At 37.5% G+C, this 144,179-nt stretch overlaps 1 protein-coding gene across 3 annotated transcripts; it reads left to right on the plus strand.

Moving 5' to 3' along the window:
• The first annotated feature begins 42,318 nt into the window (after nucleotides 1-42,318).
• On the plus strand, nucleotides 42,319-106,800 carry LOC149200427 (calcium-dependent mitochondrial ATP-magnesium/phosphate carrier protein 2-like). Of its 3 annotated transcripts, none has more exons than XM_089402737.1 (6): nucleotides 42,319-42,751; nucleotides 43,508-44,002; nucleotides 88,212-88,997; nucleotides 105,851-105,941; nucleotides 106,066-106,516; nucleotides 106,774-106,800. In XM_089402737.1, the coding sequence occupies exons 2-5, from the start codon at nucleotides 43,537-43,539 to the stop codon at nucleotides 106,256-106,258; spliced, it is 1,536 nt and encodes a 511-aa protein (XP_089258863.1). In that variant the 5' UTR covers nucleotides 42,319-42,751; nucleotides 43,508-43,536; the 3' UTR covers nucleotides 106,259-106,516; nucleotides 106,774-106,800. The 3 variants fall into 3 exon arrangements, with proteins under 3 accessions (XP_089258863.1, XP_089258862.1, XP_089258861.1); XM_089402736.1 differs by lacking the exon at nucleotides 42,319-42,751 and adding an exon at nucleotides 42,758-43,346; XM_089402735.1 differs by lacking the exon at nucleotides 42,319-42,751 and adding an exon at nucleotides 42,758-43,303.
• Nucleotides 106,801-144,179: the final 37,379 nt, after the last annotated feature.

Genomic DNA, 144,179 nt, shown 5'->3' on the forward strand with positions numbered 1-144,179 from the left:
TAACCGGGTTCAGGGATCAACTTTGAGTTATTCGTCACCAAACCATCTGTTGTGTCGTTATGTGTTCAAGAGGTCTGCAAGCAAAACTTTCATCTGCAAAATACTTGTCATCCATTTGACCATCCCTGAGTCAGTCCTTACAGCAACATTTCTTCAACTTGAACAATGATTTCGTGTTGCGGGCTTGCCTGCAACGGGTCGCTTTCTATCGACATCGACACATTATCTAGAAAGATGACTTAGGAATCGACAGTACCTTGAAGTCTGCATGCATCAATGGCAGGTTTCTCGCCTTTGACGTCAGTTTACATCATTGACTTTCGATCAGAGGATTCCGTGAAGTGTTCGACATCAAAACATCTATTCACATTTCACGGGTTGTGCTTGGTACTTTGAGGACCATTGACATTACTGGTGGTTTCTCTCACGCTTGTTAACAGTTTACATCATTGACTGGTAATCAAGTGGTTTCTACCATGTTCGACATCGAATCATTTAATCACATGGCTAGAATCGTACCAATTCGGGAAGTAGAAGTGAAGACCCTGGATCTAGTTTCTACCATCCAGGCTGCGAGGAGTTTTGTATTCATTGTCTATGTAGACTTATCATAAACAGATGGCTGCGTCCATACTGTATCTACAAAAGTCTATAAAAATGATGTACTGCAAGATCATTCCTGTATCAGAATAGTTAGTCCATTAGTTAAAGTTTTGAATCTGAGTATGGGAATGCCTACCTCAGTGATGATATAATCTTATCCATGTATTTTGTGTTGAAAATTGCAGGTTCCAACCAGGCCATCCACAAGGCAATCCTTGAAATGATAAAGCGCTTCACCCTTCCTAGAATTACAAAACCCTATTCTATTCCAGGCTTCGCACTTTAGGGGGCAATCTGTTACACTAAAAAATGTCACCTTGACTACTTACAGTTAGTATGGCTCAAATCAACAGTCATGCTACCCTCTTAGGCAAGTCTCATGCCTCTGTTATCCATCTCAAACTCAAAGAAGAGAGAAAGTCTTGTAAAAATCATGTTTATCTCTGGGGTCGCAGGTTCTCTCTAGTCTTACCTGCGGGGACGCGGACCTTGTTCACAAAATATGCGTCCATGGACGCTCTGTATGTTAAGGGACAGGTGCGTCCCTCTGTAAAAGACAAAATGCGCGAGTTTTATCTTGAAAAAGTTACTTGTGGTTACTTCTAGAACATTCTAGAGGTCGGTTTGATGAAATGGATGCGCCTCCAGTTGGTTCATGTATCTCTATTAAGGGGGAACTTATCCCATCAATAAGGGAGCTATCCCACCCAAAGAGGGGGATGATCCCATTGATAGTGGACCTGAATAACCTCTTTACAGCACTATAAATAAAGGCATTGAGCCAGAAGGAGAGGAGGTTGGAGCTATACATTTTCTTTGGGTAAATGCTGCAGGATTTAGGTCTTCCATTAGAGCCTTTGTGAGGAGAGATTGTCTTCACTTGATTCTACTTGGGAGAGGGTGAGCTTTGTCAAAGTAGAGGAAAACCCTTGATGGACCCTGGGAGGAACTTGCACAACACCAAGGCCAGGTTGTAAGAGTTTCTTTGTTTCGTTATTAATACAAACTGGTTTATTTTTCTCAATAGCTTGTGTTAATGAGTTATTTCATGTGTTCCTTGGTCTGCATGTTGAATATATGTTTTATTATATGAAATGCAAGTGCTTGGTAATTGTTTGATTGTTTGTGGTTGCAGGAATTGACTTGAAGGAGGAGCTCATCCGGATCGTCAAGAACGGACTTCAACAACAACGTTTTGGAATAAGGTAAGCCTAAACACTTGTAGTTTTCATGTTGTAAAAGGTGTATTTAGAGAAAGATCACTCCATTTTGTCTTGTTTGTCATTAGAACGTCTTAGACTTCTAGGAAGGTCAGTCGTGTCCGCACCCTTGACAGATTCCGTGTGACACCTTTGGAGGCTCTATAAAAAAATTTCAATAAGAACTATAGTTAGGAAAAGACAAGGTAGAAATAGGTTGTTTTTATGGAATTTTGGAATTTTGATGAAGAAGATCTAGCTCTGAATGTAAGGTTTTGGTTCATATTCCAGTTGACTTAATATAAAATACTTGTTTCTTTCACACACACACATATATTCAATTAATTATTTAGTTTAAGTTTTAAAGAAGAAAAAATTAGGACTCGGTAAATTGATGATAAAGATAACAACGATAAAAATGAAAAATTAATTACTAATCATGATAATAATGAGGAAATAGAAAAGAGAGAGGAAAAAAGGAAAGGAAAGGAAGGTGGAAAAACATAAATAAAAGAAAAGAAGGGATAGGGGGTGGATACAAAAACATAAAAATAAAAGAAGGGGGGGTGGTAGAAGCCAAAAAGGGGTGAAAGAATAGGGAAGGGAAAGGTTAGGTTAGTGACTAAGGTGGTGGATAAGAGGTTTCCACGAGTCACTGAGCTTGTACCCATCTTTCCTATTGAAATTTTGGGTGCTTTTTGATCTCTGAAGCTTCATGAATGAGACGGTAGACTAGAAAGGGGCGGTGCCAAGGATTTTAGTTTGGTCAAAGTTGATAAGGTGCTTGGTCTTGAAGGAATGTTCAGCCAAAGCTAACTTTAAAACACAGTTGTGGGCAATATCAACGATGTGATCCTTTAACTGGGCTTTAAAGGACTTACTAATTTGGCCAATGTAGGACTTGCCACATGAACAAGGAATTTGGTCTTTATTTTATTTTATTTTATTTTTAAATTGTGGTCATATCTTTTTATATTATGTTCAAATCTTTTTTAATAAACATATTTTATTTCCTAACAATATGTTTTAACGGTCATATTAACATGCATATTAATGGTCACTTATTGATTCTTTCTTTATAAATACCCCAACACTCTTTTTTGATCTATCATGCGTTACTTGAGTCCTTGATGATGGGCAGTGAGGCCACTCGAAATGTAGGACATCAGTAAACTTGCACACAACATATATCGAGAAACTTATATCAAAATTTTATATATATATATATATATATATATATATATATATTATAAAATTTAATAAATAAATAATATATTATAAATGAAATTATAATAACAAATATCAAATTTTAAAGAACCATCGTAGCCAAGCGCTGATGTCACCCTGAAGATTCATCCCCGAGGATTTCATTTGGAGAGCCAACGAATCCCACCAAGGGTGAACCTCTGAGTTGATGTGGGTTCACATATATCACAAGGTGTTTTGGAGAATTTAGTATCTACGGATAAATACTAATTCCCTAGATAAGTAGTTCTATCTAGAACAAAAGTTTAAAGTGTTTTAGACTTTTCCTATAAGCAACAGATAAGATGAGAAGATAGAAGGCCTACTTGTAGTTCCGCTTTCCTCTCGTCTCCCTTGTATCGATTCCGTCACTCGTTCCCGTAATTAATCCGTTTGAGAAGTACCCTGTAAACACAACAAAAGACAAAAACCGATCAAAGCATGCGATCTATTGAATATAAGTGAAAGGAATCAGATACAATTCACACACATAAGAATTATGTAACAATACAAACATATGGGAAAAAGGTTCAAACACTTTATTAGATAGAAGAAGGAATTACAACCATTGGTGTCTAATTCAAAGCCATTCCTCCAGCTTGGATCCCATCCACATCACATCAAAAGCATGACAAACTTGTAGCATCACAATACTTGCTTCAAAGCCAAATCTCATAGCAGCATTATCTCCTTACAATTCAACATAATCCAGGCCTTTATCACTTAGATGAGTGGTCAATTTATAGGAAGATGAAGGAGCTTTTGTCATTAACAGTGGCATTGAATGGCCTTCCATACTTAGAATTAGTTCCATGGAGGGAGGATAGGATAGGATAGAATTAGTTCGAGCTCATAGGAGTTGATAAGTGAGGGAAACTTCTAGATGACTCCAAAAGATAAGAATATTCCCCAAACCCTATGTGAATTTCGCTCATTCTCGTCTAGCGCAGGTGAAAGGAAGCCTAAGTGCTCTACATAGCACCCTGGCAGTGGACTTAACTGCTTTGCAGTGCACCTTCATAAGGGCTTACCTGCGCTGGTCCCTCTAGAGGCTATTTCTGGATGTCTTCAAGTCATGAAATTGTCTGGGAAGGAGGCATTCAAAGGGGTGACTTGTTTAGGGCATGAAACAACTGAAATTAGGGTTTGATGAGCCCTAAAACACTTATCTATATGTTGGGATTTGATGTGCCCAAATGGATCTGTAACAGCTGCCCCCTAAAGCATGAAGTCAGAAAAATTCCAATGTCGAATGAAATGCTTTACGATGTGATGAGGAGGTATCAAAGTGGAAGGTGACCTGCATCAATTACAATACATATATCATGATATTTGATTTTACATGAATTTTTGAGGGAAGGCATACCCATGCTCGGCTTATAAAATTTCATTACATGTATATAAATAGGCGTCTAAAGATATAGACCCATGATCGGAATGACCATAAATGTAAAGCCATTATACATATGATTTAGTACTCTTGAAATCGCAGCCCGAATGGATGAAACTAGATCTGGGGTCTTCAATATCGTTCAACCATTCACTCAAGTACGAGTCTAACCATGTGAATATGTGATCTGAAGTCGAACATGGGAAGACACCATCTGATTACCAGCCAATGATGTAAGTTGTTAAGAGATGCGAGAGAGATCACCAATAATGATAATGATCCTCAAGGTACTGTAGTACATTCTATATGGTGTGAATAGATGATTTGATGTCGAACACCATACAAAGTCTTTCGGTCGAAGGCCATTGATGTATGCCTATCGCCGGAAGTGAGAAACCTGCCATTGATGAATGCAAGCTTCAAGGTACTAAATGGGTGTTTCTAAGTCGGCTTCTTGGATAATGAGCTGAGGTCGACAAGAAGCGACTTGTCGCAAGAGGGCCTTGATGTATCCCTCATCAACGACACGAAATGAGTGTAGTGATTTTAGAGATGGAATTTGACTGACGACACAAGATTCAGGAATGGAGGTCATGAAAATGAAGGTTTATGGTATTGTAAAGGATGACTTCTCTTGAACATATCGACGACACTAAATGAATTGGCAGCATTGACCCAAAACCAAAGTAATGGATGGTGTGATAGACCATAAGTATGATAACCATCAAGCACATAACCCAACCCAAATAGTCTGAATGAACTGGGAGCATTGACCCAAAACCAAAAGTGATGGATGGTGTGATAGACCATGAGTATGATAATCGTCAAGCAAATAACCCAACCCAAATAGTCACGGAGATAACATATGCTTGTTGTATAATTTCACCCTTCGGGCGAATCCATCATTATTTTATGTTTTAACGAGTCTAGCGAAGGTGAAACTCGGTCTTGTCTAGATGGACAAGTTTGTTGTTATTTGATGTTTTAACGAGTTTAATGACAAAGATAACTCAGTCCTTTTCATGTTTAGAGCGTTTGAAAAGGTACAAAAAGAAAACTCCACAAGTTATTTTTCGTAAATTAATCTCTCAAGCTTGAAAAATCATAAAATAATACAATAGAGATATCATTTCCAATCCGTTAACAAGCTGGAAAGGACAAGCGCTCGACAATCTTTTCATATTTAGAGAGTTTGAAAAGAACTTAAAGAGGACTCCACTTTGAGGAACGAGTGGTGTCTAGGGTAGAAACTGGTTCCAGTGATGTTGGAACTTCTCAAAACACGTTGATTTATGTGAAGAGGTTGGCTAATAAGACCACTCATTGCAACTGTTCCTCAAAAAAAGGTAAAACAACCAAGTGAAAGCGTATGATCGGCCAAAGGGATGGTGACGATGGGATGAAAACAACCAAGGCTCATCTAATGAAAGAGACTGATAGAATGGAAATCACGAGGGTTAAAACTGGAAATGGGTTCAATTTTACACAAGCTTGAACCATAGGGAACCATGCTTGGATTCATTTTCATGTTTACACAAGCTTGAAACGACAAACTATGCTTGGATTTAGTTTCATTTTTACACAAGCTCGAAACAAAAAACTATGCTTCGATTCAGTTTCATTTTTACACAAGCTCGAAACAAAAAACCATGCTTGGATTCAGTTTCATTTTTACAAAAGCTCGAAACGAAAAACTATGCTTGAGATTGGTTTATATGCCCCCAACATGATGAAAGGGAGAATCTCTTGTAACCATATGGAAGTCGCTGCGGTGAAGCAGGACGGTTATCCAACACCTTCTTGGCTTCTTCCAGATAGGGACAAAGGTGAATGGGGTGATTCCCTTCACATAACCTATGGGGAAACTTAACTTTACCACTAGGTGCATGACCCCCAAGCTTCATTACATTCACCTAAGTAGACTACTCGTGGCTATCAGGTGGATGGAATTAAGGTTTTGTTACGAGATCAAGTGAAAGACTCGACTGGGATTTGACGAGATCTAATCAAAGACTCGACTTGGAACTTTGCTCTAGGGGACCTTGTTTCATTTTTTTAATGAGCTTGACACAAGACAAGGAACTCTACTTAGATTCTTTGTTTCATTTTTTAACGAGCTTGATACAAGACAACGAACTGTCCTCATGGACCAGTTTCATTTTTTAATGAGGTTGACACAGTAAAATAACTATCCTCATGGAAACTGTTTCATTTTTTACCAAGGTTGAAACAATAAAAGAACCATCTTCATATTCCTTATTTCATTTTTTAAAGAGGTTAACACAAGACCAGGAACTATCCTCATACTCCTTGTTTCATTTTTTAACGAGGTTGACACAAGACAAGGAACTATCCTCATGGGAGTTGTTTCATTTTTTAATGAGGTTGACACAGTAAAAGAACTATCCTCATTTTCCTTGTTTCATTTTTTAACGAGGTTAACACAAGACTAGGAACTATCCTCATACTCCTTGTTTCATTTTTTAACGAGGTTGACACAAGACAAGGAACTATCCTCATGGGAGTTGTTCCATTTTTTAATGAGGTTGACACATTAAGAGAACTATCCTCATATCCTTGGTTTCATTTTTTAACGAGGTTGATACAAGACAAGGAACTGTCCTCGTAGGAGTGGTTTCATTTTTTAATGAGGTTGACACAGTAAAAGAACTATCCTCATATCCTTGATCACGACCCATATGAGGTCATGAAGGAGAGATCTGGTTCCAATGCCCCTAGTACATGATGTACGACATCACTGAATTGATCGTCAGTTGATGTAGGTATGGAACGGGTTGCCACATAATTAACTCGTGGTGAGGATGATACCATTGGTACAAAAGGACGATTTAGGGAAGATGGTTGACTGGAAGCCATATTTGGACCAGGAAATGAAAGCTAGTCAACGGTGATAATTCTGCCTTCATGTGGGAAACACATCACTCAAAAGAGTGTGGCAACAACAGCTCCCATGTCATAAACATAGTCGCGCCCAAGAACTAAATTATAATCTAAAGGGCTTGGGACTACCATCACATTCAGATAAACAATTTTTCCTCCAATGTAATAGGCAACTGAGGGAGGATCCCTAATGGTTGATTGGTTCCTTTGTTAAAAGCCAACAGATTCTGGGTAACAGGCACAAGAGGTGGTGAACTGAGCGCTTTCCAAGCAGTTGAGGAAAGGATACTCATTGATGCACCTTCATCTATAATAGTGCTAGATACAATCATATTACAAACTTGTACTATGATCTGGAAAGGAACATAAGAAGGAAGACAAAATCCTGCTAGTTGATTCCAATCAAAGGAAGTGATCAGACTACTTGGAGGGGTACTGTAGAAATGGGAGAATTAACCCCTCGAGTTACGAGAACGGGAGGATTTTCCCCCTGTTTTGATTGAACAGGAGGATTGCCCCCAAGCTCATCTGAATCTGAAGAAACAAAAAGAATTTGAGTGGTATCATATTCACTATCTTCGGGAAAGGTACGATTAGCTGAAGGTGAAATCGGGTCAACTGTTACCTCGACCTGTTGATTTGGGTTGGGTATAGACTCATAGGATTCACTTTCAGAGAGAGTGGGTTTGACCGATGGTTGATTTTGGTCAGTCAATTCATCAACTAGTGAAGGATTAAGGGATAGTTTCCTGTAACTAGATGGAAGTCGCTATGGTGAAGTAGGACGGTTATCCAACACTTTTTTGGCTTCATCCAGATAGGGAAAAAGGTGAATGGGGTGATTCCCTTCACATAACCTACAGGGAAACTTAACTCTACCCTTCTTTCCATGAACTTTACTACCACTAGTTGATGGTGTGTCACCAGCATGATCTCCAGAAGTTGATGACACAGTATGATGTGAACGAGAAGACCATTCTTCTAAGATTTGAAGAATATCAGGACAATTTCAAAGAAGATGGTCTCCCGCACAAAGTTTGCATGGATATTGAACTTTGTGAGGCTTGACAGATGGTTTCTCATCAGATGTTGCATTCAAAGCAATGGTTTCTCAGTTTCCCCTCTGCTAAATTTGCTTCTTCTTCTTCTTCTTCCCTTTCTTCTTCTTCTTAGCCACCTGGTTACTAGTACCAATACTTTTACCGGGTGAAGAGGAAGGGGAGGAAGAAATAACCGAGGAAGAAGGAAAAGGGTCAACTTTAGGATCAACTGGAGGTTGATTTTGTCCAGTTGGAGGACTACTCGATTGCAGAGAAATCACGACATTTTGAACCAAGGAGGTTGAAAACAACCATACTGGCAAGCCAATGGTAAATACCAAAAGGGACAATTTAGCCATATAAGGAGCACCAATATTTCCGAAAGGAGGAAAAGGACTAGGATTCCAACCAAAAGGAATTCCTTGATTGGTGGATTCCGAATTTGTCACCATATGCTTCAACCTAAGATCGACTAAGGAGAGAGTGTGGAGGATGTTATCCGCGGTCAATTAATTTTATTTTAATCAAAGTAACATAACAAAACAAAAAAAGGATAATCTAGGAAAAAGTTTTACCAAGCAACTGTGAACTGCAAAAGACCTCCTAGTGAACGAAGAAGTACGGGCAAGCAATCTCCCCGAATGCTGTGTTTGGTGTATCACAGTCTACAAGGCGGCCAACTAAGTTACCTAAGGATGGATAGCAACCTAGTGTTGTCCTTCCATATATACCCGAAAGTACGTGGAGGCCCAATCCGTATATGCGTTGTCTAATGCAAAACCGCACAGTGAGAGCATTCTCATATACTTTACGTACTGTAACATCGCCCTATATACCCAAAGGTACGTGGACGAGCTACGATATACTCACGTATGTGGAATGAGGTATCACACTCGAGATGTAATGTAGACAAGTTAGCGACAACTGCTTCGTTTTACGACGCCAGAACACGTCTCTAGCCTAGACCTTTAAATGTTTTTCATTAGGTGATAATGCTCCTTTAGGCAAATTCAGATAAATTTTAAGTTGATCTTCTTTAGAATTTGCCTTTCAAGGTTCACAACGTGATGCATGTTTGCAATTCCTAAAATGCAACTAATATGATAAGCATTCTTTCCATTCAATTTAAAAATGAAAATCCTTAGCTAGTAGGGATAGAGCAATCAGATCTTTGACAAAGAGCAAAGAGCACAACTAATGCAATTTCCCTAGCTATTCCTTTCAAGCATTCACAAAATACAATTTGAACGATGCAAGTTTTTCTTTTCGAATCCCTTAATGTTATGATGAACGAAAAGGAAATATGCACATAAAACCAATCAATATTTAATAAGAACGAAGACTCTGACAACAATTCTATTTCGAAGGAAAAGAAGACTTTACGACACTTTCTTTCGAACAAAGATTAATCAACTATATTCTAACTTTGACTATAGACTGATAATGACAAAGAAAACATTTAAGAAACATTATTCAATCAAGTCAAAGTAGGGCTAGACAAGGAGATAAAAAACTTGTTCTCTGAGACATGACATTCATTGATCAATCAGCAAGCAATCAAACAAAAGAAATTTGGCAAAAACTCAATCCAAAGGTGGGAATTTGACCTAAGGTGGATCAACGTAGGTCAAAGAGGGCCTAACTACGCTACAGAGCACTGTCTCTCACTCAAGGGTGCTCTGCAGAGCATTGTCCCTTGACCAAGCCTGTGCTGATTTCTGAGAAGCCACTCAAGAGACATCTAACCTCAAACTTTGACCAAAATTCAATGCAAAAGAGCTAAAATACAGTCAATGAACACAAGTATGGTCTACAAGAATGTCTTAGGAAGTGAATAAGCTACTAGGAAAGGTGATAGTTTTCCCCAGTGGAGCCACCAATTCGTTTTGGAGAATTTAGGATCTACGAATAAATACTAATTCCCTAGATAAGTAGTTGTATCTAGAACAATAGTTTAAAGTGTTTTAGACTTTTCCTATAAGTAGTAGATAAGATGAGAAGATAGAAGGCCTACCTGTAGTTCTGCTTTCCTCTCGTCTCCCTTGTATCAATTCCGTCGCTCCTTCCCATACTTAATCCACTTGAGAAGTACCCTGTAAACACAACAAAAGACAAAAACCGATCAAAGAATGCAATCTATTGAATATAAGTGAAAGGAATCAGATATAATTCACATACATAAGCATTATGAAACAGTACAAACATATGGAAAAAGGTTCAAACACTTTATTAGATAGAAGAAGTAATTACAACCATTGGTGTCTGATTCAAAGCCATTCCTCCAGCTTGGATCCCATCCACATCACATCAAAAGCATAACAAACTTGTAGCATCACAATACTTTCTTCAAAGCCAAATCTCATAGCAACATTATCTCCTTACAATTCAACATAATCCAGCCCCTAATCACTTAGATGAGTGGTCAATTTATAGGAAGATGAAGGAGGTTTTGTCATTAATGGTGGCATTGAATGGCCTTCCATACTTAGAATTAGTTCCATGGAGGGAGGGATAAGAGGATAGGATGCACCTTAACTCATTCCTCATCCATTTTCGAGCTCATAGGAGTTGATAAGTGAGGGAAACTTCTAGATGACTCCAAAAGATAAGAATATTCCCCAAACCCTATGTGAATTTCACTCATTCTCACCCAGCGCACGTGAAAGGAAACCTAACTGCTCTACAGAGCACCTTGGAAGTGGACTTAACTGCTCTGCAGTGCACCTTCATAAGGGCTTACCTGTGCTGGTCCCTCTAGAGGTTATTTCTGGATGTCTTCAAGTCATGAAATTGTCTGGGAAGGAGGCATTCAAAGGGGTGACTTGTTTAGGGCATGAAACAACTAAAATTAGGGTTTGATGAGCCCTAAAACATTGATCTGTATGCTGGGATTTGATGTGCCCAAATGGATCTGTAACACAAGGGGAGCTCAAAGCATTAACTAAAACAACCAGATAAAGGTTTTAATGGTTGTTTAAATCATAGTGATGAGAGGGTCCCATGTGGGCCCCCTCATCCACTACCTTCTCCACTTCAAGTACATATCATGAACCTCCTTCATAAATTAAACCATATGAATGTTTGACCCCCTCCTTTAAAGTTATTTTTTACAATATATATATATTTATTTATTTTATTTTATTTTTAATATTTTTTATTTATTAAAAAAAAATTGCCTAAAATTTTTATAATTGAACATATTTTAACCAGTTTCGATCACTCAACTTTACAAGGTGGCATATCAAGTTATACTCTACCAAATTAGGTAAATGAGAGCTAGTTGGAAAACTAACTCAGTGGAGACGAATATGACAATGGTTATTTGACCAAATTTAGTCATTTATTGCCCCAAAAAATCAGAAGAACTTAAGGATGTGAATTTGCAACCAAAAGATTATTTTTTTGAGTTTGTGCTGAAGAAATTTCAATGGCATGGAGTTTCTTGTTGTTGCCAATTCATTTCAAATCACTCATTTTCTAGTGAAATTTCAACAAAAGGTAATGGAAATCTTGGATTTTGTTTTTTACTAATTTATTAAATTGAATTTAATTCATTAATTTGTTTGATAGATTTGAGAATTTGAGTTTTCTCTCCATTTTAATTGGTTTTTAATTTTAATTCCGTTATTTTTGCATAGTTTTCTCCAAGGGATCAAGATCTGGAGCTTCAAGAGAAATAGGATTGGTGCAGCAAAAGAACAAATAGAGATTTTTCCCAACAGAAAATCAGAGATTAAAACTACTTTGTAAGAGGCTCCTTTTTGGGTCTGATTTTGTAAAATATAAATATGGGCCAAAAGGAGGGGTCAAGGGTTCCTTTTTTTTTGCAAGTAAGGCACTCTTTGCACTTCTGTAAGGAGGATCTTTTACGTAGATTTAGTAAGAATATTCAAAACTGAGCTTTGGGGGGTTTCTTTCTAAGATTAGATCTTTGTTGTAGAGGTAGATCTTGCACTGTTATGGCTACATTCTCCATGGGCAGAGCTGAATGTATTGGGAGAACTATTGGACAAATTCATTGTAAAGACAATGTACGAAATACACAAGTTTAATATTAAATTTCAAATATTATTATTTGGGAATAAAACCTTATTCTTTTGTGGTAGATTTGTGTGACTAGTTCCATGTTTTAGCACTATTGTTAAATATGCAATTTTTTGTTTATTTGATCAACGATCAGATTAAATAATTACATAGATCATCCATTAATCTTTTGATTTGTTCATGCATTTAAATGATTTTTTGAGTAACTATTTACTCAGAAATTTGCTATCATAAATTTATTTAATTGTAATTAAAAGTGCATGAACTAATTCGATATTTTAATGGCTCTTCTTTTATCATTTTAATCTCTAAATAAAGCATGGTACGCATTATAATATCAATTGTTAGAACTGCTTAAGCAACTTGATATTAACCACGAAACACATGTCAAATGCTCATTATCTTTAAATCCTTGCACTTGGTATTTAGAAATTATTTTCTTTGTGCTGAGTTAGAGTAGTTTTCTCTATTTTTTGCATTAGCAAGTAGGCCTGCATTTAGTATTATATTTATTTCTCGTTTTCAAAAGTTTCCTTACTCAAGATCAAACATCCATGTGGCTTGGTTGAGCCCTCATTTTAGCTAACTTGAAAGAATGCATTTTCAAGTGGCTAAAAAAGGGCAACTCTTCCCCTTTGTCAGTTAGCACAAGTAATCAATGTCATAAGCTAGCAGACAAAAGTTAGAGTAGATCCATGCATTTAGATTATATTAGTTTTAGGTTGAGGCACTAGGCCTATAACCAGGAAAAATCACCATCCCAAATGAATAAGGGTCTAATTGGGGCCCTGACTAGGTGATTTCCTAAATGTTGATTATGGTCAATGTTAGCCATCAATAGGTTGTTAGACAACAACCAATCAACATGTGTGGGTCCCTCAAATTTGTGTTTATGACTCTCATTTGGGCACCGTATCATCCCCTTAATTGTTGCACAATTGTTGATGCGTGGACCTGCTAATATGTTGTGTGTATGGTTTTCAATTGAAAACATATATAGTGGGGAGAAAAGGGGAGTTAACTACCCCAAAATCTCCAAAAAATCCTCCCAAACAATCAACATATTTGTAGGCCATGAGAAAGGAAACTTCGACCTACTAGGTGGGCCATTCGACCAATTAAAATCAATTGTCAAACTCAACCTAGTGGGAAATCCACTTCGCCTCCCTTGTGGGCCATGAAATCAACTATTATGCTACTGCCAAATCACCATTTCACTCAATTTATTTTTCCAAGTCACTTTATTTGACCATTTGACTTGGACCTATGACTTTAGTATATTCCCCACTTGTTAATTTTTGCAATTTCCTTATCCTTTTCTCCACTTTTATTAGTAAAAATGGGTTTTCATGGGGAAAAACCATTTTTTGACCCTTAAAGTGGATACTAGGATAATGTTGGTCCTCTAAGCATTATTTTTTAGCACCCACATGCCATCAACATTTCCTAGTATTTTTAATTACATTATTACATAGGATATTAATTAAAAATCTCATCTTGCACAAATTTTTAAATATTTAAAAAAAATCGTTGAAAGACTTAGTCAAATCCTGCAAGACTTTGGATATGACCTAGCATGGTAATATACATCGACCCTAGACATTAGGACACACTCAAGGCCCAGTTATTAAGCCGCACTCCAACTTTGGAGGTATATGAGTGGGAAAACTCGACTAGTTATTTGTCACTAAAGAGTGAGAAAAATTAGTCAAGTGATGAGAAAAACCTCTACAATGGACTCACTTAGTAACCAGGTCTCAAGTTTCCTAAGTCTATTACATATGTCCATCATGCTAGTGTTCATTTATTACAATTCCCCCATGGGGGTATGAAATTTGAGAGAAGAAAGTAAAAGAGGAGAGAGAAGAAGGGGAAAAAATGCCCAATTAGACTTCTGATCATTTAAGAATTTTTCAAGTGCCTTGTGTATAATGCCATGGGGTCTTCTCATCCTACTAGGTGGAACTACCTACCCACCTACCCAAACTTGGTTGTACTATTGCCTATAGTTTCCTCCTTTAATTTCTAGTTGTTGGGTTTTTCTCCTTTTGCTACAAATTGTTGCACTTTCCTCCTTTGGAATAAATTGTTGAGAGTGAAGTCCTTTATCACTAACAAATCTTTCTTTTATTGCTCTCTTGTATAAAATACTTTTTATGTCTTTCTCCTCCACCTAGTCTTGCTTCTATAATCTTGAGTTGTTGACTAAATCCATAACCTTAATCTCTAAAGTGATTAACAATCAAGATTAAATCTCACTTCACTTTAAATCAACAATTGAGATTAACATAATTCACTGATGCAAAAACATGTGCATTTTATTAGATTAAACTCATTATTTTTATAAAAAGCACTTCATTTTAATTAATCATTTATTTAAAGTTATTTTTCTAACGTTGAAGGATTTGGATGACTTCCACACATCTAGACTTGTGTGAAGTTTCTTGTTTGATGCTACAAACACAAAAATTCCCTCTTAGAAAGCAAGGGAATTCTTGAACAACCACCTAGAACTGAATTTCCCTCTAACGTTGACATAATATCTCATGCGTCATCCTCCACCATGGCATCCCTCCAAACTTGTTGGTGTATTGTCTCTTTAATGATGTTACTCATTAGTTCCATATAGTTTAAAATTTTCTTTGTAGGTCAGTGATCCAAATTGGATCATTATATTGTTTTCAATCCATCTCAACGCATTTGCAGTGGAAAAAGTGGAGGAATCAACTCACGGGACCGTTTTTACTGGCGGGACCCAATTTGGCAAAATGGGGTCTGAAACCTTTCGGGAGAATTTTGAGGAATTAAACGACATATTTTGGGGTTAAAAATTTTCCGCTTAAGTGTAGAACCTTATCATACTATTCTACACACAGAGATATTTCCATCGATGCAAGAATCGCGTCAATCAGAGTCCATATGTAAAAGTTATGCCACTTAAAAGTTGACCTTCTTGTTTTCACACCTATAGTTCGGGAGGATGTCGCGTTAGCCCCCATTATTCATGGAAAAGGGGCTAGCCACTTGTTTGTGATGTAAAAGACTAGAAGATTATATTTTGTAACTCTAGTTAAGAGTTGATGTAGTCAAACTTAACCACTAGTAGGCTATTGGGTTGTGTTATAACTAGGCCACTAGGAGGAAGAGGAATTTCATTCTCTTGAGAGCATTTTGTTCCATATTTGAGCAAAGATAGATAGGATAGATAGGAGATAGAGCACACATAGAGTATATGTGCATTGTAGCAACCCAAGGGTCACAAACATTAGTTCTTCGTACCTGTGGTCATATTTCCAGACAGAGAAAGAGAGCGAAGCGACCTCACCTCCTAGTTGGGTTTTCTCCTGAAAGGGTTTCTCAGAGAGCATATCTTGTGTATTAAGTGTGTATGAGATTATTTTTTCATTCTCTACTTTTCAGCTTGATTTAATTTTACATGCATGCACTAATTACAGTTAATTTTACAAATCTATAAATTAAATAAAACTGTAATAGTGTAGAATCTCAAATTTTTAATATAATATTATCAGATATGTTGTGACAACTGTCTAGTGGAATATCCACGGTAGTTTAGGGATCATTTGGTATCATAGCCAGGTTTCTTTGGGTATTTTGTGGAGATTGTATGGATCTAGATCGGCTCGGCCGAAAATCGTAAACCCTAATCGTGGGCAACGAATTTGTAAACAAACCTCGTGACCCTGAAGAGGTGAGGTTTTTACGGCTCGAAGAACAAGTCGCCAATATAAACCACAATGTCAACCTCCTCATGGCAGCCCTAAGCAATAAGCTGGGGATATTTGGAGAATAAGAGGGTTCGAATGCAAAGGACAAATCAGAAGGGGGATCAAGAGATCAGGAAGACACAGATAACTAGCCAAACAAAGAACCTGGAAAAGGTCAACCCAGTTTGAGTGTCGTGAACCAATCCCTGTTTAAAGTGGAAGAAAAATTCGATATCAAGCCATACCATGATGATATTGACGCTTTGAATCTGAACCACTGGAAGTTTATTTTAGTGTCCATCAGATCGAGGAAGGGCAGAAGCTCTCATTCGAGCGGCTGAAATTAGTGGGCCATGCACTAACTTGGGCAGAGAGCCACACAGAAACCCTTAGGTTGGAGGGAGAACCTCCAGTGACTAAGTGGGAGGATTTCAAAACCCTCATTAAGTCACAGCTTTATCCCATTGGGTACGTGGAAGACCAGTGGATCTGATGGCATTACTTCAGGCAAAATTCAGGCCAAAGCATCCTGGAGTACAACACAGAATTCAGAAAGATGGCTATAATGTTGGGTATCTCTCCAAAGAACCTAGATGTACTCCTAAAGTATTTGGGGGGGTCTACACCACCATCTGCATGAGAGGGTGATGATGTTCAAGCCCAAAACGGTGGACAAGGATTGTGTATAGGCACAGTACCTGGAGAATATAGGCCTGAAAAGAGTGCAATCAAGTGGATCGAAGCACAAGGAGAAACAAGATGCTTCTAAGGATGGGAAGAAGAAGGAAAAAGGGGGAAAAGATAAAAAGACGACAACCACAGTACACAAGTGCAAAGATCCTAGAAACCACTGCAACATTGATGGCCATACAGAGGAGAAGTGTTGGAAGTTGCATTCTAAGCTAAACCTAAAGAACAAGAAGAAAGATAATAAGAAGAAGAATCTCATGGCCATTGATCCGAGCAACCAAGTTGAAATCATCTCAAACGTGGATGATAAGATCGTATGTACATCATTGCATAAGTAAGTGAATTTGAGTAGCCTTCAACAACATGAAGAGAAAGAAATGACCAAACTCTTCCATGTAAAGATACAGGTCAAGAAGATGAAGATTGATGCTCTGTTTTACTCAAGATCGCAAGCAAATATCATTACAGCAGATCTAGTCAAGAAGTTGGGGCTGTAAGTTCTTAATCATCCAAACCCATATCCACTAGGATGGGTACATAAGGATGCAGATTTGAAGGTAACAAAACAGTGTAAAATTAGATTTGCTATCAGTGTTTATTTTATTAATGAAGTAGATCTGGATGTGGTTCCCCTTGATGTAGGTGGGGTCATGTTTGGGATTCAATACATGTACATGTGTGATGCAATATTCATGAGGAGAGCTAACCAGTACCGGCTCATCAAGGATGGAAAATCATTCATCATCAACGTGCACAAAGGCAAGTCAAAAATTTCACTGGTAAGTGCTAACCAAGCCAAGAAATTGATCAATTCCAGCAAGAAGTATGTTTTATTGTTTGTAAGAGAAAATCAATTTGTAGAGGAGTCAATAAGAGGCAAGACATCCCTAGAGGGGTGTATTAAGAAACAAAAACAACAATTGGAGGAGTTGTTACAGGCATATAAGGATGTGTTCTGAGAGCCTAAAGGGCTACCCCCTAAGAGAGAAGTGGAGCACGAGATCCAGCTATTTCCAGACTCCCCATTGCCAAATATTGGGTTGTATAAGTAGTCTATTATAGAAGCAAGTGAGGTGAAGAAATAGTTGTAGCAGTTGCTAGAACAAGGTGTCATTTGACTGAGTACATCACCATGTGGGTCATCCATCATCATTGTGCCAAAGAAGGATGGGACTTGGCGGATGTGTATAGATTATAGGGTGTTGAAAAAAATCACGCTCAAGAACATATACCCCTTGCCCAAGATAGACGATCTTCTAGATTAGTTGTAGCAAGGAAAGTATTTCACCAAGTTGGATTTGAAGTTTAGATATCACCAGGTTCGAGTCAAAGAAGAAGATACATAGAAGACCTCCTTCAAAACCAGACAAAGTTTTTATGAGTGGTTAGTTATGCCATTTGGCCTATGTAATGCACCAGCTACATTTACGAGATTAATGAATGATGTATTGTGCCCTTTTATAGATTCATTTTTTATTGTCTATTTGGATGATATAATGGTATATTGTACTACCTGGGAGGAGCATATTTCACATTTGACGAAGGTGCTGGAAACATTGAAGAAGCACTAGTTGCTAGCAAATCTCAAGAAGTGCGAATTTGTGTAGTAGTCCTTAGTGTACTTGGGATATGTGATTGGTGGAGGAGAATTGAAGATAGATCCTTCCAAGATGGAGGCCATCATGAAATGGTCGGTGCCTACTAATGTTACTGAGTTTAGGAGTTTCATGGGAACAGCACAGTAACTGAGGAAATTCATAGCCTCGTTTTCAGCGGTAGCAGCACCACTCCACACCATAACATCAAGTGGCAAGGGTTTCCAATGGGGAAAAGGGAAATAGAAGGCTTTCGATGAGTTAAATAAGAATATCAGTGAAGTACCAATTCTGGCATTACCAAAATTTCAATGACCCTTTGAAGTGGAGACATATGTGAGTGGGTATGTTATGGGAGTTGTCTTGATGCAAGGAGGAAGGCTCGTTTGCTACCATTCTGAAGTATTTCATGGGGTAGCTTCTAACTACCCTACCTACGATAAGGAGCTCTATGCCATGGTGAAAGTTGTGAAGAAGTGGAAGCACTATATGATGGGAAAGGAGACAATAATCCACATGGATCACCAGTCGTTACAGTACCTGCAGGCCCAGAATAAGCTACAATAGACCAAGAATTACAAGTGGATGGGTTTTTTACAGCAATTTCATTTAGTGATCAAGTATAAGAAGGGAAACACAAACAAGTTGGTTGATATGATTTCAAGGCCACCCACATCAAAGATTACAGCTTTGGGGACTCTTATGCACATGGAGCCATTCACCCATGATGCATACAAAGAGGCATATTCAGAAGATGGGGACTTTAAGGAGGTGTATCAATAGTTTAAGAGTCAGAGTGATGTGCATGATGGCAAAAACACCATTGACTACCATATCCAGGATGGGTTACTCTACAGGCTGGATAAGTTATGTGTTCCTAAAGGTGAGCGTTTGCAGCTGATTAGAGAGGCTCGCACCTCAAAGGTTGCAGAGCAATTTGGTGTAGGGAAGATAGTGGCTAACTTGCAGAGGTATGTGTATTGGCCCAAGAAGCAAGAACAATTATCTAGGTTCACAAGAGGATGCATGATTTATTGTACCAACAAGCCTAACAACAGGAAACAAGGTCTGTATCATCCCTTACTTGTACCTACTCATCCTTTGGAAAGCATTTCCATGGACTTTGTGGGAGGTTTACCAACAACTAGGAAGGGAGATTACTACCTATTCATGGTAGTTGACAGGTGGAAAGCATTTCCATGGACTTTGTGGAAAGCAATTCCATGGACTTTGTGGGAGGTTTACCAACAACCAGGAAGGGAGATTACTACCTATTCATGGTAGTTGACAGATTCAACAAGATGTGTGTTCTGATGCCATGTAAAAAGACCATCAACGGACCATAAGCAACAAACTTGTTCTTTGGACAAGTCTGGGTACACTTTGGGATACCAAGGAGTAAATTTTCAGACAGGGATACAAGATTTCTCAGTGCATTCTAGACTACATTTTGGGAGAAGATGGACACGAAGCTAAAGAGATCTACAACTTCCATCCACAAATAGATGGCCAGACAAAAGTAGTCAACAGGACTTTGGTGCAGCTTCTGAGAGGTTACAACTAGAAGAATTAGAAGACCTGAAATGAAAATCTGGTATATATACAACATTATTATAATAGAGCGGTCCACACTTCTACAGGAAAGTCCCCATTTGAAACTTGTTTTGGATATTTTCCACCTTCACCTTTGGATATTGCATATGGGCAACAAGGAGGAGTGAAGGAAGACATTATAGGAGATGCTTTGAGGGATGAAAAAATTATGGAGAAGATCAGGCAAATCCATCTACAAGTATAGGAAACACTGTAAATGTCACAGGTGAAGTATAAGGCCAACCATGATCAGCACAGAACAGAGAAATTATTCCATGTGGGAGACAGAGTATGGCTACAGTTGAACAAGGAGAGGTTGCAGGCGCCTGGTAAGAAAATGAAGGCTCTAAGGTATGGTCCCTTTGATATACTAGAGAAGGTGGGTGATAATGCCTATCGACTAAGTTTACCACCATATATGTTCATTTACTCAGTTGTAAATGTAGATAATTTGAAACTCTATGAGACTTCCATGCTAGATCAGGAAGAGGAACATGTCCTACCTTCTGTGGAGGATTTGGCACCAGACACTCAAGAATAGTTAACAAAAGATAAAATTTTGTAGAAGATGTCCAGAACTACAAGAAAAGGGCAACAAAACCTTTGGCAGATTGGGTTGAAGAGACAACTTCCAGGCAAAACTAAATGGTACACCAAAGAGAAGGTGGAGGAAAAATTTCCTCACCTCATTCAGTAAAAGCTTTCAGGGACCAAAAGCCTCCCAAAATGGAGAGGTGTGATCTAAATTAGATCATTATATTGTTTTCATCCATCTCGATGCATTTGGAGTGGAAAAGGTGGAGGAATTAGCTCATCGGACCGTTTTTACCGGTGGGACCCAATTTGGTGAAACGAGCTCTAAAACCTTCTGAAAGCATTTTTTAGGCATCAAACGACACTTTTGGGGGGGGGGTAAAAATTTTCTGCATAAGTGCAACATCTTTTCATGATAATCTACACACACAGATCTTTCCAATGGCGCAAGAATCGCGTCAATCAGAATCTGTATGCAAAAGTTATGTCACTCAGAAGTTGACCTCCCTGTTTTCACACCTATAGTTCGGGAGGATGTCGCGTCAGCCCCCATTATTCATGGAAAAGGGGCTAGCCACATGTTTGTGATGTAAAAGACTCTAGAAGAGTCTATTTTGTAACTCTAGTTAAGAGTTGATGTAGTCAAACTTAACCACTAGTAGGCTATCGGGTTGTGTTATAACTAGGCCACTAGGAGGAAGAGGCATTCCATTCTTTCAAGAGCATTTTGTTCCATAGTTGAGAAAAGATAGCCAGGAGAGATAAGAGGTAGAGCACACAGAGAGGATTTGTGCACTGTAGTAGCCCACGAGCCACAAACATTACTTCTTTGTATCTGCAGCCATATTTCCAGACAGAGAAAGAGAGCGAAGTGACCTCACCTTCCAGCTGGGTTTTCTCCTGAAAGGGTTTCCTAGAGAGCATATCTTGTGTATTATGTGTGTGTGAGCTTATTTTTTCATTCTCTACTTTTCTGCTTGATTTACTTTTACATGCATGCACTAATTACAATTAATTTTACAAATCTAGAAATTAAATAAAATTGTAATAGTGTAGAATCTCATATTTTTAATATAATATTATCAGATATGTTGTGATAAATTGTCCAATGGAATATCCACATCAGTTTACAGATCAATCAACTCTCTTTGAATTTGCTCCTAGGAGCCTTAAAATGCTCCTGAGCATCCTCCAATGATATGTAAGCCACTTGGGTCTCCTGTCAAAACTCAAAGGATTTATTGACTCTTCCTTCCCACCTTAAGGTTGACTCTCGTTGCTCCAAACTCATCTAGTTGGATCTATATTAATGCTACTATTTGTTTTTGTTTCCCTTTCCCCTTCTTCTTCAAACACTAAGATGGATGATGTCCATTCTTGTGGCATATGAAGCACTTGTTAAGTCTTTCTTCCTCCTCGACTATGAGGTTGACTCCTCACCTTTACCCTTCTCGTTGGAACCCTTCCTTTTCCCTTTCTTGTCTGGCTAACAAGGGCAAGGTTCTCCTCCCCTCCTCCTTATCTGTTGGCTTTGGAATCCTCCCAAGCCTCTTCTTGAATGTAGTCATCCTAAAGGTTCTCAAAATTGGGAAGTTTCTCCCAAGCATAAATACCCTTGAAAAATGGTTCCCAAGGCTTTGAGAATCCATTTAAGGCCACTTTAACTAGGTCTACATCATCCACCTTCTCCCCAACCATTACAAATTGACTATGTACATATGTGATCTTCATGAGGTAGCTGATAACATTGTCAGAACTTCTCATATGTACAGACCTGTGATTTTTCTTTAATGTTATCTTCTTATTCATGTTATCACTCAGGAATAAAACCAATAGAGTATTGAACATTTCTTTGGTCGATTTCCTCCACCAAGTGAGGGATAAAATGATCCTTCATGACATCCATAATAACCCATTAAGCCTTGGTATCCTTCTTTTCATGAGTTGCTAACTGCCTTAGTTCTATTAGTGAAGGAATTACCTTATTCAGAATTTCCTAAATGTCATTTTCCTTCAATAGAAAGGTAACTCTTTCCTTCTAGGGAAGGAAGTTTGAAGCCCATCCAACCTATATTCAAACCTAAGACTTGTTATTGCCTTTTTTAGATCAAAATAAAAATTGTCTTGTGCTTATTCCTTCAAGCATCAACAAGAATTTTATTGTTTTTGGTTTATCAATTTGATGATACCTCCTTTCATATCTAATATATCTATTGCAAAATTTATTGTTGCTAAACTAATTGACTAGTACAACCTCCCTCACTCCCTTTAAAGTGTACGATCTCCACCAATCTTACAATTGACTAATTTATTCTACAACCTTGAAACTTTCTTCACTCTTAGAGTGTAAGCTTTGATATCGTGTTAAATTTCCTATACCCCAACAAATAGGCAAATTATTTCTTGGTAATTTCCTTTTTGTGAATTAATTAATCAAATTGAAGCTTACCAAATAAAATGCATTGTTGGGATTTTAACTGGTAGATAAAATAAATTCAATGGAAGAAAATTAGACACCAATTTCACAGATGCACACAAAATATTTTTTTCCCTTCAAATATATTTTTCATTAAAAATAATATCTCAGTTGGGCTTTCCCAGTCTAGGAAATAAGTTTCCCACTAGGGAAATTACAAGTTACAAAAAACCTTGTAGTTTTTCTAGTTTGAAAAGAACCTCTATTGTGCATTCCATATGGTATATATGGCCCCCAAAATCACTGCCTACTACATTTTGAACCCACATGTATGGTTGTACAGTATGCAACCTTGTTGTATGTCCTGCATGTGTGTTATACGGGCCCACACTTCCGATGTATGACTTATGGCTTTGTTTTTGTATGGACCTATGGTTCTAATGCATAAAATATACAACCTATATGACCTACCACCTACCCACACTTGGTTGTACAACTACTTGAAATTTTCTCCTTTGATTTCTAACAACTAGGCTTTTTTCATTTTTTTTGCAAATTGTTGCACTCTCCTACTATGGACTCAATTCATGATAGTGAAGGCCATTTACCATTGTCTTTGTAATGAACAAGGTTCATATACAATACATGATTTTCAAAATATCTATAATATGTAAATAACCATTATAGGACAAGCAATATTTATATAAGAAATGTTGAAATGTATAAGAGATATGATATGAGATATGGTTACAAATGAGGGTTTGCTTATATACCTAGGTGGGTGCCCCTTCATGAATGGTCATGTCCTTTTAGACATTCCTCTTCAATAACTAATTATTATTATTTTTAATTTTATATATTATATTCATAGCATTGCCTTCCTCTTTAGAAATCTTTGTCCTCAAAGCTTATTGCTAAGAAGGTGTGTCATTTGTTTCATTTTCTTATAATCTATTCATACCTCTCAAAGTTCTTCGAGTTGTCATCTTCAATGAAACAAAATGATAGGATCCTCTGAGTGATAAACAAAATTGTTGAACAAAGAAGGGATCAGACCATCCTAAATCAATCTTCTCTGTAATTTTGCAATTACTTGATAGCTTGGATGAATTGTTATTGTAAGACTCGATTACGTAGACATCGGTATTCTTCGAAACATAAGTATGTTGTTTCTATTTTGAGTGATATAGATACACAGATTGATTGATACGTCTACTCTTGTAATTCAGATGTTGATAGGGACTTCTTATGATTTGATTTTCCCTTATCATGCGTGTGGAAATTTCTTGATTTACTTTAGGTACTAATTTTGTTGAGTTGGTTACATAACCTTCACTTGGAATTTTCATTGTTTGAACTGCAACATCTCAATATGTTTTTACTTCAACTGATTTGTCATTTTCTTAAGTTGTGATATTGATTAGATCAATATTCTATCTTTTTTCTTCAACTTGGACTGTTATGTCTAAAGACTTTGATGCTTCTTTCATGATAAGTTCTTCAAATTTGTTCTTCGATGATTTTTCATCATTTTTAAGTTTCTTAATTTGAGTGAGTAGACTTTGATTATTGATTTCTGAGACGTAAGAGCTCTTTAGTTTTTGAATTAACTTTATTTTGATATGCAAACTTCTCACCTATTAAACCTCTAATTTGTTCTAATCATCTTTGATTAAGGTCTTTAAAGCACAAATTTTCTTCTTCCTTCTCTGATAAATTCTCGTTAAATTTCTTCTTGAGACATTATTTTTAAGTAATCTGTGACTATGGCCTCTTAGAAGCAATATTTCATTGTTAGTTTATGTTGATTATTTATAAAACTAAACTTTGAGACCTTTGTATTTACTTTCTGACGCTTCATTCTTTTGTTGAATTTTTGTGAGTTCTTCCTTTAACCTTTTAATTTGTGTCTGTGTGCCACCTTGATATTCTCCCAAACTAAACAATTTCCAGCATGTTGAACAAATTGTTGTGCTATTTTTAAAAGTCGACGAATACTCAATTTTTGTTTTACAAAACAAACATCTAGTCCAACTTAGAATTATGTATGCAATCCATATTTCCTTTATTCATTTTTTAATTATAATCCATTTTTTTCTTCTTCGGAGATTGACTCCCTTTTGTGCTCGTCGCTAGTTTTTTCAAACGATACTTTGACCAAGGAGTTTAAATATTCTTTGTATGAGAGAACCACTTCTTCAAATTATAATAGAGTCCCCTTTATAACTTTTATTGGAACTTTTAAATTGAATTTGGGCTTAGTTTTTTAATCTTCCCTCTCTTCCTATTTTTCTTCTTCTTTTAGCTTTATATTTAAAGTAATTCAATAATAATTTTAACTTGATTTTTTTTGTTGGTTTACTTTAATAAAATTAATGTTTTTTTATTATATAAACACCCTTATTAGAACCTTCACACTCTTTTTATAATACTATCTCCTTTTTTCCCCATATTTTCTTAAGTTACTTCTTAATATAAAACCTCATATTAAATAATTTTCATTATCTTTTTCATTCGACTTAAATATGATCCAATTGCTACGATATATTTGCCTTGTAGTTAACTACAAATTGTACAAATCCAATAATTAATGTACTGATCATGGATGCATCGGTACAAATAGGTACATTGATTGATATTTTAATTTGATGGTATGGATTGGGTCGTAATTCAATTGTGTTGTTGCATGGATTGCACGATATATCTGGCAACCAACTATAATTCATATGATGGTATGGCATGGTGTAATGTAATAATTATTGCAAACATTTCTCAGTTTTATTGTTTGCAACCTTGGATTCAGCCGCTGGTAATTGGTGGATTCGGCTGCAAGGCGCCTAGTGGTGATTGTGTGAGGACTATGTATAACAGAAAAGGCGATTCAAGGGTGGCATTGTGTTGTGGGAGGTGTCAACCAACAAGGATCTAGCAGTTGTGTGGTAACAAACAGGGTTTGTTTATCTAGCAGTGGGGATCCGAAAATTGCATGCAATGAGTGGGCTCCAACGGTGGGGTAATCTGTGGTAGTGGTAGTCATCTAACAGTTGCGTTTGTGTTATGACGGTGTACAAAGACGTTATGTCCAATTGGCTGCATTTTTTCTTTTTCTTTTTTTAAACAACAATATTTATACTTTTCAAGGAATACATACATACATACATACATACATACATACATACATACATACATACATACATACATACATACATACATACATACATACATACATACATACATACATACATACATACATACATATATATATATATATATATATATATATATATATCATTTACTTATTTATTTATTATTTTAATGGACAAAGACTTGACGACAAAATGGAGATCCTTTAATAGCTTTCTGTGGCTAAAAGCCTCAATCATAATGACAATGAACTTAACAAAGAATTGATGGCCAAAGGCTGGGTTTGGAGAACATGGCTTTAATACCAATGTAACGAAAAAGGTTTGTATATGCAACGAAATTTTCAAATTATCTAGAATATGTAAGTATCCATTATTGGATAGACAATTTTTATATAAAAAATGTTGAAATGTATAAGGGATATGATATGAGATATGGTTAAAAATGAGGGTTTGCTTGTATACTTAGGAAGATTCCCCTTCATGAACTTTCATGTATTTTTAGACATGCCTCTTCAATAACTAAATACTATTATGATTATTATTATTTATATTGTTTATATTATTTTTATATATTATATTCATAACAATCCCTTGAATGTTAGAGCAAAAATTCCCTTATCACTCTTTTGTTTAAAATAATTTATGTGTCTTTCTCCTCCATCTAGCCTTACTTTTATAATCTTGAGTTGTTGTAGGATCCATAACCCTCATCTCCAAAGTGATTGTTGGTTGAGATTAAATCTCACCTCATCTTAGATCAATGGTTAAGATTCATGTAATTCACTAATGTAACAATCAAGATTAAATCTCATCTCACTTGAGATCAATAATTAATATTCATCTAATTCACTAATGTAAAGGCCTTCATATTTCATTAGATTAATCTCATTTTTTATTGAAATCACTCCACTTTAATTAATCCTATAATTAAAGTGAATTTGTTGAGATTGAACAAGTTCCACACATCTAGACACTTAGACCTGTATGGATATTCATGTCCAAAGCTACAACATCGATGCTACCTTCACTCCTCCTTCCACATAATAAAAAAATAATCATGCTAGGAGTTTAGGATATGATCACATGGTTTCCTTATCATTATACCCTCTACATGGAGATATTTTTATAGCATCTAGGTGATTCCTCTTAAGTTTTGACTAGCCCAACGTCATGCTAGGAGTTTAGGATATGATCACATGGATTCTTTATCATTATATCCTCTACATGGAGCTATTTTTATAGCATCTAGGTGATCCCTCTTAAGTTTTTACTAGCCCAACGTTTATAACCCATAGGAAGGATTTTGTTTTATTATTATTATTTTTCTCAAGGAGACATGTGTCCTAAGCATCTTATTCACGTCAACTTTTGTGTATGCATAACAAATTCAATTTTTTATTTAACACATGTCATTTAGCAATTACAAGTGTCACTTTTATTTTCTATGAGTCATTTCCAAAGTCCACTTTAGAATAACTCATATATCACTATCTATATAATATATAAAAAGTAATATTTTATTAAAATGGCATTTCCTTTACCCTGTCATATATATTTACTCATTTTTATTTTTATTTTCCTTTTAATGATTGCAAGGTAAGCTTTTAAATTATTAACATCTAGATCAAGTAGGTGGAAACTAAGTCATTATCATTGAGCTTAGACATCAATATAAAGGTAGTTATAAGAGTCATTGACACCCACTTAGGAGAACCCTTAACTCAGAACCATTCAACGTTGCCATGGATTTTCCATATACTGTTTATTTGAATAGTCAGGTGGCGCCCACCATCTGACCATTTAATGTGGGATGTAATGTAACTAAGTAGCCTACATGAGAAATCCACATGTCTCTACTCTCACCTCTTATTACACACAATTCTAATAGCACCTTGATTATGTTTGGGATACAATCCCTCCTCTTCCTACTATCATATCCCTAATTAGAGCTATCTTACCAAGGTGATCCCATCTTAAGCTTTGATTAGCCTTGCATTTATATCCCATGAGAAGTATTTCCTTTTAATACTATATATTTTTCTCTAGGAGACACATGTCCCAAGCATCCCATTCATGTCAATCTATTTGCATGTTTAACAAATGCCAATATTACTTGAGAAATTCCATTTATCAATTGTACATGTCATTTTTTTAACAATTTCATTTCCATCTCTCACCTTAAAATGACTTACAATATTGTTTTATTTATATTTTATAGCAAACAATGTTTTATTGAAGCAATATCACATTGACCTTACCATTTTTATTTATCAATGAACTCATTATTTTCCTCCCTTAATGGTCCCAAGTTGAACTTCTAGGTCAATTATATCTATATCGACAAGGCAAACATTGAATCATTATCAATGATCTTAGACATGAGCAAAATTCATTATAAGAGTTAAACATATCTACCTAGGAGAATTCTTGATTCAGAACCCATCAATGTTGGCAAATAATTTCCACATAATGTTTATTTGCATTGTTGAGCGGCCCCTATCACCTGACCATGTCAGTGTGGGACTTGCTATAACTAAGTAACTTGCATGTCAACTCCATAAGCATTAATGTTAGCTGAATCAATATAGAAAATGATATGACCAGTTCAACCCTTAAAACAACCCATTGCACAACACAAACATGCGTAATTAACACCACATAGAGACATAATGTCCCCTATGCACTGTAGAAACCACATAATTACTAGTTGCACCATAAGAACTACACATATACACTACATTGCACGTGTCATTAACATAATCGTCGCCATGCCACAAATATGTCATGCATGCATAAGGAGAGTCGATGACTATTACACAACATCGAACAACTAATTGATACTCTTATCACATGCTAACCACTTGTTCCCAATCCTATCCCACAATCTACCCCACTCCACTTTCAACACAATTCTAACATAATCATGATTGTGCTCATTATACAATCACATGGTTTTCATATCATTATGTCCTCTCCCTAGAGTTATTTTTCTAGCATCTAGGTGATTCCTTCTTTAGGTCTAAGTAGCCCTAAATTTATAGCATATGGGAATAATTTTCTTTTAAATTACTTTTTTTCTCAAAGAGACGTGTGCCGTGAGCATCCCATTCACATCAACTTTTTGCATGCCTAGCAAGTGTCATTTTATTTAACAAATGTCAATTTTATTTTATTTTGAGTCATTTTCAAAATTCCATTTTATAATGACTCATAATATCACTTTCTATGTAAATTATTAAAAATAATGCTTTATTAAATAATGTTTCCTTGACTTTGTTATTTTTTATTTATGGATTTACTCATTATGTTTTTCCTTTTAACGATCCCAATGTGAGCTCTTAGGTTAATAACATCTAGATCAAGTAGGTGAACATTGAATCTCTATCAATGATCTTAGACATCGACATAAAGGTCATTATAAGAGTCACACCCACCCACTTGGGAGCACTCTTAACTCACAATCACTCAAAATTGCCATGGATTTTCCATAAAATGTTTATTTGTGTAATTATGTGGCCCCACCATTTGACCATTCAACACATGACATAACATAAATAAGTAACATGCAAGAAAATCCACAAGTCTCTACCTCACCCCTCATTCCATATAGTTCCAATGGAACTGTGATCATGTTTGAGATATGATCCCTTGATTTTAATATTATTATATCCCCACCTAGAGCTATTTTGGTAGGTTGATCCCTTATTAAGTTTTGATTGGCCCTAAATTTATAGCATGTGTTACTATATTCTCTTAGAGACAAGTCTTGGGTATCCCTTTCACATAAACCTATTTACATGCTTAACAAATGTCATTTATCAATTACACATGTTGATTTTCTTTTTCACACATGCCATTTCCAAATCCTGCTTTAAAATGACTCACAATATTGCTTTCTTTATATTTTATAAAAAGTGATCTTTTGTTGAAATAACATTTCATTGGTGTTGGAATTTTTTTTTATCAATTTACTCATCATATTTCCCCTCTCAATTATCCCATGTTGAGATCCTAGGTCAATTATATCTATATTGAAGAGGAAAACATTCAATCATTATTGATGTTCTTAGATGTGAGCCAAAAAGTCATCACATAAGCTACATATATCTAACTAGGAGCATTCTTTGTAGATTTTAGCCTTGAACAGTTAAATGATGCACACACACACAAAGATTAACACAAAGATTTTACCTTGGAAACCAAAATTGGGAAACCATAATATCTTTTAGTATATTCTATATTTATATTGTAACAATATAATATGTATATCTCACGACACCCATAAACCACCAATCCATTTACCTTGGATTAGAATATAGTTGTAGTTCACTAAGTAGAATTACAAAACCATGGGTTGAACCATCATGCACTGCAAAACCACTAAAAGCAGAAACCATATGTAAAAAACACTAATAATAGATGCAAAATAATTGCCTAAAAATAAATTCTGGGGGCATTTCCCTTGAACACCCCCGTAGGGGGGATTCAACCCACCTGTGACTACCCCCTCCCCTCATTGCACTTGATGCAACATACAATGCATGGGGAGTCATGCAAAGAATATAACACATACAGAATATTATCCCACTTGTTGTTTTATTTGCATACATGGGGTCACATGAGTACATGATCAACAATCTAGGGCAATAATACCCATTTTTTCTCTACACTAAGAGAATTTCTCAGTGCTCACAAAAAATGTTAATGACATGAAACATTCTTCAAAGTATCCACCTATACCATTAACAACTTCTTGTCTTCAATCATATCTCTCATAAAATGATACTAAACATCATTATTCCTTGTCTTAGAATGATAAGTTAGGTTCTTCACCAGGAAGATTGCACTTAGATTATCACAATATACCCTTATAACTTGTTGTACTAATCCAATACCTAAACACAATTTTCGTAACCATATTTCTTCCTTTCTTGCATGAATGTCTACCATGTATTTAGCTTATGTAGTTGAGAGTGCCACTACAATTGTCTCTTGTTCATATAACTGATTGCTCCTTCAAATAGGTTAAGCACAATATACACACTTGCATATCTTTTGTGATCCAGATCTCGAGCCCAATCTGGATCAATAAAGCCATGTATTTCCAACACTCTATCCAATCCTAGTCTTCATTGGTAACATAATCCATAGCTAGCGGTTCCACACAAATATCTAGAAACTCTCTTTGTTGTTGTCTAATACTTGTTCCTTCGTTTTGAAATATACCTGCTCAATACTCCCACTACATGTGCAAATTCTAGTATAGTACATACCATTGAATATCTCAAACTTCTAATTGCATTGGCATATGGAACACAAGACATGTCCTCTTCCTCTTCCCGTGTCTTGGGACACCGATCTACAAATAATTTTACACCTACAATAATAGGGACCTTTATTAATTTACATTCCTACATATTAAACCTCTACAATATTGTCTTAACATAATTCATTTAATTTAACCAAAATTTCCTATTTTCCTTATCTCTTTTAATTTCCATGTCTAAAATGAAATTTGTAGCACCCATATCCTTCATTTCATATTTGGAGGACAACTAAGTTTTCACTTCCTACATTATTTCCTTATCATTTCCAATTAACAAAATATCATCCACATATAAGACCAAATAAATAAGATGATCACCAATTAATTTGAAATACACATAGTAATTCGCTTTGCTTCTTATGAAGCCAAACCAAAATATATAAGTATCAAATTTTTTATACCACATTCTTGGTGATTGTTTTAACCCATGCATAGAATTTTTAACCCGCATACCAACTCTTTCTTTGCTTTCACTACAAATCCTTTTGGCTATTTCATATAGATTTCTTCTCCCAAATCCCTATGTAGTAATGTTTTCTTCATGTCCATATGTTCTTCGAAATCAAAAGAAACAATAACAATTAAAAGAAATACAATAGAAGTTGACTTGGCAAAGAGAGAAAAATTATCACCAAAGTCAATTCCCTCTACTTGGGAGTAACATTTTACTATCATCCGAGCTTTGTGTTTCTCCACTTTTCCTTTTGCTTCATCTTATTCTTAGATGCCAATTTTTTGCAAATGGGATTTATTATAGCCAACAATTCCACTAGATCCCAAGTCTCATTTTTGTGTAAAGTTTCCATTTCTTCAACCATGGCCTTTGTCCAAACTTTTCCATCCTTTGAATTCACTACTTTCCTAACGATTCTAAGATCATCATTGGTAATAAATAAAGAAAAATTAAATAGGAAATTAGGTGGAGTATGCCTTTCTAGTTGCCTTCTCTTCCGAATTGATCTCCTCAATACCAGAGTATAAGGTTCTTCCTATTTTGATTCTTGTTCTTCTATAGAGTTCGATTCATCATCCTTCAATTCAAACTCTATCTTCTATAGTTCTTTCGCCATTGGTTGGACTTCCTTTTTGACAACATATTTGATTTCTCTAAATACCATATCTAAACTATACACAACCTTCTTAGTTTTCAACTCCCAAATCTTATAACCTTTCAAACCATCTTTATAAAGATACATTTTTCAACTTTCTTGTCCATCTTACTCCTATTATTCTTTGGAACTTGTACATAAGCATCATAACCAAATGCCTTGAGATGTTTAAAATGGGGTTTCTTACCAATCCATATCTCATGTGGAGTCTTTCCAACCAACATTGATGAGGGTGATTTATTTATCAGGTAACACACAATGTCCACTACCTCTGCCTATCATATACCAACACCATTGAGCATGCTCCTTGCTTTTTCCATCAACAACATGTTCATCCTTTCTGTAACTCCATTTTTTTGAGGTGTGATGGAGTGGTTTTTTGCCTTGCTATACTACACTTCTTACATAATTATTCAAATTCATTATTGTAGAATTTTGCACCATTACCTATCCTCAACAACTTAATTTTCTTCTCTGTCTAATTTTCCAATTAAATTTTCAAAAAATCATATTTCTTTTGGGGAAATAAATCCATGTATTCCTCGACAATTCTTTATAAATGAAACACATTACACACAATACCCAATGATGGAATTGACATAAGTCCAAACACATCACCATGCACAAGTTGTAATATTCCCTCTTCCCTTGTAGTGCCAAAGGAAAATCTTACCTGATTTTGCTTTCCATATAAGCAAAGTTCACATAAATCAAAATCCATAAAGAAATTAGACATACCCTCTACCATGCAATTACCATGTAGTCCTCAAAGGCCCTTTTATCCTATTTGTCCCAATCTTGGATGCCACATCATAGTCTTTCTTCACAGATTGCAAGATTTTTTCCTTTTCTTGATCCATTCTTAAGAACAACTGAATTGTTGAACCCATCAATAATAGTTCTTCAATAAAAAATATATAGAGTTCCAACCTGAACTCCCTTAGCAATACCATTTCTCCTCGAACCATCCTACAAGTATCCTTTTTAAACATTGTTTTTACATGTGCATCACTCAACTCGCTTACAAAAATCAAATTTCTAGCTAATCATAGGATGTGAAGAACACCATGGAGTGTTCTAATCCTTCCATTCATGAGCTTCAAATTTACTTTCCCTCCTCCTATGATTATGGCTGTTGAGTCATTTCCCTGGAAAACATAATTGCCATCATATCTTTCATACTAGCAAAATCACTCACTGTGGAAAGTAATATGAAAGGATGTGCCTAAGTCAACCAACCATGCCTCATGATCTACATGTGTACTTGAAGAAGCCAAGTACACATGCCTCTTTCATCTCAAGAGGTTTTTGCTTCTGTAGAAGGAGAATCATGAGATCTCTTCCCTTTCTTAACAATTTTGTTTCTATAGTCTTTCTTATAATTCCCTTCTTTTCCACATCTCCAACATACCTTTACAAATTTTCTTAGAGATTTAGATCTTCCTCTAGATTTAGATCTCCCACTTGAGGACTTATTTTTATTTCTATTTTGGGAGTGTCCTCTTATAGACAAGGCATCTATGTTCTGACTTTCTATGTTTTATCATCTCATCTCTTCTGGTAACAAGGATGAAACTATTTCATCGAAACTTAAAATAGTCATACACTATCTATGATAACAACCAAACTATCCCACATGTTTGATAAAGAACACAAAAAATTGCTACATGTATCTTCATCTAAAATCATAATATTAACAAATAATAAATGACTTACCATAATATTGAAGGAATTCAGACGCTCTGCCACCAAGTCTCCATCCTTCATCCGTGGGTTATATAACTTCTTTAGCATGAACTATTTATTCACCAGGGACTTAGATTGTTACATATCCCCTAACTTGTTCCTCAATCCATTTGTTGTAGCTTCTCTTGAAACATTCAGTAATATTGAATCTGGGAGACACAACTGGGTTGTGCTCTTTGCCTTCCGATCCAATTTGGTCTAGTCTTTTGTTGACATCCCCATCAATGCAGTACCCAAATCCAAAACGATCCACTGATCTTTGTCCACCACTAGATCTTCCATTTTGATCTTCCACAACTCAAAACTTTACCCATTGAATTTCTTAATCTCTATATTTGAATTGCTTGCCATATCCTTTCACCACAAGAATTAATACCACGGACCTCCCATTGCGACAAGGTTATCCACAGGTCCAAGCTAAAACCCTTAGACACAATGACATCCCCTTGAAGCCAAACTGCTCTTATGCTAAATGTAGATTTTAATCCTATATAAATAATTACTACAAACATGTTCTTAATAAAAAAACATAAGATATGTAATGACACACACACACAAATATTTTACCTTAGGAACCCAAACAGGGATAACTAGAAACTTTTTCCAGTATATTCTATCTTTCCAGTGTTACAATACACTATTTATATCCCACAATATCCATAAACCATCAATCTATTTACCTTGGATTAGAATACAACCATAGCTCCTTAACCAATATTGCAAAACCATGGGTTGAAACACCATGCACCAAAAATTTGCTAAAAGTGAAAATCAGGTGTTGAAAATTGCCAAAAACGGATGCAAAAAGCTACCCAATTTCTTTTTGGAATTGCCCCTAAACATGAGCACAAGGGGGCTTTCACCCCCTGTGACCCCTTGTTATGCCTAATGCAGCATACAATGGGGATAGTCATGCAAATAATATAACACATACTCAACATTCTCGACTTAGAACTCCTCTATATTGACATGAAATTTCTACATAACATTTAGTTGTATAATTGGGTGGCAATGTCAAAGTGGGAATTGATGTAACTAAGTAACTTACATGTTAACTATGCAAGCATTAGTATTGTTTGAATTAATATAGCAAATAAGATGAGTAATTCAAACCCCCAAACTACCCAACACATAACACAAACAACCATAATAACCACAACATAAACACACTTTGTATCCCTTACACCACACACACCATATAATCAATGTTGCACCATACATGCTACAAATAAAATTATATATATATATATATAACACTAAATAAATGCATAATACATATGTGATTAACATAATTTGTCACCATACCACATATGTATTATGTTATACATATATAAAGAGTAGTCAATACTTATCACACATGTTACACAACTTGAGTGAGCCTAATGGTTAAGAGCATGTGTTTTCTCCTAAGAGATCTCAGGTTCAAAACTAAAGGGGGTAGAATATGTATGCCTTCGTAGACTTGGTAGTAAAATCGTTGTGTGGAAATGAATCCCTTATCCCACAAACAAGAGGGTCTCATACACCAATTTGATGTCTAATTAACATAGTTAAAAAAAACACATATTCTTTTCCGATACAAATAACAAACAACACAAACCAAAATGACCATATAACCAAATCTACCCTATAATAAATATAAAATTAAAATACGTTATATAAAATATTTATTAATAAAAATATCAATTATTATTAAACACGATTTTAAACTCCGTAAACATCACACCACTAAACACCATACGCATAAAAACAACACAACTTCATGCTAAATCACTCTCACCTTTTTAAAACACAAGTGTAACTAAAATGCTATCTTCAATATGCAATTGGTATATATTTAATACAAATTTAATATGACAATTGGTATATATTTAATATGACAATTGCTATCTTCAGCATGATTGAATGATTTTAATGTTTGTTTTTGAATTCAACATATGTTTGAATTGAACCAATTACTTTCTCCTATGAATGAGGACAATCCTATATCACATGAAAAAGATAATTGTAGTAAGTTGGACTTCAACAATTAGTTTGACTTATAGCCTTCTCACAGGTTGTTTTTGCTATGGTAATTACATCGCTGATGCTCTCAACTTCGGAGCCATGTATACATATTTCCTGCGCTCTTATATTCCGTCTCATAGCCTTCTCACAGGTTGTTTTTGCTATGGTAATTACATCGCTGATGCTCTCTTCTATATTATAACTCTTAGCCTTTTCAGGCGGCTGATACTCTCCATATTGGTGTATATTCCAAGACTACGGTCATATGTAACATGATCCATATCTCAATACAATATGTCGATTTTTTCCTACTGAAAAAAAAAAAACAATTAGTTTGACTTACATGGTTTCGTTGGATTGATGTGTAGCATATAAAATTTATTATAGTTTTATAATTCAGAGTAAATATTTAGTTTTACGTATTAAGTCGAACGGTTTATTTTACAGTTCGTCTGTCATTAAAATTGAAATTTTGCAATGTTTACGTAAAAAAAGTATACAAAATATTTAAATAATATTAACTTATACAAAAAATTGCATATGAAAAAATTGGATCGTTCTCTACTCATTTTAAATTCGTATTTAAAATAAATCTATACTATTAACAATACATTGACATGATTAGAATAAATTAAACTAACTACAAAGTAAGGTTGACCTTGAACATGCATGATTATATACATACATAGTACATTTTTAGATTTAGCAAAGTAAACCTAGTTATGTATGTTTAATTATAAACATGCAAAGGTTGGGTTACATGGTTAAAAGTTAGTTAGATTTTTTAATATATTATTAAAACAAAATTAAGTTAGATTTTTTAATATTTTATCAGAACAAAATTATGTTAGTTTAATTTGGATTTATTTTATTCTTTAACATCGTAGGTTAGATTTGATAGTTTTAAATTTTGGATTATGGTATATAATTATAATTGAGTATTATCTGGTAAATAATTTAAATTTGAACTCCAACTTGTATAGAAATTTTGTATTTTGTAAAGAGAGGATGAGTTCGATGCTAACCATAATAGTCAATAGCTTCGAGAGACTTCACCAAAATTTATCCTTTAAACTAAAATATATTTATCAATAATATGTCTTTATTACATAGCTTATGATTTTTATATACAACTTTATATTGCAGTAAGGTTAGGTCAAGACTCTATCTCCTCTTATTTAAGTATCAAGACAACACAGATATATAAAATATTTATTAAATATGATATACATTTTTTATACTCCAAAAATATCATGTTTTTGTTTAAAAAGTCCAGCCAAATTAACATTTCTCATTTTATTATTTAAATATTATTTAATTTAGTTTTTTTTAATAAGATTAAATTGTGTGTAATTTTTTGAAAAGTCAGAAAATGATCGTTACTTTTATGTTTATGTAATTTTTACAATAATATGTTAATAAATTTAATAAAAGATATAATAAATAATATTACTATTTTATTTAAATTTAATTTATTTATTCATTTTTTGTTAAACATTTATTATATTATTAGGAAATTATAGATTACAAAATGTTTTTTTTTAAATGATTTTTTTGATTTCATTTCGCTCAAATTTGTTAGATAGGAAACTCGGAGTATGAAAAAATGTTCCTATTGAACCATTATTTTTGACACACTGAATAGTCTTACATGCCAAAAAGGGGACAAGAATAATAGACAACCTGTATGCACCCTATCAAGGAGGTGGTTGAGGAGGGTGGAAAGGAGGCACAACAAATAGACCAGATCTCTCATGCATGTGGAAATCTATGTGCTCAACTCTAGCCTCCAACTCATGCAGGTGATCATTCGTCTAACGCTAGCTCTGACGAATATTAGTCAATTGCTCCAAAATCTCATTATCACTAAACTGGATGTCGGTCATGTATGCCACGAGTTCATTCCTATCCTCATATTGATGCTCCCTAAGGATATTCAGTTTGGCCTTGATTCCTCTTAGTTGCTCCGCGATGGATTCTAAAGTGATTGGTATAACCATGTGGCCCGAGGAGTGGCCTTGTTCCTAAGCTACCTCCCTCGCGTGCTCCACACTGGCAAAATCGGTTGTCGACGAACTGTGGCTGCCTGCGTGATGGTTTGCTCGCCCTTGCTAACCACCGCCTCTACGAGGCTGACCTTGTTAGTGAGGCATAACATAAGTCGCACTAATCCCAGACTGGAAATGGAAATATGACCACAAACTCCACGAAGACACCACCCCCACGACCACGAACATGATACGCACGGACCAAAACACAAGGTGAGGGTAAAAACACTACTACACTACAGATCCCACACAACACAGGGGTGCCCACAAACTTGGTCGACCCCAGGCAATTCATCCAATCAAAAGAGCAGAATTTAGAAGGAGACTTATGTAACCACCCCGCCCATACGGTTACATGCTGCACAAAACAACCAAATAGGGATTGTTGGAGATAACCTTCACCTTAAGACAAAACCACCCAAGGTCAGGTCTAACAGAGGGTTGGACTGAAGGAAAACTATACCCTTGAGCAACAGGAAGAGACAAAGTCCCCGAGGCACAGAGGAATCTCCACTTGAAAGCCGTTGGGCACACCCCCTCACAAACTAAAAAGACCACATAAAGACTCTATTATATGCACGATCAACAGGGTTGGGTTCCAACCATCTACTCAAAACCTCGAGCCCATAAAAGCGTTCAAATGCAACCAGAATACCACCACCTTCAAAAAGAAAGCCTCATAAAAAAACCTCAACCAGATAACAGTAGGTACCTGAAAGCCACAGAACGCCAGGCTGAATGAGGGTCTGCTCCGCTGACTAGAGCCAGAGTTTCCACTGTCAAGTCCAATACTAAGAGGGAGGTCTGTCAAACAATTCAAATGCGCTATAAGGTCCTAGATGAATGCTTGAGAATTAAGCAAGATACAAATTGTTGCATTAAGACTTGTTGTTGCTCGACGCTGGTTGTTCAACATTCAAAGTAAGCTCGCATGGCCAACCTTATTCACCTTACCACCACTCATCTCCCAAACCTCATAAGCCTTCCAAAACCTCCTAAAAGACATTATAAAGTTAGTCGCTGTGTCTAAAATGATTACAAGATAGCGATCCTGTCCCATAATACCGTTCATTACTTAGGACATGTCTGCCAAAAAAAGAAAACCCCGAAACCAATTAACCGCGAATTTGTACACCGGTAAAAAATATTTAAATTTAATTTTTAAATAATATATTAACCAATTTAATTTGTCATAAATACTATCCTTAAAAATAATAATAAATACTATAACAAATTATTAAAATATACTTTATCCCATTGCTTAATTCATTTACCAATGCGTGGAATATGCCCGTGCCCCTTTTTCACGTATCAAAAAAATAATAATAAAAATAATAATAAAAATGTTATATTAGTATTAAGTTTGAGAAGACGATTCAATCAAATTAATTAAAGAATTATATTTTAAAATCAGTTTTATTTTTTTGGAATATTATAAATTTTATTTTTATTTTTTATGGGTAAATCTTTTTGTATTATATAAGTTGTAATCAAAATTTAATAAGAAGATTGAAAATCATTACGATTAGATTATTATAATATACATTAATATATTAGATTATTATAATATACATTAATAAATTATTATTATTATTTAATAAATTTTCTCATATGAATAAATATTCATATAAATGAAATCATAACGTATAATTATAAATAATATATAAATAATATCATTTGAGATAATGACGTATAATTATAAATAATGTATAAATAATATTATTTAAAATAAAAAGTAAATTATATTCATCTCAATTTTAAATAAAAGTAATGTTATTTGAAAATTCATGATTCTATTATTATAATTTTAAAATGATATTACAGGATATTGTTACAACTTTAATAATGATAATATGAAATATTGATTTTTTTCATAAATATTATTTAGGTTAAGATTGTTTTTGTGTTTTTAATAAGTTTTAAAATTGTGCTGCATTATGATTTGTTTTTTAATATAAATAAATATGTTAAGAATTAGAGATTTCAGTATATTAAAAGTTTAATCCAGTAAAAATTATTAATAGGTTATTTTAGGTGATGTGGTTTTCTTTGAATAATAATGATGGATAAAATCATATTTACCAATATCACCAAATAACAATTGTTTTCATTGATGGTTTACAACTAAGTTATAATACTTTTTGTCATCTTTAAGAAAAAAAAAAGGAAAAAAAGGAAGCTACTAAGTAATTAACAACATCCTTTCAAATTTTGATGCTAATCCAGTGATTTTAGTGTCATACCTTCCAGTATTCTTGCTCTTGCAAATAAATATCATTGGCCCAATGGAATGTTGCACCCTTTTTACTGTGGGGGTGTACAAATACACGTTATTGTGCTTGTGGTGATGCCATGTAAGTGCGTCAATGCCTCAAAAATGGTATGATTTGTGTTTGTGAACTTTTGATTCTTGGATCATTGCCATATAACAATTTAGACCATATATCTTTACAAGAAAATAAGCATATATTCATCTAAACACTCTAATAATTATTTTCAACCATTATTATCAAAATATATATTCTAATATTAAAATTTTATTCTCACATTAATACTCTCTCTTTATTTATATTACAAAACATTCACTTCTATAAACCTTAAATACCCTAGATATTATAAAAGAAATTCCATATGAACATTAAAAAAAATGTTTAATTTTTATTATAATCAAATCTTAAATAAAAAATGACAAGCTGGCCAATTAATATAATCAACTTTATATGCTTATTAAATTTTTTACGATATTTTAAACCTAACTTCTTTACTTCTTTTAAATAATAGTAGAAGAAGAGTCAGTAGTTTACTAATTATACACATACTTATCATTACTATCACCCTTTCTTTCTAAATATTCATGTGTTAAATTGATCCTTCAAATATATTAAACAAATACTTATCATTACTATCACCATTTTTAAACATGGTATTATACAAATACTTATCAATAATAGAAAAAGAGTCACTAGCTTCACTAATTATACACATATTTATCATTGTCAACCCATTACATGATTCATGTGTTGAATTGATCTCTCAAATTTATAAATGGATTAGGAGATTTGAACTATTAATATTTTATTCATAATATGGAGTTGTGTTTTCACTAATTATACAAATATTTATCATTGTCATCACATCACTAAACATGATTCATGTGTTGAATTGGTCTCTCAAATTTATAAATGGATAAGGAGATTTAAATCATTAATATTTTATTTATAATATGAAGTTGTGTTTAGTATGATTTTTTGGAGTTTCGAGTGTGAGAAATTAGTTGAAAATTTTGAGGTGAAATTTGATTTGTGTTATTTAAACTAGTTTTTTTTTACTATATATATGAATTCAACACCTTGAAAGGGCACTTTTATTGTGTAGAGATTACCCATCAATAATGTGATTTCAAAGAATTCCTTCCAAATTTTAGAAAACATAAACGAAAAATTCCAACAGAAAAATTTCCAAAAAATCATTAAAAACAACTCATTTACAATAATACTAATTAAATTGACCAAAAACAATAAATTTAATAACAACATAAAAATTTTCAAAAAATCATTAAAAACAACTCATTTACAATAATGCTAATTATATTGACCAGAAAACAATAAATTTAATAATATTATTTATATAACTTTAAAATTAAATTATTATTATTAATATTTTTATTTATATATATTTTTTTAATATTTCATTACCCACCATCCTGGTCATTTAACACGAACACGGAAAAGAAATTATGATTCTAATCGATCGAATTGTGATCACCAAAAAGACATCGACAAGTGGTAGATAAATAGCGGTAATACAAATAATTAAAAAAAAATATATTAAAAAAACAGCAAGATATTTTGTTTTAAATTTTAAATAAAATAAAATGCATACGTGGGAGCGCTCGGAGGGAGGAGAAGAGGATTACGTGTGGCTACCAATTAAAGTGCAAAATATTTCAAATGAACGCGATCGAATCTCGCCCACTCCACTCAAGTCCATATGGGCTCGGCAGAGGACGGAGCAGGGATATATTCAATGAATATATCCCCTCTCGGGAAGCTTGGATCCTTCGAAGTTATGCGCGTCGGGTTCCTGTTCCTTGCAGAGGCGTATTGATTTCCGTCATCAGACGAAGCACATATGCCTCTGGACTAATATGCCGATCTACTGATTGGAATTAGGTATGAGAAATTAACAGAATATTCCACGAAGCGTCCCGGGGCCCCGTAGAAGATTCGATCCCCGGACGCTGCACGACTTCGGGAATTCAAAGTCTTTTTCGTCAGTCAAATTGGGGAAGTAGATCTCACGCGTGGACTTGAAGGAGGGAATATATGTTCCCCAGTCTGTCTGTTTGTCAATTTGTCAATTGCTCTGAAGAAAGAAAACAGACCAGCAATTCTGTGAGTTAATTCAGCTGATGAGAAGAAATTCAGAAAATATTTGCCTTCCAGTGAAATAAAGATACAGGGTCCGATTTTCATGGTTGTGAATTAGTGATATAGGGTTTGATCGGCCCTACGATTTAAATTTCCGAGCGAATATGAGTTTTCTTGGTTGTGTGCGGTGACTGGAGTATGTAGGGTTTGATCGGCCCTACGATTTCAATTTCCGAACAAGTTTAGTACTATTTTTTTTCTGGTAGTTCGTATTGAATTAAAGATACGAGGTTTGATCGGCCCCATATTTCATCTTCTTGGCAAATTTTGAGCATATCTCGTGAATTAAAGACATGGGCCCTAGGATTTGAATTTGCCAGCCAATTAAGTCTTTTCTGGGCTGTTTGTAGTTAATTAAAGGTGCATGGATTGATCGGTCCGGGAGATTAATTTCTGAGGATATTTGAGCATTTCTGGCTGTCTGGTGAAGTAAATAGATAGGGTTTGATCAACCAGAGGATTTCAATTTCCGAGCAAATCTTAAGCATTTCTAGTTGCAGGTCGTCGCAATTTCCGGTATTCAGAAATTCAAGAAATCGACTTTTGTCTGTTAATCGTGGTAGATTTTTTTTTTCGGGAAAATATTTTTTGTGGCAAAGATTGGAGTGGTTTTAAAGACGTAGGGTTTGATCGGTCTTCTTGAGTTCAATTTCTGAGCAAATTAAAGTATTTTTTGGCTGCAACTTATTTTAATTTAAGCATTTCTTTTCTTGTTGCTAGTAATTGCAAGCATCGAAGCTCGAAAATTCATGTCGGGCGCTGGCCAGGCCGTTGACCTTGCTTCCTTCTCCAAAATGGAATCTATGCCAAAGACACAGCGGGATAATCGTCGGGCCGAATGTTGCAATCCTGTGAGAAATACAGGCGAGGTGTCCTTAGAGCATGTTATGTTAGCTTTGAGGGAGACGAAAGAGGAGAGGGAATTGAGGATCCGGAGTCTGTTTAATTTCTTTGATGCAATGAACAGTGGGCACCTTGACAATTCGCAAATTGAGCGGGGTCTACAGGCATTGCGGATACCGGCCGAATACAAGTATGCCAAGGATCTGCTTCAAGTTTGCGATTCTAATCAGGATGGTCGTGTCGAGTACCAGGAGTTTCGGCGGTATATGGATGACAAGGAACTCGAGCTTTACCGCATTTTTCAGGCGATAGATGTGGAACACAATGGCTGCATTTTACCTGAAGAGCTATGGGAAGCACTCGTTAGAGCAGGTAAGCCCGTGTCGATTGTTTTGAGCTAAATTGCATGGATTTATTGAAAAGTTGATTTGGACAAATAAGTAAAGGTTCCAACAGGGAAGGGCCCTTTCAAAAGTCCGTTCAATTCTGAATCTGATGCTTCTTTGTTTTCCAAAATTCATGTAAATCATCATATAGGCGATAGAAAACGTTTTGAAGAAAGAATTGAATTGTGTGGCAGTTGTTTCTCTGATTGCTATTCAAAGAGCTCATTATTGTTGATTATGTTTTGTCACAAGGAGATAATTTTTGTTGCTTCTGGTGTAGGTATGTAATTCAGAAAGTATAAGGATCCTTGCTAGCAATAGTTGCTCCCAAAATGCAGTTAATTGCCGTGTCGATGCAAGGCCAACTGTTTTGTTCTTTGATATTTATGATAGGTTCCAATTCCAGTGACCAATGTACCTACTGAAAGACCAAAACCTTTCATCACCTGGATGATTTAAACTGTCATTTCCTGCTTTCAAATTGAAGGATATCCTTTTTGAGCTTGTATATTGCAAAACAATTGCTGCTTTGAAAGAGTGAAAAATTGGATGCTGTAGTTGTCATTTATTGCGGAGTCCACGAAGAAAACCAAAGGTGCTTGTGCAGGCTCCTTCAGGTTGCAAGTTCCTTGGAATATATGCATGTCTTATGAGGATTGCTCACTCTATAAGTTGTTGTGCAAGTCACATAGGGTGTATTCTCTGATTCTCTATTTGGAAAGTGACGGGAGCCTTTGTGAGACGTGAAATGGGTTAAGAATTCATAGTTTAGAAATCGCAAAGTCTACAGTAACCAGCAAACAGAAAGGCATGCTTAGCAGCTAAAATAAATTCGCAAAAGTAAGGAGTCAGGGCCACTAGTACATAGTTCATACGGGTTAATCAGAAGGGCCATGGGGGGCGAATTGGTGATTTTAGAGCATGAGGATAGCCAGGAGTCAAATGAATATATGGAAGAAAACATTTAATTATAAAACAATAAGCAAGTGAACAAGTTTGGACATGATTATCTATGATGAGTTACGAGAAGCCGAGGTCATGCAATGTGCGCATTAAGTTGTTCGGTCCGCTTCTCTTAAATTCCAGCCTTCAAAATTTTAAAGTTAATGTCAAAATATCTGCCAAATTGTCCATATAAATGCGGGTGAGAGTTTTAACCAAACGCTGAACAAATCACTTGAGCAATGTCTACTATGCCACGGCTATGGTTATGGTGCAACTTCATTGCTTCAACTTAAAATTACAAGATTGACCATTACTGGGGTTTGAGGTTCTGATGCAACCAATACAAGTATTACTATTCAATAAGTGAAAAGGTCATAAGTTACAACTGATTGAAATATCTATGAAGACAAACCTCAGGTCAAGCAAGGATGCACTTTAACGCCAGCACAGGCAAAAGAGAGTTATCTCCCTGGATCTGTGATTTGCCTAATGTCTCCGTTGAGAAACTTATTTTTGCTCGAGCAATCAAGTAAAATATGGTGATGGGATGTTACCAGTGTTATTAGAACCGGAATGGTCACTGAACCAGTGGACCCCTAAAACTGGAAACCTGCTGGAACTGGACATGAACTGGAAAAAAAAACCATATGACCAAAAAGTACATAAAATATTCATATTTTGATTAAAAAATATATGTTTATATACATCCATGTGAATCCAAACTATTAGACACAAATATGCAAAGTTTTCTCATGAACATAGCAAGGGTGCATATAACCAAAATAGCACTGAGTGAAATCCATATCTGAACTGAAATACATAGACAAAAAGTTCATAGCAAGGGTGCATATAACCAAAATAGCACTGAGTGCAATCCATATCTAAACTGAAATACATAGACAAAAAAACTCTAAATGCGGGCATTTAGATTGCCAAACCATCATGCTACAACAAGTAACTACATATCATCACTATCATTACCTATATTATGATCCTCAACATCAGGGTCATCCTCTGCCCCCTCCTGTAGGCTCTAGCCTTTGTCTCTACCTCGAATCTTGATCCCCAAGGGACATCCGTCAACACACTGCAATTTAGATGAAACTCCCTAATCCAAGCACTAAAATGGGTAGGAAAAGCTTAACATGCCTAATTAATGATTTTGCTAGATTGAAGGGTACATTTTTACTATGATCATGATTCATGATAGAAGAGTTCAACAGCCAGTATGTACATATAGGGCCTGGTGCTTTTGATTAAAGCTGGTTATATACTCTTCTAAATGATAGAATTCAAAGGAAATGTTGCAATCCTGCCAATCCTAAAATTCTGATAACTGCCAAGTCCACTCAATTCCAAATGGGATCTAAAATTCTACTTTTTACATATGAAGTCCAGTGAGATTGGGACCATTCTCAAATATCCTGAAATACCTATTGGTATTGTTAAAAATTTAAGTAAAAGTTGAAAAGGAAATATAAAGGAGAAAAATAATAGAACAAGAAAGATAAAGGAGAATGTCAATTTTTACTTTAAGATTTTAATATTACCATTAATTAGTAGGGTTTTGTTCTTTTTTATTTTTATTTTTAAAATTTTGAGAATAATGTTTATACATCAGCATATGGACTAGTTTGGAACTGGCTGGTTTTGGCAAAACCAGTTCAGTTCTGATAACATTGGATGTTTACCTGTCAAGCCTTTCTAACTTTGTATCAAAAAGAGCCTACAGCTAAAATAGTTATTGGTGCTTGCTAGGTGCTGATGATGTATGCCTGACTAATACGGAAGTTACAACATATTCGATGTAATATACGTCGACAGAAACCCTGTAAAATGAGTGCCTGGTTCATTGTATGCTTTTGGCAAGTCATGGACATTATTATTGTTTTTTTTTACTAGATCCTGGCCAACTGCTATGTATTCACCTCTATCTTGTTATTAAAGGTTTATGTATTGCTGATTTATAGTTTTAGAATCATCATTGATATGTTTAATGTATTCCAGAAATTCTATTTTTCACAAAGGCCCAGGGAGGGGGATGGCTGTACAGAGTCAAGACCTCCCAAATTTCAAGCTACCGCAGGGAACACTGAATAGGATATAGGGACCCCCACCCTCATCATAGTATAGAAAAGGACTAGAAAATATCAAACATTGGTAATTTTGTTATAAATGAATCATGTTTATTTGTTAATCACAAATAAACACAATGTAAAATCCGGTCGCTCAATTTGAAATTCAATTAGGTGCAACCATACATTCATATATCCACATCTGGTTTCTGCCATGGTATAAAAGTTTTATATGACACAATATTAATCTCTATATAATCCTAGATACATCAGTGATGATTCATGATACAAAATCAAAACAAAAAATAAGAGGAGCAAACTACTATAGGCTTAAACAGCCACAAGCCAGATTATTAAAGATACAAAATGAAGACAAAAAGTACTAGGAGCAACACTATACAAGCTTAAACAGTCATAAGTCAATTCTTTGTAAAATTCTCCCCTCCCCTGCCCACACAAGTCTCTTCTCTTAGTTGAGTAAAATCCTCAAACCCCTATTTCATCCTTGCTGCTGCATCCACATTAGGCTTCTATGAGATAAATGTGCTTTTAGTTTTTGAAACCATTTGTAACCTAATTATTCTGGCCTTTTGTTGCAGGGTCATTTTTCTATATATTTTAACTCCCGTGCACAAAATGCACAAAAGGTTTTGTTTCGACTGGCTACAACTTCAAGTAAAACCTTCATTGCAACTGCTGTGATATAGCCATTTTTGTGACCCACAATAGTTTAGGGTTATCTTTGTCATATATTAAAGGAGCGATCTTTTGTAGGTCGAATGGGTGCTTGTTAATTCTACTTTTTTTTAATGGACTTTTGGTTCCAAACCCTCTTTGAACTATACTCTTCTTGTTTCTCCCATTTGGCTCACTTCCGTTTCACTACAAAAAATTGGACAAACCATTCTTTCTTTGTTTTTGTTGAGCCCTCAACAAGCCCCCAAATTTGGGTGAAACTTGGGGCCCCACTTTTGTCACTTGTCAGAGTATGCTTTTTTCTTTGGAGTTACACATTGACCTTGGTTCTTTATTGCCTTTGCGCTGATTCTTTCTTCCAATTGGGCAAGTTAGACTAGTCTTCATGTGGTATTTGCTAGGTGTTGATTTATTTTTTCTTGAATTTGATTTCTTAGACGATTTTGGTTCTTTTGTTTTATGCCCTAGGCCATTTTTGTCCTTGATCTCTAGATTGGGCTTGATCCTCATATCAGGTCTCTTTTGCAGTTATTCCACTTGATTAGCCCATCGATTTATGAATGGCCTGATATTTGGATCAAATCCTCCTTTCACTAACTTGGTGTGGACAAGTCCCGACTTTAGAATCGGTCTCGATCTCTTGATGTACCCATGCTTACTCCTTTTAACCTCTCTCCCTTATGGATTTTCAATCAAGTCAAGATCTTTTTGAAATTGATTTCTTAATCGACATCGGCGTCGAGATTGGGTTTTCTTTTCACTTTCGCACTATTACATTGCCCTGATGTAGAAATCGACCTTGATATCAAAATCGAGCCATCATGTCATTATAAAGACCATACCTATTACAAAATCAGAAAGGCATAAATATTTTCTTATGTTGATAATTATTTATGATATCTTTGTGTTCTTATTAATTTTCTTATGTTCTTTTATCTTTGTTTCATCAAGCAATCATCAAAACAAAACACGAAGATCAATGACAATAGATGTAGGCATTCAATGGGGAAAATCCAATCAAACTCTTCCACTAGCAAATTCAAGTTGAGATAGACCAAGACCCTAGGCCAAAAGAGCTTCCTCCTCCACCAAGTCAACTTTTCCTTCCAATAGATGATCTCTCCCAAAGTCACCAAGTGTCAGCTTCTCAAATGCAACTTCAACCCAAAATTTTGACCCCTAGCTTCAGAATTTTGGCCCAGCTTCAGGATTGCAGTTTCGGCCCTTCTAGCAACTCAGCAGCTTCACACGTGTGAGAGAAAGAGAGAAAATTTCGACGACCCTTCCAGCAACTCAACAACTTCACACGTGTGAGAGAAAGAGAGAAAATTTCGACTTCTTGTGCTTGACAAAGTCTTCATTCTTTTTCACTAGCCCTTTTCTCCTTGTTCCTTGAATTTCACACTTTTTCTTGTCCCAAAAAATTGCAGATTGAACTTGTTGAGTGAGTGCTCCAAATGAGGTCGAGTTGTTGCCTTTATATAGGAGATTATGCCATTTAATTAGGCCGACTTGTCCAATTTGAGGCCGACTTGGTGGAGGAGGCCTAGAAGACCTAATTTGCATCAAAATAAATTTGTTTCTTGATTGACAATGCCCAAGAAGGGTCTATTACATTATGACATGGACAGCGACACTTGACATAAGGACACTAGAAACCTATAAACCATTGACCCAAGCATGAAACACATGCTTTACTAAGTCAATTTCTTTAATAATAAAATTCATTTTTCTTTATTTTGACAAAGACATTACATCATGACTCAAATACAATTATGAAGACCGACACTAGTTACATTCTTCAACACTCCCTTTTAACTAGGGTAGATTCAATCTAATGATAATCACCCTAACAAGAATATTTAAGATTCAAAATCCTAGACATAACGATGTCAATAATGTAAAGCAAATTTCAAAAGAGAATGAACATACCTTTTCTATGAAGAGAACCTTGTAACAAAACTTGTAGTTTAAGACATACCTTGAATTGTTCTTTAACAAACCTTGTAGGACATCAATTCTTGAAGGGCTTCCTTTGCAATAGAACTTATTCCATGCTTCAAGTCTATCCTTTGAAGTCTCCTCCATAACCTTTGTATATTCTGTAATCTTTCCTACCAAGGAAAATATAAAGAAAAGGTTATTAGCACACAATACAAGCAAATCTTGATATGAGGAGGAAACCAAACATAAAAGAGGAAACAAAGAACAAAATACTTATCTTTTGGTAAAATGGTGGAGGCTCCCTCTTAATTCAATCTTTTTGAGGGACACCTACAACTTATTAAAATAATTCAAAAATGTTCTAACAAGACATGTTAGACCTACAAACTCTAGAAATCAAAACATAAAGGAAAACAATACAAAACTTAGAATAGAAGACTAAGAAGGATATGTAAGAGAGGACTTAATAGTATAAGTCTTTGACTTCTGATTCTTTAGCCTTGTTCTTCTTAGGTGGAGCTTCATCGGTAATATTTGCTTGTTCCCTATCTCTCTTCTTATTCCTTGGATTCTCAGGACATTGATTTTTGTAATGACCCATCTTATGACAGTTGTAACATTCAATCTTGGATAGGTCAACTTTCTTCTCTGGTCCTTTGAACTTCTTGAAGGTCCCCTTCTTCTTGTGATGAGAAAAATAGGCATTAGAGTTGTTGTTTTCTTCATCCTTCTTATTGTTGTTTACTAATGATATTTTAGCTTCTTCTTGACTGCATGCATTCCACATTTGTTCAAATGTTGGAGTATCCTTCCTACTGCTAATTTATGATGAAAAAACACTCCAAGATTTTGGTAGACCTAGAAAGTTAGCCATTGTCATCTTAGTAGTTCTTCCTAGTGTTGTACCCCCACAGATTAGAAGTCAAAACGTGAAATGTGCAAATCCATGAGTGAATTGTGGATGACAATGTGCACTTGAATTTTGGAATCTCTCTTTGCTTGGAAAATCGAGGTTCTTGGACCTGTGGGAATTGTGACAGTTCCGCAGGCCGAACCGCAGTTCTAGCACAATTTCGCCACGCTCCCCACGCGATTACGAAAAGCACTGACATGGTTCTACAAGGCACTTATTATTTGGAATTCTAGAAATTTGTAACATTCTCCTTTATCTTTCATTTTTATTCCTTTCCTTAAATTTTTAACATTATCATGAAATGACTTACGATGTTGGAGAGTGGTTCCAGCATCATCAAACTTCATATGGAGAAAATAAAATTTCATATCTCATTCAAAATTCAACAAACTTAACATTTTTCAGGATTTCAGGATCGATGGGATTGTGGCATTTCATTAGATTATATCATGTATGAGGGTATGTGATTGGCATTTAATTGAGAGCACCATGCCCTATATGTACCCCAATGTTGGTGGTGTTGATTGTTGAACTCCTTTGTTATGGCCTTAGCAAAAATGTATCATGCACTCAAGTCAAAATCATTGATCAGGCATGTTAAGCTTTTTCTACCATATTTTAAGGCTTGGATTAGGTAGTTTGATCAAAATTTGGCAATGCTAACTAATATCCCTAGAGAATTGAGGTAGAAGCAAAGGCTAGACAAAAGGAGAAGAATCTAGTTTCTAGATGGTTGATGCTCGAATTACTGCTCATTAATGTACTATGGATGTCGTTTCTATCTTGATTTGTGTACAATATGCATGCTTTGATATATTCTACAACTAATTTGGCATTTTCGATGTTTTTTGAATATAAATGCAATGATATATATATATATATATATATATATATATATATATATAGAGAGAGAGAGAGAGAGAGAGAGAGAGAGAGTCTTCTAGAACACTTCTCTTTCGAAGATTTTTGGGAAATGACGGTTCTGATGCTTTTCTTCCAAAAAAACATACTTGCTTCGTTCTCGCTTTATGCAACATTGGTTCTTCCTCTCTCTTTTGTTTGGCTCTTCTCTAACTCAAGTGGGATATCCTCAAATAAGATTGTTAAGGCCATGGAGTGGGGGTTTTAGGTGATATGAGAAGAGTAAGCCTTAACAAAATGTATGGTTTTTGTAGTATATATGGAAGGGGGTGGAAGTACGGAAAGGGATATGGAAGAAAAAGAGAATGGAGGAAGAGGGAAACAGGTTAATGAAATGATGAGGGACCAATGCCTATCAATCTAGGGGTTGATGGAGTCATGGAGCATTGCAAAATGAATGAGCTTGTTTGCCACCATCAAATACTTAAAGCTAGGCTATGAGGTAAAAGGACTAGTTTGACACTTTGCACCAACTTAGATAAAAGATCTAGTTTGATACCTCCATCAACTAATTGTGTCAGGGTTGCAGGGGAGTGCCCCCCCCCCCCCTCACGCTCCAATAAGTGAACCACGAGCAATCTCTGAATCGCTGTGGGGATCCATGGAGTGAAATTTGCTACTGTGGAGGCCCATGGCTCTCAACGCTCACCCTACATGTGCCAATGTAACCCTCTAGAGGATTAGGACCCCGTATAGGGAGACTAAACCCCAAATGGAAACCATCTGCAATCCTGCATAAGATCCAATGCATCCCTTAGCCTTCCAGTCTACGTTACCGGATCCGGCAGCATAGGTGTAAAGATCTCCGTATCCTCGGATCTGATCCGGATCCGGATACGGATACGCAAGAATACGGCTCAAATACGACAGGTGGCGGATGTGCTTTTTTGGAAACGGCTCCTCCTCGCCAGAAACGTATTTCTATTATAAAGCCGGAACCCGCATAACTATTGCCCAAATTCTGAACCCCGAAAAAGTTAAAAATTAAAATGGGTGTATGCGTTGGAGTTTAGGGTTTTCGCTTTTTATGCTAGTTAAAGTTAGGTGGTCCCTATTTGGTCGGCAGTGCACCCAACAGGCGGAACAGAACAGAACAGGCTTTCAGTGTTTGGCGTTTAGCGTTCAGCATATTCCTTCCGGGCCCAGCGTTTGTCATTTAGCTTTCAGCCTTTCACTTTCAGCGCTTCTTCAGGGCCCAGCGTTTGTCGTTCAGGGCTGTTCAGGTTCAGGTTCAAGTTTCAACGTGTGTGTCGGCTGGACCAATAAACTGCGCAAGGTATTTTAATTTTTTTATATTACCGCCATTTCAATGCGCTGAAGCCTGAAATCTTTCCCACGGCCGCATTTTTTTATATAACTACAACCGCACTATTTATAAACGATAACCACAGCAGCGTTTTATAATTTATAATGTAGAAACGATAAGTTATAACCACAGCCGCATTTATAATTTATAACGACAGCCGCATTATTTAGAAACGATAACCGGTTAATTTTTTTGAAAACCTGTTTTGAACTAGCAACCTGTTTTGAAAACCGGTTATTATCAGCGTTTACGGTTTACCCATTCTGTGCCATTATGTTTATTCCGCCTTTTTTTATGTATTGATAATTTGAAATATATATATATATATATATAAATGGACCTTTCAAATGAACATTGAAAAGAAATTCAAATCATATATATTTTAGTTTTTATGTATTGATATTTCAATTTGATATATACATAATATAATATATTATAATAATAATATATATACGTAGCTTTCACATGAATATTAAAATTTCATATATATTTTAGTTTTTGTATATATATATATATATGTTATTTAATTCAAATTGTGTATTGATATATATATGTTATTTAATTCAAATTGTGTATGGATAATTATTAAATTTTAATACGTTATATTTTGAATTTTATATGCAGTAGTGAGTAACGTAATCTGTATATCATTATGGAGCCATCATAGCGCGAGCAAAGTGAAAGGGGAAATCATCAAGACAGACCCAAAATCTCCTCTATGGCAGTATGTGGAGATTATTGGAAAAAATCCCGGAGGTGGTTCATTTAAGTGGAAGTGCAATGAATGCCAAGATATAAAAAATGGTTCATATACTAGAGTGAAGGCCCATCTCATTGGGCAAACTAACACAGGGGTGCAAGTATGCACCAGGCCAAAAGATGCAAATGGCAAACTTGGCAAAGGTTTGAGTCCTGGAAAAATGCAATTCTATGCATCTTTGCAAGACGTTGCTGATAGGAAGCATGCTAAGGGAAAATACCCTGTGCAAAGCTCTACAACTAGGCCTCCATTGCCATTTAGGCCTACTGCCACAACTAATAAAAGGTCCACTCTAGGCCCTCTTGAAGCAACATTCAATAATCAAGGTAGAGAGATAGCTGATGAACATGTAGCTCGTTGCATCTATGCAAATGGGCTAGCATTCAATTTGGTGCATTCCCCTTATTGACAACAAATGATTAAAGCAGTTAATGAAGCGCCGAAAGGGTACAAAAGCCGTGGATATGAAAAGGTCCACACTACTTTGTTGGCATCAGAGAAACAATCTGTGGATAGACAACTACAGGCAATCCGGGATACATGGGCAGAAACACGGGTGTCCATCATTTCTGATGGATGGAGAGATCAAAGAAACCGTCCATTAATTAACATTGTTGCAGTATGCCCCCAAGGGGCAATGTTTTTGAAGGCTGTTGATTGCAGTGGAATAGAGAAAGATGCATCTTTCATATCCACAATTCTTATTGAGGCAATAGAAAGTGTGGGGCCACATAATGTTGTCCAAGTCATTACGGACAATGCACAAGTTTGATTGTGGAGGGTCAATATGATCACATCTTTTGGACTCCATATGCAGTACATTCATTGAACCTTATGCTTGCCAAGATTGGTGAGATTGAATGGATTAATGAAATATATGTAGCAGCGAAAGAAATCCAAATGTTTATAACCAATCATTCAATGTCCCAGGCCATTTATAGAGGTTTTGCAAAGTTGGAGCTACTAAAGGTATTTTCTTTTAATCAATCTTATTTGTATTGAAAATTCTTTTAATTGCAAATTTATATATGATTTCTCATTTCAATTTGAGATTTGACTTTTGTACTTTTTGAAACTTGTAGGTTGCTGAAACTCGTTTTGCCTCCCACACTCTTGTCATAAAGAGGCTTGTGGAGGTGAGACAAGTATTACAAGCAATGGTCATTGACCCTCTTTGGGAATCATGGAGGACTTCCACTTCTGATAGAGGGCAAAAAATCAAGTCCATCATTCTTGATGATGCATGGTGGGACAAGGTCCAATACCTTCTACGGTTCACTGAACCAATCTTGACCTTGATCAGGGCATTTGATACAGATACACCTTGCTTGGGCGAAGATTATGAAAACATTGATAGTATGTTGGAGAGGATAAGGGAAATTATCAGAGCAAGTGAAAATGACCCTGATGAAACATTCTATTATTTAGTGAAGGACATAGTTACAGAAAGGTGGAACAAAATGACCACACCATTACACCTTCTGGCATATGCATTGCACCCTAAGTACTATCGTTCCAAAGTTTTGTCTTTACCAGGTAGAACAACGCCAAACAAGGATTCAGAAGTGGTACAAGGATACAAAACAGCTTTAACGAAAATTTATAGAGATATGGGAGTTGCAATGGAAGTCCGCCAAGAATTTGGAGGGTTTGTACAGTCTACAGGTAGCTTTTCAGAGCCAGTAGCTATGGACGATCGAGGACATCTTAATCCTATTACTTGGTGGGGCTTCCATGGTGGGGATAACATTCATCTCTCTACTTTAGCTACCAAGTTATTATCACAGGTTGCTAGTTCCTCATCAGCTGAGAGGAATTGGAGTACATATGGCTTCATCCATTCAGTGAAGCGAAACAGGTTGGGAGCGGCAAAGGCTGAGGATCTTGTTTATGTTCATTCCAACCTCCGTCTTCTATCACATGTTGAACCAGAGTATAAAGAGGTCCGAGCAGGATGTGGGATGTGGAGTCTGAGATCTCTAACTTGAACCTGACACTAAATGCCATGACTCACCTCAACCTACTTGAGGATATTGTTCCACCACCAATCCAGCCTACTGATGCAACTTCCTACATTCCAGGACCCCATCATCTATTCATGATGTAGAGTTGCAATATGCAGAAGATAGAGATCCATTTGAAGATATGTAAATGTATTTACTATTATCATTTATGATATCATGATCCTTTTTGTTACTTTGTATGACAGATGATGCATCATTTCAGTGTTCATATTGATAATATATCTAATGGTTTCGGTTCTAAAAGTGTTTGATGGTTCAATGGAGTATTTGATTTTTGAACTCTAAAGTGCTTTTTAAAATTTTAAAAAATATTATTATATTTTATTTTTTTTGTACGTGATGTATCCTTGCCATATCCAGATCTTGGATTTTCAAAAAACTAGCGGATCCGGATCCGTATCCGAATCCTGGTAACTTAGCTTCCAATACAACAAGTCATTAGAGAAATCGAGTAAATGAGCTTACCTAATCATGGACCACAGGTGGGGACTTCATAATGGTTTGCCCTTCCATAATGGGCTTCAGGATGTGCCAATGTCACCTAAACTCCAAATGGGGTTAACCAAGTACTCTATTAGGTGGTTTCTACTTCTAAAAGGGATAATATTCAAGGTACATCCTTCAAAAGGTGGTGGCATGTGACAAATATGGTGAATGAAGTAGGGTATGAGAAAGGACAACCCTGGGTCACATGCTGCGGTGCAAGGGTAGCTAATAAGAGGGAAGCCCACACTTGGGTTTATAATGTATAGGAGGGAGAAATCATGGTACATGAGGTGCCCCGACCTTGATTTTTCCATCCTTCTTTTATGCCTTTTGGCTTTTTATGATTTTTCTTTGATTGATTGCTCGGTGCTCAAGGGTTAGAGCATGATGTGTAAGATATAGCAGTGAAATCCCCCTTTTAAGGTGGGGCGTTTCATCACCCACCAGGGGTTGGGACAATCATGGCTTCCTTATATGATGAAGAAGGCTCATAGAACCTGTAGGAACCAGGGTGATGGCCATGATGATGGGGTAGAGCTCATGTATTGGCTTTTGCCCAAGTGCTAAATGTTTTTGTCCCGACCATCTTTTGCATTTTGTGGTACTTTTCTTGTTGAATGTGGCCATATATGCTTTTAACTTTCTTTTCAGCTGCATCAACCTCTGGGTTTCATTCCAGGCCATGACCCATGTTGTGGGCAAGCGGAAGGGGCAAGCTAACCGATTGTGGACCCAATGGAGGAATGTGGACCCAAGTGGGAAATATGATGGATGGGGTAATAATGAATGGAAAGAGGGTAATATAAGCGGATAAGGGAGCGGGACCACACAACCAAAATCAGGGTTTCCCGTGAAATACCATCCCTGGAACTAAATGGTCAATAAAAGAGATCCCACGGGACTAGAATCCAAAGTTAATTCCTAAAAGGGGTCTAGGGGAAGAAAGCACAGACCTAGCCCATTCTTTCTGCCGAATCCCCCCATTAATCCATGCCCAGAAGTGTCCATGATAAGCAAACTACAATACTCAATTTCCAAATAACAAGGCATACCTTTAGATTCGGGAGGCACATCTTCAAACATACGATCATGGCAGATGGGCGAGGGACCACATGGTTGGCTCAGGTGGCAGAGAAGATGACACGATGAGCTAGCTAGTGGTTATAAGGGGCTGTCGACTGAGGACCATCTTGGAGAATTTTTCTTTTCTCCTAGGGATAGTACCCACAAAATGGTGGGTAACATTTGGCTCCAATTGGGAAGTGATCTCTCGAAGAAGTGGGCGAAGCTACTCGAATGGGAGGTCAGGAGAACTCCAACAATCTCTTGGTTACCGTAGACCTGTCACCTGGACATATAATAGATGGAAAAACACGGTGAACATGTTTTTGCGGCGTCTCATGATCACAAATGCTATATTTTAGGCCATAAAATCAACATAAATTAAAATATGCAAACTATTTAACTCACATGGAATGTAAACAACGAATGTGAAAGATAAACATTAGATTGCATATATTATTGACATGATATACATTTATAGTACATTGATGTGACCCTTGGATTCATATTCCAAGTGGTCTCTTGGACTCCGGTGGCTGTTCACATTCCACACTGTTAATTTTAGGTATGTTCTATGGTTAGAGCAATTTATTTCAATTTTCGCAGTTAGCTCAATATCTTTTCCAGATTAGCAATCACATCAGCATTAAAGTAAACTCCAGATAGAACAAAAACATAAATCGCAGAAGACAAGCCAAGACAAGAGGACACAAGACGTGGTGCAAAGCCAGGGACAAACCCCAATTTGGAGAAACCCTTGATCAATTCTTTTTATATGTTCTTCAATAGTTCAACAGAGAGAGAGAGATAGTACGTTTACAACAAAATTCAACATTTTGACTGATTCTCCAAGGTGACTCTTTCACCTATCGTTGTGCTACATTTCGTCATCATGCTACACCTCACCGTGCTGCACCACGCTGCACCCATCATCACCATGCTGCATCTCATCATGCTTCATAAATCATGATTGTACCTATCATTGTATTGCATTATGTGCCATTGCTGCGCCATGTTGCCATACTGACCTATGTGCTGGCTGCATCTTGCTTGCTTGTTGTCCCTACCATGCCTGTTGTCCTTTGCATGCTCGTTGTTGCATGCTAGTTGTCCTTTGCATGCTAGCTGTAACATTGCATGCTTGGTGTATTTGCTGCTAAGTACCATACAACTGTCCCAATGTTAGTTAGTTGTCCCTTGCATGCTGCTCTCCTTCGGAGACAGATGCTCTGGCTGTTCTGGTAGTTTTGGCAGTTTCCGGTAGTTTCCGGTAGTTCCGACAATTCTAGCTATACCCGGCAGTTCCCGGCAGTTTCGGCTTCTGCCCTTTGCGTCAGCTTTCCCAGCAGTTCCGGCAATTCCTGCTATTCCCACCAGTTCCGACAATTCCGACTTTTCTTGGCAGTTCCGACAGTTTTGGGAATTCCAGGAATTCTGGCTATTCTCGGTAGTTTCGACAATTCCAGCTATTCCCAGCAATTCTGGCAATTCCGGCTGTTTCGGCTTTTCCCGATAGTTCCGACAGTTTCCGGCAGTTCCGGCTATTCCCGACAGTTCCGGCTTCTGCCTTCTGGTTATCCCTTAGGATCTCTCCTCCTACTAAAACCCAAAGACAAGTAGAGAGGAAGAGATCCCAAGTGTGTTGAAATTACTTGAAGGCCACCTCTATTTATACTAAAACGTTGAGCACAAGTGGGGTTTATTTGGTTGTTGGCCGACCTTGACGAATTGTCTCATAACACAAATAAATTCATATCTCCATGAATACTTATTGAAATTGGGTGATCTTTAGATCAATCCTACACCTCTCGATGAGAGGGATCCAAGAAAAATATCAGCTTCCATTAATAAGATGACCCACATGCAGTTTGGCCCTAGTTGCCAATTTTAACACTCCCTCTCAACTAGGGAAAACTCCATTCACTGATCCATATGTCCGACTGTACTATCTCTGCCATCAATGCTCTTCACTGCTCTGCTTTGCTGAACCATGAAGAAGAAGAATTGATCGATAATGTCTCATACCATTCTCGACTGACCCGAAGTCAGTTTCATCTGAAGAGAGTGTGTCACTTCACTCTTACTGGCCCGAAGTCAGTTTTATTGATCCAAGATCAATATCACAAGAGAGTGTCTCAAACCACTCATACTGATCCCAGATCAATGGAGGTCATCCTAGCATAGGAGTACGGTAGATACATCGATGCGTCCATTGATAGTACTACTATGGTCCCTAACCCTATTTCCCTGCTCATTGATAAGATGAGAGGTACTTCCCATGAGTCCCAGACTGCATGGGTAGGATGCCTCGACAGGAGAACTAATCATCCTATTTCACAGTTGCCACAGGAGAACTAATCATCCTGGCCCACAGGAGAACTAATCATCCTGTTTCACAGTTGCCACGGGAGAACTAATAATGTCGGCCCACAGGAGAACTAATCATCCTGTTCCACAGTTGTCATGGGAGAACTAATCATCCCGACCCACAAGAGAGCTAATCATCCTCTTCCACAGTGGCCATGGGGTATCACAGGGGAAGGTTAAACCTATCATCCTGTACATAGCGCACCACCAGGGGAGGGTGAGTCGCCCTGTGGTCGTATGTTGCTCTAGTAAGTACCCCAAGCCCCCCAGAGCTCCCAGAGCTCAATGCATGCAACATGCAGGACCCTTATAAGAAGGTCTCTCGATGACTCCATGTCGTTCGGGAAAGTCACAGATTTGACCTTTGCTTTGACAAAATGTCTACGACTTGTACATCAGTCTCAATGCGATGGAGCCTCCTCACTCATCGACTTACCATATCCCAGATAAGGCAGTATCTGATGTCTATTTGCTGGAGCAATCATCGAATACGGGATTCCTCAATAATTGAATCCCCCCTCTGGTTGTCACAGAGAATCACAGTGGTATTCATCATGTGTACAAACATCTCACTGAAGAGCTTCCACAACTGGGCAGCTTCATAAGAGATCATACTCGTAGCTATGTATTCGGTCTCAGCGGTGCTTATAGCAACCGACTTCTGCTTCCTGCTCATCCATGATATCGAAGCAAAACCCAAAGAGAACCAGCACTGAGAAGTGCTCTAGTGATCCTCCACACTGCCTGCCCAGTTAGCGTTCGAATAATCGTGCAATTTCATATTTTCGGCAGTGTATCTCAATCCATGAGAGATTGTGCCCTGAAGATATCTCAGAAGATTCTTGGCACCAATCCAATGAGGCTCAACCAAATATGAGATCACCATGCTAACTGCAAAACATATGTCTGGACAGAAGTTCACCAAGAACATCAACGCGAATGAGTTTATGAAACTCAAAGGCATTTCCCAAATCTAGTCCCACATCACTACCATATAACTTCTGAAAGTTAAGATCCTTGAGGTAGTCACAGGCTTGCAGTTTATCATTCCACATCCGGAATCCAACTCCCTCTTACTTCTGCAAATGAGAGGGTTTGCACTTGTGAGAAATAGGTCGTACTCATAAGGTGCTGGTATGAGAGGTCTATCATCCACAACCTTCAAACGATGGTTTGGATTGGCTTCACTCTTAGTGAATCTTAGCTTCATCTGACAGTTATCAATCCTCTCACACTACGCCCGAGGAGTTTTGCTTCAAGCCATAGAGGGCTTTCTTCCACCTGCATACTTGAGATTCCTGATCATCAATCTCAAACCCCTCGGGTTGTTCCAAACATGTGGACTTGCTACATGAGGGGAATGGTCCCCTTGTAAGATTTTCCTTTGGTACATCTCAGACATGTACTTTCATGCTTTTTTTGAATTCAGGCATCCCTGTCACCAACTGACTCACAGACCTCCGGTGCTTATGTGTCAATGGACATGGTCCCCAGTGGACTTCTTACAACTTGAACTCAAAAACATATTTGAAAATTTTATTTTCAAACGCGTACCTTTCCAGCGATGAGTGCCACCTCGTAACCTTTGACTTCCATTGCTGAAATGGACACCAGGTTCTTCTTGCGATCAGGTACATAAAAGAGATTCTATAAATGAATTGAGTTACCCTCATTCAATTGAGGGGTAACATTCCCTACACCCTTTCCGGGATAGGTGGCATCGGCTTCAAGTATAATCCCATGATTGTTTCCATCTCTACCAAATTAGAGAGTGCACTCTACTATCCGATGAAGTGTCTTGAAGCACTACAATCAATAAGCCAGATTCCCAAAGAATCTGAAGGAGAGGGCCAATACAAGATAACGCTTCTTTATCTTATCAAAGACAACATTTGATTCTTCATACCTGGTGTTCCTTGCTTTCTTTGAAGAGTCGGCCATTTCCTTGATGACTTGCATTACCTGTCATTCCTTTGATCATTGAAGATGTCCCAGAAATGATTGTTATCTTCATCAAGAGATGTGTCTCTGCCATTCATACACTCCTTTGCATAATGGCCGAACTTATTACAACCAAGGCATTTGCCTTTCCTTCCACCCTTAGATCCGAACTTCTCATTGAAGTGATCTTTAGGTAGGCATTCAGAAACTTCTGCTGCGCCATTCTGATAATATTCTCTGCTTCGACTTCACCCTTGGTAAATTTGAAGAGGGATGAGGAATCCACTGATCCTTTTGTCCTTTCCCAACTGTCTTCGATGATTGCTCTTTCACTCTTGCTTGGGCATTGTCTTCACCTCAGCTCTGATACCATGTTAATTTTAGGTATGTTCTATGCTTAGAGTAATTTATTTCAATTTTCACAGTTAGCTCAATATCTTTTCCAGATTAGCAATCACATCAGCATTAAAGTAAACTGCAGATAGAACATAAACATAAATCGCAGAAGACAAGCCAAGACAAGAGGACACAAGATGTGGTGCTAGCCAGGGACAAACCCTAATGTAAGGAAACCCTTGATAAATTCTTCTTATATGTTCTTCAATAGTTCAGCAGAGAGAGAGAGAGAGATAGTACGTTTACAACAAAAGTCAACACTTTGACTTATCTAGATAAGAGCATAGATCATCTCTAAGAAGATGATACATGAGATCAGTTGAAGACATGTTGCTTCAACTGATTCTCCAAGGTGACTCCTTCACCTATCGTTGTGCTGCATTTTGTCATCATGCTACACCTCACCATGCTGCACCATGCTGCACCCATCATCACTATGCTGCATCTCATCATGCTTCATTAATCATGACCTTACCTATCACTGTATTGCATTATGTGCCATTGCTGCACCATGTTGCCATACTGACCTATGTGCTGGTTGCATCTTGCTTGCTTGTTGTCCCTAGCATGCTTATTGTCCTTTGCATGCTTGCTGTTGCATGCTAGCTGTCCCTTGCATGCTAGCTGTAACATTGCATGCTTGGTGTATTTGCTGCTAAGTACCATACAACTGTCCCAATGTTAGTTAGTTGTCCCTTGCATGTTGCTCTCCTTCGGAGATAGATGCTCTGGCTGTTCCGGCAGTTTCAGCTGTTCCCAACAATTCTGGCTATTCCTGGCAATTCTGATAGTTCCCAGCAGTTCCCAGTAGTTCCGGCTTCTATTCTCTGCGTCAGCTTTCCCGATTGTTCCGGCAATTCCCAGCAGTTCCGGCTATTCTTGGCTGTTTCGACAGTTTCGGTTGTTCTCGGCAGTTTTGGTTATTCCCGACAGTTCCGACATTTCTGGCAATTCCTGCTATTCCTGGCAGTTCTGGCAGTTCCGACAATTCCGGGAATTCCAGGAATTTTGGCTATTCCCTGTAGTTTCGACAATTCCAGGAATTCCAGGAATTTTGGCTATTCCCGGCAGTTCCGGCTATTTTCGGCAGTTTTGTCTGGATTAGGGCAGCGTTATCCCTTAGGATCTCTCTTCCTACTAAAACCCAAAGACAAGTAGAGAGGAAGAGATCCCAAGTGTGTTGAAATTACTTGAAGGCCACCTCTATTTATACTAAAACTTTGAGCACAAGTGGGGTTTATTTGGTTGCTGGCCGACCTTGACGAATTGTCCCATAACACAAATAAATTCATATCTCCATGAGCACTTATCGGAATTGGATGATCTTTAGATCAATCCTACATCTCTTGATGAGAGGATTCAAGAAAAATATCAGCTTCCATTAATAAGATGACCCACATGTAGTTTGGCCTTAGTTGCCAGTTTTTCATGTTTTCGCAGCGTCTCATGATCGCAAATGCTATATGTTAGGCCATAAAATCAACGTAAATTAAAATATGCAAACTGTTCAACTCACATGGAATGTAAACAACGAATGTGAAAGATAAGCATTAGATTGCATATATTATTGACATGATATACATTTATAGTACATTGATGTGACCCTTGGATTCATATTCCAAGTGGTCTCTTTGACTCTGGTGGTTGTTCACAATCCACACCAACCCATAGAAGATTAGGTGTCCAACATCCCCCCCCTCTTAAATCGAAGGGGTATGTATGAGTCCAAGAAGAGAGTTGTGATACAAAATGTACAAAAATTGCATGGCAACACTAGGCTGAATGTGCTCTCTGAAATGTTGGTACAAGGGGTGTGGTTTAAGGCTGACCACCAACATTGGAACGCTTAGTGCAATTCCCAGAAGTCTTCCAAATCTGGCATGAAGATGAGGTCTTCTGTTGGAGGAAGTGCTCCTAATGTTTTGAAGAGGGAAACCTTCAACCTTGAAAGGGAGGTCTCACCCCGAATAAAAAGGGAGAACCTCAACGTGAAAAGGGAGGTCTCAACTTGTGATGGTTTAAGGATGACCACCAACTCTGGAATGCTTAATGCCATTCCTGGAACTCTTCCAAAACTGACAAGAAGCTGAAGTCTTCTTCTAGAGGAAGTGTCCCCAATTCTTTGAAGAGATGTCTCAACCCCGCATAGATGGTTTAAGGCTGATCACCAACTGAAGGCATGCTCAGGTGCATCTTTGTCTCTGGCTACAACTTTGAATCTGGTATGACAGGTTGTGGCTCAGGCTCGCTTGAACTTCTGTGTCTTTGAAGCTTGTATATGACCATCACTTTCCCCCCTGTCAGATACAAGGTGGGAAGAGGAAGAGATCTCAAATGCAAGGCTTTCCAATATTCTAGAATAAATCCTATTGCATGAGCGAAATATCTTCTTGGTTGTTGAAGCCCATTGCCAAGAAGCGATCCATCCAAGATGAATCTTTGTTCTTGGAAGAGGCTTGTTTTTGAAGTATCTGTGTGAAGAATGAGTACGCTAACCACAATGCTTGCACGGATGAAGATCAAAACAATGCTCTTTCATATGGCCAACTTTGTCACAACGTTGGCATTTGACAACTTTTGGCTGCGAATGTGGAGGAGCAAAATTTGGAACAGGTGAAGGTGAGTTGTCATGAAGAAATCCGATACTCTGAAATTTGATGGGCTTTGAGTAATTTGGAATATGAAAGAACACATCGTTGTCGTATCCAAGACCAGTTTTGTGCTTGTTATGGAGAAGCTCTTCCCAAGGTCTGATGATGGTCTTGGGAAGTGTGATGAATTTTTGCTTCTTTCAGCAAATCTGGTCCTTCATTAGGCAGTGAATGTGAATCAACCTCAACCTTACTGATTTCATCACTTGCTGGTTGTTGATGGGTGTCTGTCTCAATGTTCTGAACAAAAACAGGTTCAAAATGATGTCTATTTTGCTTTAGCTCTTCTTGCTGGAATTGACATTCAAGCTGCAAAAAATCAATTTTCTCATGTGCATTTTGCAGATAAATTTTAATATCAGAAAGTGTATCAGACCTACTTTTTACCATTCCATCAATAGTGGAATGAATTAGGATATTTAACAACTCTAATGTATCATCAATTCTAGCCATTGTCTTAGTAAAGAAATGAAGGCTCAACAATCTTAGTGGACATTGTAGCAAGGCTAGACAAACCCTAGCTATTGAAGATTTCAAAAATGAAGAATACTAGTTGTGCATCAAACCATTATTGAATATATAATGCAGGCATAAATGTCTCTTGAATCATTTAGTGATGCCACCCAGAGAATTTCCTTCTTTAGACCTATGCATGAAATAGTTAGGATCTCTCGAGCAATGCGAGATTCACTGCGTTAGTTGATAACTTCAGTTTATTGCATGGAGGAATAGTGACAATAAAGAAATACAAAGCCACATCAAGCAAGTGTTGGAGGAGGAGCATGCACAACTGTCTAAGGAGGACTATGAACTGGTGTATGAGGTGCTACACAAGGAGTGGGCCTTCCTCCTGGTATTTAGATGGCAGCGAACAAATATTGCATATACATCTGAGATAACACAATTGGAGGGGTTTTCCAGCATTAGTTTGAGAAATACGTTGTCCAATACCAAATCTTAGGCCCAAATTTCAGACCAGACTTTCAGATGTGATAGAAAATCCAACCAGCAATCAACAAAGGATGCAATGAACTGTTATAAACACAATAAATGAGTCGTAGCTCCTTCTAGTTCACCAGCAATGGCCCAGAACTCCACGCAGTTAGCACAAGATCCAAAATCGAGCCTCTATAAGGTGATATACAACCTCAATGCACATGAATAATTGTGGCCTTCGAATAGACTCTAACTCGGCCCAAAAAATGTCTAGCACTAGTCTAGACTTGGCAGTGAGGGGATTCGACCCTCTTTCCTCCTTGGAATCACACCAGAATTGTGATAATTGATTAGCTTTAATTGAGGAAAACCTTGTGATGTTTAATCTTCATGGAATCGTTCTACTGTCTTCAAGAATGCTTGACCTCCATGGAAGACTCCATTCTTCAATTCATTTCATGTCTTCCTCCATCTCTAGCCTCATTAAAATTGCGTTGTCGATTAACTAGTCTAGGCAGACAGGTCTTTGGCGAGAGTCACTAGTGAAAATGACAATTACCTCACACATGCAAGTTCATGGTCACAAGGCTCCATCAACTTTCAACAAGTTCCACTGCGATGGATACATTTAATGGGATTTTGCTCAACACAGACAATAAATTCATTCGACCGAACCATTGAAAAATCAAAGATTGAATGCAGGTGTCAATACAAATAATCCAACGCACACACAGAGAAACTGACTAGTTGGCTTAGTGTGCATGTGACCAGTCTTTATTATAGCTTATAACTACTCTCTTAGGTATAGAAATTTCTAACCAAAGCATATAAAATGAACCAATAACGTCACTGAATTCAAAGATTTGAAAACAAGAAGTCGCCTTTCAATACTGTACGTTATCTTCAATTTTGTGTTGAATTTTTGTGTTCATTCTTCCACGGGTTTTGTCAACATTGGGTGAGTGGTCGTTTCATTTTTTTTTAAATGAAACTCCACTAGATGCGTCACCTCAAATTTGTTGAGGTTGTAGCAGTTTGGCTCCTCAAGCTCGTATTCGAGCCTTAACAATTGTGTTCTCAACACATGATATAGCCGACGTGCGAGTGGCACGACTCCATGAGCTCGACCCTCATCACAAGTCACAATAGGAGTACAGGAAAATGCCCAGCTATCAATAACAGGTTGCTATAACAGTCTAATATCTCGAGCAACTCGCCTCAAAATAGAAGAAAAGAGCACATGAAATGGGTATGTGGAGCTCGTCTCTTGAAATGCCGCAGACATGCACACAGAACTTGACAGTCAAATAAGAATATGTTGTGCTAGCAACACAGCGGTGGATTTTCAGTGCGCAATCAACATGTTATACGTTACGGTAAGTAGATTAGGGACATAGCAGGTCAAAGATAGTAGATTTTGGTCGCATACCTCACTAACAGGGATGGCAGGACTGATGGAGCATCAGTTGTGCAGGGAGTGTTACTAGTGAAACAACCAACACCGAGGAATCTGTGAGGAAAACGGTCAAGTCAGATAGGTAACATACAACAGGAGAATTTAATTTGTAACAATGCAAACGATTTTACCAAGGCAGGTATTGCCAGATTTGGAAAAGTTACAGTGGCAAACAGATTGCTAAAATGGGATCTGCGCATTTTAGGGTCAGGCATATGACAAAGAAACAGTGATAAATCAAAGGACTTACACCAATTTTGACAAGTTCAGAATAACATACGCATTTTGAACCAATTTGGCTCCGATACCATGTTAAACTCACATGGAATGTAAACAACGAATGTGAAAGATAAGCATTAGATTGCATATATTATTGACATGATATACATTTATAGTACATTGATGTGACCCTTGGATTCATATTCCAAGTGGTCTCTTGGATTCTGGTGGCTGTTCACATTTCACACCAACCCATAGAGGATTAGGTGTCCAACACAAACATGCATCTATCTACCATGAGAAATATCATATGATGTTAGTTCTAATGCATAAATCAACATGCAATACATTCTACTCTAACATGCATATAGTAACGCTGATACTAAGTGTAATCATAATGCTAGTGCAACCGACATATCATCACATCAATATACATATGCCTGTCAGTATGATTACTCATGCAGCAACTCCCAGGTCAAATGTGGACATAGTCACATGGCGGATGAAGCGGGTGGGAGGTGGGAAAATATGATCTCCATTCGAGGTAAAGGGAAGTCCTAGGAGAAAGAAAACAGGTCAATCTAGAGGTCTTGAGCTGTCCTTCTAGGTACACAATGGTGGAATGAATGATCACTCTCAAGAACTCATCACAATCACTATTTGTAATCTCATGCTTTGAAGATGTCACACGGTTTTGATGAGAGGGGAACAAAGGGTGAGAGAAAGGAGTGCAACAAATAGGTCGCTCAATGTGATGGTCACATCGGAGAGGGGAGGTCAAGGAGTGATCAAAACCCTGTGGGTGAGTCAAAGGGGATAAAGTATATTCAATAAAGGGTTCTTCCTTGACACCATATTCAACAAGTGGAAAAGGGGGATGGTCACTCGAGATGATAGCAAAAGGGACAAGGTACTTACTTGAGGAAGACTCAAGATGATGAACAAGAGGGAAAGGCAAAGGGGAGGGTGAAGTGTCATATTCAAAGGGTTTTCCTTCCCCATAATCTAAAGGCTCAAGTGATTTGAATATATAATCATAAGGTGGGTAGGTAGGAGCCTCATTGCTTTCCTCATTATAAGCATCAAAGATTGGGTTTTCATTAAAAGGAGAATCAATCACTTCCAACTGTCCTTCTTCATGCAAGGGAAAATAATAATTCTCCTTCCCAAGGGTATCGATGGATATGTCATCGCAAATAATACCTGGGATAAAGGGAAAACCAATCTCAACCTCATCTTCTTTGTCAGTATCATAAATGGATTAGATTGAGGCCCAACAATCTCCCATTTCTCCTTTTCAATGCGGAAATAATCTCCAATGTCATCCTCCAAGGAGCTCATGGGATTACCTTCCTCAAGGTTCTTAAAAGGAGAGTCATCAGGAGTGATACCCTTGAGAGAGGTAAGGTCAGTCTTGGCCCCACTTTCCATAGCCTCATTCTCCTCAATACATGTGCTCTCAAAATCGTCCCGGCTATCTTATGGTCCCGATGAGGACTCATCTTCCTGCTCATCGTCGAGATCCTCAAGGTCATCTTCATCTTGGTTGGTTGACAAGCGAGACTTCTCTTCTTCTCTCTTCTCTTGAAGAATAATGGCTAAGGTATTTGTTACATGATTTTGGTAATATGCTTCTAGGAGGAGAGCATTAGTAGGGTTCTCTTTATATTCACATTTCATCTTATGAAGCTTCACCTCTTCATCATATAAACAGGAGAATACTTCATTAGAATTACATTCCCTTACTAACCCCCTGCATGACCTACTATATTCATCCATTCTTTCTTGTGTGATTTGGAGGCTTTTAGGATCCAACTCTTCGTCATCCTCAGAGGAGATATCTTTCACTTCACTACTATTGGCCCTCAATTCCATAACTGATGTTTGCTCATCATCCTCATTTTCTTGGTCATCCTGGTCATCTAAATCCTCATTTCGTAATGAGCCATATTTTCTTTGATCTTGTGAGACAAGGAATTAAATGCACCAGTATAATAGACAAGCTCCAAGAAGAGATACTTTGTGGGCCCTTGTTCATACTCCTTCCTTATGCTATCGAGGTTTGACCTGCTCTTGTTATAAAATTTGAGTATGAAGTCCTCACTCTCATGCTCTATCAGATGATCACAATGCTCAGACCACGAATCCAATCTTTCCCATAGGTCTTGTTCTTCTTCGGGGCTAATGTCGTGGATATTTTCTTTAGCCATTTTTTATGATCTTGCATATAATTCCAAAATGGAGTCGCCATGGTGAATTAAATTGCCTTCACAAATGCTTGCTTCACCCTACAAGCATTGACTTTGAAGTTCAATGAGGAACTAGGACTTCGTTCCTCCAATGGAGTCGCCAAGTGATATATTAATAATGTCGTATGGGGAACAAAACACATGTTTCGTGTCCCCAGCAACGACGCCAAAATGTTACCGCTCAACTAGCAGGGGACCTAAGGGGGATCCCTAAAGGGCAAATGCTAGGCCAAGGGCAACAAGTGGAGACTTAGCCCATTGTCACCTTAGCTAAGGCTCCCTTCTATTTACGGACTTTCACCGATGGGAGGAGACCCGATATGTATGGAGTCACCAATGAATGATAAGTCAATGGATATGAGTGACCCAAACCCTTTCTCGGAAATTCTTGAAGGATAGAGCTTGCTTGCTTTTTAAGCACGGTACTATGTATTTCTAGGGAAAGGAAGAGAGGATTTGGAGGGTTAGGTTTATGGGAGTAGGCTTGTGAAGGAGTTTCCCAATCCCTAAAATCCTTGTTAGAATTGGTATCCCGGATGGTTCTTGAAGGATGGTCTTTTGAAGGAGCGGGACCACACGGGGCCAAGTGGACCCGGTCTAGGATATGAGGAAGGTATGAAGCAACCAATGATATTTTTACCCTAGACAAGGTGGGGAAAATGATCAAGAGAAGAATTTCACTTGAAGATGTTGTCTTGACCATATGAGGTACTAGCCTTGGGGATGGTAGGGCAAGTTTTGATCTTGAAGCTAGGGCTTGACTTTTCTTCCAACTCCACCGTCGGAATGGCTTCAAAATTGGAGGAGGGCAAGAGGAAAGGCCAGCGTAGGAGACCCTAGGAGATCAATTTTTTCTTGATGGCTAGCTTGCTAGGAAATTGATGCCCTAGTCACCCCAATGTGGCTAGTCCCGGAAGAATGTGAGAAAATGTGGATTTTAGTGACCACCCTTGGTGGATCAGTGCCTTAATATTTGGGAGAATGGAGTCTTTGTTGCTTTAGAGTAGGATTTCTTGGTTCCCAGTCAAGGAGGCCTCAAGATCACTTCGTTTGCCTTCTAGGTCAAGAAGAAGAAACCCTGCAGCTTTTATACTTCGATGTGCAAGAAAAATGGCTTGTCAAGGTCAAATTTTACCCCTAGGAGATTTCGCTCCTATTACATGGCCCATACATTGAAGGAAATTCTATAATAGAGACAAATTCTACACTATTAAGCAGTAAATGCATCCAACAATTTTGTCCTAGAACAACGAAAATCCCAGTCCAACATATATGACAAAAGTAAACAAGAATAACATCAAAAGCACGTACTTACATGTAATAGAGTATATCCAGCCATTCACAATTGATACTAAAGAAGCTCCAAGAGAAGAGAGACCAATATCCATACATCAAAACTCATCAATAAATCTCCAATTCATCCTTAGAAAAAGTGCGAAAACCTCAAGAGAGATAAGAGATCCATAACCAAAGTAATGATGAGAAATGAACTCATCTCACTTGTATTTATATACAACTTAGGAGTTTGAATTAGCCTCCTTGGCCTACATAACCCCCAAAAATGAAATAATGTTCTAATAATACAACTTTTGGTGACAAGCCCACCAAACTAGCTCATAAATGAAAAAGAAAGCCTCTCAAGAGGTCAAATAATAATCTATGCATGTCGTAGGGTCCTCTAAGAGGCCTAATGAGGTCCATGGGTGCCACAATGAAGAATAGGACCCTCAAAAGTTGTGGACAAGGGGTTGGCCCCTTGTAATAACCTGTGGTGGTCCAAATGACATGTGGGGGCACACAAGTGTTCTCATGGGTCTCCAAACGAATTGAAGATGCTTGTAGATTGTCTGCAAGGGCCAGGATGATGGTGTAGGTAATGCCACATCATCGTACAAGTCCTGGATCATCTGCCAAATGTATGGTGTAGATCTAGGGTTCACTGGGCATGATTGATTAGGTGCATCCTCGTCCAATAAGTGAACCACGAGCAATCTCTGAATGGCTGTGGGGATCCATGGAGTGCAATCTGTTGCTGTGGAGGCCCATGGCTCTCAACGCTCATCCTACATGTGCCATTGTAACCATCTGGAGGATTAGGACCCCATATAGAGAGACCAAACCCCAAATGGAAACCATCTGCAATCCTGCATAAGATCCAATGTGTCCCCTAGCCTTCCAGTACAACAAGTCATTAGAGAAATCGAGTAAATGAGCTTACCTAATCATGGACCACAGGTGGGGACTTCATAATGGCCTGCCCTTCCATAATGGGCTTCGGGATGTGCCAATGTCTCCTAAACTCCAAATGGGGTTAACCAAGTACCCTATTAGGTGGTTTCTACTTCTAAAGGGGATAATATTCAAGGTACATCCTTCAAAAGGTGGTGGCATGTGACAAATATGGTGAATGAAGTAGGGGATGAGAAGGGGCAACCCTGGGTCACATGCTGGGGTGCAAGGGTAGCTAATAAGAGGGAAGCCCACACTTGGGTTTATAATGTATAGGAGGGAGAAATCGTGGTACATGAGGTGCCTCGACCTTGATTTTTCCACCCTTTTATGCCTCTTGGCTTTTTATGATTTTTCTTTTGATTGATTGCTCGGGGCTCAAGGGTTAGAGCATGATGCGTAAGATATAGCAGTGAAATACCCCTTTTAAGGTGCGGCGGTTCATCTCCCACCAGGGGTTGGGACTAGTGTTGCAGGATCCGCCCCCCCTTAAGGATCCAGAGGCGGCATCGTGTCCTGTACGGATTTGCCACCGATCCTTCAGTGGAACCGCGGATCCGAAAATCAAATCCACAGTTCTGCCTTTTTTTGGCGATTTCTGGAAAATCGGATCCGTTGGGGTTCAATCTGCGGTTCCAGCTGCCCAATCCGCGGATCCAGAAAGGATTAGGTGTAGATTCGTGGAGGTTCGGGCGTGTATCCATTGTGGATTGCAAGCGAATCTGAGAGAAGGTGGACGGTTCACACGGTTCCGTGGGGCTTTTTTTGTTTTTTTTTGGAAATTTCGAATATGTATGTGAGGAACTACACTTTTTGAATACACCGAAGGTGGCCCTTGATGCTCCCTAGACGCTTCCTAAATGCTCCCTATTGGTAATGTTAAATTCTTAAAGTAAAAGGATGGAAATGAAAGATAAAGGAGAATGTCACTTTTACTTAAATTTTTAACATTACCATGAAATGACTCAAGATGTTTGAGAGTGGTTCCAACCTTATCAGAGTTCATATGGAGAAAATATAATTTCATATCCCATTCAAAATTCAACAGACTTAACAGTTTTTAGGATCAATGGGATTGTGGCGTTTCATTGGATTATATCATGTATGAGGGCATGTGATTGGCATTTAATCAAAACCATCAAGCCCTATATGTACCCTCGTGTCGGTGTTGTTGATTGTTTAACTCCTTTGTCTCGGCCTTAGCAAAAATGTACCCTTCACACATGTCAAAATCATTGATCAGGCATGTTAAGCTTTCTCTACCATATTATAAGGCTTGGATTAGGTTGCTTGATCAAAATTGGGCAATGTTGACTAATATCCCTAGAGAATCGAAGTAGAGGCAAAGGCTAGACAAGAGAAGAGGAATCTAGATTCTAGATGGTTGATGCTAGAATAATTAATCATTGATGTACAATGGATGCCATATCTATCTTGATTTATGTAAAAATATGCATGTTTTCATGTCTTCTACAACTAATTTGGCATTTTGGATGTTTTTTTTAAATATAATTGCAAAATAATATATATATATATATATATATATATATATATATATATATAGTATACGCTTTCGAGACGCTTCGCTTCCTAGATTTTTGGGTAATGACGCTTCCGCGTCCCCGCTTCTAAAAAACGTCCCCGCTTCGTGCAATGTTAGTTGGGAAATCATAGGTTCCTATATGATGAAGGCTCATAAAACCTTAGGAACCAGGGTGGTGGCCATGATGATGGGGTAGAGCTCATGTATTGGCATTTGCCCATGTGTTGAATGTTTTTGTTCTAGTCATCTTTTGCATTTTGTGGTACTTTTCCTGTTGAATGTGGATATATATGCTTTTAAGTTTCTTTTCAGTTGCATCAACCTCCGAGCTTCAATCCAAGCCATGATCCAAGGCGTGGGCAAGCGGAAGGGGCAAGCTAACCCAATGTGAACCCAATGGAAGAATGTGGACCCAGGCGGGAAAAATGATGGATGGGATAATAATGAATGGAAAGAGGGTAATACAAGCGGATAAGGGAGCGGGACCACGCAACCAAAAACGGGGTTTCTTGTGAAATACCATCCCTGGAACCAGATCGTCAGTAAAAGAGATCCCGTGGGACTAGAATCCAAGGTTAATTTGTAAAAGGGGTCTAGGGGACAGAATCACAAACCTAGCCCATTCTTTCGGACGAATCCCCCCATTAATCCATGCCCATAAGTGTCCATGATAAGCAAACTACAATACTCAATTTTCGAATGACAAGGCATACCTTTAGATTCGGGAGGCCCATCTTCAAACATACAATCATGGCAAATGGGCGAGGGACCACATGGATGGCTCAGGTGGTGGAGAAGATGGCACAATGAGCTAGCTGGTGGCTGTAAGGGGCTGCCGATTGAGGACCATCTTGGAGATTTTTTTTTTCTCCTACAGATATTACCCACAAAATGGTGGGTAACAGTGCCCAAAGGGGGACTCTCCATCAAAAACCCTGAATCTCCTCTAAATCAACCCCTCCAAGTGAATGGATGCCAAGTGAAGTAGGGCGCTCAAGCTAGTAACTTCCAAGGTAATAAAATGGATTAATTTATTCATTAAATGGTTAAATCAATCTCAACATGTCTGCACAAAGGTTAATGCTTAAATTAAACCTTAGTCCAACCTCTCAATAGGCACCAACAGATTAATTCAACATGAACATGTGTGCCGATGATTCATGAAGGGGGGCTGTTCTCTAATAAGTGTTATGCCATGGAAATAAGATGTATCTCCTAGCAAAAACCACCATGATAATGGCATGATGACAAAATAGAAGCTCTACCTAGGTTTGAACTCAGGGCCATCAAAGCACTATAACATGATTAATCCTTCATCAATCCTTATAGAAAGGCTTGATCTTCAAAGATGTATGTTATACCCTCTCATTAAACTCAAACTTAGGAACAAATGCGTCAATGAGATTAAACACATTTTACTTAGGTGATGTCTAGCAGATGTTACAAATGTTAAGTTAGATTACTTAGGGAAATCCCACCAGGGCAAGGTGCACCACCATAATACATCCATCTAACCACATCAACATCTCAAGAGAAGGGGACAAGTGAAAAGTGTCAACTCCATCTAGCATCAAGTATGTCCCTTCAATTTCAGTCTTGAGAACTAGATATTACAACCTTATATTAGTCATCCATGTGAGACATTGACGCCTCAGAATTCCCAATATCATTTAAATCTTCAGCAGAATTGTATATTTCAGCTGCCATGTCCTTTATGCATTATATTTTTTAAGCACCATTCAAATGAGATCTCTGAATGCTGTATACCACTCTGATTTTCTGAACTCGTTATCTTCTGATGGAGAGGGAATAGATAGGAAGGCAGCAGTGCTGTAATCTCTTCCAGTTCACATGTTATCACTAGCCTCAAGATCAGAGCCACTGTTCATCAAGTATTTCCAAAGTCGAAGGGCATTTCCATGCATAAAATATTAAAATGATCATGCCTATCTTGGTTTGCTGGGATACCTCTAAATGCTGAACAGTTAGGCATCTAAGGGCACTGGAGTCTTCAGTATGACCTCAATGTAACATGATTTTAATAATTTGAGCAACTTACATTAATGATACTTCCACAAACTGATCTTCAATGCAGTGTTACCTTCAGCAGTATCTGTGAAGAAAACTTAAAAACCTTTTGATACTGCTATAAGTACTTCATTTCTGACTTGATCTGGTACAGCCTGCCTATGCATCCATTCTTTGATAGGTTAAGCCACCATGGGCTTCAAAATAACTCCAATCCCCTTTCATGGTTACCACACGAATTTGTGGGTAACAGGCCCTAGGTAGACGACAGCATTGCATGACTGTGACTTCTAGTGCACGAATTAAACAAGGGTGTGTATTGAATGAAGTGGGGTCTATAATCATCGAAATTGGTGTTTTTCTAATGATTGACGGTTATGTAAAGTATCCAATTGTTGGTTTGTTTCTTTTTCAAATCCAAACAAAGGTGAAGTGTATGTAAGTCTTTGCCACAACTAAACATGTTTTTGTTGGAAATACTGAGAGGGGGGTTGAATCAATGTTTCATTACTTCTAACAACTTTTAGCTTTTTAAACTATTAGATGCATATAAATCAAGAGACCCAGATCTTTTTGATTTATATAAGAAATACTTATACAATTTTTATTTGTAAATATTTGGTAAACTTCCTTGTACAAAGTAAGCACCAACTTACAACTTCTTTTAGGCACCAACCTACAGGAGACTTCAATCCCCTACCTGAGCGTCAACTCAGCTAATTCCTAGGCACCAACCTACAGGAGACTCCAATCCCCTAGCTGAGCACCAACTCAGCGAATTCTTGTTTTCCTTTGTTCAATGGCCGGTCAACATGCACAGCAACAAGCTTTATGCTCCTTAACTGCTCCACAACACTGGTCTTCCACTTTGTTGGTCACATGTTGATCTTCCACTATGCTGGTCTTTCACTGTTTATCATCACAACTTTGTCCATCCGTCCGCATTCTCCTCCACGCAGATCTTCATACTTCCATGCAGCCTTACTGACATGATTTCTTCCAATAGCCCCTTCTCTGCCCCTCGTCTGCAAACTCTTTCTGATCTACTCTGCCCTTCTGTCCTGCCTGCTTATTCATCTTTGTCTCAGTAGACACAATCTCCAACACTCTCTCTGCCGCTAATTCACATTGTCTTAAAAATTCACAAATGCAATTGCTCAAGCAAATCCAACACGATGATTCATGCGATTTGGAACACGTTCACACAGAATGAACAGTCTCAGCTTATTTGCATCACAGCCTTTGCATAACCACATATAGAGATATCAAGCTTGATCTGACACTAGTCAACAGTCACCTTAGCTCTGATTTTCCCTGCATTTTGATGTGATATTGGCCTAACTTCATCGTGCAACTTAGCCTGTGGCTTGCTTCAAAAACGATCATAAACAGCCCCCAAAAGAGCAGTAAAATATCTCCTACAACTCGGGTAGGGGTACGCTTATCACCACTCTGATTTCACACTTCGAATTCACCTCTCCTTTTCTTGATTCATGAGATATGAACCTTGGATCTGCTGCGTTCTTCTTCCAAGACCATGGCTGAATGAAAGGCTTGTGTGATCAGTTCTAAACTCCTCCATGCATTGCCTATTGATAGTGTTTTGGATGCTTACATTAGGGCCGACTTATGCAAGTGACGATATATATATATTCAAAAATTCAGTTTTCCTCAACCGTGAGGACTTAGGAGGCGTGCCACCTATCACTGGAAAAGTCTCGAAAATTGCTAGCTGATTATGTAACTCTCCATTCCATTTGGACTGCCTTTGACATAATAACAATTTTTTTCTACAGTTTTTCCCAAACTTGAAAAAGGGGATATTGTAGACAATATTACTTTTGAACCTGGACAAGGAAAAGATTTTGAGATATGTTAGGCATATTCTATTGTTGATCAACATCGGTCTGTTGTTGTCAATGGGGACTGTAGCTTTTATATGTAAAGAAACAACAAGAGGATGTTTTTCATGGCAACACTATATTTTGGGATAGCAACATACATAATTGCTGGTATATTGTGCCATTTTTCATTCTTCCAGAAGAGGTCGTCAAGCCTCAAATTATGAATTGACTAGTTTTTCCAGAGTTGGAATTTTGTGGCATGCAATGTGCATTATAGATAGTAGCGAGGAAGGGCAAATAAGTTTTTCTAGGTTTATCTTGGAGCTGCTTCTAGAGGATATGCCATGTGATCTTTATGCTAATGAGGGAAGACGATAGTTGGAGCATGTAGATCATCTTTTGGAAAGGCATGTTGCAGTGCATTGAGGTGACTTGTAGCTTAAAGATGGGCGGCCCCAAGGTGACTTGGAGCTTAACGATGGGCTACCCTATTCACATGTTGGAGATGATATCTATAGCAGCCATATCCAACATTGGATAGAGGCTAGAGCAAGTATGTAGTGACACCGACCTTGTTGTATTCTTGGTGTTTTCTTATGTCTTTAGGAGCTCACCTCAGTGTTTTTGTGATATAGTGATAGAGATGAAGAAATTTCAACCTCCACTCCGGTTATCAGTTTTCCTTATCACTCCATGCATTTAGTTTTAAATCCAAGCATAATAAAAATTCTAAACTCTGGAAATGACAATAATTATCTGAAAACACAAATTTAGAGATTTCAGAACTATTGAAATTGCAGAAATAAAACACAGCAAAATTATGACAACCACACAGAAAATAACACAATGATTTTTGGTCAATGTGACCCTGGAAAAACCCCCTACAACTCTTGGGGAAAACTAGTTTGAGAGCTCTTCTTTATTTATGAAAATGCTTTTACAGAGAAACTGAAATACACAGTAAAAATTTCAGCAACCACAAATTACAACTTATCTCGATTTTCGTGCTTGAACTCTGCCTCGAAAATCATGCCAATTAGCGAACAGCCAAAACATAAATTTTCCAGCAATAAAACAACATTAAATGCTGTATGGCTAGCCTCGAAAAATGTGCCCAGAACTTGCTGTACAGACCGTATGGATTTCAGTAGTACGACTGCCTCGAAATTTGTGCCCAAATCTGCCTTGAAATTCGTGCCCTTGCTGTCCCTCTTCCTCGATATCTATGCCTTTCTCTTGCTGTACGGTTTTGCCTTGGGATGCGTGCCAATAAATGTTGCTGCCCAGATTTGCTGAAATGTCTTCTTGCTGCTCTCCTTCACTTCCTCACTGCTAAGAAATTTTCTCCTTGCTCTCTCTTCTCTCTCTCAAATGCTCATGAAAGAATGAATTGATATTTTCCTCTCCTCTTCTCCTTTTGTTCTCTAAATGACCTTTTGGGTTACCCTAAGATCTAATCGCTGAGATTCATTTAGATCTAAGGATGAGAAGAAATGTGCATTTAATTCTCACTTTCTATTTTTTAACTCGCCCACTTAAATAAGGACCCACTTAGTCTTTTATTTCCATAGTCATTTTTTTTTACTTTCTAATTCTTCATTGACTTTAATAAAGTCACCTTCAAATTAGAATGTAACTTTACCACTTATAAAGTCACTTTTAAATTAGAATGTAACTTTACCACTTATAAAGTCATTTTAAAATTAAATTGACTTTACCACTTATAAAGTCACTTTAGGAGAAAAGTAAAAAATAAATTTGGACACTTTTCCCTAGGCCAAAGATCAAAGCCTTAGGGAACCAATTGTCCTCTGGTACCAAAATTTTAACAAGAGATGTTAGTGAATTCTTATAGGATGCTTGACAAAACCTTGTTTTGGCTTATTGCCAAACATAAGAGGAGATCTGATGCTTTTGATGAGTTGCCATAGTGGTTACATTGGTTGTTTGATTTTACTTAGCATTTGCATCTTTCTATTGTAATGTAAGGCATGAAGAATGAGCTCGATGTTTATGAGTAATAGATTTTATTTATGTTCCCTTTGGCATTTTGTGTTCATGGCTTTATTTGTCGTGACCCTTGAGAATGAGTAGTTTGATTGAGATTCTCAAGTTTTATAATGATTTGAAATTGAAGACATATTGTATCATGTGGTGGGGATGTGAAGTTCTTGATCCATCTCATCATGGAGAACCAATGCTTTGATTCACCTTGCATGTACAATAGAGATTTTGGAGTGCTCTTGCATTCTATAAGCGAATGTAGTTCCTATATGGAGTTAGATTGCTAACCTTTGGAAGTATAGGATTCATTTCACATTTTCATGGTCCCTTTTTCCTCTCACTAAGCACAACATAGGACCCCTCAAAGGTTAGTAATAGTTACAAGTTGATTGGAGTTTTTTTAGTTTCATATTGCATCAAGGGATTCCGTTCTAACAAATTTAGCACCATGGAGGAAGGAAACTGTAGAACAGGGAGATACTACCATGTTAGAGGTCCAAAACATGATTTATGGTAATTAAGGGGTTAGATCTGGGCAAAATAGGGATGCCATATATTATTGGAGGTTCAAGGAATGACATAAGTCAAGACAAAGTCCAGGGAGCAAAACACCTTGCCTTGGAGGAAGAATTGGGGTATGATAGGGGGCAAGAAAGGAGGCAGAAGAGGAACTCCCTAGCTTGCATGAGGCCATGTGATAGTGGAAGGACTTGTTTGATCAATGGAGGTCACTTTGTGGGAAGCATTCCATTTCAAGGAAATATTTTGGTGGTTTGATCACGAGTCTACTCCCTTGTAGGAGGGGTGCTTTTTGCAAGAAGCCATTTAAAGCATATTGAAGTGTTTGTATGGCACATTGCACATTATTTAAGGCATATTACACATATTTGGAGGGATGTTCTATCCTTGAGACATTTGGGCAAGGACACTTGGTTCGAGGCATGGTCTACAGTGTTCACAAATGGAGGAGAGTCCTTTGCATGAGGGAGCACCATGTGACATGGCTGACATAGTCTAAGACCCTAGATAAATATTTGATTCATACTCTAAATATTTTGAAAGATGGAAAGTGGCAAGTGGACCTATGCAAAGGTAATGGAGGTTCCATGTCAATATTTTGAGATATAAGCTAAAAGAAGACTAAATGTAACATTGTTTGCACTCTAGAAGAGGAGCACTAGGTTTTGAAGATCTCTCTAAGGGGAGTGTTAGAGTTCAGGAGGTCCCAAATAATATAAAGAGAGCCCTAAGTTGGAGGACTATGTTTATGATCAAAATATTATATTCACCTCTTTAGACCTAAGTTATTGGAAGCATCTAGGAAAACGGGGAATACCCCATCCCCATTATAGAAACTGAAATGGAAGGGACCAACATCCCTTGCTAGTGGTATAACATAGAGTGCAATATTGCCTGTCGTTAAGCTTTTCATCATATCGCTCTACGCATGAGCTTACTTATCTATACTTGAATGCCTAAATAATCCACTTAAAACATTGTTGATTAAGTTAACTTTGATCATCCAAGTTGGTCTCAGTAGGTAGACAAACTTGTGAATTTAGGCCTTTTTATTCATTTGTTCGTTAGTTGATTGAAACTAATATTGCCTAGTCGATTGTCTAATCAATGATTGGACCAACCCAAATACACCTCAATTGAGTCACAGAGGGACCTCCAAAGTTGGATTTAATCACAGTTTCCAACACTTCTTCTAGAGGTGCTATCAATGTATTCTTTTGTTAGATGCTAACAATTGGGTTAAGCCTTTGAGTAATTTTAGGATTTAAAAGTTGTCCTTTAGAAGTAGTTGACACGTCCTTGATTAAATGCTTGAAAAGGGTTGACTTATCTATAGCACTCGAGATAGATGAATATTTTCTATGACATTATTTGTGTTTGCTAATTTCTTTTACTATAAATGACATGAATGCTTCTAAACCTATTGGTGCATGGTAATTTGGATTATTTTTTTTAACAAGATCAGATAGTTGTTATATTATCAAAAAAGTTTTTGGAGCAAGCTCCTTTTACATTCCGCTGTTCTGATATGATAGACTGAGTGGTTAAATAGGCACGCAGACCTTTCTTCTGTGCTTGGTATCAAAACTTCAGAAGTTTTTTTAGCTATTCTAGAGTACTGTTTTACATATTGACCCACTAAGAAAACAAATTTACATAGCATATTTCACAGAAATTTATGGTTTGTAAACTGGGAGAGTATATTCTGTGGCCTTTTCCATATGTTTTGCATTTTGCTGTTCCTTAAGTTTGCTGTTCCTTGTGCTGTTATTCGTTCTGCTTGTTGTCCCTTGCTGCTGTTCCATCGACCTGCTGTTCCTTTGGTCTGTTTTTCTTTCGTCTGCTGTTCCTTATGCTGCTGTTCCTTTTTCTGGTTGTTGTTCCTTCTTCTGTTGTTCGTTCTGCTTGTTGTTCCTTCGGCCTACTGTTCCTTCGTTCTGCTGTTCCTTCGGCCTATTGTTCCTTCGTTCTGCTGTTCCTTCGGCCTGCTGATCCTTCGGCTGCCGTTCTTTCTGCTGCTGTTCCTTTTGATTGCTGTTCCTTCTGGTTGCTGTTCCTTCTATTGCTGTTCCGTCGTCTTCTTCTTGTTCCTTCTGCTGCTGTTCCTTTGGCCTGCTGTTCCTTCGGCCTGCTGCATGGTAATTTGGATTATTAATACTTGAACTCACTTGTTTATACTTAAGTGCCTGACCATTCCCCCCAAGACATGGTTGATTAAGTGAACTTTGATCAACCAAGTCGCTCCCAAATGGGTAGACAAGCCCATGAACTTAGGCCCTTTATGCACTGGCTGATTAGTTGATTGAATTTAACAACATTGAGTGGATTGTCTAGTCAACGAGTGTACCAATCCAAATACACCTTAGTTGAGTCACAGACGAACCTACAAATTTGGATTTAGTCACAAATTTCAATAATTCTTCTAGAGGTGCAATTGGTGTATTCTTTTATTAGATACTAATAATTATATTTAGCCTTTGAGCAATTTTAGGATTTAAAAGTCAACATTTAGAAGTAGCTAGCATGTTCTTGATTAAATGCTTGACAAATGTTGGCTCATCTATGACACTCGGGATAGAAGAATATTGTATATGACAATATTTGAGTTTGTTAATTTCAATTGTTATAAATGACATGAATGCTTCTAAATCTAATGGATGCGTGTTAAACTAAGTTATTTATATCTCAGGGTGTTTTTGCATGTGTGTGTGTGTCCTTGTCATATTGTATCCAACTTTTATGTAAATTTGCCATATTTGTAACCATTCCTGTATTCTTTTCAGTACAGCTGAACTTTAACCCGTAAATGGATGAAGCTCTAATTTGGGATGAAGGTATAGATAGCTGAATGATTAATTTGCTAGAGACATAGTTGGGAGTGTGGGAGTTCTTATGCAAGCTTAGTTGAAGATATTTTGGGCCATTTCAGTGTGAGGTTCTTCATCTTTCTATTGTTTCCTTGAGTTGATTTGATGAATGGAGATTACTAGTACAAATATGCTAGTATAAACTTTGAAGAAGGGCGAGTTTTCTTCAATAAGAAGACGCTAGATTTGAGGTGAAACCCTCCCTTCATCTTGCTGTAATCATTATGCTTATTGAAAGAGATTTGTTGTTGTAATGTGTTGGTTAAGGCTGCTCACTCCATTGTGAAGGTCTCCTTAGCCAGGGTTGAAGGTTAAGTGGCATGTTTAGGCTCTCTTGGTCTTTTGATGAAGTCACACTTGAAGAATGATGTGTTGTTGGTTTTTTGTTCTATAAATATGGTTTCTTACTCTTGTCTACTCATTCATGGTTTCAAATATGGTTGCATGTTATTGCTTGGTTAATTTTGTGCTTGTTGTGAGGAGCATCTCTGGGAGGGCCTTACTTTAATTTTCTGCATATTGAACTAGATCGATGTGCTTAGTCAGAGCATGTTTATAATAGCCTAATAGTGTCTTTGTCCATACTGTTTGAACCCTCTTGATTGTTGATTCTGACTCCAATACCCAATTTCATAGGCACTAGTCCCAACAATCCACCATCTTGTAAATTCCAAAGAATATCCTAAACCTTATTTTTTCTAGGGTTTTCCCCCTTGTGCTAGAGGAAAACTGCCCCCTTGTGGTCATAGTGAGAATCTTCCTAAGTGCCTATAGCGTCGCACTTAGTTCAGGGACTTGAATATCTTTGGGAGTAGGTTTAGGAGTTAACACATATGATTGATATTAAAACACTCTATTTAACCTTCATATTGATTTTTCTTTTCCATGGAAAACCTTGCGGGAAAACACAAACGATGCTTTCCCACATTCATGGATGATAGCCCTAGTGAACTCATTGCTGTGGACTAGTGCGCCTCACATGGGGGGGTTCAAACTTGGCGTCTGTTGGCACTGAACTAACCAAATGCCTAGCAACATTGGCAACAACTGGTTGAGCTAAGCCCTTGGACTTCATATTGATTTTCTTGCCCAAAACGTATGTAGTTTTTTGTGGTTTTGAATATTACTACTCGAAGTGTTGTGCGAGTTGTGTGACTTCAGTATGTTTGACAAGTCCCTCTCAGAGTGGGTACTTGCCCAAGACTTGCCGCTAGGAGAAAAATTGCCTCGAACACTCAAAACTCGTCAAACTTGCCTCACCTTGCCTCAATCTCATAAAACTTGCCAAATTCAATTGTCAAATTTTATATCATCATATTTCATACCAGTGGAAGGGTATACTATGATGGAACGTATATCCTCTTCAAAAGTAATAAGGAAGGAATGAATCAGAATAAGCTACCGCATCTAAAAATTTGGCATCCTTTATCAGCAAGGAACCTTTGGCCAACAACTGCATATGTGTGTGATTGGCATCTTCAGCCGCTTCCAAAAAAGCTCATGTGTGGCAGTATAAAGACCACCTGTTTGCTGGGAAACTAACAGTGGTTGGGAGGATTCTCCAGGCCTTTCACATCCATTATGTCCCCTGCTGATTGCCGAGTCGTATTTGTCGAATTTTGCTGAACCTTGAGCTGAGTTTTCGCTGCGTTCCAGTCACACTTTGCTTGTAGGGTTGTATAATAAACAATGGTCAATTAAATAGAGTTTGCCTATACGTCATATTATTACCACATCAAATGTTTTCTAGACAGTGAGAAACATGAATAGTTTGGTAAATTTCTTCACACATGAGGCTGTTAATTGACTTGCATTTGTGTGATATGATGTCAAATATTTCACAGATATATCTTGATGAGATCTTATACAGATCAAATATGCACGTAAGATGGGGTAAATTTATTTTGTCTTCTGTGCTCAGAGATTCCTTCATTTTTGCAACAACTTACAGTATTAGACTTGTGGGACAGTGTTGGTAGAGAATATTATAAGATATTATGATGCTTATATGTGGTTGAAGTTTTCTTCTTGTAGACATAGTAGAATTTCGAGAGAAGTCTTAGATTTGCTTGAGTGAAACAATGATGAATCTATATGTTACAAAAAGTGAGTTTGCGCTCAAAAGTTTATGGGAAGTAAGACTGTATTTTCTTTAAATTCATATCAATACTATAGGACAATCAGCTTCAGCAATAGCTTTTTACTCTAAGCCAAAATTACAGTATTCAGTGTAATTATGGGAGTCAATGAAAATTTCAGTCACTATAGTCTATAACCAATTAACTTAATTTTGTTAGTCAGTGTAATTAAAGAAAAATGTGGGAGTTAACAAAATGGGTCTGTTGGCTCATCAGTCAGACTAATTATGTTAATAATAATTAGTTAATTTTTGTCAGTCGGTCTAATTAACAAAAAAGTTGGATTTCTTGTTATAAAGGGGCTTTTAGGCAGTAAAAGGGCAGGCTTTTTGGGAAGAGTGCAATTGGAGGTAAGCTGGAAGAGTTTATTTGGGCCGAGATCATTGTCCATGTTGCCTTGGATTTGGCTTGAGTTGCCATCCACATGCTCTCAGGATTGTTTCAGATTGTATGTGCTTGAGGATTTTTTGAGCAATTGAGTGTTGGTACTACCTGCCACCGTTGTTTTTCCTTGCTTGCTAGTGTTTGGATCTGCTATCATGTGCAATTCCAGATTTTTTTCAAAAGAAAAAACACAAAATATCAGAGTTTAAGGTTTGGAACAGAACAGTGGTATCAGAGTCACTTTTCTTGATATTGTATGGGCAATCATTAATGATAGCAAACTTTTCTAGATGCAGAGAAGTTATGAGAGGGGTAGTGCACCTATTATCCCTCACTGATGAATATCCTGGATTATGGGAATCTAATAATGAAGAATCTCCTGAAGACACAAGTCTTTGAGAATATGTTTAGCATGAGGAAGAAGATTGCTCTCAGGACTCTATTTAAAGATTTTGATAGAGGGGTAATCTATAGGTGATGAGGAAAATGCAGTTAATGTCCATGAATTGAAAACCTCACTCGACAAATTGGGAGCTCCAGAATACCTCACTTGTCAGTAGTGGTATATTGTGCCGTTCTGGATACAAAGTCACTACTGGATTTGAAGGAATGAGTTATTCATGAGAAAACAACCTTATTTATATGCCACAAATGCTTTAATGATGATTGGTTGGATTGTCTAAGGCATGTTCCTATTTGAGAAATGAATCCAGGTTGGTATTTGATATTTGTTATTTCTGATAATAGAATTATTGAGCAGCAAGTTCTCGATCAAACCCGCTTCTACAGGCATTCTGCAATAGAAAGATAGTTCAGATTTTTAACTCATGTTGCTTGGGAAAATTTGCAGATGTCTTCCAAGAACTACCCCATGGACTGCCACCAGTTCGAGGAAAGTTCTACCAGCAGATGAGGTAACACAAGAAGACGAGATGTCCTACAACACCCATCACTACCATTGCTTTTGGGGCAAAGCAATTCAAGTTGGGGGGACTGTTACAATACTTGAGGATGATCAGCTTCAGCATTAGTTATTGGTATTCATTACTCAAAAGACAAAAATATCAGTCTAATGATGGGAATCAATGAAAAAGGCAGTCAGGAAATCTAACAAGGCTAATTAGCTTAATTATGTCAATCAGTATAGAGAAAAGTGGGAGTTTACAAAAATGGCTAGTCAGTCAGTGTCAGTAGTCTAATTTTAAAAACTGGGAGTTTTCATTATGAGTAGCCTTTTAGGCATTATAATGGCAGGCTTTATGGGAAAAATGCTATTGCAAGTAGTCTGGAATTGACTATTTGGGCCAAGACCAGCGTTCATACTGCCTTGGATTTACCCTGAGTTGGTGTCCACACCTCATTGGGATAGTTTCTGATTGTATTGCTGAGGAGTTTTCACCAATTCAGTTCTGTTACTAAAAAAAGTGTGACTTTTCGTTATAAAGAGGCTTTTTGTCATTATAAAGGCAGGCTTTTCGGGAGCTGTTGCAATTAATCTGGAAGACACTATTTATGCCAAGAACAGTGTTCATTGGTTCATACTGCCTTGGATTTGCCCTTAGTTGGCATCCACAACATCTCAGGATAGTTTCAGATTGTATTTACTAAGAGGTCACAGGTTCAAAACCAGAGGGGTAGAGTATGTATGCCTTCGTAGACTTAGCAGTCAAATTGCTGCGTGGAGGTGGCTCCCTTGTCCCACAAACAAGGGGGTCTCATACACAAATTTGGTGTCTGGCTTGGCTGTGACCTTAAAAATGGATAATAATAATAATACTGAGGATTTGTGAGCAATCGAACGTTGTTACTAGCCACCAGTGTTGTTTTTCCTTCTGCTGTTAGTACTATAATCTACTGTTAAGGCCAATACTGCTTCTGGATGTTTAATTTTTCTATAAAAGAAGAAAATGCCAAAAGTATCAAATTCCATATTTTGGAACACTACAGTTTTTCGGAAGTGTCATTATCATAAAAAATGCCAAAACATGTACACTACTAAAATGGTTATCAATGGTTCAGTCTTTGCTATGTATTATGTTTCTCTTTCCTTTTTCAATATTCCTTCCCCGTTGGTTGGGTGACCTCTGAACTTTTGGTGGTGCAGTTCAAGACATTTATGATTTAGGGAAGGAGAGACTCCTTCAACTAAGCAACTAGATAATTTCATTTAACAAAGTCAAAATAATTACACTTTTGTTCTTTACTGCAGATATTGCTACATTGGTCTTCGGTTAGATGATAGATAGTGTTGAGGATAGGTCTATGTTAGGATATGTCAATTTGGCCAATGTTATTCTAGAACTATTGATTTTTAGACTATAAGCGGGTTTGAAACTTATTATTTCAAAACATTGGTCAATTTAATCTATCGGAATACATGTGTCTCAAGCAAATCCTTCAACAGGAAGATACATTTGTCTTGCTTGTAGGACATTAGTGTAATTTCGTTTTGCTAATGTGATGAGTTCCTAACTGGGCTTCTTAAGTTGATCTCTTCCATCTTTCTAACTCTTTGTTCTTTTAACATTGATAACCTGCACATGTAAGCAGGTAAACAACAAGACCTCTAATTTGTGTCTTGATTAATAAACTTTCTTTTAGCCAGATAATTCATTTCAAAAAACAGTCTTACTCTTTGGGCAGATGTGTGAGAAATTCAGGATAAGCTGGTTGAACCTTCCCTCCTTTATAGGTTGCCAATGAAGACAGGTGAGAAAATCTGACCTAGGTTGGATAACTGCAAGGGGCAATGTTCTTCGCATGGTTGTGATGGTAAATCATTTTGCCAACTGTGTGAGAAATTCAGGATAAGCTGATTTTTATGAGTTACCAAACTTGCCAATGAAGGCAGGGGGGGAAATATGACCTAGGTTGGATCACCGTAAAAGCACGATGCTGTTAGCATTGTTGTGATGGTAAATCATTGTGCCATCGCAACAACATAGATTCTATGCATTTAGCCTATTTACTGTTACACTGCTTGGCTCAGTGCATTGCAAAACTTGCAATTGCTGTCCAACAGAATGTACTTATTCCTTGAGGGATCATGTTTCACCTGTGCTTCTTTTGATGTAGTTGGGTATGATAAAATGTTTTAATAAAGTAGATATCATTGACCTGAAGATTTCAAAAGAATCAGTCTGTGTTTAGAGTCTAGACAGTTGGTGCTTCTTACAATCTTTTATGATGTATGCTGGCTTGTTTATGGTTTCCATTTTTACTTATATATAGATCAATCCCAATAGTTCACCTGTTTCTTATGTTTTTAACCTTTTCAGATTCCCCTTTACAGGCATTGAAATGAGTGATGAAGAACTTGCGCGTTTCGTGGAGCACATAGATAAGGATAATAATGGAATCATAACATTTGAAGAGTGGCGGGATTTTCTCCTTTTATATCCACATGAGGCAACCATAGAAAACATATACAGGTATTGGGAAAGGGTTTGCCCCATAGATATTGGGGAGCAAGCAGTTATTCCTGAAGGTATTGACAGGCACACACATGCATCCAATTATCTTATTGCTGGAGGGGTTGCTGGTGCTTTGTCTCGAACCGCCACAGCTCCTCTTGACCGTTTGAAGGTGATATTGCAGGTGCAGACATCAGGAGCTCATGTTATTCCAGCTATTAGTAATATTTTTAGAGAAGGTGGTCTTAAAGGATTTTTCAGAGGGAATGGAATTAATGTTCTGAAAGTAGCTCCTGAATCTGCAATCAAGTTTTTTACTTATGAAATGATGAAAGATTTTGTTGTTCACATAACTGGAGAAGAAAAGGAAGATATTGGAACTCTTGGCCGCCTTTTTTCTGGTGGGACAGCTGGTGCAATAGCCCAGGCTATTGTTTACCCAATGGATTTAGTAAAAACACGTTTGCAAGTATATGGATGTGAGGGTGGAAAAGTTCCAAAGCTGCCAAAGCTGGCAAAGGACATATGGGTTCATGAAGGTCCTCGAGCGCTTTACAGAGGGCTTCTTCCATCTTTACTTGGGATGATACCATATGCAGGCATTGATCTTGCTGCTTATGAGACTTTTAAAGACATGTCAAGGCAATATATACTCAAAGGCGAAGGTGAGTCCTTGTGTTTCTGCTGCTGCGTTGATAAAACTGCCAAGTACTAGATAGTAGAAATGCATCACATCATATGTGTTTTGTGAAAAGGCGTTTGTGAAATTTTTGAGAGTTTTGATTTTCTTTTCCTATACATTTAAGAATTTTTTTACAGTTATGTCTTGTATCATGAAACTCTTGTATTCGACAAGGTCAGGAATAAAAAAACCAAAAATGAATAAAAGTTCTAAAGAAAGAAATTTCTACCAGTGATAAAAGTAATAAAATGGGAATTGGAATGACAACCTGTACAGTGCATGAAAGGAGTTGGTGCTATACAGCTATTGGGATTAAGTGAACTGTCCTCCCTTATTGACTACTGTAAACTCACACAAATGTGACCATAATGCTATCTGCAGAAGCATCTATAGCAATGGGATCTTCTGTAAACACAGTATTTTCCAGATTTGCATTGTAAGACTTGTTTATAAAGATGCCAAAAACATTGGATTTCAAGGGTTGTATAATCGATCAGTTTCTGTACTGATTTTCTAAAATTTTTACTCTTTTTCTAAACAAATTTACAATGCTTCATGGCAATGAAAGGCCTCAGTCTGAAAATAATACACATGTTCGAAGAGTTATGAGGAAAGCAACAGTATGTATAAAAGCTTAGATCTTGGACAAAATATTACGAGTGAAGAGATTCATAAGTCAGTTTGATGCACATTTGTGATCTTATCTTCCATTCAACTGAATAAAGTTAATATACAGCCTTGTCACCTGCACATCTAGATAAATACAGGGACACATTATAATTAGCAAGTGCATTATATGGGGGCCACATTGATACTATTTAACACCAAGCTGATTACATCAGGCTTGAATTCTGCGATGATTCCTTTATATAACCTTTACTGGTGCCCAATTCTGCTGCATTCATGCTTCATGAGAAACATGTCATGCATACTGCACTTCCCTTTGGTGAGGCCAAATGAAGATATGTTTAATATCTTTGTGCATTTGGAGCTAAGACTGCAATGCATCCCACTAATTGATATGCTCTACAATCAGATAAGCATGTTGACGTTTATGAATCTACAGTTTGTTAGTTTGTGTAGCTCGGATAGGTGTCCTAGTCTCAGATTGTGTCTATGAGGCCAAGGAACACATTTCCTCCAATTCCCAGAATTGGTTTTGCAAGAAAAAGATTAATTGGGGTAAATCAATTTTCCTTTAGAGACATCTAGAAAAGTCGCTTGATGGAGTCACCATGATCTTAGCCATCGATTGTGATTAGATCATGGCTGTTGAATCATCAATGAGAGATTATAAGAAGAGGCCGAGGGTAATTTGGAGAACACATCGAGATACAAAGTTGTGGTGAGAGGAAGGGCGCAGAGGCAACGCAAGGACATCAGTAGCAAGGGTTTCATCAGAGATTTCCGGAGAGATTCTTCACAGCGATTTCCAGGGAGAGTTGGAGATCGATTTTACTGCAGTGAGAGGCTGATTTTCCAGTAGTGCAAGTTGCTCTAGCAGGGGGTGCGAATTACCCAGATAGGTAGTGCGGATTGCTCAAAGTGGGAGAAATTCCAGACCAAGAGAATTTATAGGAGATATCAATTTGCACAGGAGGATCGATTTGCCAATTGAGGTCGAGGTTTTCCAGTGGAGGCCGAAATAATTTTCCCCGCCAATGCGAGTAGGTCAGGAAGACTAGCAAAAGTGATCAGAAAAATTTGCCAGAAGTTTGCCATCTTACGACAACCAGTTGTAATATTTTTGTTGAAGAATTAATAAATAAATCCCTCATTTGTTGAACTGGTTTTCCCTTCTATAGAAAATGTAACTAGGTTCGGTCTTCATAATTATCATTGTAGTTATATCATTATGTATTTCATGTAAAAGTAAAAAAGAAGAAAAGTAAATTTTATTATTATTAGTTTTCTAGTCAAGGCACGTTCTGTTGATTTGTGGTAGCATTGGATGTGCTCTAGCCTTGATATTTGGAGGAGAGGCTAAGGCACATGAGATCTCCAAGACGCAGAAATCGCTTTGAGAAATTCCATCCGGATGAGGAGTTATTAAAATAATTAATATTTTTAATGGGTTCCTAAGTCTAAACTTAGGAAAATAAAAATATTAATGGGTATTAATAAAGATAAGGATGAAAAGCTTTTAAGAGACGAGGATCAAGTCTGTTTTAATCTTAGCCGTTGATTAGGGACTTAATCTCGGCCGTTATTCATCAACAGGAAAGTATAAGAGAAGACTTGAGGGTCATTTGGAGACACACACTGGCAGATACTCAGTATCTCAAGGAAATTCGATTCTCAAGGACGAGGAGATCAATTTCTGATTCGGATTTAAACAGGAACGCAACAAATTACAGATATAACCATACATACAAATATGCAGCAGAAATAATACTTCATTTCATTACTGTAAAACACTGAAATATGCTTACAAACAGAAATGGAAATAAACTAGCTTAGGGCGATGGTAGCTTATCTCTGAGAAGAGATGCGGCGGCTACATGCCTTTGAACTGTCTTACAATGAGGTTCGAAGGCCTATTTATTGTTGAGAAACAATGGAAAACCTTAAACATCCAAAAACCTAACCCTAGGGGATGAAGCGCCAAACTATGGGCCCCGTTTTGGGTAAATTGGTACATCAACTTCTTGGGGTCGTAACTTTGGCATATGATCTCCATTTGACGTGCACAATACCTTGTTAGAAAGATCTATCCGAGAACTACAACTTTGGGAAGAGCAACATCGGTCCATGGACCCATGTTGCTTCCATTTTTCCCAAAAAACGTCGTTTAGGGCCTCAAAACGGCTCTGGAAGTTTAGGACCCGAAAAAACTGCTAAAAATAGTAAACTGTGCTACAATTAAGGAAACTGAAAACTGAAAGAAACAATGGTGGGGGTCCAAGTGGAATTGGCGGGTGGCCACCAATATCCACTTGGATCAATTTCAGAGGGAGTTTCTGGGTGGAGGAAGAGGAGGGCTTCAGCAACAAGTAGAGATTGAGGAGGTGATGCAGGGGTAGAGGAAGACAACGCAAAAAGAGAGACACAACCCAGAGGAGAAGCAGGGCCTATACAGAGGGACACAGAACCACTCAGAGTCACGCTGGGTCAATCAGAGTGACACAGAGGTGACGCAGAAGTGGGAGCAGGGTCTCCAAAGTGTCAAATAGTCTCAGAGGGAAAGTATCAGGTGTTTTCTTTAGGTTTCTCTGTAAAAATCATTCCTTGTAAAAACAATTGCTGCTGAAGATTAATAAAGCCCTCATTTGCTGCACCGGTTTTCCTGCATTAGGTTTTTTCGGGGACAATTGCCCAAAAATAACTGTGTCGATGTGATTGATTCTTGTGCATGTATTTTTCTCTGGGTAATTGTGTGATAACTGCAGTAGAATTTATTTTAATATTTGTTGAAGGAATTTCGTAAATAACTTATTGAGAATAATAAGTAGGTGAAATAAATCAGTTGCTGCAGTGATAGAATTTTAGTTTAGAAATTTTCACATGGTATTAGAGCAAAGATTCGACAACAGGAAAGGAAAATCGATTATGGGTCAAGAGCATGATGCAGAGGCATCCACTCAAAGGGACTCGCGCAGATTTTCAGAAGGATGCAAAAGGGACAAATATTTGATGTTAGCCTCCAGATTGGAAGAAGAAGCCACTTGCCTTGCAAGCTCTGCGTCCTCGAAGGTTTGGTATATAGACAGTGGAGCTTCCTGGCATGACAGGAATCTGAGAATGTTTTTCAGATTATCAGGAAGAAAGAATGAATTTTCAGATCACCATGGGGAATAAGGCAAAGTGTACTCCAGTAGGAAGAGGTACCATAGTTTTTCAAACCGAAGCAGGAGAGCGACTTTGGGCAACCAATGCGCTGCATGTGCTGGGATTGGGGATGAACTTACTTTCCATATCTCAACTTTAAAACAAGGGCTATGATGTTTTCTTCATTAAGGAGAAAATATATGTCAAACACCCAAGTTGGAAAAAGAAGGCTCAGATTGGAATCAGAAGTAACAGGTTGTACAGGTTACAACTAGAATCACCAATGGCATTGATAGGCAGTAATGGAGACAAAGACTTGAATGAGCTATGGCACAGGAGGATGGGACACTTACACCATGGGGCTTTGAGAATTCTCAGGAAACTAGTATTAGGAGTTCCAGAACTAAGTATTGAACAGGATGATGTATATAGGGGGTGTGCTCTGGGCAAGTATGCCAAAGCTGCGTTTTCCAGAAGTAATAATAGGGTGAAGAGTGTGCTAGGATCAGTGTTTTTAAAACCGGCCGGTCTGAACCGGTAATCGGTCAAACTGATCAGTCAGCAAGGCCACCGGGTCAAACCGGCTTAAAAACTCGGTCAGCCTCCCCATTTCGCCGATTTTTGGCCCTAACCGGTCCTAACCAGCCGGTTTAGGACGGAACCGGCCGGTTAGCTGCCATGGTCGCGAAGGACCCACGCAGCGATTTCTCCAAGGTGGTTAGGGTGTTTTGGAGGGAAAGTAAGGGTCCTTTCCCTCCAAAAACACCCTCTCCAAGCCTTTAATAGGCTTTTCTCCCTCTCATTTTTCTCACATATCTCATTTGGAGTATTTGTGAGTTTGCTTGGGAGCTTGGAGGGTGTTGAGTTTTTGCTGGTGTAGTCATCTTAGAGGCTTGGAGTTGGAGTTGGAGCTATTTTGGAGATAGTTTGTAGCTATCAGTGGAGTTGGCATCTTCAAGAGGAGGCTAAGGAAGCTAGTTTGCATTTCCAGGTAAGGATTTTCACTTGAAAATTCCTCATTTGACTGTTGTCCATGTATTAAATTTTTTTATGTGTTATAAATTTATAAACTTCTAACTTCTATCATTTATGCTATCAAATCTCTAGTTCTATGCTATCAAATTTTGTAGCCTACATGTGCATTTGTTTTCCTAAATTTAGCTTTGGTTTTCCATGTTTCTTAGCTGCAATTTTTTTTAAATGGCAGATTTCTTTGCAAATTGTAATTATTTCAAGCAAACATGGCTCCAAAAGTGCATGGGCTCATTGTGATGTAATTGATGGAAAAATGATATGCAAATTATGTCATAAATCTATTGGAGGTGGGGGTATTTTTAGATTGAAACAACACTTGGCTGGGGTAAGAGGCCAAGTAAAGCCATGTGATGCACCAAATGTAGTGTTAGGTCCTATTAGGGCAGAATACCTTTCCAAGCTTGAAAAGTTTTATGAGGATAAGGCTAGGGAGAAGGCCATCCAAGATGACATTGCAAGGAAGAGGGAATTATTAGAAGCCATGAAAGAGAGTGGGTATGATTATGAGATTGAAGACTCTTCTTCTATCCCTTCCACCAATGACCCCTTTCACTATGTTCATCCTTCTTTTGGCCAACCATCAAAATGAACAAAGAGAACAAACATCCAAAGTTATTTCTCATCTTCTGCCAACATTGCCTCTTCTAATCCCACTTCCTCCCAGCCAAGTCGTCAACCCACTTTGGATCAACATTGGAAAAAACAATGCAAAGAAACTTCTCATCAATACATTGCTAGATGGTGGTATGATTCAGATATCCCATTTAATGCTGCTCGCTCACCTTATTACCAATAGTATGCATGGCTTGAGGGGAGCTCTTTTGCAAAAAGAGATATCTTCCATTGATGAGTATTTGGTTGAGTATAAAGATTCATGGCTCAAAATAGGTTGTTCCATCATGTCAGATGGATGGACCGATGGAAAGAACCACACTATCATTAATTTCCTTATTTCTTGCCCTCAAGGAACCATGTTTTTGAGATCAGTTGATGCATCTGATAAGGTGAAGGATGCAACCCTTCTATTTGAGATTTTGGATGACATTATTCAGGAAGTTGGGGAGCAGAATGTTGTGCAGGTCATCACCGATAATGCCTCAAACTATGTTCTTGTTGGAAAGATGCTTGAGTCCAAATATAGGACCATATTTTGGACTCCATGTGTTGCACATTGCATAGACCTCATGCTTGAGGACATAGGCAAAGTGGAGTGGGTAAAAAACACTGTAGAGCATGCCAAGTGCATTACAAAATACATTTACAACCACTCATGGGTATTGAACCTAATGAGGAAAAACACTGGGGGAAAAGAGCTTGTTAGGCCTGCAATTACGAGATTTGCAACTCACTTCCTCACGTTGCAATGTCTCAATGGTCAACATAAAAACTTGCAGAAAATGTTTTCTTCTGATGAATGGACTGAATCTCGGTGGGCTCGTAGACAAGATGGAAAAGACACCAAAAATAAAGTGTTTGACAATTATTTTTGGAAAAGGTCTGTAGAGCTTGTGAAAATTACCGAGCCCCTTGTTAAGGTGCTAAGGATGGTGGATGGGGAAAAATTCGGCTACATTTATGAGGCTATGGATCAGGCAAAGGAGCAGATACGAGCAACTTACAAGAACATGTTAGCTAAATATGGTTGTATATGGGAGATCATTGATAACAGATGGAACAATCAACTCCATCGTCCTATACATGTAGCTGGGTATTTTTTGAACCCAAAGTATCATTATAAAGATCGGCTAGGAGATCTGTAGGATGGGGAGGTCAGAGTTGGATTGATTGATTGCTTGGAGCGCATGGTCCCTATCCATGCAGACCAGTTGGAAGTACATAGACAACTTACTGTTTTCAATATGGCAGGTGGTACCTTTGGCAAAAACTTGGCAAAGATGGCAAGAGATGTGGATCAACCAAGTAAGCAATTCCAATTTGTTTTTCTTTTCAAGTTAAAATTGTTTACGTTCTTTACAATTCAAATTATAAACTAAGTTACTAATTAATGTCTTTTTCTTTGCAGTACATTGGTGGGAGTCATTTGGCGGCTAGTGTCCTCAATTGCAAAGGTTTGCAATTAGAGTCTTCAGGTAAACTTGCAGTGCTTCAGATTGTGAGCGCAATTGGTCTGTTTTTAAGCGCATACACATGAAGAAGAGAAACCATTTGGAACAAAAACGGTTAAATGATCTTGTTTTCATGCAATACAACCTTTGACTAAGGAGGAACCAAATAATGAAGAAAACGCCTGATCTAGGTCCCATTGTGTTGGACGATATTGATCCAACATCAGAATCGGTGGAGGAGACTGAAGATCCTGTGTTTGATGTTGATTTTGATATTGACATGGCATTAGTGGGGGATGAAGCAGATTTTGTGGCGGCATCAGAACCAGGATCAGTAGCGGCATCAAGGAAAGGCAAAGAACCAATGGAAGGCACTAGTCGTGCAGGTCGACAAACTCGTGCTTCCATTAGGTCCACTTCTATTGTTATTGGTGGCATTGCTACTGAGGTTGCAGATCAGGCCGAGGCATCCTTAGACTCTGAACCAGATGATGTCTATGTAGCTCCTGTTGATGATCCTATGTCCAGTAGTGGTGATGAACTTGATGATTGATCATGTGTACACTGTAGACTTGTAGTAGGCCATTGGCCTTGTAGATTGCAACATTGTTTTTGGATTTTATAGGCCATTTAGAGCCTCACTGCTTATGTATTTTACTATTTTGTCGATGATATGTATTGCACTCGGTGCCATTTTGATATATTCACCTTTACATGGTATATAAATGAGCAAACTTTGCATATTTTGTCTCTATTGGTTTGGAATCATGGTTTTAAATCTTAAAAATAGTTTTGTTTCATTAAAAATTAATTATTTAATTTATTTTTTTAAAACTGGTTCGTTTAGACCTAAATGGTCCCGGTTCGACCTGTTCCGCTCAGTGACCGAGTTCATTAGGTGGACTGGTCCGGTCACTGGTTTCGGTTTTTAAAACATTGTCTAGGATTGATACACTTAGACATCTGCAGACCGATGTCCACAAAAGCTCTTAGTGGTGCCGAGTACGTCGTCACCTTCATCGATGACCATTCCAGGAAGACTTGGATCTACTTTCTGAAAACCAAGGATGAGGTTTTCGGTCGATTCAAAGAGTTCAAGGCTCTAGTGGAGAATCTGACAGGAAAGAAGATAAAAGTGTTGCGCTCGGATAATGGTGGAGAGTATGTTGACAAGGACTTCTTTGATTTTTGCGCTACGGAAGGCATCAGAAGAGAGTGGACAACTCCCTACAATCCGGAGCAGAATGGAGTAACAGAAAGGAAAAGCACGACTATTGTGGAAGTATCTAGGGCAATGTTGTATGATCAGGATATGCCTAAATTCCTGTGGGCAGAAGCATGCAACACGAAAATTTATGTCCAGAACAGGACTCCTCACAGTGCATTGGGCAAAATCACTCCGGAGAATGTCTTCATTGGGAAGACACCTGAAGTCAGTCATTTCAGGATATTTGGGAGTTTAGGATATTGCCGTATACACGAAGAGAAGAGAAAGAAATTAGATCGAACTGTTGAGAAAGGATATCTTGTGGGATATAGTGAGAATACTAAGGCATATAGAGTCTACCTTCCAGGGAGTAGGAAGGTAGTAGTTCGACGGTATGTAACGTTCATGGAGGATAGAGCTTTCAGAAAATCCCGAGAAATGCCTTCCGAGGAGCAGTCAAAAGACGAGTCGTTGGTCAGACCACTTCAACTAGCGGAAACTGGTACCAAAAATCCTCCTGAAGACAAGGCTTCAGAACAGGAGGAATCTCAGGAAGAAGAGGATTTGATAGATGTACCTACTATAAGTGGAAGAACGAGCCGGGAACTTTGACAGATTCTACGGGATGATGAAGACTTCATTGGTGCACCTAGGAATAGTAAAAGGGAGCGAAGACAAGAAGACAGATACCAGGCCTTAGTAGCTCAAGTTGGGGAACCTTCTAGTTTTCATGAGGTCGTTCGGTGTCAAGTATGGGTAGATTCTATGGTGGAGGAATACAACTCTATAATAGTCAATGATGTCTGGGAAGTGGTACCTAGGACTCAAGGCAGATCAGTGGTAGGTTCGAGATGGATCTACAAGGTCAAATATGCTGCAGACAACATTGTGGAGAAATACAAAGCCAAGTTCGTGGCTAAGGGGTATGTTTAGAAGGAAGGGATAGACTACAAAGAAACCTTCACCCCAGTAGCCAGGTATACTTCTATTAGAACTGTGCTATTTTCCTGAGATGGGGTGGGAGATTCATCAGATGGATGTTAAGACGACATTCTTGAACGGGGTAATAGAAGAGGAAGTATACATCGAACAACCAGAAGGTTTTGAGACACATGAGAAGAAATCTCATGTATGTAGATTAAAGAAAGCCTTGTATGGGCTGAAACAGGCACCTAGGGCATGGTACGATCAAATTGATGGCTACTTGCAGAAGATGGGGTTCATCAAGAGTGACGCAGACCCTAATCTCTACTATCTAGTTGTAGAGAATGAGCCTCTAATCCTAGTGTTATATGTGGATGATCTCTTCCTGACAAGATCATCTAGGCTCATCAAAGACTGCAAGAAGAACCTAGCCACAGAATTCGACATGAAGGATTTGGGACAGATGCATTATTTTCTGGGGTTGGAAGTTTGGCAGCAGAAGGGTGAGATCTTCCTGGGACAAGGGAGATATGCTACAAAAATCTTGAAGAGATTCAGGATGCAGGACTGTAGACCTATGGCTACTCCAATGATCACCAACTGGAAGAAGATTGATGCATCAGAAGATAAAGATGTTGATCCCACCTTGTACAGGCAACTCATAGGGTCCCTGATGTATCTGGTCAATACCAGGCAAGATATTTGTTACGCTGTCAACACCCTCAGTCAGTTCATGGTAAAGCCTAAGAGGGCGCACTGGGCAACAACCAAACATGTTCTCAGGTATATACAAGGAACAATCGATCATGGACTATTGTACACTAGAGGCAATGATATCAGGCTGAGTGGGCTCACTGATGCAGATTGGGCTGGAAGTTTGGTAGATCGGAAAAGTACAATTGGGTATTGTTTCAACATTGGATTAGGAATGACCTCTTGGTGCAGTAGGAAACAAAAATCCGTGGCTCTGAGCTCAGCTGAAGCAGAATATATGGCAGCTAGCACAACTTTGTGCGAAGCCATATGTCTTAGGAAATTGCTTGTGAATCTATTCAGTGGAAGGACGGAAGCGACTAGGATTATGTGTAATAATCAACGTTGCATCAAGCTCTTTGAGAATCCAGTATTTCATGATCGGTCGAAGCACATTGATATCAGGTGTCACTTTGTCAGAGACTGTGTCCAACGAGGGGCAGTACAGTTGAGGTACACTCCTACAGGAGAACAGGTGGCAGACATCCTCACCAAGGCTCTAGGAAGAACAAAGTTTGTTCATTTCAGGGAGAAGATGGGGATGGTAAAGAATCCATTTCAATAGTGGATAAGTATCAGAAGTTGCAGTGCAAAAGTTAGCAGTGGCAGTGCTATGGGCAACATGATGCAACAAATTGAGATGGAGCTGTAGTACAAATGTAGTAGGGGTAGTGACAATGTCATGGGAAACAATACAAAAAGCAACATTGCAGATGATGTAAGGCAGTAGACCAAGCATCGGCACAGGTACCGGTGCGGAGGATCAGTGTGATGTTTCAGTCATGGAGCATTACTAGAGCACATTCCTTGCTAAGAGGGAGTGTTTATTTGTGGTAGCATCGGATGTGATCTAGCCTTGAAATTTGGAGGAGAGGCTAAGGCACATGAGATCTCCAAGACCCAGATTTCATTTCGAGAAATTCCATCCGGATGAAGAGTTATTAAAATAATTAATATTTTTAATGGGTTCCTAAGTCTAAACTTAGGAAAATAAAAATATTAATGGGTATTAATAAAGATAATGATGAGAAGTTTCTAAGAGACTAGGATCAAGTTTGTTTTAATCTTAACCGTTGATTAGGGACTTAATCTCGGCCGTTAATTCATCAACAGGAAAAGTATAAGAGAAGATTTGAGGGTCATTTGGAGACACACCGACAGATACTCGGTACCTCTATTCGGAGACAGATATTTTGACAATTCTAGCAACTGGATGATCAAACCCCACAGATGACAATTGTTGTTCCCAGTGTTGGGCAGCGATGGCTGCTCCAAGCTCTGTGCTGGAACTGCATCACCTCCTCTAGGAGCTGCGTCACCCTCCCAGTGAGCCTCCCTTGCTCAGAAGTTGATATGCTGAACTGCTGCTCTCTCTGCCCCACAGAAAACCCCAACGCTGCCTCTAAGGAACTACGTCAGCCCCTCTAGCTTCTGCGTCACCCTCTCTGGAGCTGCACTGTCTCTCCTACTGCTGCTCTGCCTCTCTGCTATGTATCCTCAGCCTTGGACTGAAGTCCCTTTGCCGAACTGCCCCTCTCACTGCAACTCAGATCACTTAGCTCGACTTTCTCAGCAAACCATGCCCCAGAAAAATCGAACTCTTTGATCTCTTGGTGTATCTCCAACTGACCCTCAAGCCTCCTCTTATACTTTTCCTGTTGATGAATCAACGACTGAGATTAAGTCCCTAATCAATGGCTAAGATTAAAACAGACTTGATCCTCGTCACTTAGAAGTTTCTCACCCATATTCTTATTAATACCCATTAATATTTTTATTTTCCTAAGTTTTGACTTGGGAACCCATAAAAAATATTAATTATGTTAATAACTCCTCATTCGGGTTGAATTTCTCCAAACAATTTATGGGTTCTGGAGATCTCATGTGTTCTAGCCCCTCCATAAAATTACGGAGCTAGATCACATTCGATGCTACCCAAAATCAACCGGGTTGGTATTGCACCTTTTTGATTGACGTTTCCTTGTTCCTGGACTAGTTTGATGATGATGATGATGTCATTCCCTAGGCTTGTGACATCACCCTCATGAAGCCTAGAGTGATGACGCAGGGTATAATTAATGAATACATGATGATAAGTTTGGTTTTGCTTGATGTTGCACATTTCTTGACAAAGAGATGGTTTGGAATAAGGAGGATTCTTTTGACCCATCCTTGACACCTTTTTAATGGAGATTTTCACCATTGGAGGATGATGCCACCCTTGGAGAACCATTTTCTCACACATGTGGGTTAAAAGGACGCCTTTCCTTATGTTTTTATCATTGAGAGGGCTATGTTTTAAGTTAGCTTGTGACTTTTTGGCTTGTAAACACTTAAAATATTTTTCTTAGGGCTTCTAGTCTAAATTTTCCCTAAATCGACTTGGTTTCCCTCATATAAACAGAGTGAAGTTGATTTGGGAGGATCATTGTCACATACACATTATTTCTCTTGTGAGAGAGTGCACCTAGTTCTTTTGTCTCTTCAATGCAATGGATCACTAAAGGATAGTGATGCTATTGTGAATTGTACTATTTTTATTGTGAATATATTTTTCCATTTGCAACGTTGTAGAATTAAGGTTTCTAGGAAGTTTTCATGCTATGTTGTATATTTTATGGCTCTAAATCTCTTTTGCAAGATTTGTCACCTAGAATTCATCAGGGAAACTTAGAATAACATTCTTTGATATTAAGGCTTTGATTGATCGAAAATTGCTAGGGTTTGATTGAGAGGCTTTTTGTCTCTTTTACTCACTCCAACCAAGGTTTTCCAAGCAATGTGTTCCATGAATTTGAGACTTTTTCTATTACTACATGTTCTCAAGGTTCTAATAGACGTAAGAAACCGAGGGCGCTCTCATCCTAAGGTGCCAAAGCACCACTCCTCCTACAGTGGCCTGAAAATAACTTGAAAATGGTGTTGGAAATCCATGATAGAAGAGGGCATTTCACCAAATAGAGTGTCTATTTTATAGATTGTAGTCATAGAAGCATGATAGACACAAGAAAACCATAAGTTCATAACACCCTTGACTAAGAAGTGCCAAATTTTGATCATGCTAAAAACCCTTTGTGTGATGGATCAAATGGAAGTCCCTGAGGAAGGTAGGGTGTTTAGCTAAGATGATGTCTGTTCTATGAAATATGACCATAGAAACCAAATAGGCACAAGAAATTAGAACGCCCTTGTCCAAACATTGACATTTGTCAACCATGCCTTGCAATCTTAAGAGGTTGGAAAATATGCCAAGGAGGTGAAGTGCTCACTAGGAAAGTTGTCTGTCATGTCAAGTATCACTATGGGAGTAAGATAGAAACTTTGCAAACATGAATGCTCAAGCACAAGAGTCACCACCAAATGCTAGTTCAATCCTTCTAGGGTGCTCCTAAAGGTGATGGAAAAGATCGTTTTCTAGCAAAAATGATGCTTAACCATGTATCATCATGGAAGTAAAATAGACATGGAATCACTAGAGCACTCCTCCAGAAGATCAAGAACTCTAGTGAGTGATTTAATATCCTCCCAATGGTAAGTTACGAAAATAATCAGTTATCCATTAGTTTTTTTCCATGCACAACTAAATAATGGCATATGTAGAATGCATACACAAAGCATGCAATAGACACAATATTTTTAACTAGAGAAAGCCCCATTAGGAATAACAACTCCATACCCATTAACTTTAAATAATGGTTATTACATTAAGTTTGAGTTTCACAAAGGGGCTAATACCCTTTGTCTAACATCAACAGTCTTAGTACTGGCAATCAAGTTACATAGGCTTGTCTTGCGTTGAGGCCTGGTTTGCCACAATGTACTGGGTTTTTGGCAAATGCTTTGGTGTTTAGAGGTGGTTCTACTATCGTATCTCCCATGATCAATGCTTTGACCATGTTTACTTCCACGTCAAACCTTTTGAGACGTGCATCTACAAGTGTTATCAACTCCTTTTTTGTCGCTATCAAACATTTTGAATCACTATTCTCAATGGGCATTTGGGAACTGAAGCTTCCACTTATGTTGTCACCAAGAAACCATTACATCTGGTTAAGTTACCCTAACAACATTCTTGAAAGCGTCTTGTTGGTTGCTTGATCCTTGTTTGCCTTTCGATTTCCAATTCTTTGGATCTTCGTTGGCCTTTGCTGATTGTAGTCCAGTCACCTTCTGCCACTTGACCGCCTTTTTGGTGCTATTCCATGGACAATTGTTGGTTATTCAACAATGGTTGTCATTGTATTTCTTGTTAGTTGGCTTTTAATTCTATTAGTTTACACTTGTTGGCTTTGGTATATCAACCTTTGTCTTGTCAAGTGTTTCTATCTTGGCTTATTTCCAACTTTTTGTCACACTTATCACTGTGTTGAAAATTGACTCTAATCCTTTATGGATCATAATAAGAGTGAGTTGACCCACTGTTGAGAGATTCGTTCTTTTGGTTTCCCTTGTGCATGATCAACTCTCCATATTTTTTCCAACCCGCTTCCACCAATTTTGTGCTAATATAAAATACCTAAAGGTGACTAATCTTTTTTGACCAAGTCATTTGTAAAATATTTACAATGAGATAGGTGAACTACAACAATGTTATTGACTTCGACATCAGGGTAAAATTGGCAAGGGGTTGAGAAAGCAAACAAATGTAAAATTTGGGAAAATATTGGTAAAAATCGGAAAACATTGACAAAATTAGAAAAATACAAAATTAAAAGAATAAAACAAGTACAAAAAATCACTTAAATCGCCATCTGTTTGCGGCTTGGTGATTTTTTCCATGGACTCACGATTTTTTCATGTGGTTTACGACAAAATCACAATTTTTTCACCAGAAAATTTCATTTTTGCAGTTTTTTCACGATAAAATCAATGAGGTTTGCAACATTGAACTACAATCCGTAAAGCCACCCACTATCACTTTAGTGGCCTTACCTCTCACTTTTAAGCTTAAAAAACACTTTCTAACCTAAGAGAGGTATCCCTAGGGTTAGCTAGATTCACTTCATGTAATTGGAGTGGGAGAAAAGAGAACCAAGAAACAAGGCTTGTGAAGAATGGAAAATGTGGTGTGCTTGGGGTGATAAGTACGAGAATATCAATGCTTACTTTGCTTGGACTATGGAGTCACAATTGACCTTTCTTGATGTTTAATCCTATTATTAGGCTTGGGATTCTAGGCACCAAGAAACACTTGAATGCTTTAAAATATTTGTGGTTAAAATAGTGTTTTATGAGTTCTTCAAGTAACAATAAGTAGCCCCTAGTCTATCCTTAAGTTGAGCTAGAAATCAAATCACTTTTTGCTAGACTCAATACCCTAGATCTAGGAATAAATGACCAAGGACAACGAGGAAATGCCTTTACCTTATAAGCTCTTCCAACTATAACAATTCGCTCTTGTGGTTCCTTGTTAACTTTGTCATCCACTATATCATGGTACATACAAGTACTCTTACTAACCTTTTACAATGGAGAATTTTCAAGAAATAAATCAAGATAGATTACAATACAAGCATCGATGAGACATTTTTTTTTTAAGTTCAGTATTCATCCAATCCATCTTACAAATAAAGAGAACAAACCCTTTTATTGGTTTGAACTCAATCTCCCTTGTACAATCAACAATGAATTGTTTCCTTAGATCCATTGGTCCTCTTAGGAATAACGATAAAACAATCCTTTCTAACCTCTGTAACAAACTTTTCTCTAAAAATAGAGGAGTTTGTTAAGATCCACAATCTCCTCTAAAAAGTTGCTATAAAATAATTTAAAAACAATTCTCAGTTCTTAATGTAACCCACATGTGATAACTAACTCCATGAGGGGAGTTAAAGAGCAATAAATTAACTGTAGTCTAATTGTTGACGGTTTTTGCTTCTTTTTTTCTTGGCATTTTTTTTTTCTGATCAGTTTTGCTCGACATATTGTAGGTATTTCTTGGAATCATAAGTTTTGTCTGTATAATCAGCAGAATGTAAGTGCTCTCGTGATTTTTCAGGGTGTTGAATACATTTATACATTCAGAAACACATTTTAAACAATTAAAATTAATGATTTTGTCCAATATTGCATCGCCTGATTCCAGCTCCAAAGGCAAAAAAGTCTTATAGTTAGACCGCTCGATAAAATAATAAGTTACTTTCAACTACACTCCAAAAAGAACAAAGAGATAACAATGTAATCCATCTGGTTACTTTCTTTGGTAGGTGCCCGTAATTATCTCATGAAAAATCGCTCCATTAACAAATTACCATAATCTCCCTGAGAGGCATGTACGGATGGATTCAGGTACATATTATGTGGTTTAAATAATTCTCCTATACTTGTCGTGTACCTCGTACAAAGCATGTCCATGGCAGCTCCATTTATTTGATTTGGCTCCATTATTCCAAGTCAATCCTTCATGGTTTGATGGCTACATGTATCAGTGTATCAACTTCATGATGTCACCTCCCCTTCCAATGATCCACTTTATTAACTTCTATCTTTGCTTTGGAGTTAGAAGAACAGCAAGGATACGGCCCCACAACGTCTCACATTAGCTGACTTATGATTAAATCCAAGGCGAAGAACCCTTCGTTGAGCTGAATGAAGTTCTTCGATTTTATATCCAAGGTGGCTAAGTGTCGCGTGGCCTCAACAATGTCGAGAGCAACTTGGCTTCATGATATATCTTTTATGTGCAGCATGTTTTTTAATGTTTGTATGCCAAAACCTCCTTAAGGATATCTCTTTTAGCAGTTAAGCAAATTTCCTCGTAATAACTACACAACAGGCAGATTCTTGACATTTTTATCAAAAGGTATTCTTGACACTTGTTGATGATATTAGTTCATAAATCAGAGCTATAATTCCTCAATCTGGCTGTTACATATATCAGAATATACTTTTTCTTGTTTAATCGAGTTCAGAGATTTTTCATGAACTTTGAGCTACTCAATATATACAATTTACATTTGTTCCAGATTGCTTGTGTAGGCCCCTTTGTTAATCTCAATGTTAATCACGATGTATCTTATGGTTTATGTGTATATGAAAAATGAGCTTTCAGTAACATTTATTTGAGTGGATACTTTTCCACAGACCCAGGTCCTGTTGTGCAACTAGGATGTGGAACAGTTTCAGGGGCACTTGGAGCAACATGTGTTTATCCTTTGCAACTTATCAGGACACGGTAAGTTCCAAAAGATGTAATCAAGGCTTTCCATGGTTGTACTGTCTTCTTTTAGATGCTTATTTATATTGGTGCACTTTTCAGAATCTGTTTGACTTAATGACTGAACTTTTTAGATGTGCAGATTACAAGCTCAACCTATGAATTCACCTTCCAGATACAAGGGCATGTCTGATGTTTTTTGGAGAACCCTCCAGAAAGAAGGGTTTTCAGGTTTCTACAAGGGCCTTTTTCCAAATTTGCTGAAAGTGGCTCCAGCAGCTAGTATTACTTATTTAGTCTATGAGAAAATGAAAAAGGTGCTCCAGCTAGATTGAAGAACAGGTCGAAGAGGGAACTCTTATTTTGTTTTGCTTAATAGGATAATGATGATAACATTTAGTTTTGACAAGAGTGGCAGGCTAAACAGCCCACCAGAATTATTTGTAGGTTATAGTTTTATCCAGATATACCAGCTGAATGGAGCTGTACAGCAAAAGATAAAATTTCTTTCATTCATTCTCTGAGCTTTATCAAATTTGGTGTTCTTCAGTGGTTTGGGGTTGCATCTTCTGAGCTCCTTGCCATGGTAACAGGTAATTATTAGTATCATTATTTTCCTTCCTGTCTCATTGCAATGAGAAGATGTCAAGATATCGGTTTTATTATTATATGTTCACGACCTTCAAGGTCTTCAAGGTTGTTCTAGATGTGATTTACATAGCAAGTCAAGTCAACATGTGCAGTGTCACCTGGGCAGTGCTTATTATTTTTAAGTTTGCTCTGAATGATTTATTTTGAATTTATAAGTATTGTCTTGTATTTGAATATCTCTGTACTGTGTCTGCTACAGGATGATATGCAGGTTTGAGAAATCTAACACGTGCAAGAGATAGGACTCGCCTGTATATTATTTCCAAGAAATTTTGTAATAATGGTAACATGCTGCCTTATTATTTTAAATATTATTGGAAGTTATGAGGACTCTTTGGCCTTGCCCATCAGCTTTGGTACATTGCTAAAGGTTTGACGTTTCTGCAAATTAATGTATAGGTTAGCAGGTTTGTTGTATGATTTAAAACCTTGTTAGGTTCTTTTGGAAAAGCTAAGAGGATTCTCCTTCTAGAACTGATATTATTAAGGCTGATCAATTTGGGGATTCTTTGTTAAAGGGATGACATTTAGTCTGTTAGTCTGATCCAATGGATGAAAAGGATGGCCTCATTGGATAGGCATACATTTTGAAGTATTTTTTGAACTTCACTGATAACTAGTCCATTCAGTTTCTATAATGTTTCTGGTAGGCAAAATAGCCAATCAGTGAGCAATGCTCATAACTGATTTTGCAAGTTATTTATTCGCTTATTGGTAAGCTGGGCACAACTTTGTAAGAGTAAGCTTGAAAGGAAATTTTGTGATTCAAATTCTCTCTCTCTCTCTCACACGCGGACACACAAGGCAGGTTTAGTATCGAGATAATACTTGTGATTTTCAGCTCTATATTGTCATCTCAATGCTTTACTATTTCACAAAACTAAGTTTAATTTATTTGGATGGTGAATTAACTTGCTTTAATGCATATGTTTACACAGATCAAGTTTGTGTTGTTTTGGAGAGGCTTAGGAGTGTTAGCCCCCAAACCTAAATTTGAAATGTTAACCAAGTGCAACCATAGGGGAACTTGGAAATGTTGCCCATTGTCACTCATTAGGGGAATTTTGAGGTAAAAAGTGGGTTTCAAAACAAAAAATGTACTAACAAAATAAACATTAGACTAACCAATAACATTCAAGATGATGATGTGATTCCCAGGGGTAAATATTTTTGGAGGGGAAAGAAGAAAACTATTTTTTTTAGTTATATTTTTGGCTTATCTCCTTATAGGTTTAATTAAATGTCCAGTGTAGGCACCTGTTGGATGCGGAATTATCAAATGAGAACTCACTCTACATACTTTTGAGTAGATCTGAACCAAAAAAATGAAAAGACATGAAATAAAACATGTTTTTATTTTTAATTTTTTTTGGTGTGGGTCTACTCAAAAGTATGCAAAGTGGGTTTTCATTGGATGCAAAGATTAATTCTGCATCCAACAGGTGCCTACACTTAGCATTTTGAGTAAACCTTCAAAGAGATAAGTTGAAAATACAATAAAAAAATAGTTTTCTTTTTCTTCCTTCATAATTCTTATTTTATTATTTTACTATTTTCTTTAGGAGACCCATTTTAAACCTCAAAACTCCCCTATGAGAACTCTTCCTCTCACTTTAGGACACCTCCTTTCTAGTAGGGATGGTGGATTCTACCAAGACCAGTTCCTATCAATTGGATCGTGGACCATGGACTCAAGATGAAAGGACAAGAGGGTTTGAGCATGATAGAAAAAGCATAATTAAAACATAACTAATGTTCCATAATTAATCCAAGACAGATTTTTCAGATTATCCAAGAATAAGTGAGAACCTTTAGACAAGATGCACCATCACAACCATGAAATTTCAATGAACAATAATATGCAACCCAATGTTACTTGGGAGTGGGAGCGAAAGCGGGGAGCGGGAGCGAAAACGGGTGCGGGAGTGACATTTTCAAAAGCTCCCGGTTTGGGAGCGAATCCCAGAGCGTTTTTTATATAATATATATATATATATATATATATATATATATATTTATATTTTTATATTTTGATACATATATGTCAACAAAAACATGAATTATGAATTAGATATTAAAAACATAAAAAAACATAGATTGAACCATATAACAACAATCATCTAGAAGTTATAATCTTCATCAACCATGTCCACAAGTTAGTAACATAGTAACATACAACATATTGAGTCTCATGATTCATCAATCTTAAAGTTTCAAGCTTTCAAAATTCAATATATAACATTTATCATCATTGATCACCAAAGTTGTATTGTAAGCTAAGTGTAACCATCACAACAAATAATATCTTACATGAAATGAAATGTTATAAAATGAAATGAAACAACTTTCAACTTTCATGGAGCATCATATTCATAATTCATTACTAATGAGTTATAATTGCCAACTTCAAACTTAAATTGTCATATATTGTTTAAAAAAATATCATAATAAATATGAAAGAGTCAATAGTTATAAAAACTACTAGAAACTAAAAAAGACAAGTAAATCTGTTATCTATTGCTTATGCTTGGGCCTCTTGCCACCACGAGAAATGTCTAGTTTTTTAGTCTTGTTGGAAAATCAGGATCTTTGTCATTAATATCGCCCTCTAAGCATTAATATCCAGAGGTATCTTTGTCATTACCTCTGTATCTGTGTAGGGATCTTTGTCATTAATATCAACCTCTAAGCATTAACATAAGATAGAAAAAGCATAGCATGTCAAGTCAAGATTTTGTTTGAGTGATGCGTACATTTTTAAGAGGGTCATGATAGAGGAGTTCGACAACCAATGTGACTAACATCAAGGTACATAGAGGGATTGGTGCTCTTGATTAAATACGAGTTCCATACCCTAATACATGACAAAATTCAATGGAAAACATTGCAATCTTGAAATCCTGAAAAACTGATAAGTTTGCTGGATTTTGAATGAAATCTAAAATTCTACTTCTCCATATGAAATCCAATGAGGTCGGAACTACTCTCAAACATCCTGAGTCATTTCATGGTAATGTTAAAAATTTAAGTAAAAGGATGAAAATGAAGATTAAGGAGAATGTCACTTTTACTTAAAGAATTTAACATTACCATGAATCGCATATCAATACTAGGGCCATAGGCTTGATCATTAAGTTGCCCCACCCAAAACTTATTTGTTTCTTTGAAAAAAAATTGCATTTGGAACATTATTGCAAATTTTTTTTTAGGGAGCGCGCTCCCGAGTCGCTCCTGCCCGGAGCGCGGATTGGGAGTGGGATCGAGGGGGGGGGGGTGCTCCCCCGCAACACTGATGCAACCATTAAATAAAGAAGGAACAACCATGATATGAAACCCTAGATGGAGTAGACAAAGGAGGTAAAATTTCTTATTGAATGAACAACTTACAAGACATCATATCTTCATATTTGTTTCCACCACAGGTTCAAGAAGACTGAATAGGTCACATTTGACGTTCCTCCTTAGCTAAGACAACCTACAAAAATGGAGTGAAACAACACTCTTCAGAAAATTACAGTAGCAAAATTCCGCAATAATTCAAGATTATATCAAGGATTGGAGAGTGTTTAATAATCTCAATCAGAGTCTCTTCTTGTGTGAAAAACTTGCCCTTATACAAAGACTATGTCAGCAACAAGCTCACGACAATTCTTGCAAAAACACTAATCATCCATGAAAAGAATAAAGAGATGGAAAATCCTCACATTGAACCCATCCTTCTTCCTATCCTACCAAAGATTTTCAACTAAAAGCTTGGAGGGGACTGCAGCACTTCCAAACATGATTTAAGCTAACAAATCTTGTTTTTATTTATATCTTTCAAATAAAAACTATAATTCCTGAAATACTTTTTTTTAGAATTCCCTAGAGTCTTCCTTGAGTGGAGTGCTTCCTCTTGCCGTTGAAGTGAATAAAATAGGTTTAGAAGGCCACTTGTTGTCTCCATAAGCAAAGCATTTTCCATTTGAAGGTTTGGTTATGTCAATGATGCCACATGACATCTACTCATGTAAAGAGATCACTTCCAAATATGTAAGAAATACCTTGAACAATGTGTTGTTACCCTTGATTACCTCAAAAGTTGAAATATGCTGCCAAATATGTGAAAATGGATTAAATAATTTGTTATCACCCCCAAAAAATTCTCCTCAAAGGGGAAACACAACTCCAAATATGTGGGATATGCCTTGAATAATGTGTAATGTCCCCAAGGGACATCCTTTGGCCATACAGACTTTCGGGTGCCACATGATACCATTCCAAGCAAGAGGTTAATGCTCCTTTGGCCTCTCTCCCTACCACATGTCATGCTTTGGATCTCTTAGAGGGTAAGGCATTTTCTTCTCGGGCCATGTTTAACCCTTACCTTGCCTAAACCCCACCTTGGACACCTCCTAAGGTAGGGCATTCATATATTGGGGCTTGCTTCTTGCTAACATCCTCCATCAATGTGGTCTTAGGTCGTAGCTTCAACCTAGAAAAAGGATTTCCATCAGTGACGCAAATAAAGGGTAGTGTTTACATCCTCCATCCAATGTGGTCTTGGGCCTTGGCTGCAAGCCAGGAACAAGGCTCTCCATCAATGATGCAACAAAAGGGAAGGTAATCTATGTAACCATGCCTCAAATGTGTTAAGTAGTATTTTGAAACTTAGCTTACTCGGACTTGGATTCAGTCGAGTTGGTTGAGTCGATCCTTGAGAGTATCGATTTGGCTGTCAAATTAGCAAGGGGGGCCTATTTGATATGAAATTGGTTGGTTTGGTACCAAACTAGTCCAACTTAACCAAGTTGGTACTAGGTCAGGTTCCCTATAAGTTGTAGTGGCATATTGGGGGAAATGAAGCAATTGGTGCAACCTTAGAATGGTAGAGGAGACTTGCTCAACAAAGTTTGATCTTGATATTGATGACTAGAAATGGATTGATTTGGATTCGGCTCCACTAGTAGAGTAGGCATTGTGCCAGGAATTATAGTTACTAGCCGTGCTTCTACTAGTACTACTGTTGTAGTTGCAGATGTCCCTGAGGAATTCGATGATTATGAGGACCTTGAGCCAAATAATGCTCTTGTAGCTCATGCCAAGGATTCCATTTTTAGTAGTGGTGATTGAGTTTGATGATTGATGTTGATCAATGCTATGTAGTAGGCTAGGGGCTTGTAGCATGCTGTCTTTTGTACTCTAGAGGCGACTTATAACCTCGTTGGTTATGTACTTCATTTCATATATGTATTTCACTTGGTGCTGTTTTGATATATTCACCCTCACATGGTTTATATATTAGTAGACTTTGCATATTTTGTCTCTAATATTTTGGAATCTTTGAAATTATTTTTTCTCATTAAAATTTTAATATTTTATCTATTATTTAGTTATCTAGTTATAAAATTCAAACTAGGGGTATTCTGAGCTGAATAAGAGTTGAGTTTGAGCAACCCTCGACCAAATTTTGAGGCCGAGTCTGAATTTTAAAACTATGGTGTCAAGTGTGCCCAAATGGAATTTCATAGTGAGATGTGTCTCTAGAAAAGCCTCCATCGAGCCAACCATACTGCTACACCCTTGTTCTTCATTGGATGATGAAAAGTTCTTGGGCAAGATAGAACAAGGTGTATGGTCTACAAGTCTCTCCCCTTGACCTATAACTGCCACTGAAGGGATCTTTTGTGGTGCTTGGTGAGATAAGAAAGCTAATGAAAATGTGAAAAGTCCTTGCATTTTTTGGGGATAACAATTGGCCCCATATGGGGACTGTGGGGTGTAAGAGAACTCTAGAATCTTTGTTCAATTTGTACTTGCAAGGTGAAAAAGGGGTGGCTATATGTGATGAGATGGATCAACAACTTCACATCCCCGCCACATAATAGAGAATGTCTTTAGTGCCAATTTATTACAAAAGCCTTGAGAATATTCATCTTACTACCCATTCTCAAGGGGCACTACAAATAAAGCATAAGCCCAAAATGCCATAGAGAGCTTAAATGAGATCAATATCGAGATTATTCTTCCTACCCTACTCTTCAACAAGGAGATGCAAACATGAGTGAAATCAAAGTGCCAATGAACCACTGTATCATCTCATTAACACCATGATATCTCTTCTTGTGTTTGGCAACAAACCAAAATAAGTCCACATCAAACATCCTACAAGAATAGACTGGAACCTTTGTCACTATATGGTTGAAAATGGAGGTGAGCTCTTGAAAATGGATGAAAACCCCAAAATCACACGAGGGTTGATAGGGCTGATACATTCGTGGCATCCGACACATGAATAGGGCAGCACATTGTCAAGTCATAAATCACCTCAATGCACTACAACATGTGCCTCTCCAAAGGTCGATATACACATTCCAACAGTGTTCCTCAAAATTTATGGTTCTGAAAGGAAATTGAAAGTTGCAAAGCTGTGAGTGAAAGGTTGCATATGATGGCTGTGTGTAGTCACAATGGCATTAGAATATGTGGTTTTAGCCATAGCATGTTGTTGGTTCCAGGAGCAACCCACATTATCTTCTTATTTGTACTCCTTGGAAGTCCCTAGCCATGAACACATTGTCTTCATGAAACTAATTAAGTTTCTTCCACAGTCCATCAGACTGATTGGTTTATCCTGCCCATGTTGATAAATTCAATCCTGGGCCTGTTGTTCAACTGCTGGATTCCACCAAAGGTTCATCAACAAAAAATTAAGAGCCACACCTCCTGCCTTCAAAGTCATGAGGAAAACGTTACTATTTAGATAATTAGTAAAATTTTCAATTGTTTGATCTTTCCCCTGACTTCATACTTCTAATCGGTTGAGTGCATTTTATCCCTCTCTTCCGTAGATAAAAATTTATTAGATCCAACACTGATGTAAACTGGCTAAAGCCTATTAGTATCCTTCTGTAGCATAAGCAGAGTCCCTTCCTTAAAAGCATCTATATTTGTGCTGGTTTGAAATCGGTTAAGGTTTATTTTACTGAAAATACCTGAGTCCTTGTATCTCTTGATTTTATTTGTTTCTCCTAGGTATTTGCATTCCTTCTCCTAGCGAGAAGTTTTAAATAAGGTTAGCTTGAAGATTGTCCAACAGTTGAGGTGTATTTTTGCATTCAATTTCTGTAGAATGTATGTCTACATGATGCATTAACTGGATCATCGGATCGGTCATTACAAGACTACAAGTATTTTCTGTTGAAGATGAATCAAATGCACTGTTCTGATCATCTGCAAGTGACATGGAAGTTGTAGAATAAACTGCTATATATGGATTATCAATAGCCTGGAGTAATCGTGTGAGCAGATCAAAGATGTGAGCATAATTGTTGAGTGGTGTTCATGCAGTTACATGAGTTGCACTGTGATTAGCTGTGACATAACTGCATTTTCAGCTGCTTTCCCACTTTTAGAATTTACAGAAATTTCACTCTCAAGAGTCTTCTTCTAAGCCTGATTCTACCTTGTTATCATGTTTTGAAGGACTTTTCCCATGCTCATCCCATGGCGAAGAAGAAGGCATAGGTTGCTTAGCCCCATTCTTAAATAAACCTTTCTGTTGGGGCATCATAGAATGGGGAGGAAGAACTGCTGGTTGTTTAACTGAATGACATGATCTCTCAAAAGGATGCTCTTCAACCTCAGAATTTTGCATGTAAAGAACTACAGGTGGAGTTTGAGGATGTTCTCGAACTTTCCATGAACCCAGTCTGCCCCATTCCCATATGACCCCAGTCTGCCCCATTCCCATATGACCACAGTATACCTATCCCGTTGCATTCTCAAGGAATTCAGTTTTCAGAATCTTCTCTTCATCCACTTGGAAGCCACTGATTTCATTTTTTACTATCTGTTGAGCTCCTAATGTAACCAATTCATCCATTTTCTTTGCATTGCCATTTGTTAATCTGTCCTTGCTTTCTTTCAGGAGTTCTAGAACCTTTATCCTCTTTGTTCAGTGATATCATTGTTGCAGTTTCATGGCCAACCTCCTCATTTGATACATCTTCCTCCCAGGGGTCAATTGTGTTTCTACCTGTTTCTCATAATTTTTTTCTTCAGCATCTACCAGAAGTTCTACTCATTTATCAGATTTCTCAATGTCCTGTTCCTTTAAGAAAGCAGCAATAACAAGATTTTTACAGAAAGCCAACTCAAAAAGATTAGAAGCAACTTCATTTCCACCTTGGTTAAGTTGTGTTAGCTCTCAAACTCTACCCTAGCAGGAAAAGTCCTAACCTCTACAGGAGAGCCTAGAGGAACATCAGGCAAGAAGTGCTACCTTAGGGAAAATGAAGCGAACAAAGTTCCTTCTACAAATTAATTACTCCAAAAGACTTGGAATATGAAGTTATCCATTGAGGATATAAATATTATATATTAAATGTGTGAATAAGAATGAATAAGAATGATTTACAATGAGAACGAGAGGCTTGCTTATATATCAAGCGTTTCTTCATGGAGAGTCATGTCTCATTTAGACATGCCTCTTCAACCTAACTACTAATTATTATTAACTAATCATTATTACAATTATCCTCGTTACTTATATTTATATTATTTATATATTTTATTCGTAACATTGCCTTCTTCTTCAAAAAGCTTTGTTCTCAAAGCTTTTCAATGAAAAAGGCTTGATATCTTTTTTGGCTTCAAATGACTTTCTCTCTCGGAACAATCATCTTCGTCGATACAAGCTGATATGATCTTCTAAGTGACGAACAAAATTGTTGCACTGAGAAGGGATCAGACCACCTTAGATTAATCTTCCATGTAGTATTCTGATCACTGGAATTTTGTAACGACTTATTAGCGTAAGACGGAATTGATGTTACGTCATTATTCTCTGGAACATCAGTTTGTTGTTTTGGTTCTGAATGGTCCCGATATGTAGCGTGGTTGATTTGTCTAAACTCATGATTCGGATGCCTATAGGGAACTTTTTTGGTTTGATTTTCCCTTATTGGGCATGCGACAATTTTTATACTTTCTTTTGGCGAAGATGTTGTTGAGTTGGTTATGAAACATTCACTAAGGATGTTCATTGTCTGAACTGCAACATCTAAGTGGGTCGTTTCTTCAATTGACTTGTCTTCTTGAGTTGTCATATTCACTGGATCAGTATTCGTTCCCTTATTTTCAACTTGAACTGTTGTGACTGGAGATTTCGATACTTTTTCTTGAGTGAATTGTTCCAACTTGTCTTTTAATGCTTTCTTATCCTCCTTAAGTTTCTTGATTTGAGTGAGTAGACTTTGATTATGGTTTCCCAGACGTAAAAATTCTTTGATTTCTGATTTATCAACTTTATTTTCAGCGTTTTGAAATTTAAGCTTTTCATCTTTTAGTTCTCTGATTTGTTCTAATAAATTTTTATTAAGGTTCTTTAAACGCAAAGTTTCCTCTTCTTGTTCTGATAAGTGCTTTTTGAGTTCTTTTTTTGTGACCTTAGTTTTCTTCACTTGCGCCAGTAATTTTTCGACGTGGTCCTTAAGACGAGAAATTTCTTCGTCATTTTCTATTACTTCTTTGTAATGCATATCAACAAGATCTTTATGTTCATGTTCTAATGCTTTCTTGTTTTGCTGGATTTTGGCTATTTTGCCATTCTCTTGATCTTTTAACTGCACTTTCTTGGTACACTGGATTACATCATTCTGTGGGAGTGATGATGGACGTTCAACTTGGAATAGGGATTCCATTCTCTTTCTCTCCTCAGCATGTTGTCGCTTAAGTATTGTGATTACTTGTTCTACATCTCTTTGGAATTGTTTTTGTTCATTACTTAGAGATTCCATATTTTTTTCACTTCTTTTATCTCCTTTATATATATATATTTCAAATATTCTCCCTTTTTTAAATACTTATGTTATTCCTTTTTCTTTTTATTTTTTAATATATATATATATATATATATATATAATTTTTTATTTTCTCATTTTTTCCCATTATTTCTCTATAATTTTTCAGATTTTTTTGTTTTGTTTGTTCACCCTTTTAATTAAACCTAGAATATATATATATATATATATTGAAGCCACGTCTCTTTTCTTTTCCTAAATCCTTAATTAACTTAACTTTTGCTACGTTGGCCTTTAAAAAACGAATAACCGTACATAAAACAACATTTCGATTATTATAAGGATGCCCGCTTATGTATTTTCTAATCTTATATATTTTCGTAAATATATATATGTTAACACATCCACTCCACAAACCGAAACGTCACGATGTCAGTTGACCCTTTGACGTCAACTGACCCGGATTGATAAAATGGAGCTTCTGGTCGCTTGGAAGAAGTAGCGTAGGTTTGTTGGATGACAGTCGCTAGTTGTATTTGGAAATAGATCATTAGCAGCGACAAACCCTGCAGAGAAAAACTACAGTGGTTGTTGGTGGCATTGAATTGCGGTTGAATGAGATTGATATCAGTTCGAGGGGGGTTGTTGTGGCCGACAGGAATCAATAGTGTTCGAACGCTGAAGCCACAAATGGGTTGCGCAGTTTGAATGCTAGTGGTTTGCAGCTGTCGGAGTTTCTTGTGTCTGCCCGAAAACACGTTATTCGGTAGCGTGGGCAGCCATAGGTTTTGGTTTTTTTTTGTTTTTATATATATTGTTTTAAAAAAAAATCTTGTTTTTTTTTTTTTTAATATATATATATATATATATATTTTTTTTTAAATTATTTATGAATATAGATATAGTCTCTTTTTTTTTCTTTTTCCTGATTTTTTTTTCTAATATCCTCTGATGAACGACGGAGAAACTCCCAAATTGCAGCGAAACGCTTGAATTATGACAGCAACAACGTTGATGACGATTGATGGCCAAGGGCCGGTGACCAGAGAACGAGCTTTGTGCAGCAGTGAAGTGGCAAAAGGATCGACTGCCTCTGATACCAATGAAGCGAGCAAAGTTCCTTCTACAGATTAATTACTCCAAAAGACTTGGAATATGAAATTATCCATTGAAGATATAAATATTATATATTAAATGTGTGAATAAGAATGATTTACAATGAGAACGAGAGGCTTGCTTATATATCAAGCAAGTGTCTTTTCATGGAAAGTCATGTCTCATTTAGACATGCCTCTTCAACCTAACTACTAATTATTATTGACTAATCATTATTACAATTATCCTCGTTACTTATATTTATATTATTTATATATTTTATTTGTAACAGAAAACTTTAAACAACAAAAACTAAGTACATTGCTGTAGGAATTTAGAGGGTAAGTTCCTCAGACAGAACACCAAAGGACACCGTTCACAAACAGATCGTAGATCAATACACCAGTACTTTTGACGTGGTTAAAACCCTCAAAGAGGGAAACAGTCCACGGCCTGAGCCAACACAGCCACTTCAGGCAATTTATTAATAAAAGAATGAAAATTTACATAAGCTTCTCTCATGAACGGTTAACCTGCAAATGACCCTCCATGCTCTTTAAATAGAGATCATGGACCAATCGGGTGTTAAGCCACAGATCAAGTGTCGATAATACCGAGGAGAGAATGAACTGTCGGATCACTACATATTGTGACCGTCTAAGTTACAAAATGTACATAGTAAAGAAATACACTTTACCTAACTCTATACTAGACCAAGTTATACTTAACTATTTCTTATGTGTCGGAATATCCTAACATCCCCCTTTAAGAACAACTTGGGATAGGATTGAAGGATTTACAAATATGACACAATAGGAGAAGGAAGGAGGCTCTAGAGCCTATCCCCCCTTAGTGACAACTTCCTGAACTCCAACCATAAATCGAAGTTTGGTGAACTTCGCCTCTGTGAGAGCCTTTGTAAAGATGTCTGCAACTTGATCATCTGTTGAACAATATTGCACTTCAAGAACATGGTCGTGGATGAGCTTTCTGATGAAGTGCATGTGCAGTTCAATGTGTTTGCTGCGTTGATGTTGGACTGGATCTTTGCATAGTTGAATGGCACTTTGATTATCACACCAAAGTGTAGTGGGATGCTGTTGCGGAAAGCCAAACTTTGACAGGATCTGACGAAGCCACAAGGCTTCCTTACTAGCTTCTACGGCACCACGATACTCTGCTTCTGCTGAAGAAAGAGAAATGGCACCTTGTTTCTTGCAAGCCCATGTAATAGGTCCTGAACCAAGAGTGAACACATAACCTGCAGTAGACTTTCGATCATCAGGGTCACCAGCCCAATCGGAATCAGCGAAACCAACCAATAGAGAAGATGCTTCGGCACTGTAATGAATCCCAAACTGAACTGTACCTCGAACATAACGAAGTATTCTTTTAGCTGCTTTCCAATGACTTTCATGTGGGTTTTGCATAAACTGAGCAACAAGGCCAGCAACAAAGGAAAGGTCAGGACGAGTATGGGTTAGATACAAAAGTTTTCCTACAAGTTGACGGTATAAGGTATCATCAACTTCAGGAGAAGTACAAGTGACTGAAAGTTTGACTCCAGACTGAAAGGGAGAAGGGGCTGGCTTATAGTCTTCCATGTGAAAATGGCGTAGAATATCACAGGCATACTTGGACTGGGAAAGGGAAATACCTTCCTTGGATTGCAAGACTTGAAGACCAAGAAAATAATGTAAGTGTTCTAAGTCTATCATTTCAAACTTCTTTTTAAGGTTGGACTTCACATGGTTGATAAGGTTGGGATCACTACCAGTGAGGATAAGATCATCAACATAAAGAACAAGAATGATAAGAGACTTGCCCACTTTCTTAGTGTAGACAGTATTGTTAGACTGACACCTAGAAAAGCCAGATTCTAAAAGAAAGTTATCCATTTTGGCATACCAAGCTCGAGGAGCTTGCTTGAGACCATAAAGGGATTTCTTAAGCCGACATACAAGGCTGGAGTCTGTTTACATAAAGCCAATAGGTTGTTCCATATAGATTTCTTCATGCAAGTCCCCATGCAAGAAGGCGGATTTAACATCCATCTGATGGACTTCCCATTTGAAAGAGGCAACAAGGGAAAGAACAAGGTGGATAGAGTTCATTTTGGCAATAGGGGAGAAGGTTTCAATATAGTCAATGCCTTCAACTTGTGAAAAACACTTAACAACAAAACGAGCTTTATGTTTATCAACTTTCCCATCTGGTCCATACTTGGTTCTGTAAACCCATTTGCATATAACAAGTTTTCGTCCCTTTGGTAGAGGAACAAGATTCCATGTATCATTTGCCAATAATGAATGATATTCTTCATTCATAGCTGCTTCCCAATCTGGATGGCCTGAAGCTTCTGCAAAGGTGTCAGGATCATAATTCACTGAAGCTTGAGCCAGTAAAGAAGAGGCTCTATCAAACTGAGAACGTGTACGCCGTTGATCTGTAGGATCATCGACAAGATCACCAGCTGCATCCCGAGTAGCACAAACCCATTTTGGACGCTGAGGAGCTGAAGGAAGATCCTGAGAAGGTGGGGGAGGATTTTCATCCTCGCTTTCATCATCTGAAGAAGAAATACTTTCAAAAGTAGAAGAGATAGGGAGAGGTGGCACATCCGCCGAACTAGGCTCGTAGGCTGATATATTTTCAACAAACTTTACATCTCTTCTAATGATAACATTTTTGGACTTAAGTGGAATAAGTCTATATCCTTTGACATCTTCAGAATATCCAACAAAAATACATTTTTCACTCTTAGGTTCTAAAGCTTTATGTTTCTCATCTGGAATATGGGCCCATGTTTCACTTCCAAAAACACGAAAGTGACTTACATCTGGTTTAATTGAGCTCCATGCTTCTTCTGGAGTGAGATTCTTTAAAACTTTAGTAGGAGTGCGATTTATTATGTAATTTGCACAGTTAATTGCTTCTGCCCAATAATTAAGACTAAGTCCTTTAGATTGAAGCATACAATTAACCATTTCCTTTAAGGTGCGATTCTTCCTTTCAGCTACACCATTTTGTTGTGGAGTATATGGAACATTATGTTGCATTTGAATTCCATTCTCAGTGCAAAAGTTGATGAATTTGTTGTTAACATATTCTCCGCCATTATCAGATCTTAGCTTAAGAATTTGATGTCCAGATTGTTTTTCAACAAAGGCCTTAAAGGCCAAGAACATGTTAAATACTTCACTCTTGAGTTTTAAGAAGTATACCCAAGTGCGTCTGGAGAAATCATCAATGAAAGTTAAGAAATACTTGTAGCCAGAGAATGAAACAACTGGAAGTGGACCACATAAATCACTATGCACCAACTGTAAAGGGGCTGAGACGTGCTAAGAAGCACGTTCTTCAAAACTGTCCCGATGATGTTTTCCAAGTACACATCCGTACACCATCTCTGCAAGATACCATTGGAAGACCTGTCACCATATTTTCTTTACATAGATTCTGAAGAGAGCGATAGTTTAAGTGACCAAATCGCTCATGCCAAAGTTTGCTCACTTCATCATTATGAACAACAAATACTGAGGGAAGATTTGATGACCCAAAGTTGTGAAACTTATACAACCTTGTAGAGTCATCAGCAATGCCAGTAGCTAAAATCTGTCTAGGATCTCTTAGGTCCTTAATTACAACATCGTGAGGTGAAAATTCAACGATTTTACCTTCACCTGAATGAGTTTTCTGATATACAGATAGAAGGTTGCAGGATAAGGTTGGTACACATAATACATCATTAAACTGACCATTGTCTAGATGAACAGTTCCAGTCCCTACAACACTAAGAGATCTATCATCACCAACATATATATTTTTGGTGTTACAATCATTTAAAGAAGAAAACATGGCTTTGTTTTTGGCCATGTGATAAGAAGCTCCGGAATCAATGAGCCAATCATGAGAATGAGAAGAAGAAGATACATTTAGTTCATAGCCAGACCGGGATGCTTGACAACCACATGCAGAAAATTGCATTCCTGAAGATGAAGTTGAAGTTGAAGAGTGCTCCAAATGGATGTTATGCTTCTTCATTGCTGCTTCCAAGGCTTCCATCTTCTTAAAGCATTTGGATTCTAAGTGGCCATCTTGATTAAAAAAGTTGCAATGTCTATCAGTCTTTTTCCCTTTGTTTTTATTTGTCTTATCATTTTGTTGAAATGATTTTTCATTTTGAGGCTGAAATTGCTTAGGACCCTTGTTTGGTTTAGGACCATTCCTTTTAGGATACAATTTCTTAGGATTCTTTGGATTTGGTTGTTGCTAGGCGGCTAACGCTTTCTTAGAAGAGTTTCCAAGATTAAGAAGGCCAAGGTGTAAGAGTTTTTCTTGTTCTCTTATTAAAGAATCACAAAAAGAATCAAAGGAAGGGGACTTGTAGTCTTGTCCTTGAGAAATGAAGGCTTCTCTTGTAGAATGGAAGGTGGAAACAAACACAGAGTAGACTGGTTCCAACTTAGTAAGAATGGAATAGATAAGGTTACTATCTTCTTTCTTAACCTTAACACCTTCCAAGAGAAGTCTAAGGGTCTTGAACTTGGACAAAAAAATCTTCAATGCAAGAAAAATTATTGGGGTTCAATGTGAGCAACTCATTTTCAAGTTGATGGGTGTTGGGCCTCAAAATAGTCCTTATTCTCACTCCAATATTCACCAATACCTTCACATTACTTCCATATTACCTTCATGTCACCTCCATTCCACCTCCACATCATTACATTTACCTCATCATTGGGTTATAACTATGCTTTTCCAAAGTTTATTAATTCTTAACATTTTAAAGTGGATTTATGGTTAAACTTTAGAAAATAATATGCTTATACTTAAACCTAACAATTAGAATGAGTTTGTTAACATGTGTAGGTACAAAGGAAGCTTCCAAGGCATCTTTATGTGGCACTCTATGTTCAAATTTGAATTTAAGAAGATCATGAACCTCATGGAGAAGATCATGGACCTCATGGAGGATAGGGTTATGTGTCACCATTGGTTGAGAAATATGTGGGTCAAAGGAGGGAATAGTGGGTCTACATTTATGAGGTGGTTATCATAGTTTTTGTATAAATAGGAGCACCTCTTCCATTCCAAAAGAGGGGACTCTTGGAGCATGTATCCAACTTATGATGGAATAGAATAAAGCTTCATTTTACATAAATTTCCATTATATAGGTTTAGATATAAATTGTCTTAATGTAGTATATGGAATAATTTGTCACTTTGTTCTTAGGAGAATTGAGCTCACTCTAAAAGCATCAAAGGAACATTTTATTTCATAATAGATCTTATTTCATTGCTTAGATGTTTGAGGATTTGTTTGTGATTGATGAATGAGTTTTAAATTAAAATCTTATTAGCATATGAGGGAACAACCAAGGGTCTAAGTTAGGCTCTCCCTCTATTTGATTTGCATGATAGTTGAAATTCATTCTGTTGCTTTTAAGTTTCAAGTTATTTCATTTTTTATGCTTATGAATGAATCTTAGTTTAGTTTGGATCAGTGTATAAGGGGACAATCAAGGGACTAAGTTAGTCTCTCTCTCTATTTGAATCCGAACAACAATTAAATTCATTTTCTTCTCTTTATTTCAAGTTTCTAGTTTTATGTAATCAATGATTTCTTTTCAATCTATAATACTGTAGGGAAGGACAACCAAGACCTCCTCAATTAGGAGCCTCTTCCCTTGCATATTATAATGAATCATAAATCATTTAGTTAGACATAGAGTTAGTTGCCTACTCTTGCATATATTTTGTTGGCATCCTCACAAGCTTACGAGTTTCCCTGGTTGATAATTTAATGAAAGCAATTTAAGCAATTAAATTGCCCAACATTTTGGCGCCGTTGCCGGGGATGGTGCTAAGGGATTAGGCATTAGGAATTTAATTCGATACTAGTATTTTTCTTTGGAAAAACTAACTCATGTTGAAAGGATTACTTGGTGACAACAATATCTTAGTAACATGGGGAAGTGTACACAGGAGTTAGCTTTGAATCTCATTGTTAGCTGCATATATAAATCATGATAAATAGGATGCATAAATTTCAATCAATATTTTCATTATAAAAGTGTTAAACTAATCCATTTATGGACAGGAGATCTAGAATGATGTTCAAGCATTTGGAGGAGAGTCAAGAGAATGAGGACTACATTGAAGATAGGTTTCAAAAGGTGACTAGGCCACAACATTCTTCCATTCTTCAACAAATCCTAACATTTAATCCAAATGTGCAATTGATCTCTCATATCCTCACAAACATTCAGGTATATTTTTCAAATTTGGATGTGAGCATACTAGAGACTTTGATCCGTAAATGGCTTCATTGAAAATACTCTTGAAAATAAAAATAAAAATCTCTTTCTCAAAAGGGAGTAGGATAGAATAGGAAAATAAAACCAAGCTGGCAGGAAGATCTACAATCAAAGGAATATTTGTGAAGAAGGAAAACAAGTGGAGATTAGAAAGTTAAAATTTGAGGTTTGAAATCAAATTCTTCTTATATTTCTTTTCAAATTTCAGATTTCAATTACATAAAGAATCCATAAGTATGCTCTCCTCCTGTGCTTTGTGTGATCTGGAGGATCAGAAAAAGGATTTCATGTTGGTATATTTTTTTTGAAAAAAATCAATATTTGTTTTTTTAAATAATAAAAATAAATAAAAACACAAAAACAAGAAAAATCAATATTGGTGCAGACTCTTATCAGCACGTAGACACCCACTTGCAGGGGGCTACAACTTCCACTTGTTCTCCAACACCCACCAGAAGGGAGCTACAACCGCCTGATTTCTTTAACGACTCCTACCGGAAGGGAGCACCTACCCCTTGAACAAGTTTACCAACTACGACTAGAAGGAAGATTCAACTCCTTCACTGAAGGCTTCAACCCTCAACACCTTTCTTGGACCACGTTTCATAATATTTCATAATGGATCCACTTGACTCAAAACATCAAAACCTGTAGGCCACCTTTCATCATATTTTCATATTGGACCCACACTCAACATTATGCTCAATACCAAAGTGAATACTGAAATTGAACTACAATCATAGAACCAACTGAATCAATGTATTATCAGCAAACCAATCACTGAACCTCAACCAACTATTGCAACCAGATCATACCAATGCACAACCATTCATAAATATACCAAGCCATACACTGTTAACTATCACAGAAACAAAGTGTTGTCATTGTAAACCTTGATTATATTTACTTTAAAATGTATATGCTACTGTTCTCAAGCATCCCTGCGTGTATACGGGCTTTCTCTGTATCACAACTGCGTACAGATTTCAAAATACTGAATATTAAATCACTGGATCACCGTAACACTGAATCAACCACTGGACCATACATAGATTATTGAACCAATCACAAATCACTGATACCACACTATAACATCATTACCAATCAATATTCCATTCCACATTCAATCCAATCAACACTGTCAGACATAGATCATCAAGTTAGAGACATCATTGATAGACAACCACAAACATAGCAGAACTCATCAAATGTCATCATCAGTCGCACTCCAAGCCCTAAAATGTATACGCGACATCCATGAAACATATCAATGTATGTACGCGACTACCATGCATAACACCCACGTACATATCTCAACATATTTAGTAATTATCGCAGATTTTGTACACTGTGTTATTGAACCAGATCCACTGTATTATCAATATTTTTAATTCACTTAAACTTTCAATTTCACATTCAGGAGTCTATACGCTACTATCATTTATGCAACTTGTGTGTGTACGTGATTTCCGTGAAGTAGAACCACATATATCTAGTTATCTAACTTTTCATATGTTCCATCCACTGTTTATCACTAAGTAGTGCATCATTCTTTCATTATTCATTTATTAAGCAAAAACCATGAGCAATAAAGAGTAGATAAATCATCAACACACAAGAAACATATCAACACACATGAACACCAAGATTTTAGGTGGAAACCCAATGTGGGAGAAAACCACTGCTGCTGTTGTCTCCGTCTTCTTTCTTATTATATAAAGAAAAATTTCTTACAATTTTGTACTGGTGTAGACTCTTATTAGCATGTAGACACCCACATGTAGGAGGCTACAAATTCCACTCGTTTTCTAACACGCACCATAAGGGAGCTACAACCCCCTGATCTCTTTTCCCGATCCTACCGGAAGAGAGCACCTACCCCTTGAACAAGTTTACCAACTACCACTGGAAGGAAGATTCGACTCCCTCACTGAAGTTTTCAACCCTCAACACCTTTCTTGGACCACGTTTCATAATATTTTATAATGGATCCACCTGACTCAAAACATCAAAACCTGTAGGCCACCTTTCATCATATTTTCATACTGGACCCACACTCAACATTATTTTCAATACCAAAATGAATACTGAACTACAATCATAGAACCAACTGAATCACTGTATTATCAACAAACTAACCACTGAACCTCAACCAACTATTGCAACGAAATCATACCAATGCACAACCATTCATAAATATACCAAGCCATACATTGTTAACCATCACAGAAAAAAAGCGCTATCACTGTAAACCTTGATTATATTTACTTTAAAATATATACACTACTGTTCTCAAGCATACCCATGTATATACACGCTTCCTTTGTATCACACATGCGTACAGATCTCAGAATACTGAACATTAAATCACTGGATCACAATAACACTGAATCAACCACTGGACCATACATAGATTATTGAACTAATCACAAATCACTGATACCACACTGTAGCATCATTACCAATTAATATTCCATTCCACATTCAACCCAATCAACACTGTCAGACATAGATCATCAAGATAGAGACATCATTGATAGAAAACCACAAACAAAGCAGAATTCATCAAATGTCATCATTAAGCCACACTACAAAACCTAGAACGTATACGTGACATCCATGAAATATATCAGCGTATGTACGCGAATACCATGCATAACACCCACGTACAAATCTCAACATATTGAGCAATTATCACAAAATTTATAAACTGTATTATTGAACGAGATCCACGTATGTATGTGACAAACCAGAAACAAGCCTGTGTACAGATCTTAATTTTTTCATTACAAACATAACTTCACACTCAACCTTCACTGTAAAAAATATATGCTTCTGAATAATTCATTTAGATCACCACATCACTATAATCACATATTCATCATTGTTAGCTTACTTAGACATTTGCAACCAGTAAATCAATCAAGCATACATGTCAACATATCTTCAGATATTTCAGATATGAGTTTTCTCCTTGCTCCTTGGTGCACACTTGTTCCAGATAAGATCATTCATAAGCAATTCATTACTTGCACGCCTAACACCTTAATCTCCATCTGGTTATATAGCTTTTGCCTTAGCCAATACCTTAGGTAAATCACTTGGTAATGTCGTTAGGATTCTTTGATGAGATCAAATAAACGTTGCCACAACCATTACTATGGACCAATACCATGGTAATGATCCCTGGTATTTAGATTATCATGGTCCAGATTCTATACGTGACTTCTACTCACAGGACTTGCGTATGTACATGAACCTTCTTCATAGAAACCACATATACTTTCATCTCTGTCCATATCCTCTGTAGCATTTGTATCAATCTGCATGAGTTCCATAATCATTGTATTATCATAATGTTGACATCAAGTACATCTTTATCAATCAGGTTTCCATCAAAGACAACACATTAGCATAATGTCAACAATCTCCCCTTTGGACTTGATGGCAACCACTTTGGTGTTTGAATACCACTTGCAAATATACTTGCAAACACCAACACCAAGTCTTCTCTCAAAACACACCAAGTTTCTCTCCAAGTACTCTTCTTGAAACACCAAGCTTCTTCTCTCCAAGCACTCTTTTCCAAACACCAAGCTTTTCTCCCCCTTTGACATTAAGGGCAAATGGCCGATCTAGAGTGAATGAAGTGCTTCCATTGTATTGCTGATTATTGTAGGTCTAATCGGCTGAAAAAATGCATATTGACCATGCTCCCCCTAAGCATATGCTGGACCTTTTGAAGATATATAATGAAAATATAAGGCTTTTTGACTCAAAAAAATATGACCTTTCTTATCACCAATGATTCATGATTACATCAGACACCCAACATATTGGACCCAAATTTTACATCAGTATCCCAAAATAATGGGATCACATACATATCATGACTTGAGCCCAATATCCCATACATAACTGAATTTTACAATGATTTACAATAGGAGTATTTTCATGACCTTTACATCAAGAGACATATAAGAAACTTATAAACAAAAATAGGGATCTCAATAATGATGTGGCAAGACCATAATAGTCATCGACAACCACCATGAACCATATCAGACTCTGCACCATAAACATCTGATAACAACATAGACAACAACATGAACATCCTCAATATGTAAGATATGACAATCATCATTATCATGTGATTAAATATGAAATGCTTCCAAGCATCACCAAGCAACTGCAACTGAAGCATAATATTGTGCAATAAATCTCTGTCAGCAACTCATCCCCTTGACCTCATGTCATTAAGGCTAACACACTCTCCCCACATGTATGAAGAGACACAATACTTAAGCAACAATATCAAACACCATAGGCAGCATGTTCACGCATCAATAACATATGTGCAAACAAGAGTACTTCTAGCATCACAAGCCATTAACCAACATCAACAACGACCATAGCATACACATCCTCCTCATCAAGTGTATCAAGTTATATTAACACACCATTAACAACTTCACCAAGTGCAACTCAAACAAAATATAGACATCATCCATGACTTCACCTCATGCAATCCATGCATCATTGATAACTAATGATAGAATCACAACAACATATGTATCTTCAATAGTAACAACAATAATATCCATGCATAAACAATGATATGTACTCATCGTAAACCATCATGCAACACGAAATGCTCAAGAAACCATAATGCCAACAATGAACTATTATAAGCATAGAAGATGCTCCCCCTAATCCTGTGCCAACTTTTCATCATCAAATTTGATCACATCCATCTCATCAACCAACAAATTCACCAAAGAACCATTTCAACAAAAACAATATAAGGTCAGCTCATAACCTTATCATGAATCAATCATCATTTCTAAGCATCATAAGAGCATCATTAATAGTTTGCAATAAATCAACGTCAAAACCGGAATCCCAATAATAAATTGATGGAAGCATATCAGAAGCACCCCCTGAATCCGTGCCATTTTTTATTCATCTTAGAGAAACACACGCGACTATCATATACACATCACTGTCTTTCATGGGATCCACGTACAGAAAGTAAACCACTGATTCTTTATAGCCATAACTCCCCTTGAACATGTACTGTCTGTGCCTATTCATTGTTACTTCATCAGATCCAATGTCAGTAATATACTCATCAAAACAATATAGGTAATCATCATTACATATATGCATAACTCCCCTTGAGATCATACACCAGAGATCCCGTGGACTTGATAGTCATCACTTGTTCTACATGAGGTTATGTACCTCACATGCATAAGATACATATGCACAGCTCCCCGTAAGATAATACTCCAGAGATCCTGTGGACTTGATAGTCATCCCCTGTTCTCCATGAGGTTATGTACTTGACATTCACTTCTGTAGTCACTGTTAGAAAAACACATTAAGCAAAACAGACTGCAGTGGGGAAAATCTTCTTTTTCTTTGAATCTGAAGAAGAAGATGAACTATACCTTTTATCATTGCCTAAATTCTTCTTAACTAGCACCTATAATTTTTCTGCGTTTCTGAATCCCCTTGCTATAAAATTTCCAGTCTTTTCTTCTATAATTTTGCGTTTAGTTGATGTAAACACAATTATATGTCCTTTATCAACGATTTGACCTACAATTAAAATATTTTGCTTTAGCCCCCGAACTAATAATGCATCAACTTCTTTTCTATACTTGTCAAGTTTGGCTCTACCTATTCTTAGAACTTTTGTCGGAGCACAATTTCCAAGAATAACTTTATTGTCTTTGCTTTTTTTGAGAGATTCAAACTTGTTCTTATCTCCATAAATGTGATGAGAACATGCACTATCTATGTACCATTCATCTTCATCTTCAAATGAACATAGAACATGGGCATACTTAATTTTCTCTTCTTCCTTTTGCTGAGTAATGCTGGTGGATCCTTCTTTCTCAGGTCTTTTGGTAACAATATTCTTAGATATCGTTTTTTGGGATTCAATTGCGTTAAGTAAGCCATTTATGTATGACCATTTCCATGAGAGGTAGTTTTAACTGACAAATTTCTCATGATTTTTGAATAGTCCACTTATCACTCATTGCATCGGGTGATGCTCACAAGGGTGAAGAAGTGGGATTGAAACTAGTGAAATGAATCACATAGCATCAATCATCACTTCCGGGGCTTGCACCTAGTAACTAGGACTTCCCGGGAGTTCACCCATCCCAGATCGCCTCTGGGTCAAGCGCGCTTAATTGTAGAGTTTTCCCCACAAGCAAGCCCACTTAGCTTGCTACCCCATTTGCAAAACCTTAGCAAGTATTATGCCTCATGAACCATTCAAGTAGAGTTCCCTCCACTCTTTTGAATTTAAGTACAAGGGGTTTTCACAGTGCATTATATTAGATATCATTTTTTGGGATTCAACTGCGTTAAGTAAGTCATTCATGTATGACCATTTCCATGAGAGGTAGTTTTAACAGACTAATTTCTCATGATTTTTGAATAGTTCACTTAGCCCTCATTGCATCGGGTGATGCTCACAGGGGTGAAGAAGTGGGATTGAACTAGTGAAATGAATCACATAGCATCAATCATCACTTCAGGGGCTTACACCCGATAACCAGAACTTCCCGGGAGGTTACCCATTCCAGATCGCCTCTGGCTCAAGTGCGCTTAACTGTGGATCTTTCCCCATAATCAAACCCATTTAGCTTGCTACCCCATTTGCAAAACCTTAGCAATTATTGTGCCTCATGAACCATTCAAGTAGAGTTCCCTTCACTCTTTTGAATTTAAGTACTAAGGGGTTTTTGTAGTGCATTATATTAGATATCAATTTTTTGGGATTCAACTGCATTAAGTAAGTCATTCATGTATGACCATTTCCATGAGAGGTAGTCTTAACTGACTAATTGCTCATGATTTTTGAATAGTCCACTTAGCACTCATTGCATCGGGTGATGCTTAGAGGGGTGAACAAGTGGGATTGAAACTAGTGAAATGAGTCACATAATGTCAATCATCACTTCCAGGGTTTTCACCCGGTAAGTCCTGGTTACTGGGTGACCTCCTGGGAAGTCCTGGTTACCAGGTGCAAGCCCCGGAAGTGATGATTGGTGCTATGTGATTCATTTCACTAGTTTCAATCCCACTTCTTCACCCCTGTGAACATCACCCTGATGCAATGAGTGCTAAGTGGACTATTCAAAATCCATGAGAAATTAGTCAGTTAAAACTTAAGACTACCTCTCATGGAAATGGTCATACATGAATGACTTACTTAACACAGTTGAATCCCAAAAAATGGTATCTAATATAATGCACTACGAAAACCCCTTAGTACTTAAATTAAAAAGAGTGAAGGGAACTCTACTTGAATGGTTCATGAGGCACAATACTTTCTAAGGTTTTGCAAATGGGGTAGCAAGCTGAGTGGGCTTGATCGTGGGGAAAACTCCACAGTTAAGCGCGCTTGAGCTAGAGGCGATCTGGGATGGGTGACCTCCCGGGAAGTCCTGGTTATCAGGTGCAAGCCCCAGAAGTGATGATTGATGCTATGTGATTCATTTCACTAGTTTCAATCTCATTTCTTCACCCCTGTGAGCATCACCCGATGCAATGAGTGCTAAGTGGACTATTCAAAAATCATGAGAAATTAGTCAGTTAAGACTACCTCTCATGGAAATAGTCATACATGAATGACTTACTTGGAAATGGTCATACATGAATGACTTACTTAACGCAGTTGAATCCCAAAAAAATGATATCTAATATAATGCACTGCGAAAACCCCTTAGTACCTGAAAACAATATTCTTGTTTGGTTGCTTGCCTTGGAGGAAATCAACTCATTGTTTGTGTGAATCCATTGACTTGTTCCTGCATTCTTTGGCTACATGCCCACACTTGTTACAAGTATAACATCTTACATGACCTAAAAAGGGAGTATAGGAATTATAATATTTCCATTTCATATTCTATTGCAATCAATAGCTCTGTGATCAAATATGTTGCAAACAAACAATATCCTTTAAAGAAACTTGAGTACTTGGGATTTGATGATCGTCTTGTGAATCTGCTTCTGCAATTCCAAAGTTATGACAAATAAAACATTCAACATCATTGTCCAGAGGAGAGAATTGATTGATACTTCTATACTTAGAAGCAAATGTTTTCCTTTGCAAATTCACTTTCCTTGGTTGTTGGTTTGGTTGACTTCTTATCTCTTTAATAAGAATTTCAGATTTTGCATTGTTATCCTTCAAGTTCCTTGCACAAGCTTGTGAACTAGATTTTCCTTTAATAGTTTCATGAAAGCCAAGACCAAATTTAATGGAGGGAGACCTTTGACTACTAAGAATGTTATCCAAAATCTTAGTACTATCTTGAAATCTTAATTGCTTCTCTTTTTCTTCTAATTTACCTTTTAGAATATTTAACTCAACTTCCAGTTTTTGACACTATTCTTCCTTTCCAGATATTGCTTCCTTATTCCTTCTTCCACCTTTCTTCCTTCTTCCAGTTGCTCCTTTAATTCGATAATCTCTTCCTTCATCCCATTCTCTTGTTCTTCAAATACTTGAAGTAGCTCTTCATTTCGTTTGTTTGACTTTTCAAGATATGATCTTAGAGGGACGATCTCAACTTCAAGTCCTTCACAATATTGTTTGGATTCTGCTACCATATTCATTGATTTATCATGATCCTTGTTCTCATATGCCTGTAACTTATTCTTAAGATTGTTAATCATTTTCAAAGATAAAACAAGTTTTCTTCTAAGATTAAGAACTCTTTCTAACATGTTGTATTTTGAACCAATAATTCCATCTGACATAACAAAGGTTATTTCATGTTTTGACACATCATTAGTTCCTTTAGAGACAAGGTTACCTGGTGAGAAATCTTCCTTTGTTTTTCCTTCATGGATTTCCTGCAGATTATCCCTTTCACTTCAATCCATGAGAGAAATTTTAGTTGATTCAATGTAGTCTTCATTATCATCAATATTACACAAACATGGAAATGGATCACAATTAGAACAAAAACTAGTACCTGATAATTCTTTGTTACAATCTTCTTCATTCTTGATCAATAGAAAATAGGGTGTCCTTGTGGTTGAATATTTGTGGACATCTATAATTGTAACTGCATTTGATGTATCACTTTCACAATTTTCTTGGACTGACTTCTTTTTCTTCTTTCCCAGTGTCCCTTATCCACTCTGAAGTAGTTAAGCTTTTGCGGGAGTGACCTGCTCTGATACCAATTGTTAGGAAAAATAATGAGAGGGCGGGGGGGATTGAATCAATATTTTTCCTAACAATTGATGCAATTAAAAGAAAAAGAGAGAGAATATGATGGTCGCAATAAAAACAAAAGAGAAATAAAAATGTAAAAGATGGCCTCAACTTACAAATTAACATGTGGGAAAAAACCAAACATGAGCTCAACCTCTATCATATCGCTGTCACCCGGTTCTTGGGCCAATGTTTCCCTATTTGATAGAAGACAAGAAACCCTTGCATGTCCCAACCCTTGATGGGTGATGAATTGGCCCAACTTAAAGGGGGTAATAATTACTATAAATCATTCAAAGAAATATCTCTTTCCTGAGTAGTGGTCAATAATACAAGGAAATATCAATAATAAGTAAAAGACAATATAAAGGGGTTGAAAACAAAGGCTGAGGTGACTCATATTCCCACGATTGTTCCCTCCTCACATCTATACTTTGAGGATGAGATATTCCATCATAGCTGGTCCATTTGACCGTGGTATTTGGCCTCCCCTATATTCTATCATTAATCACATGGCACTTATCGATTAGGGTGGACCAAGGACATGTCACTTCCCTTTCGGGGTAGAGAAAAATTAACATGGTCATTTATTAGGAACTCGTACCTAGGGAAGTAACACCATTACGTGACCAAGACTCCAATTTTGGAAGGGAAGCCACATATGAAGTGTTATTATGCCCATACCTTGATGTGCTTTTCTGATCCACTGAACTAGCTTCCCAGTATGCATCTATATATCCATGTAACCTAACACCATCTCCTCGAGTAACCTCAACCCATACTCGACTGTGTCATGCAAGTACCTCAAAATATGTCTCGCTTTTGTCCAATGCACCCTCTTAGGCCCCACCATAAACTGACTATGAGTGTTGACCGCGAAACAGAGGTTTTCCCTTGTGTTGACCAGATACATGAGTGAATTAATGAGCTATCTATACAAGGTCAGGTCCATGTCCCATTCCTCCAATGCATCTATCTTCCTCTATCTAGTAATCATAGGCATGGACATGGGTCTACAGTGTTGCATCCTGAACCTCTTCAAGATCTCCATAGTGTATCTCCCTTGACCTAGAAAGATCTCTCTAGCTGTCTGCCATACTTTCAGGCCTAGGAAGTAATGCAACAACCCCAAATCCTTCATCTCAAATTCTAATCCAGGTTCCTCTTGTAGTCCTCTATGAGCCCTAATGATCACATCGAAAAGAGATCATCCACATATAACACTAGGATGAGTGTATACTTTGTTTTTCACAAATCCCATTTGCTACAAGTACCTATCTATATGACCATACCATGCATTGGGAACCTGTTTGAGTCTGTAAACACTCTCTTAATCCTGCACAAGTGTGTGTCTCTCTCATGTGTCTTGAATCCCTCTGGTTGTTCTATATATACCTCTTCGTTTATCACCCCATTCAAGAATGTTGTCTTGATGTCCAACTGGTGAATTTTCCATCCCATCTGCATTGCTAGAGATATCACTGATTGGATGGAAGTATATCTAGCCACTAGGGCCAAGGTATTCTCATAGTTTATACCTTCCTTCTGCGCATACCCCTTGGCTACAAACCTATCCTTGTACTTCTCTACATTTCCATCTGCAGTGTACTTGATCTTATAGATCCATTTGGAGCATACAACTAACCGATCCATAGGTCTAGGAACGACCTCCCATACATAGTTTTTTTGATTGAACCATACTCCACCATGGCATCCTGCCACACCTGATGCTATTTAGCCTCCTGATAAATGGAAGGATCAACAACCTTTTCCACCAACACTTGGTACCTGTCTGACTGTTTGCGCTCCCTCTTTCCTGTCTTAGGAGCCCCCATAAACTCTTGTGTATCCTTCAATGTCTGATGAACTTGTCTACTGGTTCTACCACTAGTGGTGGGTGGTTGTACCAGCTCCTCATCCTGCCTTTATTGCTTTGCTTCCTGTAAACTTGTGGGATCCCCTGTACCTGAGTTGGTGCTCATACTAGTAATTGTACTAGTACTCTGCTGACCTTGCGACTATTCCTATGACTACCCGAGTTGTTGGACTAATGGAGATTTTGCTGGCTCACTCTAATCACTTGTTGGCAACTCACGAGATATCCTGAAGGCCTTATTCTCCATGAACTTCACCCCCGGTCTCACGATGATCCTCATATTGCTCGGAATATAGATCTTGTATGCTTTTGAGGTTTCTCTATATCTATTGAAGTACCCCTTCTCTACAGTTTGATCTAACTTAGTGCACTTTCATCTAACACATGGAAGTATGCAATACTATCAAATATTCTGAAGCGACCAATGTAGAAAAATTTAATGATCTGCACCCTTACCCATTTTACAAATTTTGCAAGTGTTCATTTGAAACTTTAAAAGGATGCTTCTACTACTAATTTTCATAACTGATACTAAACATATTTAACAAGCACACACACATTTAGACACTGTGGTTTTGGTCAAAATGGCCTTAGCAAAACACCATTGCCTCTTGGGGAAAACCAGTGCTAGAGAAGAAGTTTTTAATTTTCTTCTTCAAGGAAATTTTGCAAACAGAGAAAGGTGCACTTATCTCCCTTTTAGTTTGTTGTTGTTGACACAATGAAGATGTAGATATGTTGAAGCCTCCAAACAATCCTTACCTCAAACTATTTTTTTGTTCAATACATTAGCTTATTCTTAGTGACAAAATATCGAATCCAGTGTCTGAAGACAACCAATGTCCTCCTGGAGATTTGAGCCTTCAAATCTAGCTGGACACTTGTAAAAACTGCATTGAGATACCTCCACGAATTTTGTTGACTATGGTAAGGGATGAGTCTGTTCACACAAAATTTTAGCCTTTATTCTGGTCTTCTCACACTTGTAAATTTCAACCTCAGTACTTGACCTCTAATTTGATGCCCTAATTCAAATTTTTTGGCCCAAACCTCTGCTAATTGTTTAGGCTTAAACGCTGTGTAAACCCTCCAAAACACTCGACCTCCATTAAGATAAATGACAATGAAAATATGGTTACTTACTGAGCCTAAACTCCACAACAACTTCGTCTCACTTGTTGGAGTCTATTTACTGGAACATTGTGCTTGATTTCTCTGCGGTAAATAGAAATAGTAGCCTCTCCTCTAATTCAACTTCTCTTCCCAAGTGTATCAATCTCCTTCCCTTTAGTTTCTCCCTCTTCTTTCAATCTTCTCATGAGATAATGAGTGAACTCTCCCTCCTTTCTCCCCTTTTTTTTTCTAATGAAAAAAGATTGGAACCCTATCCCTAAGATCTAATGGTTGATATTTAATATAAAACCATTAGAACAAGGGTGGATATGAGTCCCTCACTTGACCCCTCCTCATTTGGTCCCCTTTTCTATTAATAAGCCTCCCTAATACTTTTAATATTTTAGTACCTTAGTTACTTTTTCCTCATAAAGTCACTTTAATAAATAAAGTGTATGTTATCTCTTAGAGAAAAAATTGGCTATAAGGGAAAAACTCTAAGGTAACCTTTAACCGCTTTTAGGTTGAAAGCCAACCCTTCAACTTGGAGAGGGATCTCTCCCTAAAATCAGCTACCCAAGGTCATAGTGGTAGAAGGTTTGTAATATGTTCTATGGCCAGTTTAATTGAGAAAAACTAAGGTTGGTTGGACTATAGGAAATTTCACTATTGGGCATGGAGTCTAATCCAATCAACATTATATAAACAACAGGTTCAATGAGAAAATATCACAAAAGCAAGATAGTAACAACTCATTTGACAAGTTTAGGAAATCAGAGAATAGTAAATAAATTAGTGTGGTCTTTAGGTGAAAAACAAATAATAAATATCTGAATATAAATAATTTGGAGCACAAAGATATGTATTCCAATTCAACAACCTAGTATTCAAATATTGAAGAAGATATGAAACTTAGAAACAAATAGAGAATTGAAAACACAAGAATTTCAGCGAAATGCTCACATAGATTACTGTAATATTAACTGATTACATACACACATAGTTCACAAAGGAGGTTTTCTTTCAAAAATCTCTAACCCTTCTTTACTTTACAGATCTTGTCTTTATAGAAAAGACTACAACTTACAATAGGTTTGTAGCATCTACATAATTGAAATATTCTAAAAATAAAAGTGTATATGTCAAATACATATACATAATACATTTCTTCAAATATATCTGTATCTAAACATAACATCGTGCTATAAAATTTTATATAGAAATGGGTCAAAAACCAATGAATGATCCTCTGCTTAATTTGTTGGAACTTGTGCCTCACCATTCTTCCAAAAATATCCTCTATTGTGCAACTCCTCCCTCCGGGCTTCCTGATTTGATAACGCTAACAGTCTCGATGTTATCCTTTTGAATCCAGAATATGAACAATATCATTGACAGACTGGCTGTCAGCGCTTTTATAGAACCGATTGCCAAAAATGCGCTGACAATGAGAATGTCAGTGCTCTTCCACTTTTAATAGTGCGAAACGATGATAGACAGGTTATCAGCCTGTGGATCAAAATTTCACTTTGACTGTGGGCAATCAAAACTGGGTGGTAAAAGATCAACTAGCTGAGTGTGCTAGCTGCCTCCAACAAGATGTCAATATTTGTCCTCCTCTATCTGTTACTCCTCTGAACTTCGACAATGACCCCTTTCTTTGAACCTTTGATTTTCTTTGGTTTCTTTGAGCTTGTGGCCTTCTCTTGATTTATTATTAGGTCCTTTTGAGGAGTTTTATCTACGTCTATGACCTCTTTTTCTAACCCATTATTTTTTTTCAACTTGAAATTTAGTTTCAACTTATTCCATGGCCTGGTGTGGGGTCTTTTTCCACCCTCAAACATCTCTGCCAAGGTGGGTTCCTTCTCTACTGGTGTCTGCTCTGCTTCAGGCTCAATCATTTTTCCCTTGGTTTTCTCTATTTTCTTACTAACCTCTTTTTCTGCAGGTATGGGGATAATGGGAGGAGGAGTATCCTCTATTTTTCTTAGTATATCACTTCTCCTGTTGTAGACCCTGGGTAATTAAGGAACCAAAGGGGAAACAATTTCCACCTTTTTTTGGCTCCTTTTCTATACAGATGAGGTCCCCTGTTCAGGTTTTTGTGGTTGTTTAACTTTATTTTTACTACCCTTCTTCCTATCCTTTTTTGGTTTTGCAGGTTGAAGTTCAAACCCTCCCCAAAACAAAAAGTGTTCCCAGGTCCTTCCATCTCTTCTTAACTGAATTTCAATTAACAATTTTACCAGACCCTTATGATATATGAAGTGGGAGGATGCATCCGTTCTTGCTTTGACTCCAACAGAAATATGTTTTAGGATTTCCAACAGAAAATAGGGAGTATTGATTCTCAACTGACCTGCTATATGAACGAAAAACCAGAAACGATAAAGACTGAAACGATTGTAGCGTCCTTTGCAAGTGAAGTATGACTGAGTAATCCGCAAGAGACAGTGCCACTTGTCCTTTAACCAGAATCTCTGAGGCCCTGAACAAAAATCCGTCTCTTTAAATTCATCTTTTAGAAAAAAGGGCACATCAATTCCAGCCAAAAAATTGCTCCTGAAAGCTTTCTCTCCATCTGGAGGCAAACTTGTGACTTCAACGATTAGCTCCTCTATGACCTAAAATGTAATTCTTCCAACAGTCACCTGCTGACCAACAAAACCTTTAGCAAACGCTCTAGAAACATTGTCATGGTAACCTGCACAATGATTGAAAAATTGCTCCTAACTTGCTTCCTGTAACCTCTACTGAATTTCTAGATAAATCTCAAGCAGTTTGGGTGCCTTAGGCTCGCTCTTGTTCAACTTTCCGCTCATTCCCATGTTTCTCACTGCTAAGCAAAAACATAGGAAACATAATTGTGTTTTAGTCCTTTGTTTCCAGGGACAATTTAACAACCCATCCTCATTTAGCATAGGAGATCTAACAACTCAATCATGGGTTATATGAATCTTACCATATGAGGTAAATTACTCTAGGACATGTCAAGCGGTACATAATTATAACTAACTGGCAACTGATTTAAAAAAAACTTACCCCCAATCATGATCTTTTAACCCACATTACCCCTCGGCAATGGAATTCAACAATGGATCATGTGACCTCACCATCCGAATCATCAACACTTGTTTGGTAATGATTATTCATCTACTGACGTGTGCTCTGTCAGCGCAATTTGGATATAAGAAAAAAACAATTGAATTTCTCCTTTTTGCGTTGATGTCCCGAATGCCATCACGTTTTTTATATTTTCAAAAATACAATAACGCTAACACTCCCATTGTCAGTGTTTTAACCTTATTTATTACAATTTCGTGCTGACACTCCCATTGTCAGCACTTTAAAAATTATAGACTAAAAATGTGATAACAGTTTACTTCATACTTTTTCACATAAAGTGACTTTAATAATAAAGTACCTAGTACTTATCCATATAAAAATTACATTAGCCCCCATGATATTAATAAACTCATAATATCACTTAGATAAAAGGTGATTTATGTGTCTCCCTAGGCCAAAAAGAGAAATGCCTAGGAAACACTTCCTTGGTACTTTTTCAACACTCCCTCTCATCGAGGAAGGTGTTTCTCACCACTCCCATCCTATCTCTGAAGCATACATGCTTTCCCCTTGGTAATGAATTGGTGAGAATGTTTGCTACCTATTCGTTTGTGGATATATACTGAAGTTTCACAAATCTTCTCTCAACCCAGTCTCTGATGAAGTGGTATATGATTTCTATATGCTTTGATTGGTCATGAAACACTGCATTTTCATAGAGTTTAATACAAATTTGATTATCACACTATATCGTAGTAAGTATTAGCCTCTGACCAAATAAACTAAATAACATCTTGTGAAGCCATAATGCCTCGCAACCTACCTGACTAGCTGCCATATACTCTTCCTCTACACTGCTCAATGCCACTGATCTCTGTTTCCTACTAAACCATGACACAACTGTTGAGCCCAATGAGAAACAACACCTGAAAGTACTCTTCATGCCACTAGAACTACTAGCCCAATCAATCTAACTCCATCACCCCTGACATAGTTCAAACCATAATCCATTGTGCCCTATAGGTACCACAACACATGTTTCGTATCCACCTAGTGCACTCTCCTGGGATCCATCATAAAATCACTCAATGTGTTGACTGTCAAAAAAATATCCGATCTAGTGTTGACCAGATACATTAATGAACCGATCAACTGATGATACAAGGTTGGGTTAACCAACTCAGACTTTGAATCATGCAACTTCTTCCAGTTGTTGATCATAAGAGTAGCAAAAGGTATGCAACCCTCCATACAAAATCTCCTTAAGATATCACTTGCATACCTGCACTGGCCCACGAAAATATGCCCATCATCCTGCCAAAATTACAACCCCAAAGAGTAATACATCAACTCTATATTAGTCATATCAAACCTTGAAGCTAGATCTCTCTTGCAGTGCTGGGTGAGTCTATCTTCTCCTATAATAAAAAAATCATCTACTTACAGTACGATAATGAGTAGATGGTCGCCAACCATAATGAAATATAGGTTCATATCAACATCACTCTTACGGTAACCCATCTGCTACAAATAGGCATCTATCCTCTAGTACCATGCCCTCGATGCTTGCTTCAGTCCATATAAGGCTTTCTGAATCCTACACACATGAGACTCCTTCCCATCTACCTCAAATCCCTGTGGCTTCTCAATGTACATGTCCTCTTGTATAATGCCATTGAGAAAGGTGGTCTTCACATCCATCTAGTGAATCCTCCAACCCATCTCGACTACTATAGATATATTTTCTCTAATGGAAGTATAACGAGAAACCAATGCAAAGGTCTCCCCATAGTCAACTCCCTTTACCTATGAGAACCCTCGCCCAACAAATTTAGATTTTAACTTCTCCATGCTACCATATGCAACATGTTTCATCTTGTAGAGCCACCTGGAAGTCACCACTGACTTCCCCTCAAGTCGTGACACTACCTCCCAAACATCATTCTTCATGATGGAGGCATACTCCTCCATCATGGAATCCCTTCAGATCTGTTCACTGGAAACCTCCTCAAAATTAGATGGCTTTGTATCCACAACATCTACCACAACCACCTAACCTCTTTGGTGGTCTGCTCTCCCTCAATGACCACTTGGGTTTCCCCACAACATCCTGAGCCCGCTTAAGGGTCTCCCGAAGCCATCTTGGCTTCCTCTTCCCTGTAGTATTCTCCTGTGGTGGTATGGGAAAATCATCAACTAGTGCCTCTCCTCTCGACGAGGAAGGCTATGCTATAACCAATGGATATCCTAGAATATGAGATCCCACACCTAATGATCCTGCACCATGTGATCCTATACTTGGTGTTACTGGTGTCTGAGACCCTTTCACCACTGAAGTAGATGACCCTTCGAATTTTGATGGACCACCCGATTCTCCTGAAACCTATTGTGTACCCCTCTACTAAGGATCCTACTACTCTACCTATTCAACCTCTCGGGACCTCCTCAAATCTGGCATCCCACCTCTCAAAAAAATTCCTCAATGCAAAAATATATATACGATAGGCTTGACTGGTTTACTATAACCCACCAGGATACCCTTCTCTGCAGTGGGTTCCAACTTCGTCCTCTTCTCCTCAGGGGTGTGTGAATATGTAAGGCACCCAAATATCCTAATGTGCGCCCAACTTCCTACTTGTTGCTGGTAAACACCTCCTCAGGATTCTTGCTCCCAAAGACTCTATGTGGGCTCCTATTTTGAAAATAAACTGTAGTGTTACATGCCTCGACCCATAAGAAGAAGGGTAAAATATGACCATGAAACAATGCTCTAGCTGCACCCACTATGGCCCTGTTCTTTCTCTTTGCAAGCCCATTCTACCGGGGATTATAACGCACTATAAACTCCCTATTGATGCCAACACTCCTACAAAACTCCATCTCCATGGAGGTATACTCGCCTCCATTATTTGATCTCAACACCTTGATATTCCTTGTCTAGTTCTCTACAAGAGCTTTGAAATTTTGGAACCTATTGAAGACCTCGTCCTTGGTCATCAGAAAGAAAATCCAAGTCTTCTTGGAGTGGTCATCAATGAAGGTCACATAGTACTCACATCTAGTCAATGATACATGAGACATAGGACCACAAACGTCAGAGTGTACCAAATCAAGGATACTTGCAGCTCTGCTGTCATTGCTCATGAAAGGTGACTTGGTGTACTTTCCCAAAGCACATCCCCTGCATGCATCATGATGCTCCATGTTGAAGTCAGGCAAGCCTGTAACGATCTCCCTCAAAATCTTGAAAACTTCATGGTGCAAGTGGGACATCTCGTGCCATAGCTCACACAACTCACTATTGCTAGTTTGTGCACCAATGCTCTAATAGGCTGAAACATAAGCCTATATAGCCTCCCACTACAGGCTCCAATCACATGATTAGGCTCGATACTAGATCCTTTGGGAGATGTCAACTCTTGTCCCTTTTAGAACAACTTTTCCTCCAAGCTAGAGTCTGATATCAAGCTCTTCTTCATCCATGAAACATAAAGAACATATGTCACCGTCAGAGGAAGTAAAGACTTCCTTTGAAATGATACTATCCCCACTCCTACTGCTCTGACCTTGGAGTTATCTCCAAGCACAACCTCCAAGTCAATATCATCCTCTGAGAGACTCGTGAAGTGCTATTTCACTTTGATCATATGGCATGATACTTCACTGTCATTGAACCATGCATGGGAAGATGTAACATGAGTGGCTAAAATAAAAACCAAGACAAACTCATCCACCTCTACTGATAAGGAAAAATCAGTGTCAAATCTGAAAGAAAAATCGTCCACGTATGCTGAATCTAAAACTCCCTTTCTTCTTATTCTTCTTGTTGGGACACTGAACAACATAGTGACCCATCTTCCCACAAGGAAATCATTTCACTTTTCTCAAGTCCTTCACCTTTTCCTTCTACTTTCCCTTCTCATGATTCGCTTGACTAGAAGACCCCTTCTTGGCCTTCTTCTTTCCCTTCGTTGCAAGGGCAACATTCTCCTCACTTACCGCACCACTCTTGCTTCTCACCGTAGAACTCCTCTTGATCCCCTCCTGGATGAAGTTGTGCCACATACTCCTCCAATTTGGAAGGTGATCTCTAGCCATAATGCCATTTATGAATCCATCCCATTTCTCTGAGAACCCATCCAAGGCAATCCTAACCAATTAGTTCTCTGGAATAAATTCTCCCATGACAACCAACTCATCCTTCAACTGCGAGATCCTGGTGACGTATGAGGTCACACTGGAAGTCTTGGTCATCTTGGTGTTTCATAGCTTTTGCCTCAACACCATCTTCCAGTTCTCATTAGAAATATAGTGCAAAGAGACCAAGGACTCACACATCTGATAAGAAAATCTCAATCTGGACACATGAGGGAATAAATGGTCCTTAATGGCATCTAGAAGGATCCTCTTGGCCTTCACATTCTTTTTGTTGAATTCCACTAACTGATCTGGGTCAATAGGCGGGTTCACATGAGCCTCTACAATGTCCCACACTTCAACTACTTCTAGTACAAGCATCATTCTCTCCTCCCAAGGGCCAAACTTATCAACTCCTGCCAATATGTGCTTTACCTTCAATCCTATTGCCATGACCTTCCAACCAACAATTGGAGAAAATCTTTGAACTAGGAACCTTCCTCCCTCTCAACTTCTGAAGTGTTTGAGTTTCTGGGAAAGTTTTATAAGTTCTATTCACTGTTAGCAGAAGAGCTTGTTGGTCTTTGTATCAACTATGACAAGTATCTCTGGTCCGATCTCTCTTTGGCTTCAATACCATGTAGAAAAATTTAATGATATACACCCTTACCTAGTTTACAAATGTTGCAAGTGTTTATGAAGCCCAACCCACATGTTTTGGTACACTGATATAAAATTTTCATGCATACATTTGAAACTTTAAAAGAGTGCTTCTACTACTAATTTTCATAACTGATACTAAACATATTTAACAAGCATACACACATTTAGACACTGTGTTTTTAGTTAAGATGGCCCTGGAAAAACTCCACTGCCTCTCAGGGAAAATCAATACTGGAGTAGTTTTTTATTTGCTTCTTCAAGGAAATTTTACAAACAAAGAAAGGTACAATTATCTCCCTT

Source organism: Pinus tabuliformis, chromosome 2_1 (assembly GCF_031772625.1).
Source record: "Pinus tabuliformis cultivar Carrire ecotype Pingquan chromosome 2_1, CPIR1, whole genome shotgun sequence".
Classification (NCBI taxonomy): domain Eukaryota; kingdom Viridiplantae; phylum Streptophyta; class Pinopsida; order Pinales; family Pinaceae; genus Pinus; species Pinus tabuliformis.

Bases quoted from the DNA above. Each gene is read 5' to 3' on its own strand.
- LOC149200427 (XM_089402737.1), top strand. From the start codon at position 43,537: ATGTCGGGCGCTGGCCAGGCCGTTGACCTTGCTTCCTTCTCCAAAATG. The intron at 44,003-88,211 runs GTAAGCCCGTGT...TCCCCTTTACAG, and splicing joins GGAAGCACTCGTTAGAGCAG to GCATTGAAATGAGTGATGAA. The intron at 105,942-106,065 runs GTAAGTTCCAAA...TTAGATGTGCAG, and splicing joins TTGCAACTTATCAGGACACG to ATTACAAGCTCAACCTATGA.